At 37.8% G+C, this 121,896-nt stretch overlaps 3 protein-coding genes and 1 long non-coding RNA gene across 15 annotated transcripts in view; 2 read left to right on the top strand and 2 right to left on the bottom strand.

Annotated features, from left to right (window-relative positions):
* The first annotated feature begins 3,183 nt into the window (after positions 1–3,183).
* Positions 3,184–15,551, top strand: LOC307006485 (uncharacterized protein). 2 transcript variants are annotated; one of them, XM_079627529.1, is made up of 11 exons: positions 3,184–3,562; positions 5,232–5,421; positions 5,610–5,701; positions 6,146–6,378; positions 6,481–6,717; positions 6,838–6,909; positions 7,021–7,237; positions 8,420–8,628; positions 9,419–9,491; positions 12,724–12,841; positions 15,121–15,551. In XM_079627529.1, exons 1-11 carry the CDS (start codon positions 3,469–3,471, stop codon positions 15,314–15,316), a joined length of 1,731 nt encoding a protein of 576 aa, XP_079483655.1. In that variant the 5' UTR covers positions 3,184–3,468; the 3' UTR covers positions 15,317–15,551. The 2 variants fall into 2 exon arrangements, with proteins under 2 accessions (XP_079483655.1, XP_079483654.1); XM_079627528.1 differs by having other exon boundaries at positions 6,838–6,915.
* An 11,255-nt stretch (positions 15,552–26,806) lies between these two features.
* Positions 26,807–32,668, bottom strand: mdfic2 (MyoD family inhibitor domain containing 2). 2 transcript variants are annotated; one of them, XM_079628329.1, is made up of 4 exons: positions 32,385–32,668; positions 32,204–32,276; positions 29,713–29,886; positions 26,807–27,433 (listed from the first exon to the last, which is right to left on the bottom strand). In XM_079628329.1, the coding sequence occupies exons 1-4, from the start codon at positions 32,418–32,420 to the stop codon at positions 27,180–27,182; spliced, it is 537 nt and encodes a 178-aa protein (XP_079484455.1). In that variant the 5' UTR covers positions 32,421–32,668; the 3' UTR covers positions 26,807–27,179. The 2 variants fall into 2 exon arrangements, with proteins under 2 accessions (XP_079484455.1, XP_079484454.1); XM_079628328.1 differs by having other exon boundaries at positions 32,204–32,280; positions 32,385–32,659.
* LOC307006879 lies at positions 32,585–58,357 on the top strand. Its single transcript, XR_013799539.1, has 3 exons — positions 32,585–32,735; positions 34,821–34,987; positions 57,300–58,357. It is a non-coding gene; the product is annotated as an uncharacterized lncRNA (long non-coding RNA).
* Positions 58,358–80,815: 22,458 nt separating this feature from the next.
* Positions 80,816–121,896, bottom strand: part of foxp1b (forkhead box P1b) — a 137,449-nt gene continuing 96,368 nt past the window's right edge. For all 10 annotated transcript variants that reach the window (XM_079628872.1, XM_079628873.1, XM_079628874.1 and 7 more), the window contains 12 exons: positions 119,562–119,703; positions 112,871–113,063; positions 107,673–107,780; positions 100,900–100,987; positions 99,358–99,441; positions 95,672–95,876; positions 94,977–95,053; positions 94,183–94,284; positions 91,756–91,877; positions 89,604–89,673; positions 88,889–89,055; positions 80,816–85,506 (listed from right to left, as the gene is read on the bottom strand). In XM_079628872.1, coding sequence (XP_079484998.1) covers positions 85,362–85,506; positions 88,889–89,055; positions 89,604–89,673; positions 91,756–91,877; positions 94,183–94,284; positions 94,977–95,053; positions 95,672–95,876; positions 99,358–99,441; positions 100,900–100,987; positions 107,673–107,780; positions 112,871–113,063; positions 119,562–119,703 — 1,503 coding nt within the window. In that variant the 3' untranslated portion in view covers positions 80,816–85,361. The remainder of the gene's footprint in view (positions 85,507–88,888; positions 89,056–89,603; positions 89,674–91,755; positions 91,878–94,182; positions 94,285–94,976; positions 95,054–95,671; positions 95,877–99,357; positions 99,442–100,899; positions 100,988–107,672; positions 107,781–112,870; positions 113,064–119,561; positions 119,704–121,896) is intronic.

The following is a 121,896-nucleotide window of genomic DNA, read 5'->3' as shown; positions in this document are numbered from 1 at the left end:
CTGCGCGAGGATGACGCACGAGCTCAGTCTGCAGAGATGACAGTGGGAATCCTTATTTACCTAAATGTTGAGCGCGTTATTAACTTTTGAATAAGAGCTGAAGCGAGACAAAATGCCCGATTTCCCAAAACGTTGAACTGAGCAATGCCATTGTGCCATTTTAATAGGCTACTTTTACTTTTATAGCTCAGTAATGCGAGTTTTATGTATTTTCTGAGAGGGGGCGGGGTTTTTGTTGGGAAATTCGGAGGAGAGACGCACACTTCGAGACTGGATAAACACATGCAGCATCTTAATTGTTAAGAAAATGAAACGAAATAAATGAATAAATCAAGCCTTTATTACAAAACACAGCATTCAGAAAAATGCGCACCCCTAGTTCCTCCGTCTATGGCCCAATTTGCGGGCCAGTAAGCGGGTCGGGTACAATATTTTCTTTCTTTTGTTTGCGGTGCGAGTTGCGGGCGGGTTGAAAACGTCGGTCGGGTGCGTGTTGTTTATACATTGACCCGCGCATCACTGCCGTGTATCATTCGTTCAATCGTTTTTTTCCCCCATTAAAACCAAAAATAAAAAAATGAAAAACGACTTGTTTTTGAGATTTGAGATTCTGAAAACGAGATCTAATTTTTTAAAGCAGGTGAACACTTTTAAGCTTTTACTTTTAAGTATTTTAAGCGGTTGCTGAATTGAACCTTGTGGGAGCGGGACGGAAAAAAACAGTCCCGCGCAGACCTCTTGTGTCCCGAATAAATAATAATTTAAAAAAAGGAATAACGTTCAAAAGTTGTACAGTCCATTGGTAATACAATGCTAAATCAGATATATGTACAATAACATGTCCAACAATCGATTTAAATAGTACATGGGGTTTAATTTATCGTTAATAAGATGTATCCGCGGCATTTTCTCGTGTGCTTAAATGGTCCAGTGGTAGAACTTTCGTCAAATGTGTAAAAGGTTCTGGGTTCTAATCTACATTCTTATAGGTTTTTTTTTTTTTCGTTTTTTTTTCTTCATCAAAACCGATTATGCTCATCAGTGGTTGTATATAAGTAGTAGGGACACGTTTGTGTGCATTATATTTTGTGATTTCACCGTAACGAATAGGCCTATTCCATGTAGCTGGCCCGCCATCTACTGGATAAAAAAAATATTGGCCCGCGGCCAAAGTTACTTGCCGACCCCTGCACTAAATGGTTTAGCTCCGCAGTACTTGAGCGAGCTCTTAACTTATTATAGTCCTTCACGTCTACTGCGATCTCAAAATTCCGGCCAGTTAATAATACCTAGAATATCAAAATCGACTGCTGGCGGTAGATCCTTTTCCTACTTAGCACCAAAACTTTGGAACAGTCTTCCTACCATTGTCCGGGAAGCAGACACACTCTGTCAGTTCAAATCTAGACTAAAAACACATCTCTTCGGCCTAGCATACACATAACACATTATAGACTTATATAATTAGGCTGCATAGTTTAGAACAGCCGGGACCGGGAACACTTCCCGTAAATCCTGATGTACTTGGTACATCATAATAAGGATGGCGTCTACGCTAATATTAGTCTCTCTGTCTATCCCGAGGTTTACTGCTGTCCACCGGAACCAGGCCGTATCCAGATCTGATGAAGGACCAGCGCCAGGACACGACGACGACGCCGCTGACCTGAAGTGTCAACCAGTCTCTCCTCCTCTCCACTCCGACTTCAACCAACCGGAACTGGACAAATACTCTGATTCATTCTGAACTTCATACACTGTTCACTCATTGGCCAGAGGAGAACTGGCCCCCGACTGAGCCTGGGTTCTCCCAAGGTTTTTTTCTCCATTCTGTCACCTGATGGAGTTTTGGTTCCTTGCCGCTGTTGCCTTACCTTCTGGCTTGCTTAGTTGGGGACATTTAATATTCAACAATATTATAGATCTGCCTTAAAGGTGGATGATGATGAAATTGTTTTTTTTGTATTATTTTCATGTTATCACTGTGAAGCTGCTTTGATACAATCTGTATTGTAAAAAGCGCTATATAAATAAAGATGACTTGACTTGACTTGACTAATATCATTAGTTGAGTCTGTTTTGAGTATTTGGGTCACATGAATTGGTTTAATTTTCTGTGGTTGTTTTGTCAGTCTGACCTAAAACCAATAGGCCTATGTCTGCCTGGTACAGGTCTTTCGGTTACACTTTGTTTTGATAGTCCACTTTAGACATTCTACTAACTATAGGCCTAAGTAACTTTTCAACTACATGTCAACTAAGTAGACAGTCGGCTGAAGTAGACAGTCAGTAGACTGGTAGGTTATGCTTAGGTGTTAGGGTTCGGGTTAGTAGAATAAGTTGACTTGTAGTTGCCAAGTCACCTATAGTCAGTAGAATGTCTGTTGGGGACCAACAAAACAAAGTGTTAGCAGATATTAAGCATACCGTCTACTAATACTCTAATGACAGTTAGTTGACATGTAGTTGCAAAGTTAGAATGTCTAAAGTGGACTATCGAAATAAAGTGTTACCGGTCTTTCTGACTTTGTTATATTACATGTTATAACTTGACCAGTTATATATTAATCTTACTTTGATTCAGTGTTCCTTCTTGGTTTTGGGGGTTGGGGGTGAGTTATTTCCCCTCAATAGAAATCACGTTCTTTTAGTAGAAATCATGCAGGGGTAGAAATTGTGTTTTGGGGCTGGGGGCCTCAGGGGAGATCGTTATGGGCCCTCCAATCGTTATGGGTCCCATGTTTACAGTTCTCCCTTTTTTGGGCCCCCTGTACAAAGTCCCTCTTCTCAATCTATGTATTTTTGAGTAAACAAACAAAACAAATCTGCAAAAGTTAATATTATTCATATGTAAAATTTATTTAGTTGGCATCTTTGCATTTTTAACTAGATATTTTCTTGCAGAGTTTCACACAGCTAATTTTAATAGCAGAACCATAAACGACATGCTATACCCCTGCCCTACAAAAGCATCCTGTAGAATTTTGCTCCAACCCTGATCAAACATGCCTGAAAAATCTTATGGATTACTTGGAAATCATATGTTGTGTCAAAAATTGCAACTTTATAGAGATGGAGAGGTAAACTCTGCAGGACAGTGAAGCTCAAGGGCTATCAAAAAATATCAAATTTCATTTCCCTAAGCTTGTCTTTAACGAGAGACCTGTGAATATCCTGCAGGATGAACAGATTTTTTAAAAAGTGCTCAAATGGGTGGGTTTGTGGGGCGTGAAACGCGATTCACAGGGGTCAGACAGCAGCAGCCTCAAACTCACACGAGAACGAGAGAGAGAGAGAGAGAGAGAGAGAGAGAGAGAGAGAGAGAGAGAGAGAGAGAGAGAGAGAGAGAGAGAGAGAGAGAGAGAGAGAGACCTGCTCACGGACGGAAACTGAGCCATGCACTCATTGCACTGACTGAGAATTCGTTAACTTGTATAAGTTTGTGACGTGATAGTTTGCATAACGTCAATGCTTGTAAGGTGGGCTTGTGCAACGGGGAACACGGCAAACACAACTCTTCCAATTCTACTACGAGGATTTGCTAGTATGCAGGCAGCAAAAGGTAGGAATGTTTACGTGCGTCGGGTTGTATTCCCGAACTATTTACAGATTGTTACATGACAAGTCAAACTGCACATTTTCTGAAATAACGTCAGTTTTGTTTGTTGCAGCAAAACTAATGCGTGTTTAATGTGTTACAACTCTTGCTGAGAATTTACACAGCCGAAAATAACTTTAAAAGCCTCGAGTGGGATTCGGTCAGGGTTAGTGTGTCACTGAGCTCGGTCAGAGGTGTCGAGTAGACAGCGTACTGTCACAGTGACACTCTTAAAAATAAAGGTTAGGAAATGGCTACATATTTTTTGTAGCAGGTGCAATAGAGAGCAACCGTTTTTATTTCACGAAATGAGCAGTGAACAGTTATAGAGGAACATTTAAAAAAGTTTCTAAAGAACTTTTTCCCTCTACTTTAGTAATGTTCCAGGATGTTAAGTTTCTTCATGGAACCATCAATGCCATCAAATACACTCCTTTTTTAAGAGTGCAAGATCGACGCACCAATCGTAGCCCTTCGATTTAAAGGGATAGCTCACCCAAAAATGAAAATTCCTCACCCTCGTGTCGTTCCGAACATGTAAGACTTTCGTTCATCTTCATCTTTTTGATGAAATCTGAGAGCTTTCTGTCCCTCCATTGACAGCTATGCAACTAAATCTTTGACGCTTCAAAAAGTTCATAAAGCAATCGTAAAACGAATCCACATGAATTGAGCGGTTTTGTCCGAATTTTCGAGACAGGATTGCTTTATGGTGAGCAGATTGAATTTAAGCTTTTATTCACATATAAACATTCATCAACTCACACATCAGTTGTGGTAAACTGAAGCTCAAGCATGTTTGCTTGATGTGCGAGAACCAATAAGGTTCATTCGTGTGTCTTGCAGGTTTGAGCTTTTGCAAGAACCAATGAGGTTCATTCTCGTGTGTTACGTAGCACATTTGAGCTTTGAGCTTCTATTTATCTGCTCTAAACAATGTTTAAATGTGAATAAAAGCCTAAATTCAATCTGTTTATCTAAAACGATCTTCAGAAGTCTCTTCAGAAAATTTTAACCAAACCGCTCAATTCGATCTCTTTATGAACTTTTTGAAGCTCAAAGTGTCAGTTGAGTAGCTGTCAATGGAGGTACAGAAATCTCTCAGATTTTATCCAAAAGATCTTCATTTGTGTTCTGAAGATTAACGAAAGTCTCATGGGTTTGGAACGACATGAGTGTGAGTAATTAATGACAGAATTTACATTTTTGTGTGAACTAACCCTTCATGTGAAATGTGTCGAGTTTATAAGAGGTTCTATATTGTCTTTTGTCAGTGTAGACACAGTGTTAGCAACAAATTGCACCCAGAATTTTTGGTAACTTTGAATGATTGCAAGTAGGACAAGTAGCATGGGTCATTTGTTCAGTACGTTAGGATTTTTCAAAGGCTACAAATATTATGTGACCTGTATGAGTAATTACACAGTCCTGGTGTGCTATGTAACCAGTTCTCACTTCTAAATCTTAGTTTAGGCCAACTACCAAGTAGTAGGCATCAGTAAGTGTTGTAGCTGGATCACATACCTCTGTTAAAGCTCAAATATAACATTTCCATGATTATAAACAACATCATAACACATCTAGCCACACAATCACATACTACTTATTCACTGATCCATCTTTTGAATATTAGTTTCAGACACTCCTGTGGAGTTTGTCGTTGAGTACCTGCTGAAGGCTAAAGAGATTGTGGAGAATAATGCAAATATTCCAGCTGGGCTGCGTGATAATCTTCAGAAGGCCCTGGACATCGCTAGCGGATTGGATGGTTACCTAGAACAAATGAGCAGCCAGGAGAGTGAACCGTTGGCCGAGTTGTATAGGTAACCAAAACTGCAGATTACTAGTTCTGTGAATAATGTGTCTTTATTTAGGGTGTGTTTCTGTGTTTGTCTTGAAGCTGTTTGTGCAGTGCAAGCTTATTTGGCTATACTGTTATGTTATTATTGTAATGTTTTATGAACTTTATGCAATAAACACATCATAGATTGACATTATTTATTTTCTGTAGGAAATCAGTTTCTCATGACTGGAACAAGGTGCATGAGGATGGAAAAACCTTATTCAACCTTCCTATTACATGCATAACTGGACAGGTAGAAGGTATACATCTTGAAAATACAAATCTTTTTTTTATTGCAAGATTTAGTCAATGTTTTAATCAGTTCATACTACCATTCAAATAGTTTGGGTCCGTAAGTTTATTTTATTTTAAAAGAAATTAATACTTTTATTTAGCAAGGATGCTTTAAATAAATACATTTATAATGTTACAAAAAATTATATTTCGAATAAAAATTCCTCACTGTTTCCACAAAAATGTCAAGCAGCAAAACCATTTTCAACTGTGATAATAATAAGACATTTTTACTTGAGCATCAAGTCAGCATTTTAGAATGAATTCTAAAGGAGGATAGCGTGGCACTGAATATTCAGCTGTGCCATCCCATCACAGGAATTAATTATGCTTTTAAATATATTAATAAAGTAGAAAACAGTTACTTTATATTGTTATTGTCATTAACACTGTTTATTGTCATTCTATAGGTCAGGTATTGAAGATGCTGGTCCACATGACCAAAGCAAAGAGGGTCTTAGAGATAGGAATGTTCACAGGATATGGGGCCTTGTCAATGGCAGAAGCCTTACCAGAAAATGGCCAACTTATTGCCTGTGAGCTCGAGCCTTACCTGAAAGACTTCTCGCAACCTATATTTGACAAGTCTCCCCATGGTAAAAAGATAACTGTAAAGACTGGGCCTGCTATGGATACCCTTAAGGTTGGACACCCGCCAGCTCTACATGTCAACTTTTAAACATGTCCTGCCCTGAAAGGAATTTTTATTATATTTTGTGTAAAAAAATGCTCCACTGTTTTGCAGGAATTAGTTGCCACAGGAGAGCAGTTTGACATGGTTTTCATCGATGCAGACAAACAGAACTACATAAACTATTACAAGTTCCTCTTGAACCATAACCTTCTGCGGATAGATGGTGTTATATGTGTAGACAACACACTGTTTAAGGGAAGAGTTTACCTCAAGGATTCAGCAGATGATATGGGAAAAGCCTTGAAAGATTTTAATCAGTTTGTCACAAATGATCCTCGAGTAGAGCAGGTATGCATGTTCTTCTCTCTAATGTTAACTTTTTTTCACGTTACAAAATGTATATTTTACAATAAACAATCAGATATTTTTGTTATGGGTCTGAATTTGTCAGTTAACCATTGTTTATAGGTTATTATTCCTCTGAGAGATGGCCTGACTATAATACGAAGAGTGCCCTACACACCTCAGGCAAACACACAGGTGGAGGTATTTTTATGCCTTAATTGTTTTTAGGCTCAAATAATTGCTTTTTTATGCAAATTGACAGTACAGATGTTGATCAAAGGAATTATGATGATCTATGCTTCATAGAGCACTGTAACCTATGACGAGGTGTTTCGAGGAGTCCAAGGCAAGCAAGTGCTGGACAGGTTACGTTTGGATGGGAAAGTGGCCTATGTGACCGGGGCCGGTCAGGGCATCGGCAGGGCCTTCGCACATGCTCTCGGAGAGGCTGGAGCCAAAGTCGCCATCATAGACATGGACAAGGGAAAGGCTGAAAATGTGGCCCATGAACTGACTTTGAAAGGTAAATGGTTTTCGTTAATTGAAACGAAATAAAATATAAATATTTGATTTAAAAACAACTTAAAGAATGTAAAAATGGGAAATGCTGCCTCTGCAACTAACTGAAATGTGACCCTGAATGACAAAACCAGACACATGGGTAAATTTTTTGAAATTGAGATCATCATCATCATCATCACTTTATTTATAAAGCGCTTTCACATCAGCAGCAGCTGAACAAAGTGCTGTACATAAAGGCAACAAATCATCAACCAAGAGAAAATAACAGTCACAATATCATAAAAATACACTAGGGTTAAAAATCTGACCCAATAAAACTATATCAAAATAAAACAATTAGGAACAAATACTAACCAAATAGGATCAAGTCTCAGTTTGGGTTGAAGGCAAGGGTTGAAGATGTATAAACCATCTGAAAGCTGAATATGCTTTCCATTGACGTATGGTTAGTTTTGATAGGACAATATTTGGCAGAGATACAACTATCTGAAAATCTGGAATCTGAGGGTGCAAAAAAATCGAAACATTGAGAAAATCGCCTTTAAAGTTGTCCATTTATATTCGTTATTGTGTTGCATTCACTCACAAAAATAAATATTTATATATTTATAGTAGGAAATCTACTAAATATCTTCATGGAACATGATCTTTACCTAATATCCTAATGAATTTTGGCATAAAAGAAAAATCGATAATTTTGACCCAGACAATGTATTGTTGGCTATTGCCACAAATATACCCGTGCAACTTATGACTGGTTTTGTGGTCCAGGGTCACAAATAAGTTGTTTAGGTTAAAGGATTAAAATGACTAAAACTGAAAGTTTTAAAAAACTAATAAAAAATGACAAAAGCATATAACAAAATTGCTAAAACTTAAACTAAAATGAATATATAAAATTCACAAAGTTTTATTTGCATGGAAAAATATAAATAATAATTAAATAGGAATAAAATACTGCTTACTATTCTATTTATAATGTTTACATTACTGGATTTGATCAGCAGATGGCGCCCTAGTGTCATAGTTCCAAACTTTCCCTGCTGTTCAGACGGATTTTGACATCTTTTGTCTATATATAAAATATAGTGTTTAAAACAGGGACAAACACATTTATTTCATAATATACTAAAGTTTTGTTTGTGTCTTGTCATTTGTTTCTTGTGTATGTATGTCGTTCCAGGCATTTTGAGCATGGCTGTGGCTGCAGACATTAGCAAACCAGAGGACGTTGAGCAGATGATTGACGTCATTGTTTCAAAATGGGGCACAATTCACATCGCTTGCAACAACGCTGGCATCAACAAAAACTCTGCTAGTGAGGACACCAGTCTAGAAGAATGGGACCAAACCTTTAATGTTAACCTCAGAGGGACTTTCATGTGTTGCCAGGTACCACATCATTCATGCATTTTATTTGTCATTAATTACAGCTGAGATAAACCATTTAGTTTAAGCTTTGCTGAAAAAGAAAATCATGGTAATAATGCGGCGTGCAATTGCTAAAGATTTCATCGACCCACAGTCAGCATCATGCTGTCACCAGGAGGGACCTAGATAAGATTAGACATGACCAAAGGTTAAACTTAGATTATTTGTGTGGTTTTTGTTTAGCCTGAAAAGGGACCCAGGTTCAAATCTTCACCTTACATATAGTTTTTATCATACTAAACCAAGCAAAATTGCCACTGAACCTAACAGCCATTGATCACCATGCACTTTTTTTGTATGTTTAAGAGCTGTTTTAACATTTTGTCACATGGGTTGCCACTACTTGTATTTTCCCAAACTTTTTCAGATTCTAATTGCATTTGTATATTAGCAACAACTTTTCCATGAGTTTCTGACATTTCCCGGGAGACAGAATAAAAGCTTTGATAGGTGAACAGAGAAGTGTGAAGGAAAGTGATTTCATACCTACAGCATTAAAGACATTAAATCCTGCCAGGCACCAGATAAATCAGAGTAAGCTGTTTTACACAAAACCGGGAGGTGATGGAGATGCCTTACGCGCATTAAAATGAACGCCCAGAGTTTTTGACACTTTTTGTCTCTCTCCTCATGCGGGGATTGTTATTCCTCTCCCTGTAGACTGTAGACGTGGAAGTCTGATTAGTGAAGGTGTCAATACTTTCCTCTGAAAGCACATTTGTCTCTTCTCTCCCTCAAATTACCGCCTCAGGCGGCCGGTCGTGTCATGCTGAAGCAAGGATACGGCAAGATAATCAACACAGCTTCCATGGCCAGTTTAATAGGTGAGTGATGATTTTTATGCCGCCATAAGCTGAGATATTACACTGTCTCTTCCCTCTGAATTTAATACTCTCATCAAACGTAGGGGTGGGGTTTTGGAAAGAGATGTTTTTGTAATACCGTATAGGTACACTTGGTACATCCATGATTTAAGACGAGAAAAAATGGTTTAGAAATCTATTATAAAACACGTACCAAGCTATTAGAAATGTACTCTTTATATTCATGTCAGTTTCACAAGTTTTTGAAAAACACCATTATACACATAGAAAAGTTTGTTTAAAAAATATCATGTGGTGTCAAGCAGTTAACCATCAAGAAAATTGTGTCTATATATATTTATTCTTTAGGTTTGTAAACAGCCTGCACCATACAACTTTTAACACACCAAAATGACTGAGACCATTCAAGAAAAGCTGCTAAATTGTAATATACCTTTACAGATCTGACATAGTATTTGTGCTCAAACTGTCTGTGTTCAGCCATCACTGGCCCTTTTATTGTTTGTTCAACTGTATTGCCCCTAACAAGGCTGTTTTTGCATCATTATAAACATGACAACTGTGTAACGCTGTTGAAAGGCTGTAAATTGCAACTTGTTCAGTCTCGTGTTAAGGGACTTCCTGGTATGCCGCCGGTGCTGGGTGCTCTGTTTAGAGCTGCGGAATAAAAAACAGTGTTTGGTTTTTATGCAGCATGCTGTAAACGAACTTTATTTGCGACGCAGCGTAACACAATTTCTCCAACAGGTCCCTCGCTGTGCAACAGCAGCACTCCATCAACTGTGTAGTCAAGTAGCCAATAAACTTGTGTACCATATGGACGCTAGTCCCAACTGTGGGTGCAATCTGTAACAAAGGAGCGTGCTGCTAAAGGAAGTGGAGAGAGAGAGAGAGAGAAGGAAGGGGGAGTAGAGGGCAAGGGGAAAAAGTGATCAATTACTCACATTACATACAGTCCTTCAGGAATTTTCTTTATTGGCCTGGACATCTGTTATAATATTGTCATAATGTGTAATCAGATGGGGGCTGTTGTAGCCAAGTTGCGGAATACATCTTGAAAGTCCCATTAAAATGCACAATGACACTACCTCTGTCCATCTGGTGAATAGCACAGTGTTTTCCCATCTCCTTTTCTCTTCTGCATTCCCTTCGACCACTTTAAGTACATATTGGAATATTTCAAATTATCTTTTTAGATTTGTATCTTTCTGCTGTTCGGCCCATTGATGAAAGCGGTATTTGACCTAACATAGAAGATAGGTGGCGTCGTGCATTTACACATGAAGTTATACCTGAACAAGACTGGCTGCTAAAGGGTTAGTTGACCCAAAAATGTTAAATTCTGTTATAAATTCTACACCCTTGTCATTTCAAACCTATATGAGTTTCTTTCTTTTGTGGAGATGCTTAGAAGAATGTTCACACAGCTTTTTTTTCTTCCATACAGCAAAAACATATAGTGAGCAGGAGCTGTCCAGCTCTAAAAAGGACAAAAGAACACCATAAAAGTAGTTCACATGACTCATGCACTATACATTAATTCTTTTAAAGCTATACGGTAGCTTAGTGCGGGGAACAGATTTGATTCACTGAAAATGTAAAAAATCCGCTGACAGCATTCCATGAAACATCTTTTTTGTGTTCCACTGTATAAAGAAATCACATAGGTTTGGACACACATGATGGTGACAAAATGATGACCAAATTGTCTTTTTTGGTGAGTGAGATATCCCTTTAATACTCTAGTCTTGGATGACAAATCAGGCTCTGGTGACATCACATTGACCTGCAACATCTCTGAAATTTACAGATCAGAGAGGAGCCTTGTTTCTTTGCTCTTAAAATGTGAAATGAAAATCTGTATGAATGTTGAATGTGATTGAAGATATGTTTCACTTTCCTCTTTATCCTCTCAAGCTGACTGCTCTTTAAAACCGCAATGTTCTTTGAAACATCAATGCCGCCCAGAGGCATTAAAAGGCCTGTTCTTTCACCGCATTTCAGGATTAATACATGTTGGCCTTTTTGTGTGCCGATAAGACAGGCCTAGAATCCTGAAGCTTATTTGTAGGCAAAGAACGGCCTCATTTTTTTTTTACTAACAGTGGTATTCCTCGAAAACCAGGCCCAGCGCAACCTGACAATTGTCCGGTTAGCATTTCTCCTTTAAAACAAACGAGGGGCCAGAGAGCGCAAACCCATCTCCACAGGACTGGCCGCTGCCTTCGCACAGCTGTGCCGTATTTATCATCCCGCTCCCAACCACGGCAATTTGGCAGTGAGATCACCGGGTGACGAGGTTAACTACTAAAGTTGCATGTAACTTGGAGCCTCCCTCGTGATGATTAATCAAGCGAGCCCCTTTTTCCCTGCATCGCATGCAGCGTCGAGCATCTGTGATGGTCAAGGCAAACAAATGGCGTTTTGCCTTTGTTTCTGAAGATGATGCACACCGAACATCCCCAGTAATTAATTTTACATCGCTTCATCTGCGGGGTCCCAAAAGCTAATGAAAGTGTTTTCATGTCACATTGGAGTTCAAGACCCTCTCGCTGAGTTATGAGGGGAATGAAGTAATCGGGCCTTGTATTAATCACATGTTTAGGTCATTACAGAGTATGATATGGATTTTAATGTGTGTTTAAAAGTTGGTTTATTTCATTCATTTATGTAACACTTTTTGCAATTGCTTCAATGCTGGTTCCATTAAGTTGCAAATGCAGTCAAATGCACTCATTTGAAGGTTTTTTTTTTCTGGGAAAATGGACCAAAATTATTGATGGCTCATCTTGAGGTGTGCACAAATGTTTGGTCCAATAAAATGGTACCCGCAAATGGTTTCTTGCTAAAATATCAGGGGTTTCTCTTGTGACATAAACTGAAGGCTTTAGACTATTAAAAAAAAGGACAGTCCCTTTGATTATGTCCCATTTCATGCTCATGTGTAAGTAGGTTTAAAAAACAAATCTATTAATTTTCTCCAGACAAATATATTTTTAATGATATCATAAACCAGAACTCTTTATTAAAGAGGTTTTTTTTAAAATGGGAAAAATACTTCTGGACACAAGGCCACTGAAAAAGTGCAGTCACTATTGTCCAGTATAGGAAATACACTCACTTCAATGTCACGATTTCATCAAATCACTTAATAGAATTTCAATGTTATAAAGAGTTGAACTGATAAAAATGTTCTTAATACTTTTTAAATGTGCTGTGTCCTTGTCAATAGTGCCGCACCCACAGAAACAACTGTCCTATAACACATCCAAAGCTGGCGTGGTAAAGCTCACTCAAACCCTGGGCACAGAGTGGATCGACCGAGGCGTTCGAGTCAATTGCATCTCCCCGTAAGTGACCATAGACTGTGCTTTCTGGGTTAAAGGGATAGTTCAGCCAAAATGTTTTATTCTGTCATCACTCACTCATCCTCAAGTTGTTCAAAACCCATATGAGTTTCTTCTGTTGAACACAATAGAAGATATTTGAAAGAATCTTAGTAACCAGACAGTATGGCTACCATCAACTGTTCGATTACCAACATTCTTTAAAATATCTTCTATTGTGTTCAACAGAAGAAACTCATATGGGTTTTGAACAACTTGAGGATGAGTAAGTGATGACAGAATTAAATTTTTTGGGTAAACTAACCCTTTAAGTCATAATTTAACAGGATACTGGAATAAATTTGTATTGCTGCTAACTTGATTATTTCCCTCTACATGCAATCTTAAGTAGAGTCACATGCTCCGGTTCTTCCCTGTATTATGTTTTCGAATGTAACACATGAATCAATGCCAACTTTTTGTGCAAACAAAAAAGGCCGTTCTCTCTTCATATGTACATAGCACCAATTAAACAGAGAGAGCAGTTTTTTGATATTTAAGTGGAAACTTAATTTGTTTTGACAGGGTCAAAAGCATTATTTTCCACAATGGGCCACACAATTGAGACTCAGTTACTAAATTACAGTGTGAAACAATGCAACCCGGCTTAATTGGATGACGTCTAGAGGGATGAGTAGAGCAAACAGTTTCTTTAATTGTTATATTCAATTAGGGATTCAAATTAGCCTCTTCAGCTGAAGTGTCAGCAAAACAATGGCAGCCTTGTTTGTATCTATTTGTCAGCGCAGTTCTTCTGAGGAAAGGAAGAAAAGAGCAAGAGGAAGCGTGCGCGTGTCGCTTGAAGCCGAGCATCCCCAAGCCCCCGTGGTTCCCACAGCAAATCCGCAACACGCATGCATGTGCTCTTTATTCATTTCTGTAAAGCACCAGCTTGTTTTCTAATTTTAATTTGCGAGGAAGCAATTCCTTTCTCTCTGCCGAACTCCCACTCCTCCCTCAAATACGAGGTCTCTCAATGGGCCCCTGATTTCTGTGAAGTGACGGTTGGTAAATATGCATACAGGCGGCGGGACCACAATTAGCGCGTGCGAGGTTGACTGCCACCTGATTTCATTGGCAACTTTAGCTGCGACAGTGATAAGCTGCATTATCTACAAAATTGGCTGAGGGAAAACAGTAAGCCTTTGATTGCCAGGACGGGTTCCCAGATAAAGCTGTGCTGATGAGAAATATAATTGAGATTTAAATATGCTAACCAAAAGGTGTCACATGCTACTTCAGCGCCTCTGATTTAGCCGCGGTGTCGGATTTGGTATCAAGTTGAATTGAATATATTCGGCCAGGCTTAAATGGCGTGGAAGGCTGTTGGGGATTCGGTCTGTCATTGAGTGTGTGAACAGACAGGCTGCATTTCCCGTGCGGATGTCTCTCTGTGAAGTGCATTGGTCCAAATTGGTGTGCATTTCCCTTAGTTAGGGACGAAAGCGCCACTGAAGTTCAAAAATCATTTCCAATTGATGTGGACAGTTGTTGATCCAGCACCTCTTTAGTTCAACTTCTAGTGCTGACTATTTCATAAGGAATGTGCTCAATGGAATAAGGAATTATTCTCAAATAAATAAGAATAAAGGGCAATAATTGACTTTATCCTATGGAAATTGTTTGGATTGTGTGCATTCTGTACCGAACGGATTAATGGAAACAAAATATGATTTTTTTAATATATTATTTATATAAATGATAAAAAGTTTAGGATTGATAACTGTTTTTCATTTTATATATTTGAATGTGTATAATAATAATATTTGATGTAATTTAGTCCTGAATTTTAAGCAGCCATGTTACTAGTTTTCTGTTTCACCTGATCCTTCTGAAACCATTTTAGTATGTGGATTCGGTGCTCAAGATTTTTTATTATTATTATTGCAGTTAAAAAAAGGTTGTGCTGCTTATTTTGTGGAGACAGGATTCTAGAAAGATTAATAGAAAGTAATAATAATATACCACTTACTAGATTATAGTCAGTTTTGATTTCATTCAAAGTCAGCTTGAAGACTTCTGAAGTTCAGTTAGGAGTGTGTCAATCACACTATCCATCCATCAAAGCAAAATGAACCAGTGTAAACACCATCAGAGCTGTTCTGCTCACTACCGAGGTCCTTGAAGGATAGCCAACTTCATTTTATGTCACTGTGACTGCTATAACTGAAGCAAGTGGCCCTGAAACAACACTGTCTCCCTGCCTCTCATGTCTGATCTCTCTCTTTTTTTTTTCTCGACAGTGGTATTGTTGACACCCCTCTCATCCATTCAGAGAGTCTGGAGCCTCTAGTTCAGCGCTGGCTGTCAGATATCCCAGCCGGACGACTGGCTCAAGTGACAGACCTCCAAGCTGCAGTGGTATACTTGGCATCTGACGCCTCTGACTACATGACAGGGCATAACTTAGTCATAGAGGGTGGTCAGAGTCTGTGGTAGAGAAAGTTTGCCTCTCAGATTTGGTAATACACTCTCACCCACTGTTCCTAAAGTGACTAACTTGATTTTAATGCTGCAGTACATTGGTGAAGGGATGTACTGTACATTTTAAGTAATCAAAGGGTCCAGCGTAAGAACTTGTAGTGTTTCAACTGTGCATGTTTTTTAACCAGTGCGTTTCAGACAAGGTTTTTGTATTTGAACACTTTTACAATAAACACTGCTTTTCACAGCATGTTTTTGTTCTCCAATTTTTTCAGATTAAAAGGTAACACAAAATATTGTGTTATTACTTTTAAAACCTCCAGACTTGCAGTTTTGTGTGGAAATGACTGTTTCACATTGAACTCACATTGGTAAAATATGACAGCACAACAAAAAAATGCTAAGCTACAACTACTCTGCTAAATTTGCTCCCTGATTCAGATGCATCATAAATAACATTTGCGATGCATTTGTAATGCTACGTATCCCAAAACGACCTGCTATCACACTCGTTTAGGTCTCTCCTCCCATGTTCAACCTTGTGTATAACACTACAAGTCTCTTTCGCCATCACCAGCCCTGCAAGGACCTCTTCCCACTGTTATCTTAATTGCTCTCTGTTCTGTGTATATCCCGAAAAACAATACTTGAATGAAAAGGCCAGTGGAGAACTTGACCCCAGTCACTGCAATTATTCTAAAGGAGTGGCCAATTAGTTCCATTAGTAAAGCAATAGGATTTCAGGTATACACATAAATGCCTGTAATATTATGCCATCAGCTCGGATACTCAGGCCAGATATTTACATAATTAGTACTGTAAATGAGGAGATTGATGTTGGAGCGGTTCATTGTTATGTTAGATCAGCGATTCTGTGACTGATCTGAATCCCAGCATCACATTAACTATCAAGATATTCACGTTTAGATCCAAGAATGCAAAATATGCATGTTTTGATGTTTAAAATCAGAAATACTACTAATCAGGACTCAATTGTTATTTAATGCAAAAGCTGATGAACATGAAACAGATCCTCTGAGTAGGTTTAAAAATGGGTCTCCTGGTTTCACAGACAAGGTTTAAGACTAGTCCCAGACTACAATGCAGGCCTAACTTAATCTGGCCTTATCCTGGTTTAATCTAAGACCTTTCTGTAAAACCAGGCCAATGAGTGCTAATAAGAACGTCAGTGATTAGATTAAAAAGTGTGATTCGTTATCTGTCCACTAAGTGGAAGCATGGAGTCAAAAAGCTTCAGTTCAGCGTGTGCTTTTTTTATTACCAGCCCAGATCACTGAAGAACTATCATGGTGCGTTCACACCGGACGCGAATAGCGCGTCAGGCGCGAGTCATTTCAATGTTAAGTCAATGCAAAGACGCGTTACGCGCGTAAAACGCGTGTAACGCGTCTTTGCATTGACTTAACATTGAAATCACTCGCGCCTGACGCGCTATTCGCGTCCGGTGTGTGGGTGCAGTCAAGCTGTCATTGCCCATTGTCTTCATTCTTTACATGGGAAATCTGCAGAAAGAACATGATTGTTTAATATAAAATGCTCCTCAAACTACTTAAATAAAATTTAGAATACTAGGCTAAATATTTGCTTTATTATTCAGTTTATTAATATTTCAATGCAATAGAAAAACATGTTTTTGCACATCATCACAAAGATTTAGGAAGCATATCACTGTGTAAAAGGCTATTTTTTGAATCCCTATTTATTCAAAGTATTAAATTATTAATACATAGTACTATAATAATAATAAAGCTTAAAAGATATACGTATGTGCATATATGTAAAGTTAATATTGATATATTTTTATAGAAACTTAAATTGTGTGTATATATATATATATATATACATATATATAAAGAAACAGAAGAAGATATTAGTCTACTTTTCCCCCCACTATTTCTTTCAGATTCTCTATACACACTAGAAATTAATATGGATTAATGTGGACACTTATACTGCTTTTTCATATTTCTAAGTGAAAGCATGGGACTGGCGGCAATATTTACAAATCCAAACTCTGTGCAGCACTAAACCAAAAATTATTTAAGATATTAATCTGAATGTTGTCTCACGTATTATTTATTATACTTTTCAAATGTTATAGCTGCATTTTTTTTGTACCGTAAAGACTTGTAGTAAAAAATACACATTTTAATCAAATCTATTGCACACCTCTCTGTGTGAAAGGTTTTGACTTCCACTTTTCCCACAAATTATGATATATTTTGTTTACTGCTGTAAATTGTTTACAAGTTCTCTTTGAAGGCCTAATTTTCCCTGAACCTCCTGCACCGTAGGTGTTTTTTTTATAGCTAGGGTAGAAGCATTTCTCTTCAAACCTATGACTGCTCCGTGATGTGTAAGTGATCTTGAATACATTATTGATGACCTCCTTGAGCTGCAATTACTGTCAGGAGCGTGGGCACGGCTAACTGTTGTGCTAAACACATCTTCAGTGGAAAAAGCAACTTGTGCTTTGCTTGTTCTTTTTCTCTAGACATCAGATTAACTCTGATAAATGTGTTTGACCATTTCTGCATGAAAATATGGAGATGCTGGTGATATGAGTGTCAGCGCCATATTATTGCTGTACACCATAGGACAGACATTACTTTACAATGTTGTTGTTTTTTTGGAAATATACCATAGTTTCTTCTGTACATGGTATATTTGCTCATTAATGCAAATATCCAAGCCAATCACATGGCAGCAACTCAATTTAGGAATGTAGACATGGGCGAGATAATCTGCTTAAGTTCAAAGTGAGCATCAGGATGGGCAAGAAATTTGATTTTATTGACTCTGTTGGTGACAGATGTGCTTGTCCGAGTATTTCAGAAACTTGATCTATGGGATTTCCATACACAACCATCTGTAGGCTTTACAGAGAATGGTCTGTGCAGTTCTGCAGCAGTTCTGTGGGTAAAAATGCCTCATGGATGCCAGAGGTCAGAGGAGAATGGCCAGACTGATTTGAGCTGAAAGAAAGGCAACAGTTACTCAAGTAACTCTCTAACAGAGGTCTTCAGAAGAGCATCTCTGAACGAACAACACCTTGAAGCAGAAGATCACGCCGAGTGCCACTCCTGTCACATAAGAACAGGAAACTGAGGCTACAATCACCAAAATTGGACAATAGAAAATTTAAAAAATGTTGCCTGGTCTGTTAAGCCTCGATTTCTGCTGTAATATTCAGATGGTAGGGTCAGAATGTGACGTAAGCGATATGAAGGCATGGATCCATCCTGCCTTGTATCAACAGTTCAGGCTGCTGGTGGTGTAATGGTATGGGGGACATTTTCTTGGTACACGTTGGGCCCCTTAGTACCAATTGAGTATCATATAAACGCCACAGCCTACCTGAGTATTGTTGCTGACCACGTCCATCCCTTTATGACCACAGTGTTTCCATCTTCTGATGGCTACTTCCAGCCGGATAACGCACGACACAAAGCTCAAATCATCTCAAACTGGTTTCTTGAACATGACAATGAGTTCACTAAACTCAAACGGCTTCCACGGTCACCAGATCTCAATCATATAGAGCACCTTTGGGATGTGGTGGAACCGGAGATTCACATCATGTTTGTGCTGCCGACAAATCCGCTTCAACTCCATGATGCTATCATGTCAATATGGACCAAAATCTCTGAGGGATGTTTCCAGCACCTTGTTGAGTCTATGCCACGAAGAATTACGGCAGTTCTGAAGGCAAAAGGGGGACCGACCCGGTATTCGCAAGGTGTAACTAATAAAGTGGCCAGTGAGTAATTTTAATTTTAAGCTTCAAATTGTATTTTTGTATTATTTTTAAATTAAGCTTGACCTATAAAAAGCATCTAGTTTTATTTGTTGTAAATGGTTACTGGATATATACTGGATATGGATATATATATACATACATACATACATACATTATGCAGCAGCCTTATTAGCTGAGCTAGCTAAAGAGATCTTTATTCTGTTTTGTATTATAAAGTGAGTATACAAATGTCAGGCTCACACACATTCATACTTGCACAGATGCCACCGCACTGTAACCTTTCTACGCTGCTTAACAGTTGACATTTGAGAGTCCTTGCTTCAAACTTGGGAATAAGAGCGAGTTGTAATTATTTGCATTTTACAATAAGCAATTATCGATAAACCCAAATTGGTCAACCCCAAGGGGGGCTGAGGGGGGTCATCGTGGCAGTGGTAGCTGTTTTATCTGTTATGAAATTTTAATTTCAGCGAGAAATTGGCTGACCGTAGACAGACTTGTTTATCTGAAGACTTTTAGTTGCATTTCAAGCTGTTTGTGTGTGTACAGGAGTTTAATTCTGATGTGTAAGCTCTGTTTATGCCCTGTTTGTGATCTCATGTCTTATTGATGATAGCAAGCTTGCGCTGTTTGCTCGGATCAGGCTCGCCTGCTGACATACAGGACTTCAAAATGCATTATGGTGCGTAGAAAAGGCACATTTCCACTAAATAATAAAAAGGGCAACATTTTGTCAACCTGTGCCGTACTGCTCGATTCTATTCGAATAGAGGCGCGAAACCGGCCACACAGATGTGCATTATTCATGTAGACCACACATCATTCTCACAGATTACGGGCCTGTTTGACCGTAGCTGCCTAAACATTGAACCTCATGAATTACTGATTCACAAATTTTTATTTGAACGTTTGCTTTTCTGAGTCACAACAGAATCAATGGGCTGTTTCAAAAACAACTGGTTTGTATCTGAACGTCATAAATTATAAAAGTTGGCTTTCCTAGATGTCCTGTCACAGAAGTCATGTAAAATAAAATCAAAAAGTAAAAGTAAAATCATCTGATTAACATTTAAATACTTTGTTTTATGCATCATAGCTCCCTTTTTACGGTATGTCAGCCCACTCATGGCTATATTGACGGCTATTTTTAGTCAAGTACCGGTAGCTGCTTTCTACTTTCGACCAAATTCTCTGAAAATGTTAATCAATGTTACATTTAAATGACATAGAGAATACATCTGATTAGAATTGTAGGCTACCATAAATTGTGCTTCCTAAACTCAAATCTCACAAACAACTAATCGTGTGTGTGTGTGTGTGTGTGTGTGTGTGTGTGTGTGTGTGTGTGTGTGTGTGTGTGTGTGTGTGTTCTTAACATAAAAGAAGCATTACTTTTAAAAAATTGTGATAGGCTTTTTTAAATGTAAGGCAGGATTACAACCCATCTCTGTCCATCTATTTATTAATTTTTTTGGATAATATTTTTGTGGCTATATAGCTATACCAAATGCTTAAGGGTGCTCCATTTTATACTCAAAGTCTAAAAAGAAAAGTTAATATCTACACACTGTAAAAAAAAAAGAAAAGAAAAAAAAGATAAGTTGACAAGTTATGACAACATGTTTTTACATTGCTTTAACTCATCAAAATAACCTAAGCAATTTTTTTTAAACTAAGTTATACAAGATTCATTAAATACATTTTTGAGTCAGTTTAATGTAATTTAAGTTGAAATTACTTAAACATCCAAGTTGATTGTACCTAAAATTTTAAGTCAGCAACTTTTTTGGGTGTTAAATGTACCGGTAGTTTGTTTGAACCTTCAGAAATGATTTTCAGCCATTCTGCTTGTGATCCTTGAGTCATAACCTTCAATAAATTCTAAACAACAAACTAATAACCTTAATTGCACTGATACAAATTCGCTTTGTGCCAATTTCCAATACTCAGGCATGCCTTTTACAGATTAGAGATAATTGCAATATACTTCATCAGTTTTCTAAAAAAAAATCATTTTAGTATCCTTAGACCCCTGTTTTTCCATTATGTACAGTATATTTGTCTTCGACTGAAGCTTGTCTGCTTGTTAAAACGGGAAAATTCATAGTACAACCAATTTTGTACTTTGTGTTTAGACTCATGTCATGTACAAAGTTATGAGTTGTTGAGCTGAGGTTGTTTTGCCATTACATATGCAATAACTTCTGGTGATTAATGAGGTGGCCTATTACCTAACACACTGTTGGTATACTTGTTTTCTCACAGTGACAAGCGTGTTCCTTAGGGAAGAAATCTATGGGGAGCCGGATGCATATCTGTTCTGCCATTTTGATGAATGAAAAAGTTGACTCGTATTGTGGAAAATTGTTGTCTCTCTTCATAAAGGAGTTTGGGCTTGCTGCTTGTGGCCTTAAGGGACGTTTAGAGAAGAAAAAAGAACAACACGACAAATATGTCTTATAAAACCGCTCTGGAGGAGTTCAATTATGTATATTCAGCGTATGGCATTCAGTATATGTTCGCGCAGCACTGTAAGTGTGACCTGTAAGTTGATGCAGTGTCTATTGGTTTCAAATGTGCTATAAAGAAAGCACTATAATGCACTTTCAGCACATTTAGTTCTTGTTTGAAAAGCAAAAAGTGATGCATTTTCCTTTTGAAAGCTTCCATTATGATTAACTGGACAGAGACTTTGTTCCACTGGCTCTTGAAACGCCAGGGCAGGAATCCTGTAAATAAAGCCTCGTTTTAAATTCTATTAATCTATTAATAGATGCAACTCACAGTCTTGTGTTATTGCTGGAACCTCATTGCTTAATTTATGCACGTCCAGAGAAATCTCATTTGCATTTTATAGACATTCCATATTCTACCCGTGCATCTAGAGAGATCATTTCAAAAGCAGATTCAGATGCTGATGGAACATATTCATTTGAGCTACAAAACAAGGAACACAATTCAGATTAGAATATGCATTATCACAGATTAGAGATGTCATTATTACTGGGTTTAGATTAAGATCTGGTAGTGGGGAAAAGATGTCAGTCATGAAAATGTCTTAAAGAAAAAGGAGAAAATCAAAAACGAGTTCTGCATACAATTAATGCAAGCATTTTAAGCATGCTTAATTTGAACACAAGGGCTTCTAGAGTTATTTATATGTTATTTGGGGTTTATAAGTCATGCAGACTTACATATCTCTATTGATATTGCTGCTTGTGAATCATGCATGACAGGTACTCAATAATAATGGGCGCGGATTACTTTTGACATCTGGCTGTTGGTGACGGCAGCTTTGTTCTATGGTCTGAGTTCACATGCACCACATCAAAGGCTGGCGTTTCTCTCTCTACGAACAGGCTGAAGGATGATTTTACTGACTTTTCCTTTAAGATTGTCTATTAGAAGTGGCCTAGAGAATCACATGCTGAAAATATTACAAAAATGTAATCTGGTTTCCACCTAAATAGTTACTAGGTAATGTTAAAACTGTAAAATCATACTGAATAAGAACTGTAAATAATTTATAAAGACTGGTAAGAATTTTTGATGTTTTTAAAATCTTATGCTCCCTAATGCTGCATTTATTTGATAAAAAAACTGTAATATTGTGAAATATGATTAAAATTTAAAATAGCAGGTTTCTATTTTAATTTATTTAAAATTTTAATTTATTCCTAATGGCAAATGTCAGTTTATTCACATGATCCTTCATTATTCATTCTAATATGCTGATTTGCTGCTCAAGAAACTTGTGATATATTTATTCCTTGATAAATATAAACAGCATTAATTTGAAATTGATTAATTTTGTTTTCGTTAAAAAACACACCAAAAAAAAACACTTTTAATACATATTATATTTATCAAATATTGGCTTCAATAACATTTTTGTACAGGTCTGATTTGTAGATTAAAAATGGTAGCCTACACCTCGTTTTTTTTACTGAACAATACAGTTGTTAAACATCTAATCACACTTTTATTTTCCTAGTTTTACCATTTCCAGAATAAATATTACATCCAGAGATGAACGACAAACTTTGACCTAAAATAAAACAGATGGACAGGAGGTAGAAAACAACAGGAGAGGGCTGTAACTGAAGAAGTGAAGATTTAGTGGGGTTGAGAGGTGCCTCTAAAGACTTACCGCAGGCTCATGAGGGAAGGCCACACTGAGGGGGATCGATACTCTGCTAATGCAACTCTCATTATTTCTCGGAATAAATTCTCCTGACTCGGGGACCGACACTAAAAGCACCTGGTGGTATTTCAGTGGCTCCGGGGGGCCCGTGGGGTCCCAGGATGGCTGCATCAGACTCTGGCTGGCTACTAAAACTCCAGACAAGCTTTCGGGACCTTTAGCACCGAGCTCTAAGGGGACACATTAACAGAGAGTCTCACAATAGGCATTTTGATGTGTCTAACAAGAACACAATAAATTGTCTCTCATTACTCAGTAATTAACTCCACAGTCCCATCCCCCCCTGCACCGACACTTAAATCACCCTTTCCTTCCACAAACACCCCCTAACGCTCTCCTTCCCTCCGCCTGCTCTTTAATTTCCTCTTCTCTGTGGGGCATAAAGGCAGAGAGGTTTCACACCGTACTCCATCATTCGCTGCCATATGCGCTCTCCCTCCCCAGCCCGTCTTCAACCCCACCTTTTACCCCGTCCCATCCTCGGAGGCCTCTTATAGGGCAACACCTGGAAAAGGGCGTGGCCTTATGACTGGGGATGATGGGAGTGAACCTAGGAGAACCTAAAACTGCTACCAATCCCTCAGGCCTTCACTTTCCACAGGGTTTTCCACAATCCTCCACTGTTAATTGTTAAAATGAGGTTATTAATTGGACGCAGAGGAAAATCACCTGTAATGTCAGATGGGGATCTCTCACTGATTGAAAGGTATCTCTGATATGAGCCCATGGGCTTGGTGGGCCTGTGAAACGCACACTGGGATTGGACGTCTGTCTAGCCCAAAGGCATATAACCCACCCTAGTTCATAAGAGAGGGAGATCACTTTTTGATTGTGTATATGGCTGACATACATCCTCTCGGATGGCCCAGATTCAAAAGCCATGAGTTGTTTGATAGCCTATTGGGGACTAGATAATCTTGGGAAATAAGGGATAATGGACTTCACACATGCACAGTTCAGCATTCATAATTCAAGAACATTTCCACGCCACAAGACATCAATAACTGCATAACATTTATTTACACAAGATTTATTTTTCTGAAACATACAGTAACACTGACAACAAACTAGATTTTTACATGAAAGTATGAATGGTGTTTGCTCATGCAGAACAGGGTATTGTGGATGGTTGTGTATGAGGATGCTTTGGGGTCTGGAGTGGTTTTGGCAAGTTTCTATTTGGGTAACTCATTCAGTGTAGGTATAAGTGATTCCCAAGGCCTCTCACCCCCCACCCCCAACATTATATAATCCATTGTGAGTGCCCTGAACAGTAATAAAACCATAGAATAATCAGAACGACAGTCACAGATGCAAATAATTAAACTAACTTTTGTGAAGTTCCTTAAATAGATGGGAAGACCATATGCAGCACCATTAGCGAGGCCCAACAGCCCCTGTGGCTCCCATAGCTATCAGGTAATTTGACAAAGATCCAAAAGTTGTAGACATGCAGATGTTTACCATTTAAGCAGGCATCTGTTTGCTCAGGCAGTTTATGTCAGAGAAAATGTGACAGGCCCCCAAAGTCTTTTTAGAGCGATTTAAGTGCATTTTTTATAAGTGCGGTGCATAAGACAGTGAAAGCCATCTGATTACAAATGAAGTAAACTGAAAATAAAGTGATAGTCTTGAATATTCCATATATGTCATCATTCTTATTATTTAGCATTTTTTTTAAATACAGTAGAATAGGAATTTTACACCACTGTTAGAGAAATTATGTTTTCAGACAATGATGCCGGTTCACACGAATCCGCGAAAACGATTAAAAACGGTGTATTGTGCATGCCAGGCCAGTAGTTGGCGATGTCACTTTGTAAAGAAACACTACGCACCAACAGACGGAACACTTAATGCATGAGGCGGTATCGTATTCATAAACTTGCACTTTGAAACCATTTTCAAAAGTTTGCGTTTCCAAAATCCCGTTGTAGTGTAAATGAACGGCCAAAATGCATAAACTGTTTTCCGTTTTTAGTTGAAAAAGGTGTTGTGTAAACGCCCCTAAATATTGTAGTATCAATAACTATAACATTAGCATTTTGATGGAAACTTTAACAATGATGATAATTTTAGTACCAGTCTAAGTTCGAGGAAATTGTTATAAAAAATAAATAAAAAAAATAAAAAATATACAGTAACTCAGAAAACAAATCAGGATACAGTTTTCCTTGTGGATATCAAGTTTACATGCTACAAGTCCCCTAATCAAAAGTCAGCATTTTGTTTCTAGGTTGTGATGCTACTAATCTGGATGCAAATCCACTAAAAGCATATATTGTTGCAACAATATTGTTTGATTTATTGAATTACTGATAAAAAAGTATTCCGATTGTTTGTGTAAATGTGTATCAACCATTTAGGATTGTAGGAAAAAAGACAGCACTACTCACTTCTTGGCTAACTGTGCTGAGGTTTTCCTGCTGTTTGAACAACCGTGTTACTCAGTGGGTATCTCTATCTGATAACTGAAAACAAATGTTTAGCAAGCCAAGATAACACAATAACACTCCAGCCCACTGCCTGGCGTGATCGTTCGCTTACCTTGACCTCTCCCTGAAATAGATGCCCGAATTACATGCACACAAACACACGAACAAAAGTGTTGCTTTCCCCATTAGGTGACGAGAGCCTGGCGCTGACAAAAACGATCTATTACACAGTCGCCGTGCAGAGAGAGAGAGAGAGAGCAGTCTTCCTGAACGAAGAACAAAGGTTGATGGGCCCTAGAAGGACAAGTGTCCTACAAAACATCGTCTCAAACTGGCTGTTTAACAACTGCACTCTAGTTTAAACAAGCCATCAACATGGGGACACACTGAAGGCCCTTTCTCTCCACTTCGCTCTCCGTTGTGATCAAAATCAACATACGCTGGCACAAGGGCCTGTTATTGTGTAGAACTGTTTATCAAGTGAAGGATCATTTTATCAGCCTTCCGATACACAACCTGAAAGTGCTTAAGTTTAGTTAACTTTAGTGCTTCAATATTTGATCACTTCGATAATAATCGAACTGAGTCAAATCATTTTAAAGGGATAGTTCACCCAAAAATGAAAATTCTGTTACTAATTACTCACCATCACGCCGTTTCAAACCCTTAAGACTTTTGTTCATCTTTGGAACACAAATGAAGATATTTTTTATTAAATCTGAGAGCTTTCTGTCCCTCCATTGACAGCTACGCAACTACCACTTCAAAAAGTTCATAAAGAGATCATAAAACTAATCCAGTTGAACCAAGAGGTTTGGTCCAAATTTTCTGAAGTGACTTGATCACTTTAAATAATGAACAAATTGAATTTAGGCTTGTTTCCACATATAAACATTGATCGGTGAACATAAACTGAAGCTCGACCGATCCTGCTTGACGTGCGAGAACAAACCTCTTGCTGAAGCTCAAACATGCTGCGTAACACGAGAATGAACCTCATTGGTTCTTGCACGTTAAGTGAAAATGCTTGAGCTTCGGTTTACTTGATGTGTGAGTTGAGTTTTTTTTTGAGAATTTTCATTTTTGGGTGAACTATCCCTTTAGGGAGCCTTTTTAACAGGAGGTCTTGTGTTATTGAAGAGAAAGCCATTCACCTTAACCAATCAGAAAACTTGGGAGGCACGTCTCTACCACTTCAACCAATGACGTGACTTTATTGGTCGGACTATGGAAGATGGGGAAAGTAGCAATTTCATGTGAAATCACTTATAGTAGCTTTAAATGTCATGTTTACGTTTATATATTTTTCATTTGATTATTCTAGCTCTAAATGGGCATCTATTAGCTTGCTTTGGCATAGACTGTAGTGTTCTTTGATGCGAAATTTGCAAAGTGACACAAAATTGTAAAGTGTTCTTCCAACGAAGCAACTTTGACATCTTCAGTTTTGCAGGCACCTTAGCGATAGCAAACCTCAGAAATTTCCATCGCTAGCTCAAGGCATTCCCCTGTTTCATGGCAGATGTCCCTAAGTCCACAGTCAAAATCACAACTGCAGTTCCAGTTGGTGTGCGCAGGGTCCGCGGGTGGAGAAAACAGCATGTAGGTAGGGCAGATGGAGAAAGCAGCTCGCTCGCATGTTTCAGGTAGCATGAGGAACAGGTCGTAGAATCGGCAGAAGAGACAATTCAGTACAATCCCAGCACAGAGCTCTGAACAACAGAAAGCAGAAATCATGACATTGTCGGCAGTTAACAGGGAGTGCTAAAGCATCTATACTTTATTCATGGCTGCATTTAAGAAGCAATAAAGAAGTGTGTAAAACCTCCCTAATGGAGAGTACACTTGCAGTTTATCCGTTTAGTTAGCAGAAACGTGAGGTATCTAAAATATGTACAGATGCTAGTTATATATCATGAAATCAAACGGCAATAATTGAACATTTTATGAGTATCTAAGATACACCAACTGCTAACTATAAAATTCTCCCTATGCTCTCAAACTACTAGCATATTTAGCAAAAAACGTAAAATGTTGTCAACATCTTTAATTCAATAGTTTTAAATTTATCTGTCATTTTTAATTATTCGCGATGCTTCATGCTATTGTAGTTCTTTCACACACATTTTTTGTCCAATTTTCAAATGCTTAACTCTTTTATGAAGACTCAATAATATATATAAATAATAAGTACTTTTATGCTCCAAGGTTTTCAGGTAGACACAAAATATTATTTAATCATGTGTATTTAAGATATTCAAAATGCTAACTATAATCATTAACAAGACAAAAGGAGTCAGCTAAAATTGTCATTTCCACTGCCGTCATTTCCATCACTTCCATGTGGAAATGTCTAAAATATGACAAAAATTACAGAATTCTCCTGTGATGCATGAATATAAACGGTTGGACATTTTTAGTGAGGAAATAAACTAGTGAGAGAAATCAGTTTTGTACAAAAGTTTATTTTCTAAAACCCCACAGGGCCAAAGTGTCTATAGTTGAAGAAACAGCCTAAACAACTGTAAAGTACCAGTATGGAAACATTGCATGGGGAAAAACTGCTTTTTTGTGTGGTTGTCTCTAGCAGAGCTAGATATTATGATATTGCTAATAAGTTAACAGACTCTATCACACTTTCTGCACATATTAAAAAATATACTACAGCACATTACAATATGCATCCATTTAGAATTTAATTGAAACAATCACATCTGTCTAACACAGCATGACGTTATCATCAAATAGTAAAAAAAGTCCAAAAGCACAAAAATGATGTCAGAAATGCTGAAAAGAAGCACTTCACTGAACGACACATGGCATGATCATGCCGAGAGCTTAGAAAGCCCACACAGTGTTATGTATGTTATAGAACCTAAATGCCTCTTTGAAAACTCTCACCTTGGGAGTTCGGCTGATGGGGATAGACACTCAAAGGCCCTTATTGACCTGCAGTCTGTCTGCACCTCTTGTATACAACAGTTTAAAAGCCCACCAGCTCTCGCAGGGCACTTCTGTACACATGCATAATTTACTGAATCACCTTTTCCTTCCAAAGAGAGAAGGAATAGAGCTGTGTGGAGATGTAATCAATTATCATCTGTCTGTATAGGTGTTTTTCCCTTACAAGATCATCTGTGCTCTGCTGGAGAGACACTGAGACTTCCAGGTGATTAAATAAATGGAAGAATGACACGGACTCAAAATAATTAGCAGGATTTTAGCAGAGTTGACTTAATGTGATGGTCTGTTTTTAAGAAATGTTTCCACACAGCCTAGGGTCTTATGTAAAAAGAATAAACCAAGCTTCAAATGGGGCTTTCAAGACTTTAAGTAGATTTGAGCATAATGCAGGACAAAATACCCTTGCCTCTGAGCATAAGAGTTGGAATTAGATTAACCTCTGAATATTACACCAGAAAAGGCATTGTAACGCATGTGTAAAGCTCGACACTACGACATAATGACTGCTGCACCTTAACTCATCTGAACTTACTGGCTGAATGGAGGGAAATATATTGTTCTAATTAATTTCCTATTGAAAAAGCTGTTGAATCGTAATACTCATGCACAAGAGTTCTCAGCGCATGGTTTTAATAATTCATCTCTATATGTAAGTTTAATCGAATGTGCTGCTTAATTCAGTTATTCAACTGATGTAGACAGCTTTAAAATCACAAGCTTTTCCTTAGTTTTCATTTTAAATTAGAGATACGTTTTAATAATTTACTATTTAAAAATGCATAATTATTTGCTTCTGGCAACACATAAATTCATAAAAAAAATCAAAGGATTAAAAAAAAACAAGATAATGTATAAAACCACTGCTCATTTGAGAGAAAATTGGGAGTTTTAATTTTAATACAAGACAATTCATGGTGGCAGCTGATGTTGTAATTATTATTCATTAGAGCACTTTAGGGGACTATGGGGGTCTGGGAAAGAGGAAGCTGGCCGATCCCCAAACCAGGTGTGATGATGCGTGACTCACCTCCTCTCTCCTGGGAGTCAGACAGGGAGCTGCTGGAGGAGCCGGCCGTGCTGTACCTGTCCACTGAGCATAAGGAGTAAGTGAATTCTGTAGAGTCCGTGTCTGCTTCTCTCTCCCAGGGATCCAGCTCAGGAATAGGCGAGAGCCTCCCAGTTGCTGTGCTAGACACCGCTCCTGAAAAAGAAAAGGTGTTTTTGAATCATCTGCATGCTTAAATTTATATTGAGCAAGATATGGTTGATTATATTCACCAACACTCTCAGATACAAAAGCTGTTATTGGGGTGGTACCCTTTCAAAACAAACTAATATGTACCTTTAAAGGGATAGTTCATATTCAAAAATGAAAATTACCCCATTATGTACTCACCCTCAAGCCATCCTAAGTGTATATGACATTCTTCTTTAAAACTAATAGAATCAGAGTTATATAAAAAAAATGTACTGGCTCTTTCAAGCTTTATAATGGCAGTGAATGGCCGTTTATGTTTAGAAGTTCATAAAAGTGCATCCATTCATGATAAAAGTGCTCCACACGGCCCTGGGGGGTTAATAAAGGCCTTCTGAAGCGAAGCGATGCGTTAGTGTAAGAAAAATATCCATATTTAAAACTTTATTGACTAAAATAACTAGCATCCGGCAGACGTCCTACGCAAGTCGACTTACGCCAAAAGAGTAACACTTGACGATGTGACATAGAAGTAGCATAAGCTTTGACGCACGCCTCTCGCGGTTCAAACAAACAGGGCTGGGCAACAAACTCAAGCTCCTCCGTCATTTCTCTATAAAAATTCTCGTTTTAGACTTCAAATTTGTGACTGCGTTTGTCACTGCTTTATGCGTCATATCAAAGGTTACTTTTTCGCCGTAAATCGATGCGTACGGCCGTCTGCCGGAAGCTAGTTATTTTAGAACGCATCGTTTCACTTCAGAAGGCCTTTATTAACCTCCCAGAGAATGCATTCATATGACTTCAGAAAAGTCTAAATATAGCAACAGAGTTGTATGGGGAAATATTATGATGCTATTTGTGTCCTTTTGGGAGCTTCACTGCCCTGGTCCCCATTCACTTTTGTCGTAATGAAGAGTGTAGAAAAAATAACGGTTCCACAAGTTGCAAACAAACAGACATAGAATGCAACAGTTTGGTTCCAGAAGTCAATTCTTTAATGAAGACTTTTGAAAAATCCCAATGAAAAAGTGGGCGGACACTGTTGCACTCTATAGTCCCGCCCCAAACTCACACCATTGGCTGAGCGAGAAGTCGCTCATACAAACAGCAATGTTTTGAAAGTGCCATAGTCACAGTTTTTTGTTTTTTTTTACAGTTTTTTTGGAAAGGCTTACTTATATCTGCACATTTACTTTTATTGCAATAATAAAATCACTTAAATACTCTAAACATCCCTGTCAGAAACAAATCCACCACTATATATGCAAAATAATCAATGTTCTCTAATCCACCATGTCAGTTCCCGTTTCAAAAGTTCTTTCATCCTGAAGCAATGTTTTTTAAGGCTTGTCTAGAAAACATGCTGAGATGTGTTCCTGTGCTCTCACTGGTTTCAAAGTGAGCCCAGAAATCATTCAATAATGAATCTGCCAGATCTGAATGCAAACTATTAATGAATCATTGCTTTGGCTGCACTACCTTGTTTATTTTTTCTTCCACCTATCCCAAATGAATTATTCAATGTGCTTTTCTCTCTTTTATTTAACATTTAATGTCTTATGATTAATTAACACGCGGGACATATTTTCCGTAGAGGAATCTGCATTGTTAGTCTAAAATAAAAAAGAGAAAGGAAAGACAAATGAAAATGGCTTTGGGCTGTATTGGCCTTTTTTATTCTCTCTCTCCTTCAGATTGAATAATTTAGAAAAGAGGATAAAGAATTGTTTCTCCAGAAAGTTCTGTAGTTTGTCTTCACTGTGTTCTCATTTTGTGAAGTGAAAATGTTATGATATGACAGATGTAGAATATTAATCTTTGTTTTATTACGGGAGAGCGCATGCTCTTTGACAACACAGTCACAGGATTTAAACTGCAGATTCTCAGGTGTGCCATCATCAGCTGTTCACAATCACTGCACAGCTGTCATGCATAACCATTTCAAGCATTACATAACCTCTAATACAAGTGTTTATGATAAATAAATATGGAGATCTAAGGAGTCATAGACAGTGTGACAACTAACCCCGGGCTCCACTTCTTTAAAAAATACAATTTAAGATTTTAGGGGATTTACTGGACGGGGAAAGGGATATTTATAGGGGAAAAGAGATAAAAACAGATCCATTATGACAGGGGACAGGATTCACCTTGCCTATTTCTACTGCTGTGAAAGCTAATGCACTCATTCTTCAATCAATAACCATCTCAAAATGAGTGAGAAAACATTGTTCTCATAACATACATAATGCACCATACCAAAAATCGAACAGTGTTAGACTAATGTTTGAACATGTTACATTGCTTATTACTAACTTACCAGCTTTTACAAAAGAGCTTCTCTCTTCAGTTTTGATCAAATCACGCTCGATTTCAGAGTTTTGTCCAGCCATCTGTCTTACAGTGTGATTCAAATATCAAAGCAAATATCAAGTTAATAATGAACCGATTCATAAAACCCCCCACCAAAGACACTGCTAAAACTGTGTATGAAAACTTACCATTGATATAATCTTAGTGAAGACAATAATATACATCACATGAGAGCTCTAAGCATAATGCGCGACAACGACACGCCTTCAGCAACACAAAAATAATCGCATGCGCATTTAAGCAGTTCAAGCTACACACGTCGGTATTTCACTAAGATAGATAATAAGAAAGTTACTGAGATTTAAAATGACAGAAGTAGACTATCGTCAAAGCAAAGGGTTTCGTTTCTCTCACACTCCCGCTAGTCGTCACTGCTGGTTTATCAACTTTGATTGACATGTGTGACACACCCAACTCAAGTCTACCGATGACGTCGTGCTATGGTCGTGACGTGTTGCGTTTGACAACAAAAACTCAAGGTAACGACACGCTTTCTCACTTATTTCATTCAAATATGATTAATGTATTGCTAGATCTCGCTATCAATGTTCAAACATGCCTTAAGATGCATATTTGATGCTGGTGTGTCGCACTTTTTCCCCATATGTATTTTGGCCCTGTAAACTAGCCTATCTCAAAACAAACTGTTAACACTCCCATTAGATTGGTGAAAATTACATTTAAACGTTTTTTTTTTTATAACATAGCCAACTCTTTTGTCTTGCTAAAGAAAATTTAATAGATATAGCCTACTATATCAATGTTAAATACAATTAAATAATCTTTTCAGCTATTTTCAATAAGCTATTTTAAAATTGTAACAAAAGCTTGGTTGGAAAGTATGCACATTAAAAATAATTTGTTTGCATGCTGTTTATCTTGATTTTTTTTTCAAGCATGCTTTTCAGTGAAATTATTCACAAACGAAATTGTTTGTGGGGGAAATGAAAAAAAAAGGCACTTTTGAAACATCTCCATACATTTCACACAATAAATATAGCAATGTATTAAATATTAGGCTTTTTTACTCGTTTAAATTGTCATAGTCTTTAAGATGTACACATCTTTGATTGATTTTCATATTGAAAGTCTTGGGATAAATGATTTACAATCTATATGTAGGCTACTACTAAACTGCTTTGGAAAAATGAATAATCAAGGCATGGTAAAAATCTTTCCAAGACAGTTTTAATGTGAACTGGATATAAAAAAAAAAATTGTAAGTGTTAATAAAAATCAACCCTTGGGACATAAAAGTGTCAGAAGTTGAAGAAACCCAATTATGAATGTACTTGCTACTTCCAGCATTATTCACACAGTTTCATAAGGAAAAAAAATACTTCTTCTTTTTTTAAATTCAGAGCCTTATGCTGTAGCCTGTAGCACTACTGCACTGAAGTTCAGCTTTTTTCTTTGCACACAAACATGTCTACTACACATACCTGTGTTCACACAAAACAATCTAGTTCAGCTTACAACACATGCTCCTCATATGAAAGCCAGTCAGCAGAGATAAACTGATAATGAGCTCTATTCAGATTTCTCAAGGTTTACAAGCCTGCCAATTTACTCTAACTAGCCTGCAGATTAGAGTTGCATTTTAAAGGATGCCCCGCTGTGTTTGCATATGTTTAGAGAACAAGGGGCCTGCTAATTGAAAAATTAAGATGTGGGTATGTTAGTGGGTTTGGACTATGCCAGATGCCTTCTTCAACAGTGAGGGCTGGTTAAGTGTGAAGAATATTACATGTTGGATACAACAGGAAGGATACAGATTAAGCGGGTTATGTTAAGATCATAGGATTCCTTCATTACAATATGTTGCTTTGCGTCATAATGATTATAATGAAATGCCTGTTTGTCATGTAGCTGATCCCTCATCTAAAGTGGTAGACATGGGTTCAAAAATATAAGTAATTAGATAATGTCATACCTTTAAGGGGCATCTGCAATAGTCAGCCACTGGTAAAACATCAACTATAATACAATAAATTGATTGAGAAAAACAAACAAAAAAAATTAAATATTTTGCTATCATAAGGTGCAGTTATATATCTACCAGCAGGTGCTAATTGTTGATGCTAACAAGTCAATTCCTTTTCCCACCTAGGGAAAAACACATTAAAATAAATGAATCAAATGCTGTACTGTAGGTTCAGTACAATGCATGTTTCATTTCCAAAAAAGCATAATGCATAACAAAACTGCATAACATCACTTTGAAGGATTGCAATCTTAATAACTTAAGATTTGATACCAAACTTTGCAAGATTTTAAAGCTATATATCATCCAAGGCCAACATGCAATTATATGCAGTTTTAATCAGTTTTGTTTGCATTTAATAAGAGGTCTGCTAATTGAAAATAAAATAAGAATGCTTGACTATACACGATCAAATCAGGTGCTGAGTATGTGCTATCTTTAAAGGTACAAAATGTAAGATGTTTTTTTCTTCTTCAAAAATTTAAATAATGAGTCAATATATCATCAATCCTTTCAAAATGTGTTTTTGTCTTACCCTGATTCACTATAGTAAGCCTATTATACAGTGTTTATCTTTTAGACGGGATGGAGAACGCTAAATCTCAAACCTCTGGGGAATCACCTGTTTTAAAGAAACAAAACCGAGGAGAGTCTGCTGGCAAAAAGAGAATGCGACAGAGCTCGTAATAAAACGAGAATCAACATTGGCTTGGCTTTTCGGATCAACGTGTTTTTATTACTCAACAGGTGAGTAAGGCATTGAACATAAATTGCCATGTGTGTAGCTCTCTAACAGAGTTATTGTAAGGCTTAATTTATTGTGATTATTGTTTTGTTTTTTAACCATTAGAGGGCCAAAATTTCCATAGGCTGTGTCTAAAATCACCCCCATACCCTTATTTGAAGGGACAGCAATTTGTAGTGGTGTCCGATTGATACAATTGATGCACACTCAACGACTAAAGAATACCCATAATGCACTGTGAGGGTTGTGAATGAAGGTATAGGGGGTGATTCCGCACACAACTACAACTACCTTTGCCATTTATCATGAGGACAACATGCAATGCATAGGTGTATATTTGTTTGCTTCTTTGCATACCTTTTACATTGTAAAATGTCAGACATGAGCTCATATTTCCTTCTTACCTTGAGACAAAGACAGATAAAATGATCTTCCATGGAGTCATATTCTAAATCCAGTTGATAATTAATTATACTGCAACCTGATTCCCTTCCTCTAAATTATTTATGAGTTAACCCCTCTTTTATCCTCCAGTAATGAAATACATTATGCGTAATGACAAAAATAGATTAATTCATTTGTATAAAAGGAGAAAAATCTTGCTGCTTTAAATTGAATGATAAATATAGCTTCCCATCCCCCATACACAGACACTGAGCTCCAAGATTTACATCTTGATGGATGAGTTGAAACAGAATGACTGATAGACTCATACTTAAGACTCTCACGGATTGATTTGAGTCAAATGAAGAGACTTGAAGGGTTTTTAAAGCGGAAGAGTGTAATTTCTGCACCATTTGCATCACGAAATGCAAAAGATAAATATTTGAACAAGTAAAAAGTTTTTTTTCTTCCAGTTTTAAGTTTATAGTTGTTCTTGACAGTTGTATCTAACACAGATAATTCTTCAATTTTAAAGCAAGGTTATGATGACATCAGGCTGCTAATAATGCCAATAAATCTCCCTTGTATTATTCGGTTTTGTCAGCTTCTATCGTGAGGACAGCTACTTGACCAGGCCATCATACCAGCATATTCCAGTGAAAATGACAAAGAAATATCCCTCCCATGAACAATCAAAATAGATATCAGAATTTCCAATTAAGACTACAGATAAATGACCTCACAATACTGCAAAATATAGCAAGAATATGAGAAAAGGAGGAAATTGGATTTGGTGAAGTTAAACAGTATATGACTTAAATCTTTTGGGGATTCTCTCTCAAACAAAGAAAGTGAAGGTTTCCTAAGGCGATGGCTTCACTTGGGAATTCCCAGGGTGATCCAAGAGGGGATCGGAAAACCCTTGAAGTTATTCAACCCAGTAAATGACTAAATAGATTTTTTTTTCTATTAACTGATAGCCCCACATTGGTTGAAGGCAGACTATTTGACTCCCTGTTTTTTATTTAATTAGATGTCAAAGTCAAAATGATCATCTTTGATGAATATTTTTGAATTATTGATATTCCTGGCAATATTGTCTTGGCACTAAATGGATATTCTAGTAGAATATAGATATTCCAGTCTGAGGAGCAGATTATATTAACCTGCTTAGACACTTTGCAGTCACATTTTCTTTTTTTAACTTATTTTTATATTATTGGACTTCCATAATCCAAATTCCATATTTGATCTGTTCTTTTTGTCGAAAGAAATACTACGCCAGTCATCCGACGAAAACAACTGACCATGCGAATTAAAACGCACATTTGATATTTTTTTTTTGGCAACGAGAGCTTTTACCATTAGTGCAATTATGATATGACATCAGACATTCTCAGTAAAGTATTGTCTTGTTGTTATTGCGTAAGACGGATTATGATTGGGTTTAAGCGCAGGCACATTATGAGGTGAGCCCTAAGTAGTGCTGAGGAGGGAACAACTCTTTTATGGTGTCATCCAGATAATAAGCTCCTTGATTCATATATACTTTAAGAGTCAAGGGTAACACAATGCTAGCGTTGAATTTTCTCTCTCCATCTATGTGTGTGTGTCCTTGCTTGTAAGGATCTCTTTTGTCCTACATTTTCACGAGTCTGGTCTCCCTCTGTCTACTAGTGCTGCAGGCTTATCTTCATACAGCACTGTTTTTAAACACTGTCAATTCATCTCTCTCATTACCATCATTAATAAGGCCTTTGATACATCTTATTACAAGGTTAATTGGGACAAATCTGAAGCATATCCCCCTGTATCTTTTAATGTGATATGTCTCAAATACTCATCGCTCAAGGTAGACTGCATACCACAACTACAAAACAGCGTAAAAGACCCTCTAGTGCAATGTAAACGTTCACAACAGCTGGTATTCATTGATTGGCGTTTTCCAATAGTGAGTGTTTTATTGTGTTCCTGGGTCTGTTTGATGTCTTACCTTGGACTGTTGTGCTCAAATGTGCTTTTAATGGTGGCGCCTATGTGCCAAATTGTTCATTAAATTATTTTAACAGTGCAGTGTAACCAACTGCTTGCTTGTTGTCAAACGTTCAAACCGATATGGGAATAAGAGGAGGTCATGATGCCATTCAGCCTATTCGGTACAAATATTCAGGACCAGGCAGTTTGCAAACTTTTTACGCATTTGATGGGGATATTGGGGAAACAATCTGTGAAATACATGTAAACACATTGTGATAAAGTCATCATGAAATCAAAATTGTTTTTTTATGGTAGTATTTATCCATAGACATCATTATTTATTTTTTTATTCATGTGCCCTCATAATCTTTAATCAAAATAACTTCCCCTTGCTCTTGCAGCGACATCTTTCCTCTGATGACATGAGTACTGGCGTGAGGGCTAGACAAATCTGTCACTCACATGAGATCATAGCAATAGCAAATCACAATGATCCAATCAATTACTGATGGACAAAATCAAGTTTCGGTCTACATTTTTTTTTGGTTCGAGAAGCCTTTTCACTTGGATAGGCCTATACGTTACAATATATTGGGAAGAAAAAACGATTACAACTTCCGTTTTAATGCCAACCTTAAAATAATACTGAGAATACCTCACTGATAGTAGCTAGTAACTAAAAGTTACAAAATTTGTTATAAACAAACAAATCTGCTGAAGCTTGCCTTTTTAAGATGTTTTTGTTCTTTATTTACTAATTAAATTTAGCATTGTGGCAAGATAGAGGAAATGTTATGTTATGTATGTCATAGATTTGCAATAACATTCAAATTTTAATTTTGGCGATGTGACAGATTTACTGTATGACTACAAATGCCTTTGTTGAGTGAATAATATGCCCAATGGCATCTAAATGGACTCTGCCTTTACTTATACTAGCATATTTTGACTTTAAATTTATGATTATTAAGCAATTTGGACTTCAAATACCTGTGGAGAACAATTATTCTACAGTTGTTCGAAAAGACCTTTGTGCACTCAAGGTCTTGAAGCTGGTTATTGCACAGCATAGTCGTTGTGAAGATTTCAAAAAGACAGAAAATGAGTTTGACAAACCTGCAAGTTCTTACCTATTGCTCTGTGCCAAATAATACATTTGCTGACAAGGCCACTGAAGAGTATGAGGTCCACAGAGTTCCGTCTGTATGTTCAGGTGGGAGAGTTATCAGAGCCTTTATTATCTGGGCTAATAAGATCTTTCAATTATGGAGAATGAGATGAACAAATTAATTAATAGTTCTGATACAGTTTTTTGCCTCCTTCAGCAAATGTACTCTTGAGATATACATGAGAGCACATGCTGATTCGTCTCTTGTTTTGTGTGAATTCAGTTTTTTGCTTTATTTCTACTTCAGCACACAGCACTATGCTTTTCAGAACTGATATTGTGTGTTAGTTTTCAATAACTGTAGTAGCAGGTGCAAGAAAAGTGCTGTAATTAATATCATCGATGCTACTTTTTGCTCTTGTGACCATTTTTTTTCTTTCATAGGTTAACTCGTCCTTCGCTGAAAAATGTGACATTACCAAAGTATACAAGTGCAAAGCTTTTGCAGTCGTATAATTTTCCCATAAAATGGGAACATTTAAGTGTAGAGCGGTGGAATTATACGTCAATGAATGGCCCCACTAATAGTGATATCACTCCCCGGAACAAAAGGATAGGAGGCTGAGCGAGAACAGAGGAGTAGAGGTGAGTTTGTGATCCGTGCACCGTCGGCCATTTCCGTCCCTTCCGTTCAGGTCATGCACTATCCCGCCGAGAGAGCGCGCACATGACTGACAATACCCACAAGACAAACGGTCCACTCCAGCACAAACCACGCTCAGACAGAAATGTGCAAAAAAAATAATGGTTATTAAATTAATTGCGGTCGTAATCTCGTAAAATATGTGTCAGAAAATTATACGCCGTTCGATTAACACATAACACGGGTGTCAAATATGTAATAAAATCCTGATCAATAAAACAATAACCATGTTGTTAAAAGCAGCCGTTGAAAGGTGTTGCCAGCTCTGTGTTTCAGGGGTGAGCACCCCTTTTAATATAAACGGATTTCATCTTTCCACTGTGTCACCTAAATCACTACAATGTTTGTGTATACAATTATAATAAGTTAATAAATTGTAGCAATGGATGGATTAGGAACACTCTCATCGACCCCATATATCAGGCGTTGTCATAGGCCCAGAAAATGCATGTCTAACAATCTGTTGATTACGCTGTGCTCCGAGAATAGCTTTTACTAGATACATTATTTGAGCCTATTGCATTGTTAAAATCAATAAATTGCCAGCAGTGATGATGAATCTTTTTACATCTTATATCTATTTTAATTTTAAAGACAGGTTTTGTATTCTTACATTCTACGGTTTCTAGAAAAATGACTCTTTTGTCTTTGCAAAGAACAGAGGTTGTTGATGTGGCCCTTAAGCAGTGCATTGATGATCCGCATACATTATCACCTATTGTTCCAGACACATCGTCTTAGTGCTTTAAAATTCACAAATGGTGTGTGCTAAAAGAAAATGGTGTAACTTGGGTCTCACAATGATTCTTTTCAAGCTGAAAAGGTATTTGTGTATAGCATACAAATGTATCATCGACCTAAATGTAAGCCTTTTTCATAAAGTGTTTAAGGGAAGGCTTTCATTAACCAAAACCATATTCCTCTTCCTCTGCTGAGGCACACTGGAATCATTTTCATGCCACATTGACTTCCAAAGGAACATTAGTGTATTTATCTGTATTTATGTGGAATGATTTGAAAAAGCTGTTAATTTGAAAATGAATTTTTTGCCAGGGAAATATTCATTTGAGTGCATTAATTGTTGCAATTAAAAGGGTCATATGGCTGTATAGCTAAAGGTGTGGATTTTGTAAGTACAGGGTTAATTAACATTGGCTCTGCATTGCCAATGAAACCACCAATGCATTTGAGTTGCATCAGAGCAAGATTTAATTCAAATTGCCCCTTTGTGAATTCGTTTTATCATATGCTATTTGTGGATGTTATTGGTTTTTTCACCATACATGTAATGCAAGGAATTTATCGGCTCATACGCATACTCTATTTACTGCATATGTGTACAGTGAACCAGTGTGCTGTGTCTATATAGGTGAAATAAAGATATATAGTCCTTACAGTAGATTAAACCGTCCCATGGTCTTAACAAGCAAAGTAAGATATCAGTGCACTAACAGAGCCAGTGGTCAATAATTGAATGAGAGAGGCCCATTGTCCAATTACACGGATTATCAGTAGAGACTCCCCCTCTCGTTAACGACTAAGGCAGGGATGAGTAATTAAAAAGATTCATGTTGTTGCCACTTAATGATCCTCTCTCTTTTTCTGTGCCTCATCTGTGGTTAGCAGAGCATTTAAAAGAGGGCATTGGACCAAAATTCCCTCCGCTTTCCGAATGCCTTTGGCTACATGTGTACTTCCGGAAAGCACCCAGCACACAGGCTGCTTGCATAGGAACTGTGTGTGTTTTTGGGTTACTCCCCTGTTGAAATCCAGAATTAAAGTCTTTTGCGTGGATTTGGCGGTCTGTTCGCATACCTGAAAGCTCAGGTCAGGAAGAAATCCATTGAGCTATTGAGTGCTCAAGAAGTGTGCGCCTTCCTCTTTGCAGTGAAGAAAGGTTTTAATTAGTGCAATCTGGAATTTGAACAGAAATCAGACTTTCTCCCTGTGGGAGTCCGAATGTTCACTGGCTATAGGTGATTCAAGAGTCATTTCCTGTTGTAGACGGCAACCACAAACTGAGAACTCTGAATGATGATTAAAATTCTATCGCAAGTGTTAAATTAAGTTAATGATTTTGCAAATCTTTAATTTGCTTGTTTATGACTAATTTTGTGAATATTGCAGATATGTTTTTAAGGTGCATCTTTTCAGTAGTAGACTGGTTCTTCTCCAGTAATGGGACAAATTCACTGTTGTACCACTTTTGGTGTTTGAGGTTGTGTTGTTTACACTTGGCAGGTTTGGTTCGATTAAATAAAACTCTGGAGCGATTGCTATGTTCATTTGAATGAGTGTAAACTTTGGTGCGCACCAAACAAGCAGATCAAGACCCACCGTTGTCCGCTTCCAAACGCACTCTGGTGCGGCTCGACTGAAATATAATTGCAACATGGACCAAAGACATGTAAACAACCCAAAAATCGGATGTGATGTCAAAATGTGACCCTAAAACGGACAGAATGCTCAAGCATACATGGTTCTCGTCATAGGAGCTATGTTGACCATTACAGTCCAGTACAGGCATCGGAACCGCCGTCCATTTATAAGCTCTTCGTGAGTTTTCAGCTGGTTAAAAAAACACCATGTAAGCAAGCACATACAAGCACATTTAGCCCAACACGCAAAAAATATACATCATGAAGCATTTTTTTGTTTTGTGTCTTTGGTGTTTAAATTATTTATTCTCTTTTTTGGTATTAGGGTTACACCCTAAGTGTGTGCTTGAATACCAAAAGTGACACTGTAAAAAATTCTAACATCCCCAACTCAAAATTTTCTAGTGACTGGTCGCATCAACATTTTTCAAGTTGCCCAAGTGAAATTCTGCTAATTTAATTTTATCAATTTGCAGAATTTCACTTGGGCCAATTGAAAAATTTTGAATATTTTGAGTTGGGGAGGTTAGAATTTTTTTACAGTGAACCGTTAAGTGAATTAGTCCTGTCCATGTGCTCTTCACTAAATACAGTACAGTCCCGTATAATATACCCAGAAATAGCACTGCACCATATATAAATTTGCCATTCATAAAACATTTTATTCTTGTAAATGTGTACTTTTTAATTGGTAAAAGAATGTAAATTTGTGTTAATGTAATTAAGCACTCTGATTTAATGGCATGCCTGTGGAAAGCGGGTGGTAAAGAGAAATGTATTAAAAATATGTTTTTGTGCCTTTCTCTGTTGATCACATCGATGGAGAAGATTATAGCTTTATAACTTGTATATATACAATCAAGTTGCCATTACATTGGTTTCCCTGTAAAGTTTGTGAAATTTATATCTAGCATAAAATCTTTGGCCATGATTGAGCTGTTATCTTATTTGCAAAATTATTTTATTATTTCGATGCAAACAGAGCATTCAGAAATTCAACTAAAACCATTGTTATTGAATTCCCACAAATATGTTTTATTTCTCCCACAGCTGAAAGCTCCTGAAAACACCTGAATAGGCTAAACCGATTTGATTGATTTGACTTTATTTTTAAAACGTATTGTATGCTTCAACAGATGTTTGTAGACTAGGAGCAAAACTGTGCTCAAATATATCCGCAGTGTCTGCAATAGTTCCCCCAGCATTTGACATGGTGACTCCCTGTTCTTGTGGTCAGCCTGATGCAAACCGCATTTAGAAGCCAAATTGAAGTGATTAACTTCACCTTTCATTGTTGACTTCTACCTGCTTAAACTCAACTTTTCTGAAAACCTCGACTTCCCACTCAAAGTTGGATAGCTCGGGCCAAGGATTTTCCTTAACCTATTTTCCCGAGCCCTAGACCTCAGGGCTGAATTCATAAAAGCTCAGGCTGTCGAACAATTTGTCTTTTGACAGGAGGGACCAATGAAGCCACCAGAGGCTGGTCAACAGTGAGTGGCAGGGCCCGAGCCTGGGGCGATACCTGTGGGGCGGGTGGCTGAACGGGTATTGCAGAAGCAGCTCCGGTAAGAGAGAGAAAGGGAAGGAGAGAGCTAGAAGGGCTATGAAGGAGGGAGCAGGCCGCCATCTGGCCCCGGAGAGGGAATTGGGTGGTACGATCAAGCCGAGGGTGGTGTCAGATCAGAGCGGTCAGGGCTGGTGGTGAACAGATGTTCTGGGGTGAACACGCACACAAGCAAACGCGCTCTGGTGGGACCACGTGTGTCCATCAGTGGCTGGAGAGTGCTGCTGTTCTGACCTTGAGCAAGGAAACATGTCAAAGTCTCTCTGCTCTAAAATACAAACACACACAAACACACGGACCTCGTAGGGAATTAACCTGTTCTGTATTTACATTTATGTCAGGGAAAAGAGGCCATGACCAATATCGCGTTGCAATTTGTAGATAGTAACATCCCAAGTCGAATATTACAGAAAGATGTTTTTCAGATTAAAGGAATAGTTCACACAAAATTGAAAGTTGTCATTTTCTGATAATCATGTCTTTTGTGTGAGAATCTTGTGAGAAGTCGAACATTGACCCCTGGTTACACAGACAAGGCTTAAGCCTAGTCCCAGACTAAAATGCATGTTTAAGCGGTTTTAACTGAAAGCAACTTGCTCTGACCTATCTTAAATGATGTCAGTTCCATTGTTTTGTCTCAAGATTCACACCAGTAATGTTTTTCTTTTAAGGCATGTTTATAAAAGCTACTTAAATGCACTAATTGAACTAAGGCCTAATCCTGTCTTAATCAAAGCCCTGTTAGACCGTGCCTAAGTCTATATTACTAATTTAGTCCTTGGTGTGTTCATGTAGCGATCTGTATTTTGATTTTATTAATGAATTGTCAGATCTTTTCAATGAAATCAGTTGATTCAGTTCACAAAAAATGGTCTAAATGATTCATTCACAAATCAAACTGATAGCCAGGGCCTTCGGGGGCCCATATACTCTAGCCAAGGCCCTACTGATGAGACTCAACTTGTCATTACTTAATGATCCGATTAACAGTTCACTAGGAGGAGGATTATCAGTGAATGATGTCTTAAATTTTAAGTCACTCATGTAATGCGTTAGTTACTGTGTGAGTTAACTTGAGTTATGTTATTAATTACTTTTTCAAGTAGCGAGTAAAGTAACAAACTACTTTTATATTTACAACAAAAAATTGTAATGCTTTCCCATTTATTGACTGACACCTCTCCTGTCTCCCAAATCATGTGTGAGGTACAGAGCCGTTGTGCACTGTTTAATCTTGATGGTTATTGTTGTTCTAGACTAAATGTGAGCATGCATTTACTCATATCACTCGCACAAAAACAGATTCAGTATTCCTCAAAATGAATAAAAACATTGAAATGCAGACTCTGAATATTACGCAAAAAAATAATACAAATGTACTTTATGTATTTAATATCACTTTATTAACCAATTTCTTTTCTGTTTATTTATTTGTATTGCTGAAGAAAGGGTATTACACTTTCTTCTCCAGCGTCCTAGCACAGGAGCTGCGTCCTCTACTACAGTACAGGTGTGAATTTGCATTTCCTTCAGCCTGAAGCTTATTCACTTCACTTTTGATGTGACAGGGCCTTAACATTTGCCAAAAAATAGGACTTGCGCTGTTTGTTTGATTTTTTGGTAGTAAAAACAAACGAGCAAACTCAGCCCAGGTGATGAAAAAGTAACACAAAAGAAGCGTAATGCATTACTTTCCATAAAAAGTAAACATAATTTGTTACTTTTTTAAGGAAGTAACGCAATATTGTTACACATTAGTTCTGAAAGTAACTTTTCCTAACACTGCCTCATTCATTGGAATTTCATCATTTTTCTTTTGTGTTCCAAAGTCATATATGTTTGTAACAACATGATGGTGAGTAAGAGTGAAAAATGTTGTATTTTTGAAATATCAAATATGGCTCAAAACCAAACCCCGTTGTTTCTCTCAAAATCTGTTGTCCATGGCCTCCGGTACTGCTGGGATGGAGACTGGGATAAAATGGGCACTTTTTCATGCGTAAAAGTAGCCATTTCCTGCATCCTCATCACCTAGGAACTTGCTAATCAATAAGCATTTAATTAGTCAATTATATGCCATTAATTTAACACCCCTGAAGGTACAGTCATCGGCGTGATAATATAATGCTTTAGGAAATTTATCTATCAGAAAATGTAAAGGCATGACAATTAAGTTCTCAAGCAGGGATGTAAAAATCGACAAGTTGTCGTGTGAGGATGTGAAAGAGAGTTTGTGGAACCCAAGGACTGGCTTTTCATCTCTTCACTTGTGTGGTTTCATTATAGAGACAGAGGAAGTGCCGATAGTGAGATTCGTTTAATATCTGACATGCTAAAAGGTTATTTGTGTTGTGGAATTTTACTTAAAAATGATACATACATGATTCATGTTTTTTTTTCTTGCACTGCCAATATTTTCACTGGCCAGACCATTAAAAATGTACAAAAAAAATCGTATACCACAAACCAAAATATTACAACAGATATTAATAAAAATTCTGTATAAAGGAAAATCACATAATGTAACCATGTCACCACTGAAGATAATCGTTTGAAGAGATTATTTATTAAGAGAGTTATTTAGAGATGTGATTCTAGTTACATCCTATTTACAGTAGTGCGCCAAAAGATGAAAAAGCTTTAAGGCAGTAAGGCTTATTTATACATCCACAACAATAATCCTTGGAACGCCTCTAGGACTTAACTGTACATGACTGGCCCCCATTATGATATGCTGCCGTATGACCTTCCAATAGACAACACAATTGTTTTACAGTAAGCATATTTTAATCTTTTCTCCAACGGCATCTGTATGTGTTTTTTATACTTCTTTTATTGCTGACAGCAGTCATATTTGTAAAAATGAGTCCTCCGCTGCAAAATAATGTTTATCGTTTTATAAACTGCAGGCTTATGTTTTATTTATGCCATATGATGAGAGAAAATACAGCTTGAATTGATGTTTGCTAATAGGCTGCAAAATAAGAAGCCTCCACATAATAGTGGAGTTCACTGGCGGCCAAGAGGCTTGTAATTCCTGGTGTCAATATTTGAATTGCTGGGGGAACTATTGCAGACACTGCGAATATATCTGAGCTCAGTTTTACTCCTAGTCTATAAAAACTAACATCTGTTGAAGCATACATTACGTTTTAAAAATAACCGAACAGAGATCACCCGGTAAAGTACAGTTAACCAGATGTCGTTTTAAAAGTGGCAGATGGAACAATGAAAGGCGGATTGGAAATTAAAAAGCGCAGCTAAAGGTCAGATCAATTAAGGTGCCCGTCGCCGGCTCCCATGTGACAATTAAGATGAGTTTAAAGCGCTTTGAGCGATGGGACAGCCTGTACTGTAGCTGTTGCCGGGGCGAACTTCTTAAGGGCATAAAAATGTATGGCATGGGACCGGAGGCCCCTGGAAGTGCAGCGTATTTGCAGTGGGTCAAGGTTAATAACCCGCATAGATAAACCTGTTTCAGTGTCTCCGAGCTGAAATGGAGACCTTTGTCCATCAGTATTAAGCTACAAATAAATTAACAGTGACATTGCAAGAGGGGAAGGTTGGACTAAATTCATAAGTTTAATGTTATTTCAGTTTCTTTAGTCACTTGTCACTTAACACAGTGGTTCTCAACTGGCTTTGCTATATTAATTGATTTTATATTATATATTATACAGTATATATATATATATATATATATATATATATATACTGTATAATATAAAATCAATGAATATAGCAAAGCCAGTTGAGAACCACTGTGTTAAGTGACAAGTTAAGTGACATATATATATATATAAATAAAGAAATAAATATCAGAGGTGGAAAGTCCAGGTTCAGAAAGTAAAAGTCCTCCTCAGTATTTTGTTCCAATCACCTGGATTTGCTAATTAGCACAGTTTTTCAGCCAGGAGATAGAACTAATTAGTGAAATCAGCTGACTGAGTTCATGGGTGGAATAAACATATGGCTGGACTTTTACTTTCCACCTCTGATAAATATACACACATATGAAATTAACACTCGCCAAGCGCCACATCCGAGTAAAAATTTGCGTTGGTGAGTATATGAAACAGTGTCACCATTTGGCCGGTAACTTCTAAGTTCTAACAAGGCTTGAACATGATCACACGTTCGCTCGGGACAGTTGATGGGCCAGTGCTCCATCGTCCCGAAAGTTTATGCCTTGACAAATTAAATATTCAAACTCAAGAGGAATACGTGAAAAGGAGCTCATTTCGAATACAAGACTGAGCTTTCTTTCACGTCTTCTTGCATTTGAGCGGATTTGAGCAAAAAATAGCGAGTATCCTAGTAAACATAGTCGGTTATGTCTTAAATGAACGTAAACGCATATGTACAGTATCAGTATATTAGATCTGCGCATTCGCTCTTAAAGTGAAAGCAGCCTAATATTCCTGCTGCTGCCTGTGTTTTTAATGTTAATCAAACAACAAAGGACAAAGAAAAAATCACTCACTGCTCTTGACTGAATAACTTTTGTAACTTTAATAATGATTTATTGATAAGGATGTTTAAGTTATACAGTGAAGTCTATGTAGTGTTATTTCACATTTGCTTACTTTATTACATTTTTGTACTGTTATACCTACATCAAAAACCTGAAAGCACTGTTTATTTCATTTGTGTGTGTGCGTGTGTGTGTGTCTATATATATATATATATATAGCCTATATATATATATATATAGTTTCCACTTTCCATTCATAGTATGTCAACTCGCTTTCATAATTTGGTTGTTATTCGCTGCCATAAATTGACAAGATTATTTATTGTGCTATCCTAATTATGCACAAATGGTTGCATTTTATATTTTTACATTTTGCATAGCCTTTTCTCTGCTGTAACCTACCCTATCAGAACAGAACTGTGACCCTTTTTTTAATCGCAATCCACCAGGTGAGAGTCACTGATTTAGCAGACTCTATTATCTAACACTATTTACTGTACAATACTCTGATTATACGCACAATTATGTGCTAGGCTACAATCAATAATAAATTGATATTTGAGGTGCTTTAATGCAAAAAGAATTTCAAAAAGAAACAATAAAATACTGATTTCCCATTAGATTTGACTTTTTGTTTTAGAGTAACTCCAAAAGTAAACATTTAAATGCATCAATATGATGGTGACCACATCGTAATGGTTAGTAAAATTGGCAGATAACGTTTAAACAGTTGCATATCGTGCTGTTCTCAGGAAAAGAAGATGATACAGGGTATTACAGAGGGATCGTGCACATTGCATTTGGCAGCAGGGGAGCCACAAGAGGGCAATATTTGCATTGTTTGTCCGTCTGCTCCCCAGGTGCTCTCATTTACATCAGATGTGTGTATTTGCATGCTGGGATCAAAAACAGTTTAGTTTGTTATTGTACATCATAACATGCAAACAATATGTTCACAGTAAAGTCTGATAAGACTTTTCCGCCAGTGTCTACAGTCCACACTTGACACACAGACATGCATTTAAAGGCAACTATCTCTATTTGGCAACCGTCACCTGCAAACACTAGTCTGTTTTTCCCTTCCACAGAGTTGTTTTAAAGCTTATCTGGACCTGGTAAATTTGCAAAATAGGTTGCAGTGTTTTTTCCCCTTTCTTTGACTACATTCAACTTTTGTTCACATTTCAGTTTCTGAATGTTTATTTTTTAATTAAATTAACATGGCTTTAATCGATAGTCTTTAGATGGAAGTTAAGTACATTTAAAAGGTATTTATTCAATGTTAATGAAATATGTTAATTATGCTGCTTTCTCCATTTCTTATTGCATTTTGTAGAACATGTTGGGATAATCTTGAAGAGAAGTGGGTTTGCTTATGTATATTATATATTTGAACAGTGGTGGGCCGTCAGGGCCAGCAAGGCCTTCTCTGCTGGCCTAAACACTATGAGAATCACTAACTTGCACTTTAATATATTTTTTTTATGAATGAGTATTAAATTATTCCCAATAGTCCGTTCTCATAATTCCATAGCTTTTCTCTTGGTTGCGCTGCTTCCAGTAGTGTATATTTATTTTAGTGCTTTTATCCAATCATATTTCAGTCATCATGTGTTGCCAGGGTCAAATATATCTGCTTCGAGGCCTTCAGAATCGATAGTGCTGGCGCCTGTAGCTTAAATGAATGGCAATGAAACTGTTGCTTTAACCAATCAGATAATCGGTCAGATTTAATCAGCCAATCAGATATCGAGTTGATTGCACCGGGGCCATCTAGCAGGCACACATTAACGTAAGCATTTTCACGCCCTTTGATTGGATGGTCAGAGCGTGTACTATTTTACTGGTAGTCAGAGCTAGCTAACCGCATCTGTAGCGAACTGTGTAAACTAAAATACCTGTAGATTTAATAGTTTTTCAACCCACAAATTAATGTTTATTTCCTTCCTCGACCACCAGCAGTTTCAAACCTACCGGAAAAAAATCCCTTATTCAGCTTTATTCAGCTTACGCAGAGTCACGGAACTCTATCGATATGTCCGGGTAAAAACAGAACAGACTGTAATGTAAAGTTATGCCAGGACTGACTTTGAAGGCAAAAGTCCCGCTGATCTCAATGATATCGTTCAAAAATCTGTGTGAGAGCTTGTGTCGGCTGTAACGTTACACATCGTCATGTTTTGCGGTGTTTTTCCTGTTTAACGTTACTGCTTCTGTCGAGCAGACACTCTCAGCACTAAAGCGAATTAAAACTTATGACAGAAATACGACGGGATAGACTCGACTTTCAGCACATTAGCCTCGATGGCGATAGAAAAGGTTGCTGGGACTGAAAAGTCTTTTCGAGTCTTTTTGGGGAAATAAATTAGGATGATTTTGTGTAAAAAAAAACAGTTTTGGAGAGTATGTCCAAAAAATCATTATAATGCATTTTTTGCCCCTGTTTTTGTCCGTGCTGAATATGATTTTCTTCCTAATTTTTCTTGTAAATGTATGATCGAAACAACTTCTTTTTTTCAAACATTAATACTATAGCCATTGAAGGATAAGACAGGGATGAGGATCCGTTTCTGAATTTATAATCGGAACGCAAGAACCACTGTACACAAAAGCCGAACTCAATTGCTCGTTTCTCTCTACCTTTCGCGAACTCACCGCATTAACCCTATAACTGCCGGTGCAAAATAAAAACAGGAATTTCACAACAATTATAGAGAGTATGTGCGTGCGCTGCTACACTATTAAAAGTTATTAATTCAGGGTTGACATCACTGAAGGCCTATGTGTGAAATGCACGGCCCGCCACTGTATTTGAACAATGTTATTTTCATCATGGAACTGCAAAATTTACTATACAGTATTATGCAAAGTTGCAATCAGTCATTTTTTTTTTTTTTTTTGGTGAATTTGAGTTCTGCCACAATTTTCTCATCCAAATAAACTTATAATTGTTATTAGTCATTGCGTTTTTTTTTTTACTAAAGCTAACTTGGAATCGTTTCCACACAAACCTCACTGTAGATTGACTACTAAATTGATTATTGATATAGGCGTCTGTATTGACTTGCTGCTGCTCCATACATTCCACCAACAGATGAAAATAATAAAAACATGTTATATTTTTCCCTGAGCAGTATTTTTTTCCCTGGTTTGGTGGCCAGTGAGCTGCCGCGCATCGGAGTGATGGAATTAATTAGATAATTTGTATAATGGACCACGGCCTGGAGAGGTTCAGAAGTCCTGCTGCTTGCATTGTCCTTGAGGAACTCTCATCCAGATGTTCAAACGGATCTTAGCCTGACCTGTAACCCAGTCCTAATTATCATTTGAATGACAACATGCTCTAGATCAATAGTGTTCAGTCACAGTTTGAAGGCGGAAGATAAGAACTCACCTTGTGGAGCTGCATGGGGGAGAAAAGATGCTAATGTATTTATCTGAGAATAAATGCCAGCAGACCACTGCATTTTGTGGATAATGATGTAGTTCACTTTTATTAACTGATTCACTCAAGATATTAGTAAAAGATTACTGTAGACACTGCAAAATGCCTCGTCTTGTTCAAATATGCCAAAAGACAAGAAGATTTACTGTTTTTGTACATTGTACACAAGCTGAAAATTCAGTCTCATGTCTGTTCCAAACTTGTATGATGTTAATTTTCAATTTGGAACACAAAAGATAAATAATATAAATAACAAATTCCTTACTTTTCCTCATTCAGAGCTAACATATGGCTTCAGAATACTATAGTGCCTTTTTAATTCTCTTTACAGACATTGTCACTATCAATTGTAGTTGCATTAAAAAGAGCTATGTAAAATTCTTCAAAAATAGCTTACTGGTTAAATAATTACAGTATTTTTATTTTTGGGTGAACTGTCAGGGAGAAAAGATGCTCAAGACTTTTGAACATGGTGAGGTAAGACTATTCCGTCATTTGTCCTGGTTTAAACTTTCCTGGATTGTTTTAACTTTCGATTTGTTTTTCCTAAACCTTACCAACCCATTAATTTAGAACGGGTCATATTTAATCATGATCTCCTGATGTGTATTTGTTTGTGGTTAGTTTTGTGTGTGGCTTAGTTTCGCTGTGTGTACAGAATGCTCTCTGGAACAGCAAGTTTATACAAGGCTTTATAACTCTTCTAGTTTTATTGGGACATTAGGTAACTCTGGTAAAAAAGTGTCCATTGCTTCAAGCTTCTATTTCACTCTCTGTCTCTTTCACAGATATAAATGGTGCTCAGCTCGAGGATCTGTGGACTTCCCAGTCCATGTTTTCACTGACTTGAGAGCTGAACAATGACTCTTATAAGGATATTTTAGCATCTAAAGTCATTTAAATGTGTCATGAACTGCATTGTTTGATTATTTTATGGTTTCTGGTGTGTATATATAATGTTAGGTGTCCAAAATTTTCCAAATATAGGAATAAAAGGCATTTTTCCTAACCTAATTTTAGCCCATTTGAACGCTCTGTTTAAAGGGGCGTGTCTGCTGTGTGACTTTAGTGTAAACGTCCACTGCTGTGATTGGCTAACATCTTTACATATGAAATAAGTATTACATGTGGAACTCTCTCGAAAACTTTTAGCACGTTTTTACTATTACAACTCTCAAGATTAACTAATCGTAAAAAGGTTGATTATAGCATATTTAGATCTATAGCATTATATTTGATCGTGGCATGAAAGGTTGCAGTGATGATCATTGTAGCCGATCACATACGTGACATGTTGAGAATGCAGTGATCTCGTCATTACAACTCGATTTCGGCACTCTTTCATCATAACTAACAGTGCAAACTCTTCTATCCTCGTCATCTCACTAACACGCCAGTGGGCGGGGCCAAAGTTGCAATGATGTGGTAGGCGTCCATTTTCTTCTGCGGTCTTTCGTCACACTATTACATCATAAAGAGGCACAATACACAACGAGTCGTTCTGCAGAGGATATTCTTATTGAATGATAACCTCTTATATGTCAAAATCTCAATTCATGACCCCTTCAATGCAGCTTCTTGAGATTGCAAGCCACATGCTTTTGATGAGTTCATAGCAAGATAGTTGTAAATAATGGCTTATCGTTTAATTTTAAATGGACCTCTCTTTCTTTGTCTTTTCAGTTTAATGAATAGCTTAGCATAATGCTAACTGGTGCTGGAAACCCCCCCCCCCCCCCCCCCCCCCCCCCCCCCCCCAGCTAAAATCAGACAAAACTGGTTGTCTGGACTCAGCTGGTCTTCCAGCCTGGTCATGGCGGGTTTAGCAGGTTGGATTTAGAGGGGTTTTGGCCACTTCTTCAGATGCTCAGGCTGGTAGACCAGCTGACCAACCAGTTAAAACTAGCTAAACACCAGGTTGGCCAGACTGGCAGACCAGCTACATCCAGCTTAAACCAGTTTTTTTTTTTGCAGCAGCATTAGGGTAACCTATTGTACTTTACACAATTTTACAATTTAAAATGGTTACTCTCTGGGGTCCAAGTGATTTGGACGGTACGATTTGGGACCCTGTCAGTGGAAAACAACCAAACACTCGTCTGTTCATCTTGCCCAAGATCTCTGATGTAGAGCACTCAATATGCCCTTTATCCTGTACCCTCTGCTTTCTTTCATCGCACCGAGGGAAATTGCAATTTAGCCCAAGTGTCCCTATCCTTGAGACTCTAAATAATAAACCCAGTGTGCGTATGTGAACCCTTTGCTCATTGTTGCTGATTCCACAAAGTAGGACAGAAGGATGAGATAGAGAGAGACGCAATTAAAGGAATTGTTCTAATGAAACGCAAGCTCATTGCGACTTCTCCCTCTTGGTCATTATCTCTCAGATTAAATGATCTATATGACTGTGTGGTGCTTAAACGAGGTGAGAAGGGTGTTTATGTGTGGATGAGTGTTGGAGAGTGAGAGAAGGAGAGAGAGGGAGTAATTCAATCTATTCTATAAGTGAAGTACAGGCGGTCTCAGCCATCATTAAGCTTGCAGAATGGAGTCATTACAATTTAGATATCCATGTGAGCATAAGCAATATTAGACAGTCAGTAATATCATCTGATACTTTACAATATCATGCTATTCTTTTCTTTCCATCAGCGTTACTTCATATTATACTGGAAATCTCACAGCAGTTGATGGGTCAGTGCTTGGCTTCATTATGTTAGAATCTCTGAAGCATTTTTAGAAATGGAGCAAATATATTACAATGTCTGCTGACCCATATAACACTGATCAATATAAATACGCCATTGTGATAATGTTTTGTGCTTCGTTTAATTGCCAATGACATTTACTTACTGTAGCTATGCATATGGATTTCTTTAATTTATGTTTATTTTACGTGTAGGTGTAGATTAATATAATGAATAAACAGTATTAGCAAATATGTGTCTTCAAGACTAAATCTATAGTAATACATTGAACGGTCAGAGAGGTTAAAGCATGTAAAAGAAATGTTCTGGGTTCAAAACAAGCATATTTATGGCATGCTGTTGATTACCACAGAAAATAATTGCAAAATGTATTTCAAAATTTCTGAAGTTGTGTTAAAGCTATGGAATCTTGTTTCTGCCACTGACTAAACAATTCAAAAGATAGTTGCGACTTTTTTATCTCACACTTCTGACTCTTTTTTCATGCAATTGTCAGAATTGCAATAAATGTCAGAATTGTGAGCTGATTTTATTTTCTCTCAGAATTGGACTTTATAACTTGCAACTGTGCTTTAATATCCTGCAATTCTAACTTCTTATCTCTAGCAATTCTGAAGTTTTTCTCACAATTGCAGCTTTTTATCCTAATTGCGAGTTTATATTGTGCAGTTCTGACTTTACAACTCACAATTGTAAGTTTATAACTCGCAATTCTGAGAAAAATGTCAGTAGTAAAAGTCTAACCAATGTACTAAAATAACTCAAACTTGAATAAAAACTATATAGACTTAAGAAAAAAATTACAATACACAACGAAAATGAAAATATTCAAATAGGAATTCAAATATCTCATTGATACTAAAATAACACTGCTTTGTGCAATGCCTTTTAGATTTTTTTAGGTAAACAATATCTTTATTAAAAATTGTTTTATTATACAATGATAAATATAATCTTTATTTTAAAAATCATATTATTTTAACATCAATTTTGAGGCCATTACATCTTCAATATTAGAGATGTTCTTGGGTTTTAGCAGGCTACAATGTCAGGGCCCATGTGGAATCATAAATTATGAAAGATTATTTTTCTGCTGGGAGTCTGTGGTGTGTCTTTGACTGTAGCTATTCTCTTGAATTTGTTACGCAGTTTAGCCAAACATAGAGCATGCTGTGGCTTGCTCAGATGGGAGAGCGAACAGGGAATACAGCGACACAGTGAAGTGAAGAAAGAACTAAAACGCAATTGTATTGCAGAAAGGATTAGAACACGTCAAGTTTTCCTTGAATTGATACAAAACCAGTGAATTTTAAGTGCTTTGTGCTGAAAATAAATGTATTCTTTCTTGGTATTTGTACTATAGCATTTTTTTTTTTTTTAAGAAAGTTTAAATATTTTTTTTCTCTTGGTCAAATAATAATAATAAAAATCCAATCCAGCTCAGACATTTCTTTCACCATTTTATGAGGACCAGCAGGTGCCTCCTCCAAAAACTGTTTACATTTTTGAGAATAACACTGTGTAAAGCCAGATGTGGACATCTGAAAGTAATAATAAGAGAAAGGGAACCGTGTGTCTTTCTGTTGTTTCCTCCTCTGTTGTCAGCCTGTGTCACTTTTAAGACAACATTTTCCTTCTGAGTCTCAGTCAAGTTAGCAGCTCTGTGTGCGGCGTGAGCGCATCAGTCTATTGTCTCAGCATCTGATCCTGTGGAGAGAGCCCTACAGCCCTCTGTTACAGCTCTACTAGGCGTTAATACCACAAATGAATGCATGACCGAATATGCAAGCGAATAACTGCATGAATAACAAAATACAATTTACATAATTGCACGTAGGCTATGTGTTTTTTGCTGTTTGAAACCCTTGAATATTTGCATATGCAAGCTCTATAGAAATTATACACTCAATAGGATGGGCATATAAATATGACTCCTTTGAATTACTGGAGAGAAGGAGGGAGAATAGTAAGGAAAAATTCAAACAATAATAATGTTAATGATGTTTTTTGCCCTAAGGGTAAAGATGCCCCCCCTCCCCTGCTTTGGGAGACGGACTTCAGTCACTGTTAAAATGATCGTTGATCGCAGCAGTGGGATGTGCTTGTAAATAACACTCAGAACGTCCTGATCGAATGATGTGTGTCTCTCTTTCCTGCCGTATCTCTCTCCTTTAATTCTGCACTTAGACACACTGTATTGACACAGTCATCGATTTTGGGTTCTCACATGTGTGTTACAGTGCATATAGACTGTGCATGTTGTGCACGTACATATATCACTTCAAATCTTCTATAAGGCCTGCCGCAGTATGGCAATTTTTTTTGTCTTGGCAATGATTAAGGAAAAGTTCCCCAAAACAAAAATTCATAGTCATGTTATCAGTTCTGGGTAGTTAATGATTACATGTAATCTGGATTAAGTAATCAGATTACAAAAATGAAGTACTTGCAATTAGATTATATTACGTTTTAAAATACTTGTATCAAACTACAGTTATACTATTTTCTTGATTACATGATTACATATTATTCACACAATGGTAGTAAATCATTCAGAATATATTTATAGAATATTATTATATTCAATTCAATGTGATAAACCAGTCTAAAGTAATCAATAAGTAGCAAGTTATAATACTTAAAATGTGTTATGTAATCGATTACGTTACTAACTACAATTTTTATAATAAACATATCTGTCAAGGTCTTAATAAAATGTTGTAAATTATGAGATATTAAGTCATAATTATGAGACAAAGAGTCAAAATTATGATATACTGTCTTATAATGTTGATTCTTGTTGTAATTATACATTTTTAATCTCATAATTGACTTTTTATGTCAATTTTTACTTTATGCGCCACAATTACGGCATTTTGTCATTTTTGTGTCACACTTTATCTCAGAATAACTACTTATCTCATCATTTTGACCTCATCATTTATGTCATAATTACATTTTTTGTCATCATATAATTCTGATTTACCAAAGCATGTTTTCTTATGTGGCAGAAATGGACTTCCATAGTTAAGCTCCAAAAAACACACATGCACCATAAAACACCAAAAGTTTTCCATATATACAGTTTTTGCAAAAATAGTCTCCTGAAGCTGTAATTTAAGGCATTTTTTACTGAAAACCTTCCCCTTAGCTACAACTTTAAATCCAATAGGAAGCTGTTATACATTTTGATTTATTGTTGATGTCACAAGACATGAAATAACCAATAATGTCTGATCATGGCAGTCAGTCCTACAGTCAACTTAAAATTTGGCCAGTTCACCACATCATGCAGTCGTATAACTTCAGAAGATGTGTAATATAGTACAGGAGTCAAAATACATGTATGGTGCATATTTGGAGTTTTACAAGTGTAATGTGTAAAAGAGCTTTTGTGTTCCGCATTCGCTGGCTCAAATTGTTGAACGCATTAAAATATGGAGAGGATTTATGAAAACACAAGTGAATCGAGTTGAAAGAGTCTTACTTAGACCTTCACCTTTGTCTGAGAGTGTTATTACACCGCTATGCATGTGTGTTGTTAATGGGGGATGCTGTTTATGGTCACAGAAAGAAAGAAAAAGCTTGGACTCGCCGAGCGGCACCCCGCCAGAGCCCCGCCTCCTCTGTCCATCAGCCCCGCAGCCAATGGCCCAGCAGGGAGAGCGGACACAATTAAAGAAAGCAGGAAGAGCAGCGATATGTCACTCCATGAGAGGAGAGCATAACCACGGCCACATTTCCATGATTAATGACCTCTTCTGAAGAGGAGTCTCTGTGAATACCTCTGCTTCTATTTCTGCTTCTCGCCCCATACGCTTGTGCTTGATGTCATATAATTACAATCCATTGTTTGTTATTGTATTTTCTTGTACAAGTGTCTCCTTTGTTTAGCGGGTATTCATGTTGTCACTCTTGTCAGTGCTGGTCAAACACTTGGAGTGAAAAATTATATGAAAGGAACGAGAGTAAAAAGCTAAATTAATACTTTAAACACTCAAACATTAAAAGACTTTATGAAAGTTAATACCTGTTTATTTATCTTTTTTTGTAATATGGTTAGTAATCGCTGTGTATTGTTTTACTGAATGGAATTAACCATACAAAATGAATTGTATCATAGTCGTACACACATTTCTAAGGCCTCTAAAAATTCGAAAATGTCCCCCTTTGGGTCAGGCCTTTTTCTGTGAATCGTACAGATTTTTATAAAGTACATGTATTATTACTTTTATATTGTAAGTAATATTTTAAGATGGACTGAAACAACTTAGATTTACTTTATTATCCTTACATAAATTTTTTTTTATACAAATATAATTTTATACATCAGGCTTTTATTTTTGATGATTATGCCAATCATCATTGCATTGCATTTTTGCTGTAAAAGCTCTATCATCTTACTGAAGACATTATTCTGAGACACAATTTTTATGTGCATATGCATTTTAAGTGATCTGTTATACTGTTCTCATTGAAAAATCTCATTGATTTACATTATCAGAATCTAGAATCACAATCTATCAGAATTTCATCTTACTTTATGGTCATCTAAATATCAGTAACTGCACCAAATTGCATAATTTTGCTCAGTTTGGCCCTCCGAAAAAAAAGTGTTTTTTTCCTCCAAGTTGATCTCTTTATTCTCCTATATTATACAATATGAGCCATAAACGCTTGATGTATCGAAATCAAAAATGATACATTTTTTATATTTACCCAGAAATGTTTTGCTCTATAGCAAAGTATGAGTTGCTGGTTTTCTTACAAATTCAGAAATGCAAATCTAAAGCTAGTTTGTAAATATACAAACCTTAAAGTGAAGTAATATAGCATTTACGGTAATGGATACAGTGGGGAACTAGAGTAATATGAGGGTATTTTCTTTATTTGACTGTTGATGGCTTTCATCCCTCATCTCCTCAAGAATATAAATGAGGGCTTTGTCAACATTTTTTTATCATCATTTCACATGACACCGATAGTTAAAAACATACTGAAAGGCAACAGGGCATGAGCGATGGATGCGGAGAGATTGAAAGAAAGCAAGGGAGATAAAGAGAGAGAGCAAGCGCCAAGTAAACAACGCTTAAGTACTCTAAATAAAACATTTGTTTGTGATTGAGGTTTCCCGATATGAGCAGCATGACCTCTTTTATGGAGAAGTCTCCGAACACAGATCCCGTCTCTCTCCTGCCGTCTCTCTCTCCCGATCTCTGCCAGCATACAACCTATCCATATTGCATGAGAACAAATTTTTTTGACAACTTGAGTGATAGATTTGTACAAGGCCTGGATGTTTTCTCCAGAAGAGGCCTGTCAGAGTGACACAAATTGCCATTAATAAAAATTTTAACAATACATGCCAAATGAAGTTTTTCTGTTAACACGGCAGAGGGGGAGAGTAAATGGCGTCTGTGGTGGGCTTTTGGGGAATGGGGGCTCGCCTTTTCTTTTTCCTTTTCTGTTGTTTTGTCGTGAGGAAAGCCGGTGCTAAGGCCAGAAATGTGTTTGAGTGAAACTGACAGCAGTTTACGAGATGCTTCGTTGGCAGAGCCACCAATTATTTATTTACTCTGAAAGACCTCTCATCCGAAAGATGTCTAATGGTTCTTTCACACTAGAGGTTTTGGTGTTGCTCACCCAAGTCCATTTGTTAGCAGAGTTTGATTTGTTTGGTTAGTCTGAAGGTGGTTTCGCGAACTCTTCTGCTCAGAAGCAATCTGGAGCCAAGTCTGCTTCATTTTTCTACCCAATGCCTGATTTATTAGATGTAAGCCTATCATTTGTTTTTACAAAAACGCTCAGTTATGAGTGTGATATTGCTTTAATAAACAAGATATAAACATTGAATACTATACATTTTAGGCAATATATTACTAGTTAAGACTCGTTCACACAAAGAACAATAATAATGCTAACTGTAATGATATATGATAATGATAAATACAAAGTTCTGTCATGAAACTCTAGATCACGCAGGCTAATTGGTTCTTAGCTCAATGACATCTTTATAGGGCACAGCTGATTGGTTCCTGCTGTATTATAGCCAATGAGCTCGATGCTAAACCTCAAATACTTGCTAGCATTTGCCTTAGCAGTGCAGTGCACTTTCAGAAACCCTCCAACTTCCCCAGCTCCACCTGTACAGATCTACTACTAATTCATGTATATTGTACAGCAGCAGCATGTCAGCTTGTTGTGTATGTATTGGCAGTAGCAAGTCCACACCAGGTGACATTAATGTCCTGTCTTTATATAAGTGCTGCACTTATGCCGTTTGCCTCTTTATATGTGCCCAAGCTCTTAAAAGTCAAGTGGATTCTGATTATCTTTCAATGTTTTTATCATTCATCATTAAAACGTTAAAGTTATAGTCATTGTCCTTGGTGTGAAAGGCAGTGCAGAATTAAACATTGAGTGCCTCAGAGCAACACAAATTAGTGGTGTTTTGTTCCTGAATGAATCAGCATTTTTCAACGAATCAGCTGAGCAAATGATTCACTTGTCTTGTTCCTGAATGAATCATTGTTTTGAACGAATTGGTTGAATAAATAATTGAATGACCTTCATAAAGACAGTCAAGATTCAATGACAAATACACACATTGACGAACACAGCTAGACGGAATCATATCGTTAAGAGTTACTTTACATAAAGTTCCCAAATATTTATCTCCGTATCGAATCTGCAATTTCAGGGTCGCTGGGGTTCTCACAGCTGCATTGTATAATTGTATTTTCCTAAAAAAAAAAAAGTTTTAGTTTTGAACTGTGAACTCAACCCTTTTTGCCCTTTTTTTGCATTTCCTCTCTGCTACGCACATGTTTGAACGTGGGATTATACTCGTCTAATTGTGGTGTATGTTGTCACGGCGACTATCAGCCGATCATGGGGTAAACACCATTACTTGGCAGCATTTGGGTGAAAAGCGGCGTGTTCTGGTGTCAACATCAGAATCACAATGGCAAAACAAGATTATGTTTTGGCAGTAAAATCAATACTCTTGCCACTCTGGACCTGTTTTATTTGAATAAACAACCTATAATGTAACCTGTCCTGGACTCTTTGTTATTCCTTTTGGCTGTAATGGGTTTATGTAAAATATGAGAGATTTGAGACTTTCGATGTTCATTGGCACTATTGGAAGATCCTGTTTTTTTCGTGTTTTGATGTGGATAAAAGAATGATTTCCTCTACACAGATCTACAGCCAGCTCTCTGAGTTTAACCATTTTTTTTCTTCCTCTACTGTGAGCAGTGAGGTTTAATAAGAGAATGCATGAACATCATCAGTGTGTTGTGTAGACTGCGATCAGCTCTAATGCTAACCCTCGCGAGGACACCTGCTCTCCTGCACAGCAAACCTGCTCAATTAACCGAGGGACAAGAAGAAAACATCACAGGAAGTCAATAAACCCATATCACCCCCGCAGGGTCCTGGAATCACAATAACCCACCACAAACACATTATTACACATTACAATTTGCCTTTAAGATATTGTGTAACACCAAGTGTCCAGCGACATCAGACTTTATTAGTTTGCTTTCTCAAATGTACTGCTACGTTAAAATTGAATTGCTGTTTAAACACACTCTCCAATGATGTCTCGGAGGTCAAAGCATACTAAGTGTTTGTCCTGGAGACACTGTAGGCCAAACAAGAGGGTTTTAAACCCCTATTTCCTAGAAAGGATTTAGACATTTCTTTCTGCCACAATATAATAACTTCGAATTGTGTTTATAATAGGTATTTTTTCAGCAAATCCAAACTTTGTATAAACAGTAGTACACCTATGCTGATGTTTTTTTCTTGCTCGCTCTTTTTTCAATCCTTATTTCATTCGAATTGTTTCTCTCAAGTCACACTTCTCTTTCCCATGAGGCTTTGCTGCATGGAGATGCTTTTAGAGAGCACAGTTCCACAGTGTCCACCATCCTCTTATAAATATTGCATTGGAATGAAACTGCATGGAGGTAGAGGGTCCCCATGGCCTAATGTACAAACACGTGCTACGCTACACAAAGGGAGATTAGGAAAGTGGATAAAAAGCAAGAAAAGGATACACAGAGCAGACTTGATCTCCGTAGGCAAGGTCTATGTACAGCCCAGCACAGGTCCTTAATAAATCATGAGAATATGAGGCGTGTTGCACGCCTTCAGAGCGGCTCTGGCTGGGTAAAGGAGATAAGTGCATCACTCCAGGTCTGGGATCAAAAGGCCCTCTTATGGGTTTGTCAGCAGTCAACGCTTGAGCTTCTGACATTGAGAGCAAACGTGTAGAAGAAGACTCTTCTGTTAACAGTATTTCCACAAAACACCATGCTTGGCTGAAGCACAGGCATTGATCAAAACACACTCACGCACAAAAACCACACACTGTGCAATCATTTCAATGTCAAACACCTCTTCAGCCAATTGCTCTGACCTGTAAGAAGAAGACCATACCTCTCCTCGAGCTTCGTTCTTCCGTTTGATTCACTCCTTTAAGCCCTAAATCTCCTGTTTTCTTTGCTTCCAGCCAACAGGAGAAGAATGGTTGAGTTCTGTTTCAAAGGAATGGAAAGATTACCTTTATTTCCATTATAAAGTGCTTTTGATATGACGGGCATCTTTGAACACAGTGGGAACCTGAAATCTAGTACACTGGCCTTCATTATATCCCTCTCAGACTGAACAGACGCAATACCCCTGTAAAAGAGCATGAATAGTGGGCATCCTGGATTGACTTGTTTGCTGAATATCAGAGTAGATTTTTCTGATGTATTTATAATGGCCTTATTAAAAGTGCTTTTGATGTGAAGAATGCAACAACAGCACACAGAATTATTTCTTAGTTTTTGGCACAGCGTGCAACAACTATAAGCCTACCCAAAGACACATGAATGTCAATTTTTAAATTAAAGAGATTTTTTTTTTTTTTTTTTTTGAGGGGTCGGTGAGTCATTATTTATAGATGTTTAATAAAGGAACCTTTCGACTGCAGATACTTTGTCACATAATATTGTTTAATTTTTCATATTGTTTTATTGTATTAGATTATCTTTTAGTAATTTAGTCATTACTGAGCAACAGGTTTTCCAATTTGGTGTGTGTGAGTGTGTGTTTTTTACATGTCTTTATATATATATTTTTTGTCTGGTCTCCATGTGATATCTGGATTTTATTTTATTTTATACTTTTTTTTTTGCTTTATTGCTTTATTATTGTATTATTTATTTCAATTCAGTTCTATTATATCCTTTTTTATTTATTTATTAAGGGTCGATAAATCAACTATTATTTCTAGATAAATAAAGGATCCTTTCGACTGCAGATACATATATAATGTATAATTGTTTTATTATTTTCTTGTTATATTGTATTATTTAGTTTTAGTCATATTATTCACTGCCATTTACTGTGCAACAGGTTTTCATCTTGGAAATAAGAATATTCTTTATATAACATATTTTATTTGTATTTATTCACCCCCTCCCCCTCCCCCCTCCTTATTAATTATAATGGTATATTCATGTCTTTCCTTCAAAAGCATGTGAGCAAATAGAGGTGGTCACATTTCTTCTATATATAGTGTACTGTACATTGTGCACTGTACACTGCACTCTTCTATCAAACCTCTGACATTGAATAATTAACAGGATGTTGAGGTCATAAAAGTATAATGATTGACATCACTTAAAATTGTAGTAATGAAGTTCCTTTTTAACCTGAGAACATCTTTATGTCAAGATCTTGCATTTCTTCACTCAAAATTATTGATTAAAGGAATATAAAATATGAATGCATATGGTATATTGCACAAAATATGTTTAATGCATACATTTCTTATTAGAAACATCAGAGGACGTTAGTGACATTTACATTTTGGATGAATAAAAGGTACGCTTTTCTCACCTTTAATGATCCATTTCATATAACAAGTTCAAATCAATGATCTGTTGTTTTGCATTCACAGGGGTTGGCTTGAAAGCATCGCATATCGGTTTCCTGCATTATTATTTGTCTGGCAGAAATTTGAACACTTTCTTATTTGCATTCGTAATGCAAATCAAGATTCTCCCCATGTTTTAATAGCATATATTTTCCTACATGTTTTGTTAAACAAATGATTGACCACAATTGCTGCTTTTTTGTTTTCTGTGCTCCATGCTTGCAGATTTTTCATATTAGGTTTACTACCACTAAAGATAACAAGTCCTTTCATTTGCAAGGCCTTTCGGAGCTGTCAACAACCCATTCAAGAGCCTAAAGCACTGGCTCCGTTTCAAACAATCTTTTTAAAGGTCAGCCCGGAGTTACTTGTCATTTGGTTGACGCTTTTTCCCCATTTGATTTGTTTATAAAGTGTATTTCATTAAATGTTGTGCATACTAGATAGCAGTACTCTGTAAACGCTTGCCTGTCAGACTTGCTGGTCGTCTGCGGTAATGAGTCAGTGGCGAGCCTAACAAGGCTGAGCTTTTGGATTGCAAATACAGGCCGCTGTATCCATAATGAGACCTTTGCAATCGTAGATTAAGCAAACATGTCATGTGATTGGACTCATTACAATTTTAACACCAGATGTTGCTTTGTTTTCTTTGATTTCTGTCAAATAGTTAATATAGGACCTTATTTTCATTCAGGATTGTGACTGACATGTAGACACGCACAAAGCAGGGCTATTTTTATTGGCGCCAAGCATCAAATTCTTACTGTGGGTCACTGGCATTTTTAGACTGTTTAAATGCTTCGCATGTTATCATAAGATGTCCACATTCATCAATTTATACTTTTTCACATCACCGTTTTTGGTCTCCAGAAAGTAGTGTTTATCAACAAAAAAACACTTGTGCATGTTGAAGGAAAACCTGGGACTTTTTTTGTTTCAGCGAACCCCCGCACAAGCCGGTCTGCTACCGCCACCAGCCATCGCGGTTGTAAACCAGAAACAAATTTATTCTCTTCTTGGACTCCGTCACACGGACTTACCGTGCTAGACAATTTATAAACAGTGCTTTCCTCCCCACCCAGCACAAATACCTGGTTCAAATTAAGAGTCTCTAAGAGTTATGGATATCTTTCAGAACTTCACATGTGCTGAAAGCCATCTCTGGCTTTCTTTTTTTTTGCATAGCCCACATTCTCTGAAGCAAAAACACAATTACCTCATCTGTAAGGAGCTTACGAAAATGTTGCAAACGAGGGTTATTCAAACATAATAAGTCAAGAAAAATGTCAGGGCGGGATTTGATAAATCTGTAAGTGGCAACAAAGGGGATATTATTCGTTTCGCGGAGCACTATCTCAGGAATTAGATTCAAACACATATTAGAGACAAGACTGATGGCCAACATATACAAATTACCAATGAGAGTGACACGCTTAATGGAGAGTGTATGAGTAAAAGTTCTCGATCTCTATCTGCTTGTGCAAACAAGGCTTTGACTGCATTAAAGCTGGCTTTGTTTGAATAGGTCAGTGTGGCTAAAAGATGAAAGCTGATGCTATCGTAACGTGTGTGCATGTTTCAGCTCAAATCATTTTCTGTTAAATGATCATTATATATCAAATCTTTCTCTTTAAACACATCCTATAGTGTTGAAGGCTTTTTTACTACCGTAGATGTTTTTCATGCAGGTTTCTGACTAAGCCTTTTCATTCAGAATCCATTCAAAGCACATAAAACCATCAGAACATTTTAAATATCAATAAATCAGGTGACTCCTGGAAACTGGTGAAGCAGGACGCCCGCTCCAGATGTGCGGGTGGCACACGGGGAACGAGAAGGGGAAAGAGAGAGGAGAACAGAGTTTGCAGTTCACTAGAGGAGAAAGAAACGAGAGCGTGTCTCTATACCTGCCTGGCACGGGCTGTATGCTGCATGCAAAAAGCCAAGGGGACTTTTTTAGCTGGAGTTTGAAAGCTTTAGGAACAGCCTTAAATCGTCAAGGTTGGCACCAGAATTTTGCCTTTGTTTTATCGGGAAACATTGTATAAATATTGCATTGGAATATGAAATAAAGGGTTTTGTATGCTCCAAAAAGTGCCTTATTTTGTCGCCTTGTTACCCTGTCACGTTTTTGTAAAAGATTTACTTCGTTTTCTTCGTGAAAACAGCTTTTGTCGACAACATTTGTTGAAATGGTAAATTATTCCTTTAAAGGGATAGTTCATCCAAAAATGTATTTCTCACCTTCACGTCGTTCCAAACCCATAAGACTTTCATTCATTTTCAGAAGACAAATGAAGATCTTTTCGATGAAATCTGAGAGCTTTCTGTCCCTTCGTTGACAGCTACAACAACTTAAAAAAGTTCATAAAGATATCGTACGACTAATCCATATATGAATTGAGTGGTTTAGTCCAAATGTTCTGAAGAGACACTAAAATTTACGCCAACGTTCATATTTATAAAAACGGTCTTTGGCGTGGAAAAGTGCTTAGCTTTTGCCGCTCACCAATTTTCAAGTAAAGGATTTGGACGTTGAATTTGACGTTAAAGACATGAATTTGGCGTCATTTACAAGGCGAAGATCTGAAACCATTCACCTGCTCACAATTTCAAGGTTCATTGCGATTTATAGATTTTATATCTTTAAGAGAGTGGTCTAATGTTTGTTCTCTGAATCACACACATCGGAGAAATGATCGTAAGATCCAAATGTGGGACGGTTTCTACGCAACATTTTATAAATGAGGCCCCAGGTTATATGAATCTGTCCCTTCCTCACTGAAAGTATGAGAGATTTGTCGAACCTATTTTTTGCAAGTCTAAAAACTAATAGCGCTTCTTTCCTCAACAAACCGCAATAGTCTGAGATGTCATTCATTGCCATAGCATGCAATGTTTAATACTTAAGGTTAGGGGTTTGTTCATTGTTCATCAAGTATGAGCAATAGTAATAGCGATGCTTGCCTTAGCAAGCAGACCTAATAAATAAATGTCACCATCTCTGCAGATTCTTCCACATTTCAAACTAAACAGCAGTTAATTATCGCCTTAGGCCTACGGCTTTGATGAAAACCCCTTTCCCTCCATCTATTCCTGGAAGTGATTTTCTTTAGGTCCTGAGGTAAACTAGCCCACTGGCTCTCAGCAGGCTTCCTGATGCTACCGCTGCTGTGATTCGCTGCATTGTGCATATGAATTAACATGCACAGCATTAATGAAGGACTTACTCAGAAATATGGACTCGACAAATTCACGGGCGGCAAAACTTGTGAGATAAGTCTAGGGGTTCATCATTTTTTGCCCGGTGTAAAATAGCCCTCACAGGATTGAGCTGTGCTTTGTTGTTGATTTATCATGGACGAAGACAAGCGAGTCTGTTTGTATTACTTGTTTTATTCCTAGACGGCTTCCAAAATCAACAGGTTAGAAACAGTTCTCCCCTTTTTTGAGGGTTTACACCTTTTTCTAAGAATTCTTTGAACTTCAAAAGTTTTGCATTTGTGTGTTCTGAGGAGTCATGCTTAAGGGCTGTGAGTTATTGGGTTCTTGACTGAAGCATAGCCCCTGTTAATTCCCCTTGGCTCTCTGCCCTGTCTCTGTGTTGAATATGGATGCAATAAGCCCGTATGCACCTTTCATGAACATGTCACTGCCTTTTCTTGTGACTGACATGGCTGCTGAGTGTAAACAATCGGGGTATTGCAGCGAGATATGCTGACAGTGGCAACCTGCCCTGATTGGTTGCAGGACTGCCATGTCAGTCATGTCTGTCGACACCTCTGTTGCACATCTGATTGGACTGGAAGATATCCAGTTTCAAGGTGTAAACATGAAGTAGGAGTGAAATCCTTGGTGATAAACAATAGGCAAACATATCTCGAACACAAACAAAGAGCTTGAATCTTTATTCAAACAGAAACTGACTAAAAAGACTAGCACAGCAGCCGCCCTCGTGCACTCACTGTGACCTCGACTACTGACAGAAAGAACAATGATAGGACAATGAAGAACTAACACACATGTGAAAGAAGCAACCACTGTGTCTGATGAATGGTGACTTTGAAGTTTGAGGATGCTCTTGTAACAGCATGTAACTCACTGGAGAATTCACAAAAAAACACAAATAACAACACTTTAATATCTCAGTTGTAACTCTTTATTTAGATGGTCCACTTTAGACATTATATATATAACTTTGCAACTATGTTAACTGACTCTCTTTAGAGTATTAGTAGACTGTCTCTGCTTAATATCTGCTAACACTTTTATTTGAATGATCCCCTAACAGACATTCCAAACGTAACTTTGCAACTACGTCAACTTATTCTACTAACCCTACCTAACCCTAACCCAACAGTCTACAGGTAAGAGTTAGTTGACATGTAGTTGCAAAGTTATTTATAGTTAGCAGAATGTCTAAAGTGGACCACTAAAATAAATTGTTACCCTCAGGGGTTTCTTCTATAAAATGAGTCAAATAGATATTACATAATTGGTGTGATGTTGATCAATGATCAGAGAGACATAAGACACTAATAACTGGTAGTATTGCTGACAATATATTCTTCCTAAATGATACATAAAAAGTATGTTGTATGTATGCATGCATGTATGTATGTATGTATGCATGTATGTATGCATGTATGCATGACTTTATTTATTTATATTATGCATGAATTTATGTATTTATTTTTAGGGTGCCATAGAATGTTTATTTATTTTAAACTATGTACAATTTATTTGTATAAGTTCATAAATAGAATGTGCTTTTAAATGATTAAATATAGTTAAATATTAAATATGGTATATATTTTTAAATATACTGTTCAAAAGTTTGATTATTTGATCAAAAATATAGAAAAAAGTAATTTTGTTAAAATGTTGTCACATCCACAAGAAATGATTCTAATATGCAGATTTGATGCTCAAGAAACATTATTATCAATGTTGAAAACAGTTGTGGAAATCATGATACATTTATTTCCCCCCAGGATTCTTTGATGAACAGAAAGTCCCGAAAAATAACATTTATTTGAAATAGAAACATTATTTGTAACATCATAAATTTCTTTACTGTCTCCTTTGATCAATTTAATGTGTCCTTACTAAATAAAAGTATTAATTTCTTGAACAAATTCCTTAAAAAATGAACAAAAATAAAATATTATATATATTTTTTTTTTCTCTTCCTCTATAAAGTTCAGAAACCTGTCAGCAGGTAAGCAAACCATAGTCAAATTACAGTACCCTGCAAAATAACAAATAGCTCACTTGTTGCAAACACATACAAACTCACACCACAGAATGACTCAGCCGTGCCAGCATGTGTGACCCTGGACCACAAAACCAGTCACTGGGGTGAAATTGAGATTTATACGTCATATGAAAGCTGAATAAACAAGCTTTCCATTGATGTATGGTTTTTAGGATATGACAATATTTGGCTGAGATATTAGAAAATCTGGAATCTGAGGGTGCAAAAAAATCGAAACATTGAGAAAATCGTTGTCCATTTGTGTTCGCGATTGCTGCATTCACTCACAAAAATAAATGTTTTATATATTTACGGAAGAAAAAGTACAAAATATCTTGATTTTTGGCATAAATGAAAAATCGATAATTTTGACCCATACAATGTTTTGTTGGCTATTGCCACAAATATGCGACTTGTGACTGGTTTTGTGATCCAGGGTCACATATGTCTTCCACACGCTGTAGTCGTTTGTACCGACGCGTGTGTACGCCTTGCCCTCAACCCTGCGTTCTGGGTTCCCCGTCTGCTGTCCACACTCATATGTTTCCTATCGCCAGCGCGGCTGTGGTTCCCTTCCCTGTTTCTACCGGACTGGAAAAACAGAGCTAATATGGTGAGATCTGCAGAGCAAGCTTTGATGCAGGACCTTTCACAAACACCCCCACCCCCTGCCGCCATATGGTTTGAATTCGTCTCTTAATTTATTTCCTATAAATGTCTCTTGAATATTCAGGCAGGCCACGTGTGGAGCCGGGGCTGGAAAACAGAAGGCCTCAGAGAGCAGTTTGTGGTGACGTGTGATGAGTATATTTTCCTTTTATTTGTTTTCATTCATTTCTTGTTGCCATCTATTTGTGCACATATGGAAGGACCAGACAAGACTTCAAGCTAAGTGTAGCTGGCCCACATCAGAATAACAAATAAACGAATCAGGGTGAAGGGAAAAGATGTCGGCCATGATACCAAGGTAATATGAATCAGGAGTCATTAAAAGGCAATAAGCGGGAGAAGTGGAGGATGAGGTCATTGTGATTCATGTGTTGGAGGTCAGGTTTCATGGCTTTCGAGCTTGTTTTAGAGCCGCCAACTCTGGAGCGCATGGAAACAAAGCTGTCCAAAGTGACTGTAGTTTCCTATGCAGACTTCAGAGCAATGATAGCACTCGCGACTCAGACAGTGTTTTTTTTTTTTTTCTGTGCTGATTTTGAGGGATGAAATCAAACATGATAAAATGAGTTAAACAGAGCGTGTTGGGAGATGTAAGAATGATCAAAACTAACCTGCGTTAAATCTGTGTCACAGTGTTGCTTATAACTATGTATGAATTAACGGGTTGCAGTAAAAAACATTTCTTAGTATTTATGAATAGTACACACTGCATATTGTGATGATGTAATTGATAGCCTTACGTTTGGTTTATTGATGGTTGAACATTTATGTTTTCATACAGATTGATTCTGTATAAAAAAAGAGATGCTATTAAGTTTTTAATCTAACATGATTTTACATAATTTGACGGAGATTATGCTTAACGTCAATATATTGTCTTGGAAAGGAAGGACATTCTACATCCCTTAATCCTACCCAATAGCTAATCCTAGCAACTACCTTACTATTAATAGGCAGTAATAAAAAGTTGTTAGTTAAAGGATTAGTTCACTTTAAAAAAAAAACTTTTGCTGATAACGTAGTGACTTTTTCAACGTAATTGCGTATTACATGACGTCACGAACGCGCATCACAGAACAAAGCAAGGCGAGCATTTGTGCTTATAAAACGTAAACTTTTTTATTTATTTTTTAAATGACCGATCGTTTCGCTAGATAAGACCCTTATTCATCGTCTGGTATTAAAGCCCTTTGAAGCTGCACTGACACTGTCATTTGGACCTTGAACCGTTTGGGACCCATTGAAGTCCATTATATGGAGAAATGTTTTCATCAAAAACCTTAATTTATTTTCGACTGAAGAAAGAAAGACATGGACATCTTGGATGACATGGGGGTGAGTAAATTATCAGCAATATTTTTTTTAAAAGTGAACTAATCCTTTAATAGTGAGGTGTGGACCCTAACCTAATCTTTTTAGTTTTAATTTAACTTAATTATTTTAAATGATTATATTATTTAGATACTTCAAAACATCATAAACATATTTAATATATGAAATATCTCTATTAACGGGATACCCTTTATAATGGCCTGTTGTTTATTTGATTTTCCTGTGTACATTTCTCTAGCAGTCATGTAAATAAGACCTTCGGAAACTCCCCGAGAGTGTCCTGCTGATGACAGAGTCATTAAGGTGTTCCATTGATCTAGACTCTGTCTGCCCTCTATCTGAGGAGAAAACTCCCCCACCCTGTTCCCGTTTTCTCTTTTCCTTTTTTTCCCTCCCTCTAAATCAGAATGGCCTTGTCAGGGAGGATTAATTGGGGGAGGCCAGTGTCAAGCTGTCTGTACAACACACCCAGACTCTGCTCTCCAACGGTAAACAATAAGGGTGTGGATTAGTTTTGAAACAATGTGTTTATTTAAAAAGCTCACTTCCTGTATGCACTTGACAACCCTCCCATTAATTTCATTGGCAGCGACTCCGGTTCAGAAAAATGTTATCATTGTTTAGGAGGAAAATACAAAACCCAAACAAAACAAAATACAGTGCTTTTTAAAATGGCACTCGGTTCCTGAGAGATACTAAAAATGCTAGGCGAGCCCACATTGAAATAGCGCCCAGAAAACTCGTAAACCTCTAAGCAGAAAGCAAACTCCAAATCATTTTGTTTGAGTTGGCACCATTTTGCTGGATTTTTGTTTACAGTCAAAACAGAGACTTAAAAAATGCTTGGCTTTGCTTTTTTTCTGTCTCTCTCCCTCTCTCTAACTTCACCTCAGCTAACTGTGGTTGTCTTTCTTTTTTGGTGCCTGTAGGGTCTGAAATGTAGTGCTCGTTGCAGAGCCTTGGAGGTAGCGCTCAGAGCCCCTGTGCCCAGAGCCACATCCTGTCCAAAAGGAACACTCTTGCACTTTTATAACATGCAGAAACAAAGTATTTGGCAAGAAATATTTGCGTGCACAAAGGCAGGAAAAATTAATGATGTACTCCACTTCTTATACTAAAATATTTTTATACAATTATTTCATTTTTATTTTATTTCTATTGAATATTTAGATAAGCTTTAAAAAAACATCTAGCACTATTCAGCCTATATATATGTTTTATTTTACAATATTTTATTAATATTGGATATTTTCCCACTTTAAAATTTAGTGTATAAATAATAGGCCTAATTTTTTAGATACTTTCATAATAATATAAAATATAGTTCATAATTTTACTATAATTTTAACTAAATTCAAACTTTGCTTTTTTTATAGAAAAATTCAAAATTGCTCATACTGTACACTGTTCTGATGCCTAAATTTTACATTTATTGACAATTTTGGAAATTACATCACACCATTTATTTCCATCCAGAGGTGCATCCATATTTGGTCAAGATCTTGTATTGACAATGCAAGAGTCCAGCTCTCTGTGAAGTTTCCTCCAGCACATCCCAAAGACTTTCAATGAGTTTAAGGTCTGGACTCAGAGGTACCAATTCATGTGTGAAAATTATTCTTTATGCTCCCTCCCTCTTAACCATTCTTTCACAATTTGATGATGAATCTTGACTTTGTCATCCTGGAATATGGCCATGTTGTGTCTTCCTACGTGGTTTAGAAATGGAAATCTACACACTCCAGGAATTAGGGTTTGAAGAACTGTTGCCAAACTTAAAACATGCTAGAAACATACTAATCACTGCAATAATGATCCAATCATTGACTCTTAAGCATTTGCCTATTTAAATCCAAACAGTGACTTTCTTTTGGCTGGGCAGTGTAGTATTATAGATGTATATTATCAGCCATTTACTGGTTATATGCCATAATAAGAAACCAATTATCAGCGTATTGGTATCGCCCATGAATATGTATAAACCAGACAGTTTTAGGTGAAAAAAAAGCATAACATTTCAGAAACTTTGTGAGGGTGAGACTTTGTGACATTCACCTGTCAGAAATCTGAACTTTGATGTTTACCTGATGTGCGGAAGTGCCTGAATTCGTGATCTTCTTAAGCAAAATATGACTTGTGCAATCCCACATTTTAGTCCATTTCACATCAATAATACTTACGCCCTGAAGTTTGAGGTTTGTTTTTGAAGCGATTACCAGCGTTAACCCCGCAAATGAGTTCATTCCCGAGACTGACAACTGTGAACAAACATAAAAAGCTTTTTTGAGGCGGCGTTGCACCCGTCCTTTGATGAAGTTGCGCAGTATAACAGGTAAACTTGGAGGATGGTGTTTAAGCCCTCTTTAAGCTTGTTAATCCCACCCTGGTACAGACGAAACCCGCTCGGCTAGATCCATGTCAATCTGCAGCCCCTTCCTCGGCCTGGATTTACATGCATTCCTGCTAACGCCTGCTCCCAGTCTGTCGTATTACACCAGGTTGTGACTCATGAGGTTAAATTGGAACTTTTTCTATGCTTCGTGCGCTTACATTTTCCTTCCTCACTGCCGTTCGTTTTTGAAGGGTGAACACGCTGTCTTATTTACAACCAAACATGACTGCTTTTGTAAATTGACTCCTCAATTGTGTTCTGGGGCCAGACACAGGGGAAGGAAGGTTAGCTGCCTGTTGTATGATAAGCTGGCAGAACCTATCAGCTCGTCCGCTAGCAGATAGCGCTCTGTATTTCTGTCATGCTTTATCGCCAGCCGGGGTGAAACTAAACTGCAAGCAAGAGCAGTCTGAGGGGGCCATTTCTGTGGATTACCAAAGCCGACTTTAATTTCAAAGACCAGTGGCGTATCCAGAGAAGGTCTGCGGGCTTCGTCTGGTGCCGATTGGCAGCATTACCTGGCGTTGGGGCGCGCGATCATGGTATAACAGGACCACAGCGCTGGTGTGGCTTCCGGTTGAGCTGGCGTAGGGTGTCGTGCCAACTACTGTATCTCTCTCTCACTTTCTGTTCCCTTCTCCTTTCACCCCGCTCTCCCCCCACGATGAAGTCTGCAGGAAACGCACCGCAGGAAGCTGTGGATTTGTAAGGACTCATTAAGAAAGGAGGTGACAGTTCAAATGAGTGGTTTCGAGGCGGCGACAATGCCAAAGGGAGCGCTGGCTGCTTTATCATCACCACACCTCTGATTCGTTGTGCTACAGCAACCGGAACCAGCCACAATGCCATTATTTTAGCTTGATGGATGAAAGCACAGCACAAAATATCAGAATGAATTCGCTCTTCCATTTCCATTCCAAGTCAAGTTTATCCCCGGCCAATTTGGAAGCGCAATCTCCCCTGTATAATTTTCGCCTTTGTGGCGAAAGACGGTTAAATGTTTAGAAGAAACCCCGGGGAATCTTTAATATTTGTTAGATGTGCTTTCAGATCACAATTCCTATTGACATTAAGAAGTGCTCGCCTCCCTCAAGATGTTCGTGTTTGCGGAATATGCGACGGTTGTTTTTAATATCAGTTATTATTAGAAATAGCATTTCAAATGATATGTCACAAGGGAGCAAACATCATTTACAAATCACTAATGACTTCAGAACAGTGCTCTAGCCTCCGGTGGAGGATGCATGCAGAACACAGTATGGGAGCAGCCGCTGAAATAAGAAGCGCTGGGAGTTTTTCGGGATCCGGCCGTCCTCGTCTTAATTCTTAAAAGCCAATCACTCAAAAGCCCTTCATTACTATGCATCAAACACAAGAGGTGAGCATTGGCCCCTCTAATGGGTTTGTGCTGCTGTTTGTTCTAAATATGCAAATGAGCTGCTAAAATATGTACATGTCCCATGTCGAGATGGATTGGGTTTTGGGGGGATTAATTATTCAGGAGGCATTATCATTATTAGGCTTTGCATCTTCTATTAGGATGGATCGAGGAGAGAGAAAAAAAGCCCTCACCTCATGCCGGACGGCCTGTAATGAGTCATCAATAAAACATTTTCATAATGTCAGGGAGACACAAGTGTGGATGCTTGATCTAATTTTACATTGACTCTCGTGGTCATTAGTTCAATATGGCATGAACACCATTTTATTAAAGATACAGGCGAGAAGGACGCATGCCTGATGTGCCCTGACACTCCGTGCATCAAGATGCTTTTTTAATGTATGTTTAATGGTTAATCATTACAAATAATAGAGAAAATCTGTTTAAAGGCCGCTGTTCAGGAGGATTCTTGTTTCTCATAGCATGTTAGGACTCGATGAATTATTATTGGATGGCCTTTTTTGCCTTTCCTTTCTGGGTTCCTTGGGAAGCAATGATCCTGTTGGAAAGGATCTGAGATTCTAAGAAGCATTTCTACTAAGGGTTTACTTGTAGACTTTTGGACCACATTAGTAGTATAAGCCACGAGAGGTGAAATTGTAGCCGTGATAATTCACCCTCCAGTCGTACGAAATGATCAAAGTGAGTTTTTGATGCTTTAACTTTAATAAACTCTGCATACAACTACCTGAAAAGTATTAGTCCAATGCAAGATGATATTATCAAACTCTTCAATAAAGACGACACTCCTCCTGGGTGTAAACTTAAACTTTCATGATCTCAAATCTCAGCAAGTTGCAAACAATCAAAAGTTGGAGACGGGGGTTCAGATAATAACAGCGGTCTACTTCAAGCACAAGAGGGGGCGGCTTTATTGCCACTGAGACATAATAAGTAAATGCAAATTGTAACTAGTTAAGCACAGCAAAATAATATGATACCATTGTCTGAGGCAGATTGCTATTATAATGTTAGCATGTGCAAATAATTACATTCTCTTCCTGATACAATTACATTATTTGTTCTGCTTGTATTATACACCAATAAAAGCAAACATCATATTAGGATTCATGGCACTTTTCGCTTTGCATTATCAATATGTGGAAATAATTGTCTGCTGAGAGATTAAATTACATTATTGTGTATCTTTTTCATGCCTAATAAATAATGATGGATGGCTTTTATTTTCATCACCACCTGCAACCATTTTATCTTCCCCCTGAATGTTAAAAATGAAAGAAAAAAGAGAGGGAAGTAGATAAAGAAACAGGAGGCGAGTGTTGTCTCCGCCATCGAAATAAAGTGGAAGGGAGACGGAACGTGACGTGCCAGGATTCGCAAACCGCCGAGTTTGAGCGTTTGTTCCTGGCAGGAAAACACAAAAAAACGAGTCGGGAAGTGACAGATTAAATCAGTTTGCCATTTCCAGTTATACCCACACCTCGGATACAGGAATATTAAAGCCCGAGATGTATTGTGAACATGTTTCTGTCAATACACTGTTAAATCTCCAATCTGGGCTGAACGACAATTTCAATCTTAAACAGATATTTGCCTAATATATTAAGAATGACTAGAGGTCTATGGAGTCAGACTGCACACAGTATACATGCACTGATGCTACACAACTCTATATGAAGCATGCTGGTAAACCCTCTAGATCATGCATTTGCATTTAGGGACAATCTCTAATTTACAATTCCTCAACACCATGCCTTCAATTTCCATCAGTGCATTTGCACTTTGTGGCGATAAGAGGATTGATTAGCTAGCAGTCTGCGGGACGCTTGATGTTTAATTGGCTTCTGTCTTTTCCCTCCCCAATACTGGTCAATGCCGAGCCGTCTCACTCCTGTTGCATTCGATGCATTTCTTGGCACTCGGTTAGAAGAGATAAAACAAGGTAAGGACATTTATAGTCCAAGTTAATTGCCGTTGGAAAGGCAGGGAGGGAAAAAACGATTGGTGTTATAACTTCATAACTTCTTAAGTCATGCCTTGTGCACAGCTAGGCGTTGGACCAATGTAAAATTTACATTTTAATGAAATATTTGAATAAGTACTTGAAATTCACTCTAGCTGGGCTCCCAGACCTAAAACCAACATTTCATGTTTGTGTTTTTGAATGGCAGCGTCGGGGAAATTAACATGCCAGTCATACAGATTAGAGGGGCATCAGTGTAAAGTCAGACCTGCTTCAATCAAGGTTCACTGCAGGTAAACAGCTGCCATGACATATTTTAATGACAGTTATTTTCCACCCCCTCCCCTGAAGAAGAGCATTAAATCTGGGCTGAAATGAGAGATGTGGAGAGTTGCACCGACTGAGAGTCACATCAGAAGCTGCATTAATACGCATCTGTAAAAGTGTGCACAGGAGTAAAAGGGCTGTATAAAAGTAAAGGCTCTAATCTCTAACTGTAATGTGCCAAATATTAATGAGACAGTTGCTGCTTTTGGGATTTTAGAATTTTAAACCTGGAAATAATCAATCTGTAAAACACAGACACGTGAAATAAAATGTACTATAACTTTGCAGTTCCACATAATTGCTATTAGAGACACTAACTTTATTCCATATAGGCTACGCATGTGTAATATTACACGGAACTGTCTCCACAGTCATTCAGACCTACTTTAGTGGTTAAATATGTATTGACCTTAGACGAACGCATTAGCAAATGTGCTTTTTACACTCATGATATGTAAATGAAAAGTAAACTTGGCCACATCCATTAATGCGCGGTGGCGTAAAGCGGCGAGACTCGTAATTATTCATGTTGTTTTGCATCATCTAAATTATTCAGGTATCCTGCTTGAATATGGAAAATATGTGGAAATTAATCCAAACAATGCTTCCATTTAGCACAAAAGAAAAATGTTTGATTATATGACCAGTCAGCTTATGCAGTTTGAATGATAAAAAAAAACTTAAAAAAAAAAACTGTGTGAATGAGTGCTAAGTGAATGAATTTGAATTTTGATTATTTGACTTTTTTAAAAGCAAAAATACAATATATGTATGTTTATTGTTTAGGCATATCATTCATCTTTTTTATAATGAATGACTTTTCCTGCAGTTGTGGATGCGCAGCCCTGCGAGGCCTGTAGAACAGCTGGCTGTAATTGAATCAAAACATTGGCTGATTAACTCGGCATCTGACAACCCATGATCCAAACAGCACGCCTGATGCAAATCACAAACACACAAGCTCCAAACACAAGAGGCCCTGGAATGAAGTGGTCATCATCTAATTAACACAAAATGTTTTAATTACAGGCTAAACCAAGCAGCACAGTGTGTCAATTTAACTGATGCGGTAAGTGGCGGTTTACAATATCAGAAACTGACAAATAATTGGAATCTAATTGCAGCAGGTCTATTGCCCACCAGTGCCCGAAGCAGCTCATCTTAATAAACTTTTCTCTTTTTTTTTTAAACATCAAACCCGTGAATAGCAAACACTACCGCCCCTGCTAATTGCCACGTCGCAGGATTGGGAATTTGCCAGCTCTGACTATTAAAGCAAAGCTCTTGTGTGGATTGCTGTTGCATTGCCACACTTTAATTAGAATGAAACGAGGGGTAGGAACGGAGTCTTGTTACTGCAATTCAATATATGTAAATAAGATAATGCACTAATCTGTCCATTTCATTTCCAAAAGCCTACGCAGACCGTGGGCTCGGTAATAAGGCCTAGACTCGCACTTGGTAACATAAGTAGACTGGTGTGAATGACATGATAGAGACAGCTTTTTTTTGTGTGTGTGGATTTTTTCAGGCATATTTTCATTTTAAGATCAAAAGGTATTCATGCTTTGCAAAGATACTCTGATGTATTTTGTTGTTCTTTTTTATTTATTTGTCTATGTCTATTTTGTTTATTTAGTTTTTATAATTTTTTATTTTAAGACATCAAATTAAACTAAATTAAAATGAGGAATGTTGTCTTGGCAGCTACCTTAAAATAAAATACGTTTTTAAAAAAGTTTTTTAAGTTATGAAATTTCATGAAAATTAATTTTTATGTTCTATTACCAGTTTAGTTGTGGTTGACTGAAAATGTATTCATTTCAAGTCTTGAATAAATAAGTAAAAATGAGAATAGGGAATTACTATATATATACACATACACATATACATGTATACATACATATATATATCTATATATATACATATACACATACTGTATATATGTATATATATATACAGACAGACACACACACACACACACACACACACACACATATATATATATATATATATATACACACACACACACACACACACACACACACACACACACACACACACACACACACACACACACACACACACATATATATCCTACATATATATATATATATCCTAGGCTATATATACAGTATATACACATGCATAGCCTACATACATACATATACATACATAGGCCTACATACACACACACACACACACATATATATCCTACATGTATATATATATATATATATATATATATATATATATATATATATCCTAGGCTATATATACAGTATATACACATACATAGCCTACATACATACATATACATACATAGGCCTACATACACACACACACACACACATATATATCCTACATGTATATATATATATATATATATATATATATATATATATATATATATATATCCTAGGCTATATATACAGTATATACACATACATAGCCTACATACATACATATACATAGGCCTACATATGTGTACACAAACTTTAAAATAAAAAAAGAAAATATAATTGAAAACATTAGTAAAATATAATATAATCTCAATAATAATAAAAAATAACAATGATGTAATATCCAAATTCTTTAAAAAAACAAAAAACAAAACAGTTTGAACAGTATATAATTTAAAACAATAATTTGCTTTTATAGATTTTTAAGTGACTCTTTATCCAAAGACAAACTATAGCTTTAGTGTGAAGGGATGGAGGGCTTTTTACTCTTTTCAATCAGGCATAACAATAAAACTATCTTTTTTTGGTTGGAAACAGGACCAGTGGGATGAGGAGAGCACTAGCTCGCATACGAGCAGGCAATATTGGAGAGACAACAGCAATGAAATTAAGAAGCTCCAAACACGGGATAAAATATTACCACCAAAAAGTCTAACCATAATTTTATATTGTTTCCTTTAAATCTTGTCTTCCAGCATCTTTAATTAATAATATCCTCAGTGACATTTATGTATCAGAGCAATAAGCTAAGCGGGAAACAATTTATGTCACCCAAAGCTTTTTAACAAATCAATGCAACTATTTGTAATTGCTTGTTTCACAAGATTAAAAATGCTTAGGCCTGATCTCTGTCTGCTGTTTAGTGGCTAGCATGACCCTGTGCATCCCTCATAAAAAGCAAACTCCTCATCATCAGCATTAATTTCCATCAAGAAATCCATATCGCTAATATTTCTGGGATTTTAATGCAGTAACAATTTATAGCTGGTCAAATGCAGTTACCTAAATTGCTGTTGGTAAAGGACAGTTTAACTGTCTCTTTTTAATTAGAAGGTAATTTAATGTGCGAGCTGCCATGATAGTGCCGGTCATTACAGACGTCGCATTGAGCGTTTCCATAACAAACAGCCCAAATATCGCTGTCTATAATCTTATGAAAGACACTCAATAATGTTGTGCTGAAACTGATAAATGCAGTTCAGTTCTGCCTTGAGCCTTATATCTTTGCATGTCATTTGCATATATGACAAACAATTATCTGTATCTTTTATTAGAGTGTGACCATGTACAGCAGCACAGGTGATGAAATAGGCATAGAATTCAGAAACAAAATGCATTTGTATTGCATCTATATCGAACAAGTTTTAGACACTGTCTATAACGGAGTAGTCAGCAAAGTGAGAAAGTAAAGATTTTAGATTGTAGCTCTAAATGTGAGCATGCATTTACTCTCACTCGCACAAAACAGATTCAGTATTCCTCAAAAAGAAGAAAACTGTGAAATGCAAACTCAGAATTTTACACAAACCTGCAATAATAAAATATAACACATTTACTTAATGCATTTAATCTCACTTTATTAACCATAGATGTGAATTTGCACTTCCACTTGAGGCTTATACAATTCACTTTTGGTGTGAAAGGGATTTACATTTGCCAAAAATTTAACTTTTTTGTTATTAAAAAAACAAGCAAGCTCAGTCCAGGAGAGAAAAAGTAACGCAACGCATTACTTTCCATAAAAGTAAATAATGCAATGTTACTTTTTTTTTAGGGAGTAACACAATATTGTGATGCATTACTTATAAAAGTATCTTTCCCCAACACTGATTATGAGACATCATTTTAAGTTTACCTCAAAGAAAACTCAGATACATTGTCTACCTTAGTTTTTCTGGTTTTATAGAGATGCACAAATTAATATTATGATGCGTTCATGATTCTTAGACTTTCCTTATAGCAAACTTTTTTCTTTATCAGAATATTTACTGGAAAAAAAGACAACTGTACCTTAAAACAAGGTGATACTAAGAAAATATATTTCAGAGAATATGTTGTGAATCAAGTTCCTATACCTCCCTGGCAAAATGTTTTGAAATAACTCTTAAAAAGGGTAAAATAAATTTACTTTAAGCAAAATTGCACATTTAGATATTTTTACTGGAAAATACAGTAAGAGAGAGAAAATAGTGATTAAGAAAATGATTTTTGCAAGACTTTCCCTTGTGCTCTGGAGGAAGCACACCTGCTTTTAAAGCTAATCTAGACCAGAAAAGCAGGATCTGTTTTTTCAACGTATTAAAAACAGCTTAACACAAGGAAAGACCGAACAAAACGCTTCGGTCAATGATAACAGAGACAAATCTGTTTTGTATTTTACAGTTTTTAGAATCCAAAAACGGAGGATTATCCCCGGATCCATTCCCTCCCCTCTCGCTCACAGATGTCTGCAAGTTTCCTCCCCCCCACCCCAGAAAAGCAAGGATTATGAAGTCAATTACATTTGCAGCACAGTTTGCTATTGGAATACATACAGTAGCTCATTTCTTTGTGTTTTTCCGTCTTTTTTAATAGTAAATACAAAGCAGTTGTGATAAAAGCAAACATGGTAATACAAACAGTATTTTTTTGTTCTTTGAAAAGAATCAGGAGAAGATGAGAGGACACACAAGCTATAATGTGGTGTATGTACAACCTATTTCAACATGAGCTAAAAGAGCAGAGACGGGAAACAGTTTACCGCATGTGAGAAGCTAAATAAATTGAAGCCGAATGGCGTTTCTTAATGTTAAAAAATCCTGAGGTTTGGATTGGTTTAAAAGAAGAAAAGAAAAAGAGAGAGACCCCCATGATAAACAAGCTCTGATTTTTATATCTTTTTTTTTTTTTTTTTTTTTATCTTTTTCTTAAAATAGTTTGCTACAGTTTTAGACTAAACATGCAAGACATACGACTAAGTGCAACTGAGTGAAATGTTACATCATTTGCTTAGTTACTCATTCCCTATAGGTTTGAAGTGAGGTATGCATACTAACAGTTTCTCATGCTGGATTTCTTTAGTAATGCAGAGCTACACATGCGGTGAACCTGCTCAAGAATAACAATCAGAATCCTTCCCACTGTCCCTCAGCTGCCCGGATGCTTCATTCATTTTAGTGAACCACAGGGTGCCCATCAAGAAGAAATGCTCGGATAAATTTACAAATAGTAGTAACTGCCATTAAAGTACCTTGTACCCAGCTTATTGGTTGACAGGAGTGTTTTTTAATATAAAAAAGTAATAAGTTGACAGACACTAAAACACAATCATAGAGCATTGCCAAGATTAACAAAAGGACATCGGGAATCCCGTTTCGAATTTACAAGGTAAGTGGCATACAATCTTTTCAAATAATAAAATGGCAAAAAACAAAACCTAAAGTATGAGAACAAATACAACTCTCATCATTGTGTGGTCCAGTTGAAGTTCAGTTCACATTGTGTTATGCAAATGGATTTCAATTTCCTGTGACGACAGTGAACAGTCCTAAACTCTTTCATCCATATCCTTCTCCTCTATAGCCATCATTTCCTGATAGAACACTCCCTTTTTCCTTTTCATTGGCCCAAAGACAACATTGCTTTGATTTGGTCGTGTGTTGGTCTCCATCTCTGCCTCTCCTCTCCTATTTTGGTCACAGGCAAAGACATACAGCTGCCCATCGAACAACCCCTTTGGCTTTTTTCCCTCTCTCTCTCACCATAATAAGCCCGACACGGTTTCAGACATTTCATAATTTTTGTGTCCGGCCAGTGCGGGGAACACTATAAGGATATTTGGCCTTTCGTTTAGCTATTGCATGGAACATAGAATATCTCAACTTGTAGTATCTTGTATCTTTGGTAGTCACAGATAAGAGACATAAACATCAACTTAAGTCAAAACAAAATGACAACAAAAATGGAAGTAATAAATAAGAACACAAAGTGGTTGGTTGCAGTCATTAAAAAAACAAAACAAAAAACGCAATCGTGTACGATTTGTAGAAGCCTAATCTAAAGTGTCTGTTCTCATCCTTGCGCAGTCCCAAAATTTGAATCTAAACTAGCCGGCGGCAGCGGCTTCCAATACGGAGTTGTTTCCCGGGTTCAACTGGCCAGCGTGGAAACAGTCAGTCGGAAACAATCATTTCCAAGGTGATGTGGCAAGATGCGAATGGTCATAGTGGGCCGCCCCAGTGCCGTAATGCTCAGTGGTCATGGCTGTGCCGTCAGCCTCGGTTTATAATCCCTTTAACATTTAATCCCATGTGTAATTATTATCATGTCTAATAACAGAGGCTGAGCCGGTCATTGATGTGGTGAAACAGATACCGAAACTAGAGGGAATGCAGTTTAAAGTCATCCAGACAGTCTTTGAAATGACAGAAGTGGGTCCCCCCCAAAAAAAAGTTTCATGAAGACAGGAATCACAATTAGCTTTTGTCTAACAATTCTCTCCCTGCTGCTTATTTCAACATTTTTTGACATTTCATTTTGCAATACAGTTGATGGTTTCGATCAGCGATTTGGTTGACGCTAACATGCATCACCACAAAAGGGGATTTTGGAAAGTATAATTTCAGAACGATAAACGTTAACCTGCGTTGATTTCTCTGTCATTCATTCCACGTGAAAATTAAACTTCATTGGTGCGTGGAGAGGGAGCCTTCATTATGAGTAGTGCATTTGCAGATGGACTTCATGAGCGGGAGAGAGAGAGAGGGGGGGGGGGGGGGGGGGAGAGTGTGAGTGTGTGTGTGTCGGCACGCAAGGGCAATGTGACTGCAAAGTGGCGATTCGAAACGCTAGGAACAAATGACAGAAAAATACTACACGGTAATGCGACATTCTGTTTCAATTTCGAAAGGAAAGGAAGAGGGGGAAAAAGAGAGCATGAGAAGCCTTAACATTCATCCAGTGCTAAGCACACCATAACTCCACGTCATTATTCATGAGGTCTGATCAGTTACCAAAACAAACAAACCCAACAAAATGAATATATAGCTAACTGCACAGAGTAATGAGAGGACACTACATTTAAATTATTTGCCCAGGAACCCTCAAAACACCATACAGATACACTCCATCTGTGATGACAGCCAACTTAAAGGAATGGTGCACTTAAAAAAATGAAAATTCTGTACATTTACCCCTAAAAACTCTGTGACCTCTGTACTTACTGCTTTTATCATGCAATTAAAATTAATTGGGAGCTTTTAAGCTTTTAAAAAGGACACAAAGGCATCATATATTTACTCATTTGACTGTATTCCAAGTTGTAGATTGATTTGGATAAGACACAAACTTAAATTTAAGCTGCTATTCACTTCATTCTTCCCTTCCTGTGAGCAGATCACTGAGTCGGTGAGTTGAACACGAGAATCAGTGATTTGTGAACTAATTAATTGAAAAGATTTGACTCAAAAGAATCACAATTCAGATCCTGCTTACTTCTCCCATGAACTCCCAGGGAGAGCATTCCCTTTCATTATGTGAAAAAGCAACCAAGTGCGCTCTTTTTGTGTTTCATAGAAGTAAGTCATACAGGTTTGGAATGACATGAGAGTGAGTAAATGACAGAATTTTCATTTTTGGCTGAACCGTCCTTTAAGAAGATCTGAAGGCAGAGGCAATGAATTAAAGTCACATACGTACACGCACACTGTGAGTGGCACGCTCATTGAAGCGCTAATGATTTGTGTGTGTGTGTGTGTGTGAGAGAGAGTCTGTGATCAGTGTTTATTCGACTCCGAGAGCAACGAGTCTTTCTCAGCTGTGTTTTCATGTCCGCTCTGGCCAAAACGAAGTAGAAGCAGGCCCCAGTACCAAATGTCTCTTCGTCAGACGATGAGTAGAAATTTATGCATCTGGTCTTTTAAACGAAAAGTAGAAACAAATCAAAAATACTTCCAAATGGAATAGATTTTCTTATCTCGTATTTCGTTTTGTATTTAATGGCACTAAGAGTAAATCGGAACATTTTTAAAAGCTGTCAACAAGAGAATTGTGAATCCAGTCTATATCTGGAGTGGTCTCGCAGGTGACCGCAGTTAGTATGGCCTCTTCGGCAGAGGACCTGGGAGAAACCAGGCTTACAGCATGTCCTCGTTCCCATGGTCGTCCTCGTAATCTCTGTTGTGGTCAAAGTCTGGACTGTGATTGGCTGTTGTCACGAGGGAAAGGGGGCCTTCGTGCTCCTCAGGGTCCAGTGGCTCCTCTTTTACGTTGATATGATGCCTTCGGAAAAAACAGAACAGGAACGTTCATTTATTTGCAAAAAAAGCCTAGATTCTCAGAAAAAAAAAAGAATAAATCTTAAGGAATGAATATTCTTTTGTTTATAGATATTATGTGATGGATTTAACTTTTTCTTTTCTTTAATTCGAGCTTTTGAGTCAACACACCAAAGAATAGTTTTTGGTGAGGACGTCTATACAAATTGATAAAAATAAATAAATAACTGAAATATGGATCTACAGTTTCTAGGCAATATCGTGACAATTAAAAACATATAATCAATATGATTGAATCAGTGCAGCCCCACTGTCTAAATATTAAAAGACAAAAATGAATAAAGTAACGTCCAGCTGTTTCTATAATGAAAGACTAGCAACACTCCTGATAACTCCACTTCCCTTTCACAGCTCTTCCAACACCGGGATACCAGCCGGCTTTATTTTCCACAGCTGGCCCGACAACAGGGCTTTCACTTTGAATTGATAAATGAGGGAGATTAATAACGTAGGACTTTGCGACGAGAGAATGGACTGCGGAGAGCGGTGGCAGGCGCAGGAACGAGCGAGCGGACGTCCTGTCAGCTTCCCGGTGGTGCGGGATCAGTGCCGCTCTTCTCTCTCGTTAACATGCACAACCTGTGAGGCGGGTCTCTAGAGGACGACCCTGCGCAAGGTTCCGTCATTAATCAACTTCAAGCGTGCAAAAAAACACGGTGACCAGACAGCGCGGCGTACACTTTAAATACACGCAAAATTAATGCAACTTCTAACCAAAGTGTCAATAAGGGGAAGAAAAGCAGTGGCGGGGAGAGGGGAAGGGGGAGGCGCTGACGACGGCGCCCAACACAAACGCCTGTGATAAGAAACAGAGCCCTTACAAGAATAATAACGCTGTCAGTTGTAAACAAGGCAAAACATGAACCCCGGCCCACAGTCTGGGCAAAGGATTGTCCATAGAGATGAGATCTGCCAAATTTCTCATTACAGAAACACTGCAGGAATAGAGCGCCAATGAGCGAGCGCTGACTGTACCGAGGACCAAAACTGAAACGAACGAAAGAATAAACATTAGAAGCAGCTGTAGCAAAGCCTTTAAGTTAATTAGTCTCACATGGCAAACTATAGGTTTTCGCTGAGACATGTTTGGCAAATGTAATTAGCCACGATCTTTATTTCTCTCATGTGCTTCTCCGCCACGATTGTTAAGGAAGCAGCCATGCTAATGAGTTATCATATTTGTGTGTGAATAATAAGAAAACTCTCCCCATTCTATCGGTTTCAGATCAAAGCATCTCCATGTATCCCATTGCCTCTCTAGCTGGAGGGCAAACATGAAATTGTTATTAATATGCAACTGAGATGCACTCCGCTTTAGCCTTCATTGTAATTGGGACTGAAGCGTCTGATTGCAGACATCTGCAACATTACAAACAGGTGAGGCAGATGGAAGCCCGTTTGTTAGATGTTATTATTTACGTCTTTCAATCATAAGGCAGTGTGTGATTCAAAAGAAATAATGCTAGCATATAGAGGTTCTATTATTATAATGTACTGGTGTGTTTACAACATAATTACAGGCCTGGATTACTTCATAGCATGTTAAGATGGATATAATTATATACTTGAACTGATGATACTATGTAATCATTTTAATAATGGACATTTGATTACACCATTTTAAAAAGTTCGAGTTAAAAAATTATACACAGAAATTGATTGATTTGAGAAAATACAAAACAAAAACAAGTTTTTGCAAAAAAAAAAAAAAGTACAAAAAGTAAGTCTTTACAAAAACGTACTGTGGTGGTACCACGGTAAAGTGATGGTGTCAGATGATAATACCATGGTAGAGGGTGTTAACCATATTCACGTTCCATGGCATTTACATGGTAATCCAAAATATGTCATAGAAATGGAATTACCATGGTACTTGTCTAAAGCACGTGTTATTAATATTTTATTTCATGATGCTCTTGATAATTTAATCATAAAAATAAATGATGTTAATCAGAATATTGTGAAAAAAAAATGGATTTTCCTTTTCCTGTTTTATGCAGGGTCATACATTTACACTTTATAAAACTCATGTTTGGGAAATACTATTGGATATTTAATTACAGTTATAAATAATTGTTTGCATTGAAAAGTAATTTATGCTTGAACAGATTCTAAAATAAAAAGCTTTCCTTGCCTAATCCATCAGCGACATCCAAACCATTTCCATTACTGAGAAAATAAGTTTTTCACCGAAATTGAAACGCGATGCCCTTGATAACATGATCCATAAATCTGGTTAACTTAATAAACCTCAGTGCTTTTTATGTGAATGTTTTATGTATGCTTGTACGTTCTCGCACTTTGTACAGCTCGTGTTTGGGCAACATCTTTGCTTTTGAGTGCGTTAAGTTGGCAAATGCCTGGAGAGGTGAGGCAGACAGCCTCATCCTGTCTCTCGGTATCCTGCGGATGGGGCAGGCCTGCAGCTATGTTACCTGCCATTAGCGTTTCTCTCATCCACATCTTCACGAGTTCATTACCGCGCCATTTAAAAAAAAAAAAGGAAAAATAAAAAGAAACGATTTGCTGATGTTTCACAGAAACGGCAATAAATCTGTCCGAGCAACAAATCAGCGTTCTGTCCTCCAACATCTGGAAACCATGTTGTCTGCACCGTATTATTTTAAGCTTCAAACAACACGGCGGCCCCTCCCATACAACAAGTGTATGGGGAGCTGTGGTTTCCAACCCCGACCGCAGCTCAGCTACATGGAAATCTTGGAGCAGTTTCGTCGAGGCTAATTACGACCCCTCACCCCTCCCTTCGTTGTTTTACTCTCGACAGCTCGGAGAGTTTTCGGACGTGCTGCGAGTCCTGTCTGGGTGGAAAAAGGAGGCCAGTTCTGTCATCTTCTATTCACCACTTTTGTAAATATTTAAACAAAATGGAGGCAATAATTAGGGAGGAACTCAACGTAGAACGCCGCACACTATTGACCCGTAATAAAAGCCAGTTTATAAACTTTTCCTCGAAATAACATGGAGAGACACTATTTTCTTTACGAGCTCCCCCAGCCTAGAAACCTGCCAAAGGTGGGGTTTCCTTTCTAAGACTGCATTCACAATTCCTGCTTCCTCTGTCAACTGCAGTTTTCTATATAATTTCACGGCTGGCTAAACATCTACTGTAATGTACATGGAACCCTACTGTGCGTTCGGAGACTATTTTCAACTCCTAGCGACCTGGTGAAAAATGTCCACCACCTAAGCTGTACGAGCGTCGGCCTGCATGCGCGTGAGCCTAATGATTCCTGGACATCTCCCTGTACCTCACGCTCTTATCTCAGTCACACACACATTCTGAAGGTGGGATGTGAGCCACTCACATAGCTGGCAGGGGCGAGCGTCCAGGGCTGCTGTCACTACCGTTGCTGTTCCCGTGGTCCATGGCCCCATTCATTTCCTCTCGGATGGCGCTGGCAAGCGAGTTAAGAGTGGGACTTCCGATGGAAGCGGTAGTGTATAGAGGTATGTTGTTCTCTGCCATTGAAGCCTAAAACAGATTGGAGAAGATGAACTCGGTGAAACCAATTCCTTCAAAACATCGGGACCATTCAATGGCCTTCAGATACTTGGCCTCATCCAAAATAAATAACCATTTTAGCCATTTTTAGAAGACTATTGTAGAAACTATTTTGAAGGGTTTAAAGTGATGATGGCATGATGAAGAGATTTTTTTTCTTTCTTTACATTTTCTAAAAAAAAAAAAAGAAGAAGCTTTTTAGTGCTAGTGACACAAAATGAAATGCAAATGATGCACATTAGGTGCGTACTTGATAATAATATGATATATTTGTGTTTTATCATTCTCGTAGTGCCATCAAGAGAATAGTAGAAAACTGTAGTTTCGTCATGCAAGACTGTCACCTTATAAACCAGCTAAAAGAGTAATTTTATCAGGCAAGCTTAATTGCTTCATCAACTGTACACAAAATGAGTACGTACAGTACTATATTGTACAGTCAATGACTGGATGAAGGCAGCAACTAAAAAAACAAATAATATGGATAAGGATTGGATGCTGCAAGCTTGTGGTTTTACCTGGAAGGCTGCAGAAAGGGCGGGACCATATCCCAAAGTGGTATGGATGTTCTTTACCAGAGCTGGACTTCTGTAGAGACAAAAATATAAACACACATTCAGCTCAGTAGGGAAACAAGTCATACTGTCTTCGGTCTACTGAGCAGATTGATTTTACACTGAAGTCAGTATTTAGAGTACAATCTGATTTCCAATGAAACTCAATAGCAAAATCAATAGATAGCACTAAACTATCAAAAGCTCTTTAACACTAGAGCTCTGTCCCAAACCTAGCTGCCTTCTTGGCCTACTTCACTTCCAATGCGAAGACCGTTTCAAAATAATAATGCAGCCTTGTAATAATAATGCTAGCTTGTTTTGGCCATTATCTAAAGCAATGCATCTGTCAGTTGTGGAATAGGGAATCCCAGAATGCACTGTGACAAGCGAAGAAAATAAAAATAAAAAATTCATTCGATATAGAAAAAGTATCATTCAAATTTTTACTTGATTTGATCTTGTACCTAATATTTCTGTGTACTCTTATACTTGTGTTGCCATCGTAGCATCAGATCTTAGAGTGCAAAACTTTTTCAGCAGCCTTGGTTGAGAAAGTATTTTGTTAAAAATAAATTCCCCCATCCACCTTTTTCCTAACGCCCCTACTGCGTTTTAGATTATGGGAGGCACTTCCAGTTTGGGGAAGTTCCACTCGAAAAGTAATCCTTATCTGTCCATTTTGACTGAATGAGCAGTAACATTTCCTTCATGTTCTATTTTCAGAAGTCAGGGGAATAACGCAATGCTTGGTATTTTAATTGGATATGGTATAACAAGAATATCTATGGCAAGAATATTTTTCTCCTTTTAATTCCGCTGTAACAGTATGAAAAAGACAACATATACTGTGCATTTGTGGTCCGCTCTTCCGATTTATATTACGACATATCCCATGAATAATTCACAGGTACGCACTAAGAATTTCTCGTTTTTCTCACCAAATCCTCATCTCATTCCAGGTTTGTTTTCACACGAATGCTTTAAAATGTTTTCACTTTTCACTTCTAATCCTAGTGTTTGCTGGAATGCTTCCAAAGCAGGTAAATACAATATTTATTGTCTGTTAAAATGACAGAAATCTCTTTGAAATATTATCACATTTTCTATTAAGACAACATATGTTACATAATACAGAGATATATTACTACAGTGATATTTAACTCGGCCGAAATATTGCTGAGAAAATAATCAAGCTTTTGGGGTTAATCCTGGTCTTTTGTAGTATTTTGTTAATGCTTTTACAATTTTAAATTTCCTTTTAATGTGAACAGAATAATGGTGTCTAGTTTTTGAAAATGCTTTTTGCTGATGGTTTACAGTTTAACAGAAATTAATCCTAAAGCATCATGGGGTGAAGGAAAATGGTGGATAGAGAAAAATAATGGGATGTTTACTTCTTTCTACAGTATATACTTAGGAGGTAATTGCCTAGACAATAGATTACAAGGAAGCTCGCCAAGGTTTGGAACAGAGCTTATGTTAAGTCGTCTCATTTTAAAATCACATATTAATATAAATCAGATGACACTCAAATAAGCCATTTCATCTTTTATGAAAACCAGATATGACAAAAGCACAAGATACATACAGGATGAGCGAGCACATGGAGGCGGGGCATGCAGGGAGGGGGTGGGGCAGGAGGCGGAGCTTACTGTACAGGCAGATCATCACAGCTTTCGTCCGCCGCATGCTTCCTGGGGCGACCTCGTTGTATGTGGCGGCCGCGTTTAAACTCTTCATCGTCTACGGTCCAAAAGGACCCAAAGTCATCCTCAACTCTTACAAAGCATTTATGCAGGGAGAGATTGGTGCGCACAGCACCCTGGGATGGGGGAGAGGGGCAGCAAGCAGCCAGATGCGGATGTGGCAAGACAGACAGACAGTGATAGAGAAGAGGATATGAAGTGAATGAATGGATAAGCACAAGCGACCAGGGGTTACGGCTCATACAGCCAGCACATGAATCGCATACAGGCACAGAGACGCACGCTAAAGCTAGTAGGGGGTCAATGGGCGGCACAGCACAGAGACAATGACATGGAGCCCATCCATCAACACCACGAGACACGGGTTTGCTCAGCCATGCTGTATGGGGTGGCGCTGGAACACCTACCCGCTGATCTTTTGCGGCCTTCTCTTTTGGAACTCTAGCTCGTCGACGGTCCATACCGCCCCTTTAACGTTTTCTACTCGCACAAAACACTTGTGAAGACTAAGGTTATGCCGCACTGCATTCTGCAGTTGGTGTGAGAGAAAGAAAAGAGCTATGAGTGCAAAAGGAAATGTGCTGGAATTTTTTTTACATTTCAATATTTTGTAAAACAGCTTTTTTTTTTTTTAAATAAAACCCACATTCTCTTGTATTTTACATTGTAATACATTACCAATAAGGAATTTAAAAATCTGTCATCATATGCTCACCTTTTTCTAAATCTGTGGAACAAGAAAAGAGATGTTTTGCAGAATGTCTTGAATGCCAATGAAACCAAATGGCACTGATTCTCTTGTTGAACTGATATTTGTTATCTACAGCAGGACTTTATGAGAACAATGACTTACATATGGGTCTGTTTGTCACACAAATCCATATATGACATTTATGGTGTTTTTTGGAGCTTGATAGAGCAGCAGGGACATTCTTCATAACATCTCCTTTTTTTGTTCCACAGAAGAAGAAAAATTCTAGCATTTTGAAGCGAGTAAATGATGACAGAATTTTAAGAATCTAAAAAAACATCCTCAAAATAAGATATATTTACCTGAAAAGCAAAATTGCAGAAATTATTAAAACATTTTTCAGACAATATATCAAATACCATGTCATTTCCCACAGTTTTTTTTACTAATTGTTTTTAAGTTATATAAACTGAATATTTTTTTAATACTTTTATTCAGCAAGGATGCATTAAATTAAAAAGTAATATTAAATTAAAAAAGTAACAGCAAAAAGTCTATTTCAAATAAATTCTGTTATTTTGAACTTTCTAATCATTAAATAATTTTGGACAATAAAGTATCACGGTTTCCACAAAAATATAACCGTCTTCAACATTGATAAGAAATTTTCTTGAGCACCAAATCAGCATATTAGAAGGATTTTTGAAGGGTCATGTGACATGAAGACTTGAGGAATGATGCTGAAAATTCAGCTTTGCCATCACAGTAATAAAATATATTTGATCAGAAAACAGTTATTTTAAATTTTAATAATTTCACAGTACAGTTTTTACTGTATTTGTGATAAACAAATGCAGCCTTGGTGAGCATAATATTAAAAAGTTTTTTCAGAATAGTTTGCTATTTCCAAAACACTCCCTAAACAAAGAAATGCACTGATCAAGAGCCAGTTGTAGCAGCACCTTGGACTACCAACAAAATTCCAGACAGCACAAATAGTCTGATAAACACGACTCGTTGGCAGTTATGACTTTAGCACTGTAGCTGAACAATGAGGGGAAGAGAAGTAATTCTAACATGCTCTGCTTGTTGCGTCCTTATAAATTACCCTTTCATCAGGCCATTTGTACAACATGAGGGTGATATTTAGCAAATAAAGCCCTCCTTGATTGATGGAGGTCTGTGTGGGTGTTGTCACTCTGGTGCTTTATCATTCAGCTCTGGTAAAAGTCACAGATAGTTCATCATTTTCTGCCTCACTTCAAAAACGGAAACTGAAAACGCTTGAGTTAGATGCCAATGCTCAACAAACTCAGCCAGGGGAAAACATCCTACTCAAATGACCAGATTTCCCCTTAAAGCTCTAGAAATTCTTCCAGAAAAACACTTTCAAAATAAATCCAAATGAAGAGGGGGTCTCTCCCAGAAACGTCTAAGGACCATTAAGTGAAATAAATCATATTTGGGGAAAAATGCCTACTTTCTCTGGGTAATTTGAACTTGTTAACTAAATCTCACTGGGCAAAATGGAATAAAGTACAGCAATTTTACATGATTTCTGTTTGTATTTCTGAGGGCTGGTGTTTTCGAATAATTCAAGATATTTTTTAATAGTCATTATGTTATATCTTAATTCCTGGAAACAGAAAATGTGTTTGTTATAACTAAAATATACAGTGATGTCTAAAAGTCTGAGAACACTAGTGGAATTTTTTAGATTTAGCATTTTAATTTGATCTAATTTCATAATTTTTTATATAAGCAGCATAACATTATTATTAAAAGTTATGATAAGTTAAATAAAAAGGAACATGAAATGAAGCAAGAACGTGACCATCTAAACAAAAGAGTTCATATGGTAAATTTCACAAGTTTTTTATTTTAAATTCCAGAACTGTAACATAGTCTCAGACTTCCACTGTCCCTCCCTTATTCATATATGCTTGTCATGAGTGAAGAATTGTGTGGTCCAATAAGAGTGGTGTGTGCTGAATTCTGGGGGTGGTTTTCTACTGCAAGGGGCTTAAGTTTTTTGGGGGGTTTTTTTGTTTCTACTTCATCAAAAAAATATTTACTGGGAAAATTCCAAATTCATTGTATATTAGTAACAGCAGGAAATAGAGAACAAGAACTGTGAGATCACCTTCCACGTCGCTGCATTGCGTCTGAAATATGCAAACATTCGCGTGAACCAGTTGTAGATCTCGTTTAGTGTTAGCTGTCTTTCCGGCGACTCTAGTATCGCCTGGAAAAAAACACACACACACAAATGCTGATAAGCAAAAATCTGTTTCATTTCCGTTCAAACCTGGAGCAAAAACAAAGTGAGATGCACATATATGTCAAGTTAAAGTTGATCCGAGGGTGCATGTAAAACAGCTTCACGCTTTTCCGTTCTCAAATGGGAGCTACTTTGTTTACTGAACGCTTCCTTATGCAAATGTGGCAATTTGAGTTCATCCTTTTCCGCTAAACGACCAGAACAAGATTTATTTTTTATTTTTTTTATAGAGCCAGATTATAAAGCGGCAATTATCCCGGGCCCAGATTAATGCCCGTGTGATCACAGATTACCGGTTCAGGCCTGATAATTGACTGGGCATCTCAAAGACGCCCCGTTCCTACTGTTGTGTGAAATGAATTCCGTAATAATCACATTGGCTGTAATACTTAATCAAAAGCAATTGTTATATATGGGCTTTTTGCCCCTCTATGAACAGCAAGTGCTCTCACGCTCATTTGCAGATGGCTAATCTTGAGCTCTGCTGTTAAATTGCATCTGAAATTTAACGGCTGCGGCGGTGGGGGTTTAGGGGTTTGTCTTTAAAGAAGTTTGCAGTGAGGCATGTTAGATGCATGTAAATCTAAAGTGTAGATGCTCAATTACAATGCGATAGATGGGTTAAATGCGTCATGTGGAAGTGGCTGTGGTCTTACCTGTCGTATTAACGAAGCGTATGTGAAAGGAGGTCGTACTTCAGCATTCATGTAGAACTCTTTGTTCTGGACAATATCTGTTCACAAAGACCAGACAAAAAAAATAATAATTAAGAATTGAACTAAAAAAAACCTGGTCACACTTTACATTATATTAAACTGTAATTTGTGACAGTGTATGGGGTAAATTGTAACTAAAAAGACTGGAAAGCTATTTTCCATATAAGAAGCATACAAGAGAAGGCAAATTATATACAAACATCTCATTTTTATTACTGTGATTTTTAATTAAGTAAATAAATAAAGTAATCATGTGCTATTTAAAATTCTATTGTATTTATACATCATGGTCGTATTAAAAATTAAAGAATGACAGTAGTAAAATAGAATAATACTAAATCTAATGAGACTCAACACTGAGAATAATTACAAAAATAAAAGTAAATGCATAAAATAAAATAAATCAAGATAACATCCAGACATATTACAGTAATGCAATTTTGTGTTTAATTTAAGCTGTTTAATTGCAATAAAAATAATGTTAGAAAGCAAAAAAAAAAAAATCAATTAATATAATTGATTTATTTATTATTTTGATTTTGGGGGGAAATGTGATTTGGCATGTTATCGTAAGATTCACCCAGTGATTCAATGTATTGTATGTCACAAGGAAGCTTCCCAGAGTCTGCCCGTACCTGGAGATATGGGCATGTTGTACTTGTCCGAGTAGCGTCTGCGCATGGGACCGACACTGTGCAGGCTGGTGGGGGTGATAACAGAGTGGGTTTGTGAGAGCGGCGTGAGGGGGGCAGTCGGGGTGGTGGGTGTCTGGGGTAAGCTGAGGGGCGGCGAGGCCTCGGGAGCCGTCTTGGACAAAGTTACGTTGGACACAAGGTTCAGCTGAAAAGAAGCACAGAGCATTGTTAGTCCCCACTGATGCCTGCGGATGCTAATTGTTAACACACCATCCAATCAATCTCTGCGCCACAGAGGAGCATGTTGGTTTGTAAATATTTGTAAACACCATGCTTTCGCTTTTCTGCGTCCATCATTCTGCGAGCAAATAGCATACAGGCCCCTGGTCGCCTCTTTGTTTGGTCTGCTGGCGTGCTCCCAGAATGCCTAGCTCACTCTCTTTGCTCTCGGGCGGCAGTAGCAGTCTTGCTGGCTGATGGAATGAGTTTCTCACCGAGCCCTAAGAGGCTCCTAATAAGCCGCAGACAGAGAGAGGTCAATCTACACTAATTACAGGCTCAAATTGTTTTGTAAGGACCCTAATTAGTGGCTACTTACAGGGGTGATACTACGATTAAACGTCACATCTGAATGACCCTCATCAGCCCGATGGTTTGGCATAAGATGGTTCTTCTGGAGAAATAGTTTCCAGAAAAATACTTTCTTCCTCCCTTATCAAGTGGCACGATGTGGGGGTCTAGTAATAATGGCTATAAGGTAAACTAATTAACCAGTGGGTTCGTAAAGGTGCAGTCCCGCTACCAACAGCGGCGTTGAGTCGTCAGTGTCAGATTTCCTCTTCTACTGGAGTGGAAAACGCGATCCTGACCCGATGCTCCTGCTATTAATTTGTAGGCGATGGAAAAAAAGCTAATGACACACATACATATTTCCCCACCAAATTGTTCTAATTGCTAATTTGCCAAAGGAGGCCTTGTTACCAAATTAAACATGATTTCACTGGGAGGGTGGAAAAGCGATGAATGCATGGACAAGCAGAGAGGGGCAAAGAAAAAAAACAACGAGAGGGCATGCGGAGGTGGGTTTTTCGTCGCGCGCCACAATCGCCTACAGATTGGGTGAACAAATTAATGAAATGTCAAGGCTGTCAATTGCTTTGGAGGTATCAGATGTCTAATTTTGCTCTATAATGGCGGCGCTGACAGTGCAGACGGCGGCGAGGCGAGTGAAAACCAACAGACAGTGTTTAACATCTAACCCCCCGCCACGCAGATACGTCGCAGGCCACGCAATTACCACACACCCTATTAACGGTCATTACCATACAGATGCTCCGTTTGATAGACAGGTACATAATAAAGAAATTTGAGGGATGACAGAAGCTTCATCCTTGACATGTCATTGTCTTCATGCTTATCTAACCTTTTTTTGTTGTTAATTGGTTTCTCTCTGTGGTAAAATCACATTAGAAAACCAATAGTTCTGGTCTCCGATGCTGATCGGTCAATAACAGGATCCAGTCATGTTAAAATTCACCATATAGTACCAGTTATGATTCCTTGCAACTGTACATCACTGCACTGCCTTACATCACTGGTCATCATTATTAACTAAAACCATAAAAACATTTTTAATACCAAATTTTTCACTGAATCACTGAAAGAAAAAAAGAAAAAAAAAGTAAAGAATAAAAAATTAGAAATGTTGCTTGGCAACTATCTTAAATAAAACGAAAAGAAAAAACAACAACAACAACAACTATATTGACATTAAAAAAAGGAAAAATATATAAAATGACATTTTTTTTTAACTAAAACTTCAACTTAACGTTAAATTGAAAAAAAGAAAATACAAAAAGTATAATTAAAATATTAACAAAACTTATAATAGTATATTATTAATACTAAAATAACACTGGTTGCTTGTCATTCACTTCATTTTTTTGTTAAAGAAAATTTGGAAAGTAATTTGAAAGCGTTTTTTAAATTAATAAACGTAAAAATTTGAAATGACAAATGTAACTAGATTCCATTAAAAGATGGAGATACAGCCTAAGCCTGAGCATATAGGACCTATCAGGCTTTCCCTGCAAGGATAAAATGACATGCAAAAATAGGGGGACTAAGAAAAGGGACTCAGTTTGGGCCAGGGGCTTTGAATAGTATGGACTCATTCAACCTCTGTGCACATCAGCAAGCTTTGTTACCTATATTCCTCATCCACAGCGAGTAGCCTCTACAATAGGCCAGACAGCCGAGTAATGGCCCTCCTTTTGTTTTCCTGTACCATTTGGGTGCTCTCCAATACACCCGCAAAATGAGACTTCAGAATGAAAATAATTAAATGGAAATTGGTGATCTAATTATAGTGGCTTTGACTTGCCAAGCTGCCATGGAAAACAGAAGACAAGCTGCTAAAAAAAGCTAAACAAACAACAACAAAGAAAATCTGCTGTTTAATTATGGACAATGAAAAGGTCAGATCACTGACGAGAACGCTTAGTGACACCTTCGTTCGTAAACTCGTGCATGCACATGTGCACGCACAAACACATAAACAACTGCAGCCTGAGGCAAAATATCTCTTAAAATGAGCTGTTGATAAATATGAATGTTATTGGGGCAAGATTAATGAGCAGTATATCAGACCGCAAAAAACATCTAATTTGTTCATGAGTAAAATCGTGACTCTAAAACTAAAGACACATTCCAAAATAAGCCAAGCTAATTTGAAATACATGTCAAGGCTTTTAGCACAACAATGCTGTTGAGTAAAACATCACCAAATGGAAGCTCTGTCAACACATTTCAAGTAATGGTAAAATTAAATAATGGCTTCTGACTATCAAGCATACAGTACACAAAAACAATAATAGCAGCTCATAATAAAGTGGATTATTTGTAAGAGGTCCTCCTCTCTGCTACAAGCTGCCCGTGGGGAGAGATGGCCAGCTAACAACACTATCAATATCTGAGACCGATTTTTATACACAAGCGTCGCTGTGTCAGATACCTCTGTACAAATGCTAATCCAAACAATCAGCATGTGACAGACGCAGAGCTCCACTGAAAGAACCGCCATCCCAGGACACCATCTCTGGGCTCCTGCGCACCACGGGGCCCCTGAGCAGTAAATAAATGATCAGCGTGCTGAGCAAACCGAAGACTGATCAATGATCAATTTGAATATTTGTAATGGTTTGTGAACCCTTGTTTTTCCATGAATTGTTGTAAAATAATTTCTAAAGAATATGTTTTAACTGTATGAATAGCTGTAACCTAAAATATGGTCCAACAGTGTTAGAATTTTTTTTTTTTTTAAGTGGGAAAAGAGTAACAACATGGTGCATCCCAATTTAAAAACTCATACTTTGCCTTAAAAGTATGTACTTTCATTTGTTTCAGTATGTAAAGTATACAAGTATTAGGACTGACAAATACCATCAGCATTTTTCACAAAAATGTAAGTTTATTAATTTAAAAACAATCCATGCTAAATTTTCTTTAGCAAGAAAAGTCAAAAGTGAATGACAAAGAACCGTAAAAGCAAACAGAGATGCACTCCAAAAATCCACCTGAGAAAGTATATAATCTATGCACATTCAACATACTATCATTTTGTGTGCTCTAATTCCTATCTCATATGCTATTTAGGATAGATAGTATGCAAAGACACGAGTACTCACTGGCTGTGGGGTGGGTTTGGGCTCTGTAGACTTCACATGAAGATGAGTCATCATGGCTTGGAGACGCTCTTTGTCTTTTGATAACTTTAATACAAATAAATAAATAAAACAGAAGAAGAGACAAAAAATTAGAAAATGTTAGTTTATTTATTTTTTTACATGCGTTTTAGTGTAATATTCTCTCAGCTATCAGTAGAACAAATAACACCTTGTGGAAGGACAACTGACATATGTATGTTTATTCATGACATACATGTTCTCAGAATGTGCATGTGACTTTACACTTGATCCAGAGACACAACCCTAAGGGTTTATTAGCAAATGATAATGAACACACACACACACACACACACACACACACACACACACACACGCGCACACACACACGCCTTCAGTCATGATTACTTCAGCCAAAGTGAATCCACAATCAACATTAGAGGACCTTCCCGACCTGATCTGGACCAAAAACTTTGCTAGTCTGAGTAGTTCATAGAAACCATTGGCACCAATGGACTTGGTCTCTATGGTCTACTTCGGCTTGCTTTTGAGGAATGCAGCCTATGTAGTTCTACTCCTCTCAGCTGCGACCGTACTTCTTCTGAATCTACACTGTATGTGTGGTTCTTTAAATCTCTCTCTCTCTCTCTGCTTTGGTGTAATATAGAAGAAAAGTTTAAAGACTTTATCGGCATCATGACAATCCCTCGTATAAAAGCCTAATTATATTTCGAGCATTTGAATAGAGTATAAATGGCTAATATATGGACAGATGAGCATGTACAGTAGATAGAGAATGATCACTGCACTTTGATGCCTGGGGTGAATTTTCCTAGCATGCATAAAGGTCCTATAATTAAACAAAAGTCAAATACATTAAGAAATTAAAATATTGATAAAAATATAGAGCTGGATTTGACCTCAAATTGCCTGCATGAGCACAACAGTTCAATGTGTTAATTGCTGCACAATGGCTCTGGCACTTTCTAATGCGATCTGACTGAATCCAAGAGAGAATATGTCTCGCTTCTCTTAAAACCAAAACTCTACACTAAACATATATCCTCAGCTCTACGATGCCATTCGGTGAGTATTTGTCACGATTAATGTGTATTAACAAGCAATGCAATGCAATAAACAAAATGAGTCAATGAATCCATTGAAATGACTGGTAGCGCACCCACCATTGTTGGTGCGCCTGGGTTTTTTCACAAAGTATTTTATTGTGGTGCCAAATAGTTAAAAGTCATAAACGACTTTAAAACCCAGTAAAATTGGAAATGTAATTATCTTGTGGAGTTAGCCCTAGGGCACTCCATATATCTTTGCCTAGCTGTCATACGAACATAACACATTTTTAATGACTGGTTACTCACAAATGTACAAAATAATTTCATTTTTATCCCTCCCTCTTCTATCTCTGAGCTGTTACTTGAGAGAAAACGAGCGAGAGAGAGAGAGAGGGAGAGAGAAAGAGAGAGAGACAAAAATCTAAGTTTTGATGAAGCCAGAAAAGGAGATGAACGAAGAGAAATGAGATGATACCTGCAATTCCAGCTGTTGAACTACTTGCATCTGTACCCGGCACTGCGCTGTGCTCCTGTCATCCAAGGCATGTTCATTATTCAGATGTCTAGAGAAAAAAAAAGAAAAGAGAGAGAGAGAGAGAGAGAGAGAGAGAGAGAGAGAGAGAGAGAGAGAGAGAGAGAGAGAGAGAGAGAGAGAGAGAGAGAGAGAGCAGTCTTCATTTTAGTACCATATTTTACAGCCATCTATTAAACATTTGATAAAACTTTCATGGTAAAATATTGAATTACATTATCTGCACATTCTGCAGGGCAGTCATTTATTTCTCCATATTGGAAAAGTGAAAATGGCCTGAGATGCGCACATACTAAAATGATAAAAAGTAAATAAAGCCAATGTCCACACATCCACAAATATCAAATTCCCCAAACACAAATGAAGAGTGTTCTAACAAGATCTCTGCATTACCGGAAATAGAAGCGCTCTTTACATGCCTCATGCATAATTCACGAAGGGACCGTTTTTCATGCAAACCTACAGAAACGGAGTTGAGCGGACGGGAAAAGTGCCTCGCCAAAACTCAGGTGAATAAAACGATATTATAAATTGTCCGACGTGCACTCCACAACCCTCCCAGCTTTTAAAATTAAATGGATTCTTCTTATTTTTGTTGCCTTCTGCAGTTAATTATGTCATCTAGATTAAGAGAACTCAAATGAAGCCAGGAGGAAAAAGGCAAAGGACAACAAGGAGAAAAGAGATGGAATCTGTCATAAACTTGAATTATGAATATAATTATGCATGATTATTTTATACCGCCAAGACCTTTTTTTCTCCCTCGCACGTTTATAACTAATCTAAATAAGTAGCTGGCCTTGGCAAAGCGGGCCAAGCTTTCCTTTTTTTTTTTTACCTCTTCTTCTTTTTTTTTGTGGTGATTTATATAAAATGGTGGAGATAAGACTCACGACTGAAGGAAATATGATTGGAGGATCTTTATCAGCCCTCGCATGAATTATGGTTTGAAAATGCTTATGCAGGGGCATTTCATTAATCATTTAATCATAATCCGTGCAGGATGTTTGAACTGATTTCACAAATACCCTTTCATTTCACTACTTCATTATGCCCGCTAATGGATCCAATATATTATATATATCATAAATTATATCGCATCTTCGCTGACCATGTAGGTCACTGTCACCAGGCAGAGGCTGGTGGAACGGAACAGTAGCGTTTTCCACGTGCGTTTACAGTCTTCTGCAGCAAATCAAAATGTCGTGCCTGGACCTGAGCAGGGGCCGAGACAAGGGGAGCCAGAACTGATGTTGATGGTGCAATAAATTTGCCGAGGTGAAGTGACATGATGGCAGCGGCGCCATTATTAAGAATAAAGACAACACACGAGCACGGCTGAAGATACATGTGGGGAAAACACACTCGACAACACTCGTGAAAGAGAGCGGTTTTGACTTCGGAAGTGGAGCACTCAACCTTGAAAGGGAAATGATCTAAACGAGCGTCAAACGGACTCTGTTTTCCTTCAGAATGAGCATATAAATACCACGTGTCTTTTTGAACGTTGACACGGCATGAATGCACCTTTAAAGATATTTTGAATAGATCTTTTCGTAGAAATAACACAAGGATTAGAGGCGGCGAGAGTTTTAACGTGGCCATGATAAATCCACACCTTGTTTAAAACTATACTATGTCTGTTCTGGCTTCCAACATTAATCAACTGAAAACAAGCCGCTTTTGAAGTCAGGGAAGGTTGAAGAGGGATCATGTAAACATTTCAAAACAACCACCCAGTTTTCATTTGCGGAGAGATAAAATAGGTGCAGGGCGTCTCGCATTTTCAATGAACATGGCTGGACGTGACATGCTTTGGAATTCGTAGTTCGCATCACCCGGCGAGCCCCCGCTACCTCTTTTCATCCTTTGTTACAGTGGACGTTTCTCTTTTTTCCCCCCGTCCTCTCCTCCGTTCCGTCTAATGACATGTAGAGTCACAGTGCATAATTAATAGGAAATGAAATATTCAAATGGCCCTTAATGCAGCCTCTCTGAAGAGTGTCTGGACAAGAGGAGCTCCTGAGAACGGCAGAATTGACATCGGAAAGACTATGAGCGCTGGCATGTGTCACTTTCTGGACTTCAAAGGAAGGCTGTTTAAAAGCTTTCTGGCAGGATGACAGCCCCTAATGTAAATGGCCACAATAAAACAAGTTAAATAGACATTACTTAAACAGTCAGCATTTTACATATCACTGAAGCTAGCTGCCCAGGTTTTAATGATGCTCTAGAAGGCTGACGCCCTGAAAGGTCTTTTCTAGTATAGTGTTGGCGGGACGAACTATTGTTTATTCCCAAACACACGCAGCTGTTTCAATAGCTAAACATCCGCCTGTTTTTCCTTAACTTATTGCATCATGTAAAAGAATTATGCTTATCTACTGATTTTGTTTACTCATACTGCTTGTCTTTGATGGGTAAACACACTTTCCAGGATGGGAAATACAATGTGCGTGTTTGCGATAGGTAACCGTAAGCAGAAACCAGTTCTACGACTAATACTATATAAACTGTATTCAAATCATTAAGCAATGTGACTTTTAAAGAAGATAAATATAAGACGACACCGAAACTTACAATACAGAGTTCGACCTTTCAAATATCCCTGGTCATAGATGCCCTGGACCTTTGTAAATGTGTCCAGTCTGTTCTACTGGAAACACACACATTGTGACTGGTTTCCTTTTTTTATTTATTCGAATTATCATCCAGCACGAGATATTTTCCTTTAAAGACATAATAAATATCCATATGGTTTAAAACAACACTGCCGCACGTCATCGTTTGTTGTTGCTGGCTCGGCTGGCGGAGATCCACGTGACATGAGAGCGCATCTCTCACCGTTCCTCGCTACGTCGCCCCGTGCCCCCATCTCTAGCTACCCAGAAAACTCTTATCATCCAGCTAATTTACTCCCGATTTCGGTTTATGGTTCTTCAGGCCTGTCGGGTGGAGGATGTACATGTGGGAATGTTTAGCACATGGACGGTTAACACCTTCAGCGTGCCAGCTGAACTCTCACCCAGCCTCGCTTTTTACAAAGGCAGCTTTGTAGCATCTCCAAATGTTTTCTCAGCATGTTCCAAGCAGTTTAGTGCATGCAAGAAAAGTAAACAAGATGTTGCCACGATAAAAACACTTGTGTAAACATCGCAGAGTGTACTTAAAGAGAGAACTTCTCTCTCTCTGGCTCGCTCTTTTTCAGCTCTGAAATGCTAATTTCTCTTATTTCAATAAGCAAATGGTGAATCATAGGTTTGGCCAATAGAAAAAAGGCAACGATGTGAACCACAATCCAAAAACATATTGGATCGGTGGTTTAGAAACTCCAGTGCAGCAAACTTTCTAAACTCTTGGCGGACAGAGCAAATGCACTTCATCACATTTTTCTTCACAGGTAAACAGATTTGAGATAGATTATGTTACTATCTGCAAAAGAGCCTGGGCCAGCTTTAAACATGCCCTCAAATAAACTGCCACGAGGAGCCTGCTGTTTAAAACCCAAGCTTCGACCCTGAAAGAGGTGGAAAATAATACAAAAAACCCCACACAAGACTGAGAAAAGGGGTAGGAGTGCAGCTGTGGTTCTGCTTACCACTCGTTTTTCTCCTTGGTCTCGGCTTGAGGGTCTTTGAGCCGGGCTTGTTTTATTTTGAACCCGGGATAATGGAACAGTGTCATATCTTGTTTAGAGTGGGACTAATACAGCCTGACACACACTCACCGATCTGCTGCCACACGGCACATGTTCTCATCATCTCATCACAAACACACACACATAGTGGAGATTAAGTGAGACCAGGTCTTCCTCAGAGAAGGGATCAGGGTGAACGCTGTGTAAACTGTGTACCTTTAGCCTGATCTTTGGTTTAGGTGTTATTTAGGGAGCGTGCTGCTGTGTGTTGGCCAGTATAGAATGGACTTTAACAGCATGGACAGGTCAGGCGTTATTCAGTTGAGTTAATACATAGTGGGCAGGTGAACAGACACTGGTTGCAGGTGAAACCAATGCAACAGTTAGAGCTGTGGAGCTTCAGATACCAGTGTGGTGCTTGTAAGGGTGATGCAGATTAATTGAAAATGCCACAAGTGTATTAGGCAATTGCATTGCTTTTTTGCAACTTTTGTATTTTACATTTGTTTTTCATAGTAGTAAAAAAACACATTGAAAATGTGAGTGGCACAGCTCAACGTAAATCCCTGCACGGGTCTCAAATCTAGGCCCTAGCCGGCGCCTGTCCAACAGCTTAATATAATTCTCTGTTTTTCCCCCTCCCCATTAAACAGCCTATAATACTGTTGCAGCCAATAGAATAGTTCAGGTTTGATTTTAATGTCAAGGTAGTTATATTTATTTTCGTTTCTTAAGTTAAAATGTTTTAAGCATTTTTTGTTAGTTCATTTTTTTTTTATAAAGCGGCTAGTGGCCGACAGTGAGTTGACCACATGTTTGATCCATTTAGCCTCTCAAATCAACACTTTAAATGCCGACAATACAATTCATAGATATAAAACACTTTAAGCATATCACAATGCTAGTTTAAACATTTATTTTAAACACAGTAAAGAGGCATTTTTGACAAGCTGAGACAGGCTGCTCTGCTGCTCACAATGGCGCTAGTAAACGAAACGGGCTATACTATCTGTAAAAAAAAAGCAGGTTGTCTGACCTTATGCCTAAGCTATGCATTAAAAATCAAGGCTTCACCACAAAACATGGCCATTCATTGTTCATGAGTTTACAACAGTTAGACAAAAAAAAAAGTCCAATCCAAAACGAAAAACGAGACAGCCTCCTAACATGGCTACAACCAGAAGAATAGTCTCTTACAGAGCATTGTGAGAAAAAAAAAAAACAGCATCCAGTGGAAGGTTTTAATCCAGTTCTCCTGGGCCTTTTTACACCTGGTCACTTCAAGAGTTTTCTCTGATCGGAAAAGAATTTACACGGAAAAGTGTAAATGTCCTCCAAAACACTTTCGAGACTGAATCCAATCACTCAAACCACTTCAGGTAGTGGTCTGGGACCCATTCCAGATGAAACTGGACAAGTGTAAATGCATCTGGTTGTTGAAAACGCATATGTAAATTTTATAGGCTATATGACTATGCCAGATATGACAGTGCTACTGCAACACACATTGCCACAGAAGAGTAGCGGAGTAGCTTTTCAGCAACTCAACGCGAATAAAACTGAAAGTAAGTCACAGATGCTCAAAACACAATCATCGTCATTAGAAGTAATGAGACTAAATGATCTTACCAGTGCCTAAGCCGCTCTCTCTCCTATTGCGGTCTCTGATCTTGAAATTAGCTGACGATAAATAAAATGCAACTCGTATCTGTTGCTTTCACTGACGTGAACTCCGGTAAATTTGCATATAGCATGGGAATTGGTTGGATTTAATTTTTATATTCGTTTTGCGGAGACATATTTATGTGGCCAAGTGTAAATGTAACCGTTTTAACAAATCAGATAGATGTCCGATCAGAGAAAATGCATGAAGTGACCAGGTGGAAAAGGCCCTATAACTCTTCTGCGCTGCGCTGAAGGCACGCTCGCTACTTCTGCTGCTGGCAGGAACACTAAACATACATGGTCTCGTTTTGTTTCCACCAGCGCAGCACATCTCATAGTTTATTTTAATTAATGAATGTCGAAATTATAAAAAGAAAGAGAAGCCTAAAACAGGCCCGATGCTCGGCCCGCGTGTGAGCTATGACGTGAAAATTGGCCAAAAGCCCAGCCCTAGGGGCGTAAATAAGTCGGGCCCCGTCGGACTCCTAAATGTCAGTGTATTGTGGGTGGTTGTCAGGTTGTCGCTAAGTGGTCGCTGAAGTGTTCTAAGAACTTATTAGCTTGTTCTGAGCAGTTGTTGGATGGATGCTTATTGGACCATGTTAAAAAGTTTGTCAAAATCCCCAAGTATGAGGAATATGAATAGCAAGCACCAATGATATGTTTCTAAAAACAAGAAGAGAGAAATCTCTTCTACTTGTCTGTAAAAAGGCAGACAAGGGCAAACCCACTGTACTCTCAGAATGTGGCCCACCGTAGATAAACATCCTCACTTGTTTGTTTTGGGACAAAGTGTCAGTAATCACCATGGGGACTGCAGTTATCACAGGCAGCACAGAACCCTGAGGAAAACCACACCACACCACAGAGAGCAGGCAAAGAGCAGCACACCACACACCCACGTCAAGAACCCAGCCCACACACAGAGAGGAAAAATCAAAAGAAGAGAAAGATCAGGAGGAAAGGGATTGAAAAATGCTGTGATGGGACACTAGGTGTGACTAGGTTGATCTAGAACAAGCAAAAAAAAAAAAAAAAAAAAAAAAAAAAAAAAAAAACCTGTTTGAAAAACGTACATGATTTCTTTTGAAATTTGTTATGGACTTATGATTTAGAAATAATCCCAATATTTAATAGGATTCCAACATAACAAAAATATCCTTTATAGGAGGAAATGTATGTTCTAAGAGATTTCGTTTTAATTTTGTGTTGGAATCATATATGAAACTATCCTAAATGGAATCCTTCATTTAAACTCTATAAACTGTTTTAACAACCTTTAGGATTGGTTCCAAATTATGATTCCAATTCCAAAGGATAATTCCAATTGGAACCATATATACATTCCATTTTTCAATCCCAGGTGTGTGTGTGTGTGTGTGTGTGTGTGTGTGTGAGAGAGAGCGATACTTACTTCAGGAACGAATGAAAGTCGTCAAATACAGCTTCACATCCTGGCCATTTACAGACGCCGTGACCGTAGAGAGGGTGACTATGAGGGGAATGATCATCCAACGCTGATCTATAAGAAGAAAAGACACATTACTGTGATATCCAGACTGCAAATATATGACACACACGCATCATTGGACTTTTATGAAAGAGGCTAAAGAGTAATTAATCTCCATAATACTACTAGATGTAATATTAATGGCTTATCCACTAAAATATGACAACTAATAAAGAAACCTTCCCATTCAGCACAAAAAACACTGCAGCGTGTCGTTTTATTGACACAGCACAAACTTTCATATGACCACTGGCTTCTACAGGAAGATTTCCCAGCCATGTGATCTCTGCTCGTCAGCCTATCACAGCCCAGTGCTGGCCAATCAATAGCCAATTATAGGTCTCCTCTGATGCACATGGAGGAACGCTTTGATCAGGGCAGCACGGGGCTCTGAGAGACAGCATGTCCTTTAGCCCTGACCACTGAACCGTGGCCCCTGCCGTCCACCTGGAGCAACAAGTGTTTCCCACAACAGGAAGCTCCCAAATCCATCTGGATTGCTCCCGCCAAGCGCAAACAGTAAACACACCCCACCTGTTATCAATTTATCCGCTTGCACAGGATCATCAACAGCTCAGTACAGCACACTTTTATATGAACTACACTGCAGGCACTATAAAGCTTAGCTGTGAAGAGCCGCCTATTTTTTTCTCAATTTCAATAGAGTTGTTTTATCTGCAGAAGGGAATGTATTGGCAGTTGTTGAATTTAAAAATCAAGTTGAGCTAAACAAAGTTTAGACCTTACTGAACAGTAAACCCTCATTACCTCCAATTATCAACATTTAATAACTATTAACACAAAGGCTTTATATCAGTACAAGAATGAAATAATAGAAAAATGGGATTTGTCAGTGAAAGACAAAACATGCATAAACATATTTAGGCTTTAAGGCTTATTTAAAAGCAGTTGCCTTAATATTTATGCCTTATGTAATTTTTTAATAAAATGTCAAATATATTACAATTTAATTTTAAACAAGAAATATGCCATGCCACTTGTTTACAATCCAAGATGACATTGGCTATAGCATTATAAATAAGAGTTAAGTTATGAAATGCCTAAGGACTTGTGAATCAGGAAACAAGGCTCATTTTAAACAATGGATGACCAAACAGTTTTAAACAACTCAGAGGAAGACTGACAGACTACAGGGGTGTTCTTTCTAGCCTGACCTCATTTATTCCAAACAAAAAACAATAAAGACAGAGTCAAAGCTTGTCAGTGATCTTGTCTGTCTTTTGAAGTGTGTGGTAATTTATTTGTTTTTTAGGCTTTTTTTTTTAGCGTCAACCAAAAGACAGACAGACTTGAATCTAAACTATCTAAACTAATCTAAATGATCTTGCAACAAGCAAAAAGGTGACATTTTGCATTCAAGTAAAAATGGCAATAAATAATAATAATAATAATAATAATAAAAACCAGCACATCAAAATCACCACTACATGTGCATTTATACACGTGATCGGCTCTTACAGCACCAGCCTAAATGCTTTCCTGTGAGGCACCACGGCTCTGTCATATCATCTTTCATTACATTATGGTTTAGGATCGTATTATCACGCACTGAGCACCTAAGTATCATCGCTGCTGACCTAACGAAGAAGAGAGGTCTGACGTCTGGAGAGCTCAGACAGGAACTGAGCGCTTTGTCACAACACTATTACTCTCCCTCACGTCTTCATGTGGGGAGAAATCATCAAAGACACACTCCTCCTCTAAATCTACTATCAAATCCCCAGACCCCCGACTCAATCCTTTAGAGTATGCCCAACCACACGGCCCCCTCCCAACCCCCCAAAAATGTTTTAATTATCATTTGCAGAGTTGAAGATCAATTAAAAGGGAGGTTAAGGGGCTCGTTTAGGGGGGCAAATCTGATTATTTATCTCTTTAAAACAAATTGTCTGGGTTTTAATCCCCCTGAGCGTAGCATTCCTAAAGGATTCTGGGAGGAGAATGAAGAGAGGTGACTCAAACTGAGTCCCTTCCATTGAGGAGAACTGAAAACTGCTGAAATGGAACGATGTCTCTATATATGTTAAATTAAAAAATAATAATAATTTTTATATTTAGAAAAATTATTTTTTTAATTTAACAAATATAGAGACACCTTGTTCCTATATATATATATATATATATATATATATATATATATATATATATTCACATCTTTTAGGCCCTGATTAGAAAAAAATAAAAAAAGAAGAGGTATGGGCATGTTGGCCTTTGGTCAGATAGCCGACACCTCATTTTCAATCACCTTAGAAAGGTTCACACGGGTCCATAAGTGTTTTTTGTCCCTTATCTGAGCGCCGATGGGTCGGGTGGACTGACACGTTGAAGGCTTTTATCATATTTGGGTGTGTATGCGGTGGATGTCTCTGTGCAGGCACCAGTGGGAGCCGATGAAGGCTACTAAAAGCAGGGTAGCATCGCGTCTAAACATGTACAGAGTGATTGAGTTTCTCTCTCCTTCCTTTAAGACGGAAGTGAAAAGACAGTGAATGATGCCGCTGGATGCACTTAAGGTTTTAGTTGCAGGCGTCGCAGCGACTGGCCAGATTTTATATGACACATGAAACGGCCTGTGCGGTGTTTAAGACCCCGGCGGTAAACCAATCTGAGAGAGCTAGAGCAGAGCAAGTCCATCAGCGCGCAGCCGCCCGCCTGTTTCACGACAAGAGGGACTTGGGAAAACCACATCAATTAAAAGTTCATTAACGTTCGTGTGCGAGGAGTCCACATTTCATTTCTCCCACTCAAAACCGTGGATTTCGAGCAATGGAAATCCATAGATGGATTAGAAATCAGTGTTATGTTTTTTTTGGAGGCCCATTGGGTGTAGTGATGAAGCACGTTTACTAATAAAACTACAAAGATATTAATGCTACATGGAAAATTATCAAAGTGCCAAGTTATTATCAATGTCTCTCTAATTTGCCTTTGCATTTGAATAGTAATGATCTGGAAGCATTTCTAGCACTAATTTTGCAGCTAACGGAAAGAAGAGAGAGGGCTGATCACCTGCTCCTTTTTTTCTGACAGATCTAAGATACTCAGTCTACAAAACGCCTTCTTCACAGCATGGGTGCTAAACTGCTGTTGACGTCTTCTTTAATCTCTGACACCGAACGAGAGGCAGGGAGAGAGAAGCAGTGAGCTTTCTAACATGTCTTTTTGAGTGTTTCAAGCCTGCTATGGCATGAAAAGGGTTGTGGTGTTGTGATAGAGGACTGGATGTTTGTGCACTTTGATGAAAAAGGGTGATAAGACTGGAGAAAAAGAGCTACTAAAATAGAACAAGTGAGCATATGAGTGAGTTTCTCGGTTTCAAAACCTAGTGAGCTGCCTACCTAGACCTTATTCAATTAGGGGAAATTTTCTGTCCACTGGTATGATTTCAAAGCAAAAACAAAACAGCAAACAATCATTTTAGTTTTAAAGAGTAGATTCAAAGAGCTTTACAACTTTTTCTTCAATTACATTTTCCACTAAAATATATATATATATATATTTTTTTTTACAAAAAATAAACTTCTTTAAAACATCTTTAAAAGTTTTGGCTAACTTTTTTTTTTTTTTTTAAAGTGCTCCCAAATGAAATATTACTCAACTATGCTGCACACAATTAATGCAGCATTATATGTATCATTCATCGAGAAGGCAATCCCAGAATGCACTGCAACAAGCTCAGTGAAAAATCCATCCAAAGTGCAGTAGAGAAACATTCATTATAAATGCTTATATTTCAGGGTAGGCGATTTATTCCAGAAACATTTTTGCTACGCTGGTTAAAAGTCTCATCACATCCCGATAGAAATCACTAAGTTAAGTGGTCTAAATATATTTATATGTATATATCTCATCTGTGGAAGGCGTACGAGTTGAAGTTCTACACTTAAAGCATTGTGTCATTAGCGTAGCAACATGTTAACGTCATTGTAAAGCTGCTTCGAAAACAATCTATATTGTAAAAAGCGCTATATAAATAAAGGTGACTTAACATCAAAACAAACCAATAGAGATTCAAGCCTCTTATTTGTGTGGCACAAATGAATGAACGAGAGAAAGAAAGAAAAAAAAAAGGGAAAAAAAGAGAAAGAGCAGCTTGTATGAGCTCTACTGCAACAGTGACATCATGGGCAGTTAAATAACCCTGACATGTTGAGCAAACCCGTCATGAAATCCATTCTGCTCTACACTGGTACATAAGCAGATAGACATGTACATGAACTCTCCCTTTACCTTCGGCTAGAGCTTGTTTTGCAGCACTAAATGTGTTTTCATTCGCATTGCTTTCATAACGACACGTTGGTTTTGATCAGCCAAATCTGAGTCAGATGTGAAAAGAGAGAGAGAGACAAATAAATGAGCTCACAGTGCCTGGAGGCTTCTCACCAGCAGTTCAAAGATCAGGCCTGAGCACATGAAAACAAGCAAATGTGTTATAAACCAAATTAATCTCTTCCTTAAAGACACAGTGATGCAACACTTCCTCCAAATAAATCTTTAAGTGTCAGGGCTTTAAAGAGGCTTTAAGATACGAATTTACGATATTTAAGATATAAGAAGCAGAATGAATATATTTTTTAAAAAGTTCAAATTTCTACATAAATAAATAAACAAATAATCAATCAGAAAAAGGAAAACATCCCTTGAACTGCAATACAGCTAAACCATGCCTGTTGTAATTCTGTAATAATTAAAAAGAAAGGAAGCAATTTTAATTTCATTATAGTAATCTAACCTTTCTCACAGCACCATTCTCTTAGGTGTTTGACTGGAATTCCCTGATGAACAGGATTGAGCAGACAGGCCCGGTCCTTAATGAAAATTCCAAGGTACTTAGAGGCAATAAATTACAATTCATTTGCAGGAAATGCCCTATTGGTACCTGTCCATCAACTTGGCTTCCCTTGCAGAGATTTCCACCTTCAGAACTCAATCCAAATGAATATATAGAGAGTTTAACAAGAGTTAAATCTCAAAACTTTGCTCAGATTTGCCAAGAAACCAAAGTCTGCAACCAAAAGTGACCTCAAACTCTTCTCCTCCAATTCTCCCCAAATCTCAGGTCAATGGCTGTGCGATCTTACCCCTCTCTCTTGAGCGAGTGGCTGATGTACTGGCCGTTGGTGGATCCATGCTGGTTGTGGTTTTTGTGGGGAACGGGGGAGGGGGACGACAGGTCCAGACCCCGGTGACCGTTATTGGTCGCGCTGTTCTCCTCCTTCACATAGCTGTTTGTCACCTCCTTCCACAGCTGCTGCAGTTCGACTGGAATCATGCCTGCCACAAACAAATTGGATAATTAAATCAATTAACAGCTAATCTGGTTCTACTCATGGCATAATTAAATAAAAAACAAGAGCTCAGTAAACAAAAGGGGGCATTAATTATTCCACTACAGGCTGATACGCAGCGCCTGCCCTCTCGCTCTGCCATTCTCTCTCTCTCTTTTCCCCCTACGTGCTTTGCGAAGCGTGTTTGTGTACAAAAATTCCCTGGCATTCACGCACATTTCATGCTTGAAGTAAATAATTAACATACAGACAAGGCATGAAATCTGAATAATCACCATTATTTCTCTGACAAGGAAGTCAGCCAGTTCTTTCTCACACACACAAAACAAGACCACAAAAACATCCCTCTCCATGAGAGAGAGAGGGAAAAAGTGAAAGAACGAACAAGCCCCCAGGGTAATACTCTCGAAAGCATGTTAATGTGCAAAATGCTTAAAGTTTTGCACCGCCTCCAATTGACACAGACGACTTAAACCTCATTTAACAAGTCAAGCACACTGCGGCTCATACGTCCTTTGAAAAAAGAGAGAAGAAGATAAGTGGGAAGAAAAATGGCTTGAAGACAAGATGTTGCCTCAATTCTGTGACAGACACACAAACACTTACATGCACACCCACATACGCAAAGTGCTTCATGTAGCTGACTGTACAACTCAACGCTAGCAGGCTGACAATTAGAAAGGGCTAACAATGAAATTAGCCCATTGGAGTGGCCAAGGACCTCCCTTATATTCAGACGTGTTAAATATTGAATATGAATTTCCATATTAAATCATATAATTTTTCACATCACACACACACAACCACTTTGGTAAGATTAAAAAAAAAATGTTTTTGAAAGAAGTCTCTTATGCTTAACAGGTCTGCATTTATTTGATACAAAAATACAGTAAAAATGTTAATATTGTGAAAAAGTATTACAATTTATAATAGATTTTCTAATTTAAATGCATTTTAAAATGTAATTTATTTTAGTGATGGCAAATTTTCAGCAGCCATTACTCCAGTGTCACTTTAAAAACAGTTGTGCTGCTTAATATATTTGATTAAACTGATAATATTTTTTTCAGTCTTCTTTGATAACTTGAAAGTCCAAACCAACAGCATTTATTTATTTTGCAACATTATTTAAGTCTGTCCAGTCACATTTGATCAATTGAATGTGTCCTTGCTGAATAAAAATGATAATTTCTTTTAAAAAAAAAATCTATCGGACCTTAAACTTTTGAACAATAGTGTATAATATAAATATATACATGTACACAAACACATTTTGACACATCTGACTACTATTACTACCATTATGTTGCTTCAGGAATATGGCATGTGAATGGAGCGCTGAACGAATCGCACCCACTGTGTGACTTTATAAATTTCGTTGTATGTTTTTTGAAATGAAACAGGACGGGCTGTTTTGGGCGGTGGGGGATCAATCGCTTAACATCACAATTAAATCGATTTTCGAAATGAGCGAAAGCAAATGGAGAGCAATTTTTGTCTTGGTTATCTTCATACGTCTCCTTGTTTTCCCTCCTCCTCCCCCCTCGCTCTCTCATTCTCTCTCCTTCATAATAATTCTCTTTACAGATACCAGAAGTGGCCTCTTTCAAGCGCTCCAGCGCAATGCATTTGTGCAAGAATCGCTTAGTCTTAATTTATTCCTGTTGTGGCAAAATAACGGCGAGGTGAAGATCTCAAAACGATCAGCAGAAAATATTTTTAATTTGATAAGCTACTAAAGATTTTAATTATGTCAGTAATGGAGAACAGTAAGCTAATGAGGCGGCTAAGACTCCAGAGAGAGAGAGACAAAGAGACAGAGTGAGAGAGACTAAAAACTGTGAAATGAGTCTGGTAGGACTGCCATAAATTCGCACAAGATCGTTTGCATATAAAAGAGCCAGCGGAAATTATTGCAGGACGAATCAATAACCTTCCCACGTGCCACGTGGCATCTTTCGCTTCCTTGGTTTTTTTTGTGCCATCCTGCAGTGTTTTAACGTCCTCATGAAACTCTGACGGCAGTGTCCGAAGGTATTGACTTGCTTGTTTTTTTGTCTTTGCTGTTGTCATTGTGAGGGAGGGAAAACTTGTCCGTGTGGATTCAAGAAGGTCATGGCGCTGCTGATTGTTTTTGGGTTTGGACATAGAGGGGAACAATCATTTTCCCCCCACTTGGAGCGCAGTGACAGTGTGCGATGTATTTTTAGCCGACGTGCTTGACAGGGCGGCCCACTCTCCCTCAATTACCCACAAGTCCAGGTGACCCCGACACCACTGTTTACTGAAACGAGTCCAAGCCGGAGGGGGGAGGGGAGCTGATGAGAGGGGTAACAGAGTGGGACGAAGCTGTCTTGTTGTGTCTGACACCCCCTATAAGCCTTTTTCCTCAGCAGGTCTATATCTCACTCTAAGCCTTGGTTTCCATCCCGTATCCATTTTTCATAGATGCATCTCCCAAAACTGTCTGCATATATCTTCACATGACCTCTCAACCAATCTGGCAAATGTTACAGCATTACCCTCATTTAGTAGCCGATGATGGATGTAACATTTCGCAGATAACACATAGCATTAAAACAGTTCTTTGTCCTTAAATCCGTCTTGCAAACTCCAGATCGCTTTATCGGCCCTAAAGTCATTTTTCAACACCGCACCTCCTCTCATTAAAAGCCAAAGATACACGCTTGCGCTTTTAAAAAATGGATGTCATTGAGACGTTTGACTGATCGCCGGCGAAGCAACTCAATTTTTACCGCAGCAGGTAGCGGCGACACCCAGACAGGGGCCCCGAACTCTCGCTTCAACCTTTTCCTGTCCTTGTACCCCGGTACCCTGGTGACCGTGTTCGAGCAAGCGGAAAGTTGATTTAAGGTTCACAACCACATTAGTTGTGGCCCATCAGCAGCCCGATAAAAAATGCTGTCGCGCACTGGGGCCGCGGAAATCAGTGACCACGTCTTCCTCGATGAGACTGCCACGGCACCACTGGGGGCAAACTGACACTACTATTAGTTTATTGTTCTGTGAGGCAGAGATCTTCTCTCCCTCCTGTTAAAGGGGTTATGATCACTGGGGCCTTCGATATGCAGCCCTTAGGCCTAAAATATGTTCCTCCCTAATGCTACAGAAGCTATTAAACAGCGTCACACTGCCAGCCGATCAATCACTGCCAGCGAGGCCGGACGAGGGGCCGGAGTCCCCTGATGGGTCCGCGCGCACATCGCGCATCATGCCTGGTCACATTCGCTGCTTTCATATTAGTGGTAAATTTGTCTTGTCGGTGTCCTGTGGCCCTTGACTGGACAACTTGACAACTAATGTGCAACTGGGGATGAGAATGAACTCCAGAACTTGAGGGAATCACAACATGTGTGTAGGAGAGCACAGATTTAGACGAGAGCGCGCTAATAGTGGAAAATGTGGTACAAACACAAATGCCACAAACGGCAGCCACAATGTAGACAACCAAGCCTCTTCTGCCTAATCCCATTCTGTTCACACAAAGTTGAGTTATTTACAAGAGTGAAAGCAAATTCATTCAAGAAAAGGTTTAATCTCATGTACCATGAAGGAATGGTTTCCACCAATCTTTTTATTTTATTTTATTTTTTAGCAAAATTGGATGGATTTAGTCAACAGTTTAGTCAAAATGTCAACAATGGATCCCTATCGATTCATTTATTCAAAAAAAGATAAAAAGTGAAAACAAATTTGCACCTAAGCGTTTTAAAAATAATAAAACAAAACTCAAGTCACTAAAAGATGTTATATTTACATCTCAAAAAGCCACAAACTATTTTTTTGTTTCAACTATCAGGATCCGGAGTTACTCCTGTATTGCGTACATACTCAGAATGATAATTTAGGGGATTCACACCATATTCTAATATGGTTGTTTTTTCTCCCAAAACTTTGCATTGTGTACGTGGGACAAGTAACAAAGCCAGAACTGGTTTTACTCCACCAAATACACTTCATCTCGCTGCCTTTCTTAAATATATTCATCTGCTCTGTTTGTTTTCTCACTCTATTACTCACACTGCTAAGTTCTCTGTTATTTTCTCTCTCTGGACCCCGTTTATGATATTCATCTCCTCCAACACATTGTTCTAATTCATAGCAGACTTCAGCTGACCCTCTCCAAAACTTCAAAGTCAAAAAGTCAAATAAGTGATATAACCCCAAATACAACAGACCAAAACACATTGTTTTGATTGAAGTCTCAGATATCTGCGCCGTGCCAGAGAGCTAGATAGCACGCTTGTAAACAGGGTAGAAAATTACTGGATGTGCCTGTACATTAAACGTAAAGCGGTGATGTAAAAAGATTTTATTCACGCATCAAAGTCAGAGTCTAATAAATAAGCCAATTTCAGCCCATGTTGCTGGCCGAGTAATCTTACTTAGTAGCTTGCCCAAGCACATAATCACCACGCACACATAAGGAGGTAACATAACTTATCACACCAATGCTAACTACTTAGCTAACTACTGAATATTGTAGATTACATCTTGCGAATGGAAAACTGGGCTGCTGGAGCATGAAAGAATGCAGTGGAGTGTGAAAGAAAAAAAGGTCATCAATAACTTCTAACAGTGAAGCAGAAAATGTGCAGGACACACACAAACACACACTCACACACTGACAAGTGTTTTAATCAGGGTATGAAATTACCCCCTATGCCAGTCAAATTTGGGCCCAATTTTACCATTCACTGTGCCAGGCGACCTGTAGGACATCTCCGACTGACGTTTGACAAGAGATGCTGCTAGTTAGAGGCAAAGACGAACACACACAGAAGAAACACATTTAATTATATTGATGAATAGAAAAATCAAAAGCCTAAACTTGGTTCCAAAATAAATTTAAAATTGGCTAATGAAATGGGCTACACTTTTATTTTGTACTCTGGCTTTAACACTTAACCACCAATTCAAGGAATCTGCCACAGGCTATTACAGTTACCCAATAAGATTATTACTAGACAGACAGGTTCTAGGAAACCAGGAAATAATCTACCCTTCACTGCCAAGTAAACGTATTATATATATAAAATACAGCATCTATTCTCTGTGTTTTTCATTACTGCCCTCTGATTGGGCATTACATGCTTGCAATGTTCCCTGGGTAACGACTGCTCGAGATGTCACTCAATCACTTGTAAAATAAATAAAATTGTTCTTCATTGAGATGGCCTCCTATTTGACACTAGCCTATGGCTTCGCATTGTAAAGCATCGCCTCGCCCAGCCCCAGGGCAACGTGGGTATGTGGAGTGGCTCAGCTTTCCGACTATGCCCTGATCAAACAATAACAAGACTAAACAAACACAGTTTGTATTTGCGTGTTACCCAAGCACCCCCCTCCCCAGCTTTTATACAGCCTTATCTTGTTATGGGCTTGTTTGTCTTAGCCGGAGAGAGTACAGTCAGTTTTTGAAAGAAAGAAAACAAAACTCAAAACAAAACTGGTATGAATGCAGTCTTTATTCTGTTGCTGCTCCTTAGGTAAACATGACAAGGAAAATAAAGCATTACACCTCCTGAAAAAACACCTTTTGACTCACTGACTGCTTGTGAAGTGATTAATCTTTGACTAGTTTAGTGGGTTGAAGTTAGAAAACAATGGTGCTAGTATGTTTAGGTGCTGACGAGGAGCCAACGTAAGACAATGATATATGTAATGTACATATATCAGAGATATATGTATTCAATGGAAGCCTAGGAAACAATCTAGGACACGTTTTCTCATTCTAAAAGAGAAAAGCAACATAAACTATAATGCAAAGAGAATACAACGGCCTATTCTCTCAGAGAGCAATATTTGGTCTAATTTAGTACATTTCTGCAAAATGTTCAAAAGTGCAAAACCAAAAACAATTTAGTCCTATAGACCTCTTCATGTGTGTGTAAACGTTTTTCCTCACATATTTACATACGAAACAACGTGATATTTTCTCGTAGGTAATCTTTTGAAAATGCTTTGTTGTAAATCAAAACACTTTTCGTAAGATTTTTGTCAGCAATTCCTGTTGCTCTCGGTGCAAAATATTCCCTTAATATCCCCGTAAGACCTATGGATGTTGAGTGTGTAATCTTGGCCATTGTTCTCCCCCACCCCACATTAAGCAAAAAATAATAGATAAATAATAAAATAATAAAAATCTATAAATACATATTGTATCCCTATGGATCCCTAAAACGAAACCCTACGGGATTCAATTTTGTTTTTTACACAGATGTTGCAATCTATAAATTAATCAATAAACAAGCAAAAAAAAAAGGAAAAAAAAAAAGGGAAACAAAAGCCGTTGCAGGCAAGCGGTGTGAAAAGAAGTGATATTTTCTCGGAGGCTGATGAAAAACCACATTGTAATTTTGTGAATAATTTCCTTGCACTTTTCATAAGATATTTGTCAGCAATTCCCATTGCTCTCAGTGTGAATATCCCCTTGCGGGGTGATGGATGTGCTTGTTCTTACCCTGAGTGAGGGAGTGCAGGGGCAGAGTCTGGTTGGGCTGAATGGACAGCAGCCCTTGTCTCTGCAGGCTCAGGAGATGCTGCTGCTGGAGCTGCTGAACCTGGAGCAGCTGCTGTTGGAACGCCAACTGCTGTGCAGACACCTGCCGAGGGAGAGACGGAGAGAGGATGAGGGGTCTACATATCATCCTCGCTCTCACAAACAGTTATGTCAACACGTGCACAAACATACTTATTCACTCAGGGCTGATAAACACACACATACACACACAAACAGGCACGGACAGGTACATTCCCATATTCCCGTACCCTCTTAATTAACGAGGAGTCGGGGAGGCTGGTGACAAATAATGAAATGTTGTTAATCATTCCTAATAAGAGCCACAGGATTTTAATTATGGCCATTCATAACTCCGCAAACAACCTGTGACTGAAAGGAGCTCCTTAATATTCAGAAGCGTGTTAGTGCAGAGCCCGGGGAGCCAACCGTTGTCTCCTTTGGATAAAACCAGGAGTGTGAAATAACAGGGGGACCGTCCAATAGGAGGAGAGCTAAGTAGTGTATGTGACAATTTTATACATTTATATTTTGTGATTAATTTTATCATGCCATTGTATACAATTATTTCTAAGGGCAAAGAAAAGTAAGTTTAGATGCAATTATAAAAAATATAATTAAATGAATTGTGGATATTAAAACATGGGGCAATTTTAATTTCATGATGTTTTTAATTGTTAAAAAAGGTAACATTTTACAAAAGGTTCAGTTCATTGATATTTTCAATAGACATTGGCTATGTTTACATGCACAACTTTTGTTTCAATCGGAATTCATATATTGCGAATGATGAATCCGAACGTAGTGTTTACATGAACGCTAAATAAAGTGACCGGGTTGATGTGCACGTTTATATGTCACAAGCTTCAAATCGGAATTGAGTTTTTGACATGAGCACACTGCATGAATATACAGAGTTTCCCACTGTTTGAACATACTATTCTTCAACATTGCTATTTTCTTTGTTTTAAACCGCAGACTTAATATTTATCTATTATGGGTCCTAATTAGGAGAGGAAAGAGTCCGGTGGGACGATGTCCTGCTTCACTTCACAGACAATGAGTGGTAGCCAGGAGAATTTTAGAATGACAACAGTCCTTCATGACACTACATTCAACAACTACAAGAGCTCATTCCATGGGTCATACATCATTATGCCATTTCTACATCGCAATGCACAGTTCTTTCTAGTTTCGCTTTTCAATCCGATCAAGTGTTTACATCGATCGGATTAGAAAAGGAATAAACCACCCCTTCCAATCCAATCAAAATGTCATTTTCATTCGTTTTTTTATAAATATATTAATTTTTTGTGATTCATTAATGCATTGGACATTATAAAAGTTAGTGCATTAATGCATTTATCTACATGTGATGTTTAGGCCTAACTATTTTTTTAATTGACTGATTTTTTAAATCATGAAATGCATTGCAATTTATAGCATTTTGTGTTTAGTGTCTTACAGTAATATACACCCTCACATCTGGATAGATGGAACCGAGTATAGAGAGAAAGGAAGGTGCCAAAAGACTGGGGAAATTTTGAGAGGAAGAAGGGAGTGAGTTAGTAAAAGTGGAAGGAAAACAGGGAAAAGAGGGTGTTGAAAGACAGAAGGAGAGAGAGGAATTGGGCGAACAAACTGCTGCGTCGTCAGGACGATAAATGGGAGGAAATTATCTAACATCCCCAATCACCCCTCAGTCAAAACTAATGGGCGATGTTATGGAGATACAGGGCTATTGAACCCTCGCGTTGACCCCTTTCAACACTAACACTGTTGTTTATGACCTCCTCCATGCATTATGACAGTTTCATGACAACGACTAAACATAAGCCATAATCACGGGACGTTCCTCTGAAGGTTTCCGATGGACCCGCGGTGAAAAACACCGGACACTGAGGGGGGTCACGTGTTTGTGTGTGCACGTGTTTGTTGGTACATTAAAGCGCAAACGTGGCTTTGCCAAGCTGTGTGCCGCACCCTCTTCCCAAACACAGGATGCTTCACTTTGTGTTTACTTCTCCAAACAGAAGGCGCACAAAAAAGGTCCCGCAGCACAGGCGCGGACAGGTCAACCTTTAGACCCAGAACAGATCTGAAACAGCCTGATAAAGTGCTTGCTCTTTTTTCCACTCTCATTCATGGTCCACCCATCCTCATCTGCCTGTCAAAGGTCTGTTTCTTTTTCTCTCTCTCTCCATTCTAACCCTGATCACGAGGCTTTAAACATACAAATGCTTTAATGTCAATGGTCAGAGCTATGGCACAGCGGTAG

Source organism: Phoxinus phoxinus (genome assembly GCF_949152265.1).
Source record: "Phoxinus phoxinus genome assembly, chromosome: 11".
In the NCBI taxonomy this organism is placed as follows: domain Eukaryota; kingdom Metazoa; phylum Chordata; class Actinopteri; order Cypriniformes; family Leuciscidae; genus Phoxinus; species Phoxinus phoxinus.
This window is presented reverse-complemented; position numbering and strand designations above follow the sequence as displayed.

Excerpts from the sequence above, each read along its gene's own strand:
- LOC307006485 (XM_079627528.1), top strand. The coding sequence starts at position 3,469 with ATGCTTGTAAGGTGGGCTTGTGCAACGGGGAACACGGCAAACACAACT. Across the intron at positions 5,422-5,609 it reads CCGTTGGCCGAGTTGTATAG|GAAATCAGTTTCTCATGACT; the intron begins GTAACCAAAACT and ends TATTTTCTGTAG. Across the intron at positions 8,629-9,418 it reads GGACTTTCATGTGTTGCCAG|GCGGCCGGTCGTGTCATGCT; the intron begins GTACCACATCAT and ends TTACCGCCTCAG.
- mdfic2 (XM_079628329.1), bottom strand. The coding sequence starts at position 32,420 with ATGTATATTATTGTCTTCACTAAGATTATATCAATG. Across the intron at positions 32,277-32,384 it reads TCACTAAGATTATATCAATG|ATGGCTGGACAAAACTCTGA; the intron begins GTAAGTTTTCAT and ends ACTGTAAGACAG. Across the intron at positions 27,434-29,712 it reads TGACTCCCAGGAGAGAGGAG|AGCTCTGTGCTGGGATTGTA; the intron begins GTGAGTCACGCA and ends TCTGTTGTTCAG.